The 127,398-nt window shown below is 32.9% G+C and overlaps 10 protein-coding genes across 13 annotated transcripts; 6 read left to right on the top strand and 4 right to left on the bottom strand.

Annotated features, from left to right (window-relative positions):
• The first annotated feature begins 19,787 nt into the window (after positions 1-19,787).
• LOC109817002 (ent-kaurene oxidase) lies at positions 19,788-24,549 on the top strand. Its single transcript, XM_020382195.2, has 8 exons — positions 19,788-20,024; positions 20,118-20,278; positions 22,361-22,522; positions 22,621-22,761; positions 22,928-23,182; positions 23,277-23,438; positions 23,570-23,764; positions 24,064-24,549. Exons 1-8 carry the CDS (start codon positions 19,883-19,885, stop codon positions 24,379-24,381), a joined length of 1,536 nt encoding a protein of 511 aa, XP_020237784.1. The 5' UTR covers positions 19,788-19,882; the 3' UTR covers positions 24,382-24,549.
• A 2,562-nt stretch (positions 24,550-27,111) lies between these two features.
• On the top strand, positions 27,112-32,595 carry ADAP (ARIA-interacting double AP2 domain protein). Its single transcript, XM_020382196.3, has 8 exons — positions 27,112-27,298; positions 27,517-27,599; positions 27,769-27,777; positions 27,938-28,026; positions 28,139-28,212; positions 28,355-28,405; positions 29,663-29,739; positions 31,866-32,595. Exons 1-8 carry the CDS (start codon positions 27,174-27,176, stop codon positions 32,363-32,365), a joined length of 1,008 nt encoding a protein of 335 aa, XP_020237785.1. The 5' UTR covers positions 27,112-27,173; the 3' UTR covers positions 32,366-32,595.
• Positions 32,596-48,654: 16,059 nt separating this feature from the next.
• Positions 48,655-51,578, top strand: LOC109817001 (nuclear protein). Its single transcript, XM_020382194.3, has 5 exons — positions 48,655-49,112; positions 49,195-49,412; positions 49,974-50,102; positions 51,007-51,138; positions 51,229-51,578. The coding sequence occupies exons 1-5, from the start codon at positions 48,809-48,811 to the stop codon at positions 51,340-51,342; spliced, it is 897 nt and encodes a 298-aa protein (XP_020237783.2). The 5' UTR covers positions 48,655-48,808; the 3' UTR covers positions 51,343-51,578.
• A 5,204-nt stretch (positions 51,579-56,782) lies between these two features.
• Positions 56,783-62,280, top strand: LOC109816993 (protein SHOU4). Of its 4 annotated transcripts, XM_020382183.3 has the most exons (7): positions 56,783-57,001; positions 57,603-57,668; positions 57,858-57,968; positions 58,518-59,488; positions 60,363-60,518; positions 61,176-61,387; positions 61,781-62,280. In XM_020382183.3, exons 4-7 carry the CDS (start codon positions 58,601-58,603, stop codon positions 61,971-61,973), a joined length of 1,449 nt encoding a protein of 482 aa, XP_020237772.1. In that variant the 5' UTR covers positions 56,783-57,001; positions 57,603-57,668; positions 57,858-57,968; positions 58,518-58,600; the 3' UTR covers positions 61,974-62,280. The 4 variants fall into 4 exon arrangements, with proteins under 4 accessions (XP_020237772.1, XP_020237771.1, XP_020237770.1 ...); XM_020382182.3 differs by lacking the exon at positions 57,603-57,668; XM_020382184.2 differs by lacking the exons at positions 57,603-57,668; positions 57,858-57,968 and having other exon boundaries at positions 56,784-57,001; positions 58,518-59,213; positions 59,367-59,488.
• Positions 62,281-63,340: 1,060 nt separating this feature from the next.
• Positions 63,341-68,248, top strand: LOC109817005 (Galactose oxidase/kelch repeat superfamily protein). Its single transcript, XM_020382199.3, has 6 exons — positions 63,341-63,817; positions 63,899-64,128; positions 65,623-65,793; positions 66,394-66,499; positions 66,759-66,965; positions 67,750-68,248. The coding sequence occupies exons 1-6, from the start codon at positions 63,464-63,466 to the stop codon at positions 67,918-67,920; spliced, it is 1,239 nt and encodes a 412-aa protein (XP_020237788.2). The 5' UTR covers positions 63,341-63,463; the 3' UTR covers positions 67,921-68,248.
• Positions 68,249-69,105: 857 nt separating this feature from the next.
• Positions 69,106-72,115, bottom strand: LOC109816997 (Kelch repeat-containing F-box family protein). The gene is made up of 2 exons (XM_020382191.3): positions 71,484-72,115; positions 69,106-70,244 (listed from the first exon to the last, which is right to left on the bottom strand). Exons 1-2 carry the CDS (start codon positions 71,899-71,901, stop codon positions 69,289-69,291), a joined length of 1,374 nt encoding a protein of 457 aa, XP_020237780.1. The 5' UTR covers positions 71,902-72,115; the 3' UTR covers positions 69,106-69,288.
• Positions 72,116-77,185: 5,070 nt separating this feature from the next.
• LOC109817007 (Pyridoxamine 5'-phosphate oxidase family protein) lies at positions 77,186-82,279 on the bottom strand. Its single transcript, XM_020382201.3, has 9 exons — positions 81,823-82,279; positions 81,163-81,381; positions 80,923-81,025; positions 79,392-79,471; positions 79,222-79,299; positions 78,990-79,081; positions 78,207-78,318; positions 77,594-77,719; positions 77,186-77,510 (listed from the first exon to the last, which is right to left on the bottom strand). Exons 1-9 carry the CDS (start codon positions 82,021-82,023, stop codon positions 77,394-77,396), a joined length of 1,128 nt encoding a protein of 375 aa, XP_020237790.1. The 5' UTR covers positions 82,024-82,279; the 3' UTR covers positions 77,186-77,393.
• A 7,651-nt stretch (positions 82,280-89,930) lies between these two features.
• LOC109816987 (beta-glucuronosyltransferase GlcAT14C) lies at positions 89,931-92,855 on the top strand. The gene is made up of 4 exons (XM_029275148.2): positions 89,931-90,755; positions 91,016-91,091; positions 91,542-91,657; positions 91,961-92,855. Exons 1-4 carry the CDS (start codon positions 90,227-90,229, stop codon positions 92,509-92,511), a joined length of 1,272 nt encoding a protein of 423 aa, XP_029130981.1. The 5' UTR covers positions 89,931-90,226; the 3' UTR covers positions 92,512-92,855.
• A 1,741-nt stretch (positions 92,856-94,596) lies between these two features.
• On the bottom strand, positions 94,597-96,018 carry BBX32 (B-box 32). The gene has a single exon (XM_083074682.1). The coding sequence runs from the start codon at positions 95,866-95,868 to the stop codon at positions 95,122-95,124; it is 747 nt and encodes a 248-aa protein (XP_082930808.1). The 5' UTR covers positions 95,869-96,018; the 3' UTR covers positions 94,597-95,121.
• A 21,833-nt stretch (positions 96,019-117,851) lies between these two features.
• Positions 117,852-119,195, bottom strand: LOC145957686 (uncharacterized). Its single transcript, XM_083074103.1, has one exon. The coding sequence runs from the start codon at positions 119,193-119,195 to the stop codon at positions 117,852-117,854; it is 1,344 nt and encodes a 447-aa protein (XP_082930229.1).
• Between the last annotated feature and the right edge of the window lie 8,203 nt (positions 119,196-127,398).

Below are 127,398 nucleotides of genomic sequence, written 5' to 3'. Positions count from 1 at the left end.
CAATTACAGAGTAACGTGCTGCTTGAGTTCGGACTTTCCTGGCTTCCAACGGATCAGACGGTTCAGAACTGTTGATGATGTAATTAATGATGTTGGTCATCCATGAACTTGTCGGTCTTTCAATCGGCATGCACTCTTGTGGAATACTTGATGCAGGTAGTTCCAAGTGAATGGTTGACCGAAGTTGTCCCGGTTTTCGGCTACTAGCTAATCGGGCTAGTTGGTCAGCTCTCTCATTGTGGCACCGTGGTGTGTGTCAGACTTGTATTTCATGAAACTGATCCTTCATTGCCTTGAACATGTGGTAATATTTCAACAAATGCGCGTCTTTGACTTGAAAGTTGTCGTTGACCTGTTCGGCCACCACCTTCGAGTCAGTCCAACACACAATTTTTGTAGCACCCATTTCGGCAGCCAACCTCATGCCGGCAACCAAAGCTTCATATTCTGCTTGGTTATTAGAGGTCTTGAAGCCGAATCGCAACGATTGTTCAAGGGTAATTCCGGATGGGCCTTCCAAGATTATGTCGGCACCACTTCCTTGTTGATTGGACGACCCATCCACATGCATAGTCCAAGCGGTATCTTCAAACTGGCCGAGTGGTGATAATTCATTAACGAACTCGGCTAAGCTTTGTGCTTTGATGGCTCCTCGAGGCTCGAAACGGATATCAAACTCAGAGAGCTCAATTGACCATGCCATCATTCGGCCGGCTAATTCTGGTTTTTGCAGTACTTTGGCAATCGGACAATCTGTTCGGACTACGATGGTGTGACTCTGAAAGTACTGACGGAGACGCCTAGCCGCATACATGAGTGCCAACGCCACCTTCTCTAGCAATTGGTATCGCCGTTCGGCATCTTGCAACACTCGGCTAATGAAGTATATCGGCTGCTGTTGTTTGTCATGTTCCCGTATCAAGTCGACGCTTATGGCTTCGCCCGAAACCGCCAAGTACAAGATTAGTTCTTGGCCTGATGTTGGCTTGGTCAATATCGGGGGAGTGCCGAGGCATTTCTTGAAAAGTTGAAAAGATACTTCGCATTCTTCTGTCCATTGAAATCTGTTTGCCTTTTTCAAAAGGCCAAGGATCGACTTGGAAGTCTCGGCCATAAATGGTAGGAAACGAGATAAGGCTGTTAGTCGACCAGCTAACTTTTGGACCTCTTTCAAGTTCGATGGACTCCTCATGTCGATGATAGCTTGGCATTTGTCCGGGTTAGCCTCGATTCCCCGACTTGACAGCATGAAACCTAAAAACTTACCGCCTGAGACGCCGAATACACACTTATCGGGATTAAGTCTCATCTGATGTTTCCGAAGGGCCCGGAAAACTTCGGCGAGATCGGTTACATGGGCAAATGTGTCAGTCAATTTGACAACCATATCATCCACGTAAACTTCCATATTTCTCCCGATTTGATTGTCGAAGATCTTGTCCATGAGCCTTTGATATGTGGCCCCAGCATTCTTCAGGCCGAATGGCATTACTTGGTAGCAGTAATTGGCAGATTTTGTAACAAATGCCGTTTTATCTTCGTCTCGGGGGTACATTCGAATTTGATTGTAGCCCGAGTATGCATCGAGGAATGTTAGGAACTTATGACCAACTGCACCATCCACCAATCGGTCTATGTTTGGCAACGGATAAGCATCTTTGGGGCAGGCTTTGTTCAAATCTGTGTAATCAGTACACATTCGTCATTTGTCATTCGACTTCTTGACCATGACAACGTTGGCCAGCCATGTTGTGTATTGGATTTCTCGAATGAAATCTGCTTCAAGGAGCTTAGACGTTTCGGCTTCAACCGCCTTTTTCCTTTCTTCCCCCATTTTTCTCTTACGTTGGGCGACCGGTTTGGCCTCCTGGCACACTGAGAGTCGATGGCATAAGAAGTTAGGGTCAATCCCGGGCATGTCGGCCGGCCTCCATGCAAAGAGGTCTTTGTTTTTCTTTACCACATTTTCGATTTCATGCCTTTCGGTCTCGGACAGGTTGGAACCTAGGTAGGTGACATGCTGGTTGGTCGGCCCGATAATCAGTGGGTACCGATCTTCAATCAGCTCGACCCTCTCATCTTGATCCATTCGAGGGTCGAAGTCTACAACCGTTTCGAGGTCTTGGGCTACCGAATGCACGCGTTTCTCTCGACTCGGCTCGGTTGCTCCGAGGCGGGGCAACCGGAGACTAGCAAAATAACATTCCTGACCGCTTTCTGATCTGCATGTACTGTGATGATTCGGCCTGATTCAGAAGGAAATTTCATGGCTAAGTGCGGGGTTGACACAATCGCACCTAACCTGTTGAGGGATGGTCTTCCAAGAAGAATGTTATATGACGTGTTAGCATGCACAACCACGTACTTGATCGGGATGTCTTTGACTTCGGGTCCATCAGAAGAAAAACGAGTGGATAACTTGATGTATCCTTTCGTTTGTACACGCTCACCAGAAAATCCAACCAGCGGCTCATTGTATGGGATCAGTTCGGCTTCCGGGATGCCGAGTTGCTTGAAGGTATTCCAGTAAAGGATATTGGCCGAACTTCCTTGATCGACCAATGTCTTCCGACCGATGCAGTTGTGGATTTCCACGCTGATGACCATGGGATCGTCCTGATCAGGATCGATGCCCTTGAAATCAGCCTCAGTGAATGTGATGGCCGGCAACCTCTGTCAGGTGCATTCAACCGCATGGACAGTTCGGACGGCTCGTAGATGTCTCTTCTGTGCTGAGGAGGTGGATCCTCCGCCCGCAAATCCACCGGCAATAGTATTGATGACCCTTCGGGGTTGAGTTGTGGGCTCGGCTTCTCTTCGGTCTCTTGACCGGCTTCGTTCCCTGTGAGGGTGCCTATCGGATCTCTCTCGGCCATGTTGTTCCCCACGATGCCGGTGATCATCGCGTCTGGGAGAGCGGGGCCGATCGACAAAACGGTGAAGCTACCCTTGCTTGGTTAAGTCCTCGATTTTATCTTTAAGAGCCGCACAATCCTCAGTTGAGTGACCTCGGTTTCGGTGATATTTGCAGGACTTGGTTATGTCGGCGCGTGGAGGGGTTGACGCTCGTTTTGGTACTGCCAAAACCTCTGAAGCGAGTGCCTGATCTAGGACAGCAGATCGACTGGTGTTCAATGGGGTGTAATGAGAATACCTTGGTCCTCGTGTTGGTTTTTCGCGAGGAATTTCTTCAGGACGGCTCCGATAATTGCTCTCGGCTGGCTTATCGGCTTTGGCGGCAATCTCTGCCCGTGCTTGATTACGGAACTCAGCTAATTCCTCCATTTGCATGTATTTGTCGGCGCGCCGACGCAAATCATCCATATCAGTTGGGGGTTTCTTACAGATGCTGTTGGCGAAAGGTCCCGGTTTCAAGGCGGTGGTAAGGTGGTGCAAAGCTACAGCAGGGTTAATGTCTCGGATCTCCAAGGCCGCTTTATTAAATCGGCTCATGAAGGTCCGAAGGGATTCCTTCTTTTCTTGTCTTATGCTTACCAATGAGAGCGAGGTCAGCTGATGAGGCCTGCTAGTGGCGAACTGAATGGTGAATTGAGATGCTAATGTATTGAAGGAGTCGACTGAGTTTGCCGGAAGTCGTGTGAACCAGCTCAATGCCCGACCCTTTAACGAAGTTGGGAAGATTCGGCACAAGGCAGCATCGTCGGTAGTACTGAGGGTGACCTGAGTCAAGAAGATGTCGACATGTTCGTCGGGGTCGATGGAACCATCATACTTATCGAGTGGCAATGACTTCCAATGGTCAAGGAGTGTCGTCTGCATAACACTTGGAGTAAAGGGATGCCGATGTGCTCCGGCCGGTAATGGATGTATCGGTCGGCTGCCTGAAGCATGGGCAGCTGGGGCAGCAACAGAAGTGTGGGGGATGGAGGTGTGATGGCCGTGAGAGTGGAACGACCCCTGAGTGTGGGTCGTCTCAGATGGTTTCCACGTGGGGTCTCGGTACTGGTTTTTCAGAGCAGCATTCTCTTCCCTCAATGCGGCCATCTCGGCGGCATCTCTCTCTCGCTGGTGTTTCATAGCGATCATTTCTTCCTTCATCTGGCGTACCATATCGGTCAAGTTTATCTCCTCAACCGTCTCGGCCCCGGACTGGTGCTCCTCTTCGGACTGTTGCCCTTCGAAATTAGTATTCCTTGTCTTTACCATGATTCTTTTCCTCGTAAACTTTTGGTGTTTCTGCTATGCTTTCGGTTCGGCCCCACGGTGGGCACCAAAATGTACTTGCTTGAGAGTACACTCGTAGTCTTCTGGGGTGTAAGAGGGCCGAACGTGAGCTTTAGGTGAATTCTTCGGAGGGGGGAGGTACCTACAAAAGGCACTCCAACGCTCAAGTCAGGATATGCACGATTTTCTACGGTAATAAAATGAACAGTGACCTACCTCGTTACGTGTGACCTATTTATAATACCTGACATGGGCCTGAGCATGGGGGGCCTTCTCTGACATTTACCAAATTAGGTAATACGATGTTAATCAGCTGATTATGTTTTAATCATGTACCTTACTAATCATAATCGTCGTTCTAGTAGTTCACCTAATGGTCGAGCCGAGACAACACGGCCGAAACGTCCTCTCTCGGCTTCTGGCCGAGCCGATAGGGGAAGAGCACAGTTCTTAGTCCCCTGTCGGACCGAAGTGGTATTTGAGCAGTATCATCTGATAGTATATGTCATGCCGGTCCACGTGGCCGATCCACGTGGCCGAGCCGAGATGTTACCTGAGCTGCGTCAATATCTGATAGGACATGACGTGCCGGTCCACGTGGCCGATCCACATGGCCGATAGGGTCCTTCCGGTACAAATACTTTTTTAATATTGTGCATATCGAGCATTCAATATTTTTTTATGGGAATTATATTTTTGGCACTCATTTAAGGAAGTTCATTTTTTGTTGTTGATTGTCTCTCTAAATTGGGCCCTTCTCGTCAATCGAATTTTATTTTGTTCAATTTGTGTCCTTCTTTAGTGATGCCTTTTTTATGGCAAATGCTGCAAGATTGTTGCATACTAGATAGTTACTATTAGATTTTTTTTTCCTCTTTTATATTAAAAAAAAATCTCACATGAGTGAGTAATACCACCGAAGTGGGAGGGACCATGAATATCTCTAGAGCTACTGTCAGTGTTCAACTTATGTAAGTTATTATTACCAATTTGTCTATGTTGTGTATATATGTATATGTCTTGTTTGTATTTGGCTACCCAACTACATCTTACGTCGCGAGTCAAAGTGAGATGTTTCTCTCTTTCCTTGTTTTGGGTCTGTCTCTATTGTATGTTCTTGTAGGTGATTTACATCATGAGGTTGAGGATGTTGCAGCTGAGGTCTAGTCCTTACAATTGGGTTTATGCTCTATTAGGATGTAAGATTAAGACTTAGTTAGATATTATCTTCTTTTGTCATGCTTTGAGATAATTATTAATTAGTTTTCTTGTAATATATTTAATTGGGATTTCAAATGATTTTTTTGGTTAAAAATGTGATATTTTCTATGTTGAACACATTGGATTTTATTTATAAAAGACTTTTCTATTTAGTTTTAATGATTTGTGTATTATGGTATACGGGATAGAGGATGTCACAATTTTAGGTTTGTTTTGAGGCATTTGATCTTCTTTTATACCTGCAAGATATAAACCCAAAATTTTATAAATAAAACTTCATCAACTCTTCACAAACTACTAATTTTTATAACCTTTTGATTCTTCTAAGTTTATAGGAGTTAAATGAAAAGAAACATTTTAATCCAACCTAGATAAGTGTCAAAATGATCATACATTTTAGATAAAATAAACATTTATCAACATTGTTCTAGGTTTTTTATTAATATAAGATTTATTTAATTTATTTTTAAATTTTAAATAGGGTTTTCACTAGATCTACATCAATAAATCCAAATCTTATGCATAAGTGTGCTTTACAATTCTGGTGCAGATTGTGTTAGTTCAACACATATGAGACAATGAGATATGATAGCAGTATCCGCACGTCGTGAGTTGTAGGTACAAACACTAGGCACACAACGTCACGACCTTAAGACATAATGTTTCACTTTAGGTTTAAGGTTTGCAAGTGGTGTTATTAGAATTGAAGATCGCAAGGTGTAAAGTGCAAAGAAGTAGAGTGATGGTTTGTGTTGTAAAAGGTTGGAAATGACAAGCTATTGAAAAAAGGTAATCCTCTCTATATTTGCATGTTTTGCACTTTAGCAAATATTGAGCAAAACCACTTTTAGATTAGATTACAAAGTTTTTCTAAATTAATTGTTTTTTTAATCGATGTAAAATTAAATTCTTTTACATCAATTATATTAATAATCAATGTAATAAGACAATTGTACATCTATTATTTAGTAACCAATGTTAAGAACTTAAAAAAAAATACATTTATGTCACCACTTTTTTTTATTATATCAATTATTAAATAATTGACATGAAATCCCAACTTGTATTCTTTTTTGTAGTAGTGTGACATTATCACATTCAAAAATGTTATATCTTAAAATAAAAAACAAAACAAATGTTACTGCAATCATAATAAGTAATAGTTATGTTTGAATAAAATTTCATCAAAATATATTTTCATGTTTGATTTTTGCATATTTTTATAATCAATCTATATCTTATGTGATTTTAGTGATGGTTAGAAATAAATTCATAACCTTGTATTTGTATAACCTAGAGATAACTCGAAAACATATTATTTGTAAATTTGATGTTTAATTTTTTGAGGAGGTTGTTAAGTCTCAATTTTACCTCTTTTTGGATGAGACTTATTGAACAAATTCCACTCATCCTTTGAACCATTGCAATATAATTGTTCTCTTTTTGGTTCATTTTGTGTGCAGATATAACTAACCCAAATTCATCTAACAATACCTTAATCCACCTCATTTTTGTGCAGGTATTGAGGAAGAGTGGAAAGTTGAAGACTCTTAGGATTGGAAACCTAAGAAGCTAAGGAGCAGAGAAGAGGTTCTGCGCCGGGCGCAAGGTGATCCGCGCCAGGCGAGCAAAACAGAGTATCTCACCTCTGGGAGCCATTGCGCCGGGCGTAATGTGAATTGCGCCGGGCTTGTCCTAAGGCAGAGAGTATCTGGAAGGCCCCGCGCCGGGCGCGAAGACTTATGCGACGGGCGCGAAACCCTAATCTGACTCCCCAAGCTCGTATTTGAAGCCATTTTCGGGGGAGAAACCCCCATTCTCACATTGGGCGCCTCTAGGAGCTGCGGAAGGGATTCCCAGGGCTTGGGATCGTCCGTGTGCGGATCTTTCCTTCGGTTCTTCACTTCCTCTTCCATCTCTATTTTGTATTTGCCCTCTTTGTTGAGTGGTTTCACCCATTTTGTGGGGTTAGATGTAACCAACGTACTCTATTGTAATCTTTACGGTTTTAATGATATATATACATGTTGTTTTATTCTTTGTTGTGTTTGTTTCTATTCTTAATGCTTGCTTTGGATTGATCACCCTTTGCATGATTTAAGGTTCCATGGGTATTGGAAAATAACCTTTGAAACTAGTTCTGAAACATATGCCTAGTGGTGATTGTATCTAGGGATAGAGCTTGACCCATTAGTAGTCTTAAACCCTAGCCCGTAATGCGGGTGTAGATATTGGGTACTTAAGAGATTGATATTCAATATCCGCACCTAGGCTCTTTCTCTAAGGGATTAGGTTTGAGTAAACTCTTGGGTTGACTAAGCAATGAATTCAACAAGAGATTAAGGATACATTAGTGTTACGTTTGGTGAAATCTGACCCCCACAACCTCACAATACCACAATACCATTCCTTACCTTTTCCACTCACAAAACAATATTTATTTACAGCTATCATTCCAATAGTCACAACTTTGAATTCACTGCACAAACTATGAAATTGGAATTATTCTTTAGTCACGAATAGTCAATAAATGCTTATATTACCTTCTAATCCCTGTGGATACGATATTTTTACTACTTGAACGGCCGGTATACTTGCCGTGTTTGAGACTGTTGATAGAATTAAACGAATTTACAAATATTAACAAAAGCACTTCAACGGAAATCTCAACAAGTTTTTGGCGCCGTTGCCGGGGATTAGAATGGCGATTTAGTATTTGTAGCTATTTGTGACTTATTCTTTGTTTTTATTGTTATTTTTATTTGTGTGTTGGTAATGAATTGTTGAAGCTAACCTGTGCGCTCTAGTCCTCTGCTTTCTCTTGTATGCAAGGTACTGCGAACTAGATTGACCAATTCCTCTGAGCAGTTGTTGAGCAATCCTCAGATTGAGCACAAAGCAAGGAGGAACAAGAGCAACAGGAGGAGAAGGAGAGTAGAGCACTTCAAGTTGGTCATCGTCAGGCTCGGGACAGTAAACAAGCGCTTCCTGGGAGGCAACCGAGAGATCTGAACTGTGTTTTAGATTTTTTTTGCATGTTGTTCTGTGTTATAAGTGTTGTTTTGTATTATGTGTTGTGTTTTGTGTTATATGTTTTGTGGTATATGTTGTTTGTGTTATGTGTTAGTTGTTAGAATCATGTTTGAATGGGTAAATATAGGGTACATTTTGTTTGGAATGTGAGGAATGAGGCAATTCTGTGTCTAGGTGGAAATAAGGCCTGATCCTAATTTAAAACCTGGGCAAATTGACCTTTTAAAGTGACTACGCGCCGGGCGTGACTCTTTTGCGCCCGGCCTAATACTCAATTTTTGGTCTCTGGAACCCACCACGCCGGGCACGTTTAACGCAAGCCCGGCGCGATATCAGATTTTGAAGCCTTGTTGAATTTTACTGATACGAAGCTCGGCGCATCTGTGTTGCGCCCGGCGTAGGACATTCCTGACAGCCCATATTTATCTGTTTTCAATCATGTTTCTTTATGTTCTGTTGTATGTTGTATGTTTGTGTGCTTTATGTTGCATTGTTATAGTTCATTTCCGTGTGCATGCATGTTGTGCTTAATTTTGGTCTAAGGATATTCCCCATTTTTGCTACATTTGCTTGGTCATCACTGTGTATAAATTTTGTGCTCACCATGTTCTTTCATGATTACACTCTGCAATCACTTCTGGTTACTAGGACTTTCAGGCATATACTGATTGGCCTGGGGACCAGGCTCCTAAGTTTGGGGGAGGAGTGGAGCTGCTGATGCAGACGGAGCCGTTGATGGTGGAGCAGCCCCTAAAGATGATGATGACTAGACCCCATAGATGGAAGCAGATGGAGTTTACCTTAGTTTATCCTTGTTATTGCAATTTACTTTTCTGTCTTTTAATTTCAGTATTTTAACTGTTTTTATATTTAGTTCTTTTTTGGTGATTACTTTGTTGGTTTTTTGTGAATAGTCTGCCTTAGCATGGTTTTTAATCTTGTTGATACTTGTTCTGCTTGTGATCGATTCTGGATTATAGTTTGCTTGATGTTTATGGTGTGTGTACCTTAGACATTTTCAAGTCACATTAGATCTTTAGTTCATGACTAGTTGCATACGGATTTCAATGTTGATCATAGAACTGAGCTGAGTTTGATAATTTGTGGATGCATAGCCGGGTGAGGTTTGAGCCTAAAATACCTATGAGTGAACTACACTTAGGTTGCATGATAGACTTTGCTTGAGTTTCCCTGGTGGTTTGCTTATGTTGTGCACTTATATGATCAAGGCATTCATACTCCTCTATTTTGTAACCATCTAAGCCAAAAAGTCATCTCCACTCTTCACTTGACCCATACCTTTCTAAGCCTAAACACCACACCTTCCACTTGTCCCAAACCATGAAAAATTAACCATAACCCTTGCTTTGGTTAAGAGAGCAAACTGATGACATCAAATAAGTTTAGGGGAGTTGAAGAATGGGGAATTTTGGGAAGAAGAAAGTATGTGGTCAGCCATTACAAAAAAAAAAAAAAAAAAAAAAAAAAAAGAGAAAAACAAAGCAAAACAAAAACAAAAATATTAAGATGCAAAAATGTAAATATGCATCTCATAAAGGCTAATGGCTTGGATCAGGTAAAGGGCATGTGCCAAATTGTTGTAATGGGGTATGGAGAGGGACATCATTGTAAAACCTTATTTGCTCTCTTAAGCTATAGCACCTTCAATCCTTGAAAAACCATAAAACTGCTACCGCTTGACCCTGCTTGACCCAGATTGCCCTAATAAAGACCTTGTGATAAGTGTCTGCATTTGTTTTACCACTGGTTTCATTTGGAAACGAAGAGCAAAGTTGAATTATGTGGCGTGAGTAGTAGACTAGAGAGAAACACTCACCCTGATACACTAGTGTGCATAGAGAGAAACATTTTTCTAGTGAGGATGCTTACACAGATAGTCATTACTCTTCTCAGCTCTTTGATCTCTTTTGAAACCTTTGTTTGCACCTTGTCATGTTCTATTGCAATAATTGTGATTGGAAATTCATCTGAGGTTCATGCTTGCGAAAAGAAGATACAAGTAAACTAGGATGTAGAAATTGACTCACTTGCATTGCTTGTTATCTGCTAGATTAATTACCTTTTGCTTGAGGACAAGCAAGGTTCTAAGTTTGGGGGAGTTGTTAAGTCTCAATTTTACCTCTTTTTGGATGAGACTTATTGAACAAATTCCACTCATCCTTTGAACCATTGCAATATAATTGTTCTCTTTTTGGTTCATTTTGTGTGCAGATATAACTAACCCAAATTCATCTAACAATACCTTAATCCACCTCATTTTTGTGCAGGTATTGAGGAAGAGTGGAAAGTTGAAGACTCTTAGGATTGGAAACCTAAGAAGCTAAGGAGCAGAGAAGAGGTTCTGCGCCGGGCGCAAGGTGATCCGCGCCAGGCGAGCAAAACAGAGTATCTCACCTCTGGGATCCATTGCGCCGGGCGTAATGTGAATTGCGCCGGGCTTGTCCTAAGGCAGAGAGTATCTGGAAGGCCCCGCGCCGGGCGCGAAGACTTATGCGCCGGGCGCGAAACCCTAATCTGACTCCCCAAGCTCGTATTTGAAGCCATTTTCGGGGGAGAAACCCCCATTCTCACATTGGGCGCCTCTAGGAGCTGCGGAAGGGATTCCCAGGGCTTGGGATCGTCCGTGTGCGGATCTTTCCTTCGGTTCTTCACTTCCTCTTCCATCTCTATTTTGTATTTGCCCTCTTTGTTGAGTGGTTTCACCCATTTTGTGGGGTTAGATGTAACCAACGTACTCTATTGTAATCTTTACGGTTTTAATGATATATATACATGTTGTTTTATTCTTTGTTGTGTTTGTTTCTATTCTTAATGCTTGCTTTGGATTGATCACCCTTTGCATGATTTAAGGTTCCATGGGTATTGGAAAATAACCTTTGAAACTAGTTCTGAAACATATGCCTAGTGGTGATTGTATCTAGGGATAGAGCTTGACCCATTAGTAGTCTTAAACCCTAACCCGTAATGCGGGTGTAGATATTGGGTACTCAAGGGATTGATATTCAATATCCGCACCTAGGCTCTTTCTCTAAGGGATTAGGTTTGAGTAAACTCTTGGGTTGACTAAGCAATGAATTCAACAAGAGATTAAGGATACATTAGTGTTACGTTTGGTGAAATCTGACCCCCACAACCTCACAATACCACAATACCATTCCTTACCTTTTCCACTCACAAAACAATATTTATTTACAGCTATCATTCCAATAGTCACAACTTTGAATTCACTGCACAAACTATGAAATTGGAATTATTCTTTAGTCACGAATAGTCAATAAATGCTTATATTACCTTCTAATCCCTGTGGATACGATATTTTTACTACTTGAACGGCCGATATACTTGCCGTGTTTGAGACCGTTGATAGAATTAAACGAATTTACAAATATTAACAAAAGCACTTCAACGGAAATCTCAACAGAGGTATAACTCCTTCTTATCAAGTTTATTTGTATAGGAATAAATTGCTACCTCAAATAACAACTTCATATTTAAGATAAAGATTAAACCCTAGTTCTTGATTAATAACTTAATCAATTGCACATAAATGTAAATCAAAATATAAAATAGAAAAATCACACATAAATACATGAGATAACATTTGTTGTGCTTTGGACAAAAAATAAAAACAAAATACAAAATATATAAGTAAATATATGTTAATACTTAAGCGACACTTAAAATGTGACATACAAAAAGTGTAAAACATTGATTGGTGAACAATACCCATTCAAAGAAAATATATAGATCTTGACATTAGAAAAACATTACTAGACAAATGGTTCCAAAAGGGAACCAATGTGAGCATTGGTGGATCATTGTGGAAGTAGGGGAAAGCCACTCTCTCACCTCCCCAATTTTTTTAACTTGCTTATTTACTTGGATTCAATATAGAATTGGCACCACTAAAATTTTTGTCTCTTGATATATACATCTCATTTTTTCTCTCTTTATAAATGCACCCCTTTCCTTTTTTAAAAGTAATTTTCTAAATTTCTTTAATCTTTTTTTATTTTCTAATTTTTTAATCTTACACTTATAATGTTTAATTTAACATTTTTTTTTCACACACATCCTTCCTTCTCTTTTTAATTTTCATATGCACTCATTACCTTCCCTGCACCCTTACTTATTTCAATAAATAGTTTTAATTCTTTTGATTTTCATATTACCATTTTTCTTTCTCTTTTTTCAGTTTTCACATTGTTCCCCTATTTCAATTTTCACATGTACTTGAATCGTTAAGTTGGTGCATGACGATGTTGTAGGTGCATACGACTTCCTTGATGGTATCAAAGATATTGAGTCAAGCGCACATTTTTTCTCTAAAGACTTCCTCTTGTTGCACACTTCGAGAAAGTATAACATTAAATTTAGTATTCTTGAAAAGATTTTTTGAAATATTAATTTTAGTATTCCGAAAAATATTTGTTAGAATGGTGAAATTAATGTTCCAAAAAGTATTTTTTGAAATTGTGTTATTTACATACTTCCGAAAAATATTTGCACAAGACCACGTTCTAAGTGTATGCGACTTCCTTAAGGGTATCAAAGGTATTGAGTCAAATGCACATTTTTTCTCCAAACACTTCCTCTTATTACACACTTCTAGAAAGCACATTAAATTTAGTATTTTTGAAAACTTTTTAGAACATTAATTTTAGTGTTCCAAAAAATACTTTTCAGAATATTAAAATCAGTGTTTTAAAAATTATTTCTTGGAATTATATTTTTTACATGCTTCTAAAAATTATTTTCTGGAATACTAAATTTATTTTTTCATAAATTTTTAAAATTATGTAAAAAACACACTAAAAAATTACTTTCCAAAATACTAAAAATAAACTTTCAAAAAGTCTTTTTTGGACGTATGAAACAAATTTAAATTCAATAAATAATATTAAATAAGTAATATTATGCATAAGTAATATTAAATAAATTACAAAAAAAACTATAAATAAATGTAATTTAACACATTAATTTGTATTTTTGATTGAATGTAGGGAACAATGAAGATTGAGGAAAAAGTTAGAGTTTAAAGAACAATAGAGTTGAAAGTGAAAAATAAAATTTTAAAAATACAAAGATAAGATCAAGTTTCTTGTTTAAGTATAGAGAAGGAAAAAGTGTGAATGGGATAAAAGATCATTAAGAATAAAAAGTAATAATGTATCATCAAGCTACTAAAAAAATTTGTAAAGAAGTATAAATATATTTGTGTAAACAAGCTTAAATATATTTTTAATCTCTCGAATTTAACATATTTTTTCCTCAAATTTAAAATTTGTGTTTTTAGTCCTTAAAATATATTAAAAAAAAAAAAATTTTAGTCTCCCTTGAATTTTCACTATCAATTATGATATTAATGATCAAAACAAGTCAAGCACAAGTCAAACACGCTTAATTGTGAAGTTCTGATGAGATAAGCTACCGAAAGTAGATGAATGTTATCAATATAGGTAGTACAAATTAATTCATTTAAGTCATCATCAATTATACAATCTCATACTTATACTATCTTTGGATCCCTTTAATTTTGGTATATCCAAACTGTTATAAAAATATAATTATATATATATAATAATTATATTACTAATAATAATTATTATATTATATTTAATTATTCTTTATTTATATATATACTTATTTTTATAATTAACAATCTACTTATTTCTATTTAAATTTAATATTATGATACAATTTAAATTATTTATTATAAATTTAAAAGTTTAAATAATAATTTATATATTTTAAAATGAGAAGGGTTATAATATCACAGGTGTAACTTTTACTAAGTATTACACCGCTCAATAACTTTATATTAAATGTGAATTTGGTAAATCCAACCGTTAGATTGAAAGTTTGTATCACTTTATTTGTTTAGGCAAAAACCCTATTTTGGTCCCTTATATTAATTGTTTTAGTTTAGTCTCACTTTTATTTTTAGTTTCAATTTGGTCCCAAGCTAATTAATTGGTTTCAATTTAGTCCCACATTAATTAATTGGTTTCAATGTGGGACTTCCATCCAAATTATTTAAACGGAGTTAACTTTTGGCCACATGGATGCCACGTAAATGCATACGTAAATGTCATGTGGATGACAATTTTTTTTAAAAACATCTGGGCCCAGAACGGCCCGTTCCAGGTGCAAAATTAACACACCAAAAGTGCAACCAGAATGGCCCGTTCCGGTTTCAGAACGGGCCGTTCCGATTTCATACTTTTTTTATATATAAAATATTAATAATTTTATAAAATATATATTATTAATTATATTTTAATTATGTTGTTATATCTAATAAAATAAATATATTAATATTTTTTTATATTTTATTTTATTATGTTTATCTTATTAATTTTTATCATTTTATTCCTCTAATTTTAAATAAGTTGCAAAAATTTATAAAGTGATACTTAAATATTTCTTCAAACAGAAAGATAAAAAGAAAAAATTATTACTCTATTTATAAGATAATTGTATTTTATAAAAATAAGTAATTTTAAAATTTTTACCATAAAAAAATATTTTTCAAAATTATTATATTTTTTAATAAAATTTATAAAGAATATTGATTTAATTGCATTTTTTATCCCTCAAGTATTAGAATTGTGCAATTTTGATCCTCAAGATTTTAATTGGGTAATTTTAGTCCTTAAAGAATTGCAATTGCGCGATTTTGGTCCTTCAATTTTTAATTGAACAATTTTAGTCCCTCGAATATTATAATAGTACGATTTTAGTTTCTCCCATTAAAAATTAATAATTTTAATATATATATATATATATAATGTTTTAAAATTAAACAATTATTTATCCATTCAAATTAACGTATATTGTAATTTTCGATATTATATCAATAATATTATTAATATATTTATAAATAAACTAATAATTTGATAAATATAACTTGTTATATATTAATATATTTTTACAAAAATATAAGTATATTAATTAGAAATATATATCTGATCTTATATATTTATATTTTTGTAAAAGTATATTAATATATATTAAGTTATATTTATCAAATTATTAGTTTATTTATAAATATAGTAAAAATATTATTGATATTAATTTATCAGTAATATTAAAATACTAATAATATATAAATTTTATTTATTTAATAATAATAAATATATATCATTTGATATATTAAAAAAATTATAATATACGTTAATTTAAATAAGCAAACAATTATATAGTTTTAAAATATTATATAGATATATATATATATATATATATATATATATATTAAAATTTTAAAATTATTAAATTTTTAATGAGAAAGACTAAAATTGCACAATTATGATATTTGAGAGATTAAAATTGTTCAATTAAAAATTGTGAGACTAAAATTACACAACTGTAATCTTTTAAGGACTGAAATTACTCAATTAAAACCTTAGGGATCATAATTATAATACTTGAGCGATCAAAAACACAATTAAGTCAAGAATATTATATTCTCAGTTTTGGAACGGACCGTTCTGATGCACTGGTGGTGTGTTAATTTTTGCATCTGGAACGGCCCGTTTCAGTTGCAAAATTAACACACCAAAAGTGCAACCAGAACGGCCCGTTCTGGTTTCAGAACGGGCAGTTCTGGGTCCAGGTGTTTTCAAAAAAATTGTCATCCACGTGGCATCCACGTATGCATCTACATGGCCAAAAGTTAACTCCGTTTAAATAATTTGGACGGAAGTCCCACATTGAAGCCAATTAATTAATATGGGACTAAATTGAAACCAATTAATTAGTTTGGGACCAAATTGAAACCAAAAATAAAAGTGAGACTAAACTGAAACAAACAATTAATATAAGGGACCAAAATAGGGTTTTAGCCATTTGTTTATATCAAATTTTGTTAAAATTGAACAACAACTTGAAAGTAATTAAAGTGTTCGTATTTTAGTATATTTTGAAATGTATATATTACGTTAATTTTGTTTTACAAGAATGAAGTATCAAATCACTCTGAATTAATATAAAATTTTGTATATATGATCTAAGAGTAAAAATCTTTTAATTTAACGGTTGAATTTATAAAATTCACATTTAATATAAAGTTATTGAGTGGTGTAATACTTAGTAAAAGTTACACCGGTGTTATTATAACCCTTTTCTTTTAAAATATTATTTTTATAAATTAAATTTTTTAACATTTTAAATAAATTATTAATTAACTTAATATATTTATTCATCTTAAATCTAAGATATAAAATTCAAAAAAATGTATTTATTCTTGTTTTATTTTCTAATTATCAACCATTAATAAAATATTAATTTAAAATCTTATATAATTATATCATAATATTTTCATATCAAATTTAAAACTAGATATTAGTTATACAAAAATATCAAGATCATATAGTAAATTTTCAATAAAATTCTAGTTAAATAATTTAAAATAAATAATTTTTTAACTATATTATTTGCAAATAATTTATTCCCAAGCTAATCAATTTTTTATATATTAATTATTAACAAAATTTAATAACTTTTCATTTATATTACTGACGAATTTGTATCCGTCGAAAATTATTCGTTGAAAATATAAATTTTTCGACAGATTCGTATCCATCGGGAATTATCGACGGATATATCTGTCAGAAATATAAATTTTTCGACTGATTTGTATCCGTTGGAAATTATCCGTCACAAATATAAATTTTCTGATAAATTTGTATTCGTAGGAAATTACCGATGGATATATTCATCGGAAATATAAATTTTTCGACGAAATTTTTTTTCCGTCCATAAAATCTCTCGAAAATATAAAATTTTTGACAAATTTATATCTGCCAGGAATTATCCATCTATAATTTACATTTTTCTTGTAGTGAATATATTTTTAAAATAACAAGAACTAAAAAACTAAACTTTAAATTTAAAAGATCAAAATAATAATTTTTGATATTTTAGAAAACAAAGACACTACTTTTTTATTTTATTTTAATGTGTCACTCTTTTTTTTATTTTATAAACACTTACATACTATGTCCTTTTAAGTAAATAAATATATAATTAAATTAAATATTGATTTATGTGACTCAAATTGAGGGGCTAACTTATTTATTCTATCCTGTAAAGTTGGCAGGTTAAGCGTTGTGAGTTGGTAAACTAAATAATCTACTCCGCTAATTTTGACGGGTCATGTGAGTTCATCCAACAAATTCAATTTATCTTAATAATCCTTAGAAAGGTTGTCTTTTTTTTGGATGATATTATTTAGATTCATTTATATAAAAAGATAAAAATTTAAGTGAAAGATGGAAATAACATAAATTTAATTATCATACAATGATGATATTTTTATATTACAATTTAATTATAGATTTTTATGTATAATAAAATTTTTAATTTTTATAATAATCATTTTATAATTTTTATTAAGTTACTTTCTAGTTTTGATTTTGATTTGTCACAATTATTTTAAATTTTTCTTTCCTTTAATCAATAAATGAATGTTTGTTTATAATTTTTTTTATTAATTATGTTATTAGTGTGAAGTATTCACTTGTTTTGTAAGTAATTAATTTTTACAAGAAAATTTAGCTAATTAACTTTAATAAGTTCTCTCGTCTCAATAATATTTTTTTTCCTCCACAAGTCTTAACCTTAGGATTGAGAATAGGGTAGATCAATTTATACTTTAAATATATACATTGACCTTGTTTTATAAAATTAAAGTGTAAGTGTGACTCATTAATTTATTTAAAAGTTAATTTTACGTTAACAACATTAAATAAGTCAATAAACTTAATTTTAAATAAATCAATAATTTTTTAAATACATTTGTGATTTTTTTTTTAATTTTCATATATTATTAATAAAATTTAGATTTAAAAAAATATATAACTTAACAAAATAATTTTCAAAACTAATATAATTAAAAAATGTATTAAATATAATTTTATATGTATAAGATGTCGTAGGTACGTCACAATGAAAAAAGATATTATAGAAACAACTCGTGTACTAATGACACTCACTCGCTCACATATATCATCCACACAACTCAATTTTTATAAGAGGAAATCTTGAAAATTTGTTTTTTTTAATAAACTTATTTATTTATTTATATTATTTCTGTATGACATATTTTCTTTTCTAGCTAAACTGGACTAAGAGAACCAAACTCCTCTCATAACAATAAATATTAGTAGTGTTTACAACAATAACTATTGTATTAAATGCTAATTTATTTATTTAGTAAATTTTCATCTCTTAAAAAATTTATGTGGCCAATTCAACAATAAAACGTTATTATTAAAGTTTGATTTTAGTGTTATTTTAAAAGAAATTACCTAATAATGTCAATGCATAATTTTCTATTTTTAAAAACTCGATTCTTGAAAAAATATTTCAACATTAATTTTTTACTTAAAATTATTTATTTTATTAATCACTTATTAATTTTTTAATAAAGTTCAAACCAAAATACATTCACAATCATTACTTTTCAACTTCAAAAATTAATGACTGAAAATTATAATAAAACTAAATACATAAAATAAAAATTATAATTGAATATAATTTTAACTATTAAATTTTTAATTACTTTTCATCATTTATCCTCCAAAGAGCATTCTCCTCAAATAAAGAAAAAAAAAAGTTAGATTTTACTAAGAAAAAGTTTATGTTCAAAGAAGAAAATAAAGTTAGAAAAAAATCAATCCAATCAAACAAAATGCCATAAGACTAGGGATGAGGTTGGATTTCCAAGGTGTAATCTGGATTACCATTAGGAATTCAGATGTTCTGCACTGAGAGAATCCACATTCAGATAATTAAACCTGTTGGATATGTATCGAACAGTTCATATTTTACATATTTTATTTAAAATATATACTATATCATCTTTATCTAACAGTGGTAATCGACAAGTGCGTAATTATCTGATTATTAATTAATTTATAATTTAACTATATATATATATATAGTTTATATCTCTATTTTTTTTTTAATTTTAATACTTCCTTCTTTCTTTGTTCTAATCGTTAGTCTTTTTAGCAGAATTTATTTCTATTTTTTTTTTGTTTTTAAATTAAATACAACATTAATTATTTTTAATCATTGTACATTTATTTTTTATTTTATTTAATTTTTAATTAATTTACATATTTACCATCAATATTATTTATCAATATTATGAAGTAAAAACGAAAGAAAAAAATAAAATCAGAAGAAAAAAAAATTAGTCTGAGAACTAAATCAGAAAAAAATTTACTAAAGAAAAGTGAAACACGTAAAATTTATCATTTATAATAAATTTGCGGAGATAATTTGAGATTGAGTGAGCAAGCATATTGATAATTTATTGTGTTTATTGAGTGTTCCCGAATAGAAGACATTCCATATAAACCATAGACACCAACTACAAATACATGCATATTACATAGAAGAGAGAGGAACAACAATGGAGACCCTCAGAACTATCCTTCAAGTAGTTCAGACACAGCCCTTTGCCGTCTCCGCCGTGCTGGGGGTTCTGTCTCTTTTCTTTTTCCTCTTCCTCAGCCTCAGGGGCCTTAAACATTCTACACTTCCCACGGTACCAGGTAATGTTCATTTCATTTTTCATATGATGTCACCCTGAGACATATGTATGTTATATGAGCATAAATATTAAATATTATTTATAATTGTTGCAGCGGTTCCGGGGCTACCAGTGATAGGGAATCTTCTGCAGTTGAAGGAGAAGAAACCTTACAAAACGTTCAAACAGTTAGCTGAGAAATATGGACCCATCTATTCCATCAGAACGGGTGCTTTCACTGTCATTGTTCTCAACTCAGTCCAGCTTGCCAAGGAGGTTAGGATCCACATGCAAAACTCTTTCATAATGTTTTTTTGGACTTTGACAGATAAAGGTTGTGTTTGTGAATTGTGATGGCTGATTATCAAATTTATCATTTTTCTCCTTGCATACACCAGGGTTCATGCCACCCAGGTTGATGGTGACTTCTGATACATCCCTTATAATGTATCATCATCAATTAAATTGAGGGTGTAGTATATTTTTGTTGTGTGCTTGAGACACTAGATCTAGTACCACCAGTGATTTCGTATCTATATGTGAAAATTAAATTATTTTGATAATAAATATATGTGTATGATTAATTAATTAACTAAATGATCGTAATAAAAAAGAGTTTTTTTTAATAAATTTATTAAAAAACGATTTTAAGACAATTAGTTTTAGCTATTGTTTCAGGTACACATCTTAATTTGCAAACACATTTTTTATTCAAAAACCAGTTGAAAATTTTCAAACTAATCTTTATCTATTCATAAAACCGGAATATAATAAAAGCTTTGATCTCCAAACCTGCCTATGATATTTTTTTTTTCTTTTGAGAAAAATCTACTTTTAAAATAGATGTTAGTATCTGAGTGATTAGTTCTTCTCGACCATAACAGATAATTTGAGTTCACCCCCAAAACATTAATCAATTTACAAAATATGTGAGAAGCAAAGTCTCCCTTTCTTGATTCGCCTGACAAACTTTCTTCTTAGGGATTTTCGTACCCATAAATATCTGCCAATAAAACTCGTTATATATATTAATTTTAATTGATTAACTAAATGAGTGCACCTAATAATGAGATGGTGAGCGATAATAAGGTATCTGTACCTTACTGAATGGGTATCTGTATCTATATAATAAGAATTTTTTACTGTTTTATAATTTTTTTTAAAAAAATTACAAAAATAATTTCCTCATATTTTATTTATAAAAATAGATCTTTTATTGTAATAGGTCAAAATTCGGTTTCCAACAACTAAATTCTGACCTGCTATAATAAATGGGTTTATTTTTGTAAATAAAGTTTTGGAGGTTTATTTTTATAATTTTGTTAAAAAAATTCTAAAACAGTAAAAAAAATATCATATAATAATGGGAGTATCTCGAGTAATTAATTAGTTCTTTGCTCTCGACAAGAGTAGATAATTTGAGTTCACCTCCAAAACAATCAATTTACAAAATATGTGAAAAGTAAAGTCCTTATGAGCTTTTTTTTTTAAATGACAAATTTTTTTTGTACCCATAAATATCTACTTATAAAATTAGTTATAGATTTTAATTAAATAACTAAATAGATATCACTTAATAAGGTATATGTACTTTTAGATATCTACGCTTTAAAAATATTTAAAATATTTTTAATTATATATAAAATAATTTGATTTAATTGCTTTTTTACTATAAATATATAATAATTATTTAATTTTAGTATAAATATATTATAAAATTATTTTTAATATAAATATATGTTTTTAAATTATCTAATTCAATTTTTTTATTTAAAACTTTACATTAAATTTGAACAAATATTTACGGACACTTGTAAATATTTACAAATATATAAAATATTCATAAATATCTGCCCTCTCTCTATCCTATTACTACCCTTACTTCTTCCTTTTGCAGTGCCCTTTGAGATGGAAAGGCAAATCTTGATTGTTTTCTATATCATGTTAAAAGGAATTTGCCTTTTAAAAAAAGAATATTAAAAAATTAAAAATTGATCTTCTTGACTTGACAACTATTTAATAAAATGATAAAATCAAACGTTTGTCGCTGTCATGTCAAATGTGAAGGTGGCAGTATCTTAATTCTTAACACTATCATTTTAGTTTTTTTTTTTTTCAGGTCCACTATCACGAAAAATGATAAAAGTTTTTTGCAAACAGTAAAAATTGATTTGATTGGTTTGATATTTGCGTTTTGTACTGCGGATTTGTTGAATCATAGTCATATTGCTTTATTTTTTTTAACTAATTTGTAGAGACAGAGGAACAAGGTCTTTGATTTTTTTTATCATGTGTCCGTCCATGTAATTCTTTTTATTTCTGATTGATTTGATTCTAAACCTTTTGTGGTTATTTCAGGCAATGGTGACAAGATTTTCATCCATGTCAAATAGGCAGCTATCAACTGCACTCAAGGTTTTGACTTTTGATAAATGCATGGTTGCTATAAGCGACTACAATGACTTTCACAAAATGATCAAAAAGCATATTCTTTCAAACATTCTTGGAGCCAATGCACAGGTCACAACAACATTTTAGTTATTTTGAGATTATTTGAGTATATTGTCTCTCTCTGGTTCCTCTGAAGTTTGTTTGTTGTTTTTGCATCCAATATTCAGAAGCGACACCGTTCCCACAGAGAAGAGATGATTGCAAACATTTTAAGTCAGTTTAATGAACATGTGGAGACCTCCCCTACTAAAGCTGTTGATTTTAGGAATATATTTGCCTCTGAACTTTTTGGTCTGGGATTGAAGCAAGTGAGTCCCTCGTCCCTCCTTCGATAAGAATTAATCGAAAGACATATTATAAAATATAATAATAATTGCAAGATTGAGCATGATAATCAAAAGGTTTAACTAGATTGGTTGAGTATATGCGTGAGTTGTTGTAAATTCTTTAATACTAAGCATGCGGAATTTGCAGGGCGTGGGGTCCAATGTAGAATCCCTTTATGTGAAGGAGCTGGGTGATACTTTGACCAAAGATGACATATACAAGATTCTAGTGCTTGACCTGATGGAAGGTGCACTTGAGGTGGATTGGAGAGACTTCTTCCCATACTTGCAATGGATTCCAAACAGGAGTCTAGAGAAGAAAATAGAGACAATTCATTTCCGCAGGAAAGTTGTGATGGAGGCATTGATTGATGAGCAGAAGAAGAGAATTGCTTCAGGAAAGGTATGTTTAAATGTATAATGTGCCACTTTCTTTTGCAAATCTGCAATAGATTCATTTAATAGTGATACCAATTTGGTTGTTTTGAATGTCACAGGAAATACATTGTTACATTGACTACCTGTTGTCCGAAGCAAAAGAGCTGACAGAAGAACAAGTTTCCATTCTGCTTTGGGAGACCATTATTGAGACATCAGATACTACATTAGTCACAACAGAATGGGCTATGTTTGAACTTGCTAGAGACAAAAAACGCCAGGTTCGTTGTTTTTCTTTAGTGTTTGACTAATAAACAATCTATTGGTCTGTTCAATTAATCTTTTCTAACACCATATCATTCTCTATTGGTTCTGTTCTGTGTGTCACTTTTTTCCTTTGTGTTGTATGAAGGACCGTCTCTACGAGGAGATCCAAAAAGTGTGTGGAAATGAAAAGCTCACTGAAGACCACTTATCTAAGCTTCCATACTTAGGGGCTGTCTTCCATGAGACTTTAAGGAAGCATAGTCCAGCTCCAATTGTCCCTCTAAGAAGCGTTCAAGAAGATACAGAACTTGGAGGATATCACATACCTAAAGGAAGCCAGGTTGATTAACTGAGCTTCTTAATTGACCGTATGCGTGCATGCATGTTCCGTTGTTGTATATGCTTAACTTAATTACCAGTGTTAAATACTGCAAAGCTGATTACTCATGCTTATTTTTACTAGTGTTAGTCATATTTGTCATAATGTGTTTTTTGGTTGCTACTCATAAGAACATGCTGTAATGTTGCTGTAGCATATATGCTATTGTCATTAGCTAATAAAACTATTATTTGCCTTTTTTTAAAAAAAAAAAAAGGTACTAGTGTTAATTGACAAGCTCATGTTAACAATAAGTGCAGATTGCAATAAACATATATGGATGTAACATGGACAAGAGTCAGTGGGAAAATCCTCACTGGTGGATGCCAGAGAGGTTTCTTGATGAGAAATATGACCCTGCGGATTTGCACAAGACCATGGCCTTTGGAGCAGGAAAGAGGGTGTGTGCTGGTGCTCTTCAAGCAATGCTGATAGCTTGCACAGCAATTGGAAGATTGGTTCAGGAATTCGAGTGGAAGCTGAAAGAGGGAGCAGGAGGAGAGGATGTGGACACGGTTGGCCTTACCACCCACAAGCTCCATCCCCTGCAGGTCAAACTCAAGCCAAGAAATCACTAGACATGATCAACTTTCAGCCAACATTGCCTTCATACCCCTTCTTAATTCTTCTCAAATCACACCAAAACTCTTCAAGTTTTTCCTAGATAGCATTAGAGAAAAAGGGTGTTTGTCACTTTTTTATTAAATAAAATGAAGGGTATGCAATATGCATTTCATTTTTCTAAACACCTGAACAACATTTATTATTTCTATCTATTGATCGCTTCTTATCGAGTCACAGAGCAATGCAATTTAGTAAGACACATTTATGCACGAATCAGACGAAATAAACCGGGAAACGATTTTATTGGTTTTTAAATAAAATAATATTATTATTATGAAATATTCGTAAGAAAAGACATGTGGTGTCTCTGTAAAAATAATAATAATAAATAAGTGTTTTGGTTGTCTTTTTTATATACTTATTTTTATTAGTCGAGAGATTTTAAAACGGAATGTCATTGAAATTAAAAAAAAAATAACGAAAAAGAAAATAGTTTAGAGTTAGAGACAGTTATTGGAAATAAATTAGTCTAACATTAGATTTTTTTTTTAGTAGTATAAATTACGGAAATCATACACTCCTCTTTTGTACTTAGTTTTGTCTGCAAGGTAACATTTGGCATTAACTAAATTGTATTACCTGTCATACTTAGGTGTTAAAAAAAACATTTTTGTTATTAAAATACATAAAAGGGTCATTTTATTAAATGCACATAAAAAGGAATAATGTTCGTTAAACTCTAGAATATGTGTAAATGTTTGATAGGAAAATATCAGGAGATGAGAGGCTAATTTCTTATAGTAATAAGAACAATAACAATAATTTTGATGGTCTTTTTACTCTACTTATAAAATATTTTTTTATGAATTAAGTTTTTTTTTTTTTACTTTTAGATTTATTAGATGAAAAAAGTAATTGAATGTTATATATGTTGATAGGAGAGACGTTATCAGGTGTATTCATAAATAAATTCAATCTAAAAATAGATAGTTAAAAAAAATGAAACTTTTTATTGGATTATTTGCAAAAGAAATCATCATGACATGTCCACATGTATAAATGTCATGTTAATTAAATATGAATTCCTAAACCAAAAATTAACATCCAGCTCAAGTTCATAGGCCTAAGATTTTAGCTAGGATACAACAAACAAATGTATAAAGTAAAGGCCAATAGTTTTGATGTATCATAACCCTAAGAAAATGCATATGACTTTTGTTTTAAGAAACAAAAAAGGAAATGGCGATTGGGGAGGAATAAGTGGCTACATAGTAGATACCGACCAAAATGAAGGAAAATTCAACAACAAAAACATGGATGAGGCTATAATTAATTTCAGGACTACAGATAAGCAACAAAATGGTTACAGACACATGTGAAAGTAGAAATAGACGTGACTAAATCATTATGGACTCCATTTGAGACGGCCACAATGAAAAGTATTTTTTCCGTCCAATATAATCATGCACATGCACCTCAAAACCTATTTCATACCTAGTAAGAAAAGAAAAAAAAAAATAGATAATATAATGTTATAAAAAATAAAAATAAAAATATTAATGAAATGTTTATATCAAGAAAGGAATGATTCGCATGTCATTATTTGTTTCATTTTTTTATAATTAAAAAATATAATTTACACTTTCTACATCGACTTATTATTTATACTATTAATAAATGTTATATTTTTTTTAAGTATACATATTTGATTATTTATTTTGCTTTTAAATTTCTAAAACATTGTTTCTCTCTTTTTATTTAGCTTTTTATTTTCTTTTATTTTTATTTCTTTCTAAACTTATTTAACTTTCAAAGCATTATTTGTCTTTTATATTTGTTTTATTTAAGTTTTTATTCTTTTTTATCTTTCTCATTTTTTTAAAATTTAATTTTCAAACTTCTCATAACTGAACTCCTAAATAATTATTAAAAATCATTCATACCTGTTAATGATTAATCACTCCTACATCTTTAATTTTAATTAATTATTTTTTAAAATAAAATACAAGGAGACTTTAGTATTTTCTTTTATTCTAATAGAAATAAAGTGTATCTCAAGTTATAATTATATACATTATATACATATAATATTAATTCATGTATGAATGACTAACTTGTGCAAAAATATTTTTTAAAATTTTTCTTTAGCAAAATATTAGAGTTAGTTAAAGTTATGATAAAACAATTAATTCTATTAAGTTTTGTGATATATATAAACCAATCGGTATATAGTCTTGTATAGTCTCATTCAATGAATTCTTTTTTAATTCTCTCATTTAATATAAAAGAGTTTTTAGAGATTTTTTTAAACCTTTTATCTAATTAAATTTTAATGTATCATAATTATTTATAAAATTTTAATATTTTAAAATAAATTATCAATAAATAAAATAATATTATACTATAATATATTAGTTATAATAAACTTAAAAATATAATTTATATATTTAAATATATTATTTATTTGTGTAATATATTATAAATTTTAGTTATATATAATAAATATTTACACATACTAAAATAAAAGTATATATATATATAAATCTTTCTAATCTTCAAAACTCTGCTCAACTACCAACTGCTACAAAATCAACTAGAAAATGGGAAAATAAAATCTTATTATTAAATTACAGAGAGAGAAATAAAAGAATATACCTACTTTTTCATTCTCCTCCACTATTTCTATTAATTAATGCCCTTCTTATTGGATGACTTGGTCATATATTTATATAACTCCCAATGGCTTCATCACTCTTGAACTGTATGCGTGTGCAGTGCAGTGATCCTCTCTTAGTTGTGAGTTTTCATGGCGAAGAAATCGCAGAAAAGCCTCAAGAACACTACCTCCACCACCACTGCCAAGAGGACACGCAAAAGCGTCCCAAGAGACTCACCTCCACAACGAAGCTCAATCTATAGGGGTGTCACAAGGTTAATTAATATTTATTAATCACTCCATTTTATCAAATCTGGATCTCAATTAATCCATTCTTTCTCTTTCTCTCTTTTTCTTTCCATCTCATGTGTTCAAAAAAGTTTCACATCGCTACCATAATTAATACTTATAAACTAATTTTATAAAAATGAGTTAGGTTAGATATTACACGACCAAGATTATGTTCTAAAATGAACCATGCATGTCGTCTTAGGCATCGTTGGACTGGTCGATATGAGGCTCATTTATGGGATAAGAATTGCTGGAATGAATCACAGAGCAAAAAGGGAAGACAAGGTTTGGTTAAGTTCTTCATTATTTTGCTCTTTTTTCTTTCTTTCTATATATACATATTTTCAGTTTGATTTTCCGTCTTCCTTCTCTTATATAATTATTTGTTTTGTTGCCATGTTAATTATGTTGTGATGATTGACAATTGCAACGGAAAATGACTGGATACATGCAGTATATCTAGGTATGATTTGAGTCTTAATTGGTTTGTTTGCATATCAAAAACTTTGGTTAATATATTTTTTTGTTCATCATTTCTTTCCCTTAATTTGGCGTTGAGAATTGAAAATATGTGGTGGAATCGGATGGGGACGATTTAATGATTGCAAAATTGGGTTTGTTAGGGGCATATGATGATGAAGAAGCCGCAGCACGTGCCTATGACTTGGCAGCATTGAAGTACTGGGGCCAAGATACCATTCTCAATTTTCCAGTAATTTCTTTCATCTTCAATTCGAATGATACTTTGGTGAAATATGTGTTTAATTATTCTGATATCGGATTTGATCACTTCATTAACTATATGTGTATGTTTTTGGTCGTAGTTGTCGAATTATGAGGAGAAGCTCAAGGAGATGGAGGGCCAGTCAAAGGAAGAATATATTGGGTCCTTGAGAAGGTTAATTTTTAGTTATTAAATCCACTAAAAATATTTTAATAGGTCACTTCTGAAGCTTTTTCTTCGTCTCTTTCTATTTTTGGAGCTATTGAAGCCGTTTCTTATAATATTCTACTCTCATGAATAAATCTTAATTGTGCAGAAAAAGTAGTGGGTTCTCTCGGGGAGTTTCAAAATACAGAGGCGTAGCAAGGTATTTGAACCTTGCTCTGTTCATTGCAAAAGGCTTAGGTTTTGCAAAAAAAAAAAAATTATATCTACTTTAATCAGGACAAACTATTACTACAAACCACCTTATACCCCTAGTCTCAAACTCTCAATTAATCTTAGTATGATATATAATCTAAATTTAGAGGAAAAATTAATAATTATTGAGAAAATTTTAAGTTCCATAATGTACTATTTTGGTTGTGTTTATAATGAATGTAGGATTTGGATTTTCTTAGTTGAGACTATAATGTCTTATATCCTATAATAATTTATCCTAAGTCAAGGTGGGGGAGAGGGGGTACTTTTTGAACTAGCTAAACTAATCTGGGTTTTGTATCATTTGAATCTCTTCTACCGGTAGATCATGGTCAACAAATTAAATCAACGGTATCTTTGTTGAATTCAAAGAGTGGGGTACACGCGAATATACGTACAAAATATTTATAAATAAAAAGTGGTAATTAAGTTAGTTAAAAAGAAATTAAAGTAGTAGCTGATTTAATAAAAAGTCAATTTAATAAGAGAGGAGAAAAGATAAATAATATAAAATATGTTTTTATTTTCTTTTCTGGGTTGGTAGAATGGGTTCAATGAGGTGGATTGGGGCAGAGGAAAGGAAGAAAGAAAAAGACAAAGAAAAGGTAGAAAAAAAGTGATAAATATAATAATTGATGTGATAAAAAAAATGAAGAAATAAATAAAGCACAGATAAAATAGAAAACAAAGAGTAAATGTATATATATAATTTATCCAATAATAACCTACTGGGATTGACCCATCAATAAAAAATTTAAGTAATATACACACATTCTTAAATAAGTTCAAATTTTATTACCCTCATTCTAAACATTAAAAAGAATAATTACCCAACAATAATTTTTACACAAGAACTTTAGTCGGCTCTTACCTATAACAAAAAATACCTATATAGGTTCGAAATCCATAAGTTCGGTCATTTATGATGCACATTGATTGAGGTTGCATATTGGAAAAAGTTCGATCAAATAAAAAATATTACGTGTGATACCATGATCATATATATAATCATACTAATAATTGGATGAAACTTATATTATTTAATGTTTTAAACCAAATCTTAGCATTTATCTATACTAGTTACTCAATTAATATCTCTAACTTTAGGGTTCATTCCTTTAGACATTTGCATTTCCTCTCCATATACTTATGTAAATAGTTAGATTGATGGAAAATGCTCTGAATTTTAGTTTTAAATGTTTAGACACCACCATAACGGAAGATGGGAAGCCCGAATTGGCAGGGTCTTCGGCAACAAATATCTATACCTCGGAACTTATGGTAATTTCATTAACTATATGATCTAATACCATGTAAAGAAACTACATGCATCGATCTATATTATTTCATTTTACAATTGTATGTGAATTTCATTAACAAAAAATAAATTTATAGATCATTGAGTATTATAGAGTGAGAGTAAGTAAAGTTAGGGTAGACTTTGAATATACAAGTTAGATTTATTATATAAAATTAAAATTTAAGTCTAACTTATTATTTATCATAATTTTTTTAAGTTTGATCTGACTTAATTTGACCTGTTAATCTATATAAAAAATGATTTTATATTAATAATGTTAAATAAATTAATAAATTTAATTTTAAATAAGTTAACAAAATTATTTTTAAATATGCTTATGATTTTTTAAAATTTTTGTGATGAAAAATAATTTATTCTATTATTATTAAAATTTAAAATTTAAAATAAAAATAAATAATTAATATAAGAATGACAACTCATATATACTAATGTACATTCACAGATAAGTGGTATGAAAGAAGATAATCTTATAAAAAAATTCTAAATATTTTTTATATTTTATTTAAAATATTCTAAATAAACAATTATGAAGATAAAGGAAAAAATGAGCATGCAAAGATATGATTATTCTATTTTCCATTTCTTGATTTTATATTAACAAATAACTTTTAATTAGATTAGTTAAAATATCAAAAATATTAATAATTTAATTTTATGTATTATAAATTTATTTATTTAATTATATTATTAATAACGTAATGTGTAAATTAATATTTATTATAATATATATCAAATTTAACAAACTTTCTTATAAGTTTAAACTTAATTTCTTTAAATAAGTAAATATTTTTAAAACTTAAATTTAATTTTTTTATTAAATAAATTAAGTCAAATTAGACTTTAAATAGATTAAGTTATAAATTTATATTTAAAATCTAATATGTTCTCGTCTTTAACATAAAATATATGTATTAATAAAAAAATGTGTAAAAAAATATATACAGTTAACAGTTTTCAAAAGTAAATAAAAACTCTTTTCTAGAATGAACATATGGCCTTAGCATTCGAAAGTATTTGCTTACGATCTCAGAATCATTTTTGTTATATTTGCTACAAGTTACAAAACATGTACGTGTGAAAGGTCTTTGTCAGCTCTATAAAATAATGAACAAATTAAAGTATACATGTTTGTTTGTATTGATTGATGATAAACGAATCAAACTAACATAGGTCCAGCGGTATTTGATAAATTAGGATGTACTGATTACCTGAAATTTTGAAAATCTATTTGACCATTCTTTCCAGTTATAACAAGAATGTACCTACTTTGTTTCAACATGGTCCCACAGATCATAATATTAGGACAAATATAAAGGTCAACACATGCAATCAAATCATGTTGGTTGCGATATAGATCACCAAACTTCAACTGCTTAGTAAAGCTAATTAATAATGACATCATTCTTTTCTTGTCTTTTAATTTCAACCAAACCATAAGAAATCAAATTATATTAATTCCTAAACCAACATATACATACCATGATGCAAATCAAACTTGGTTATACTTTTTTTTGTCATCATGTGGCAAATTTTCTAATGTGCATGTTTTACGATCTAATTTATAAAATTTTAAATATATTATTACATTTTTAGTTGTATATTTGATGTTTATTGATTATTGATATGACATATAGATGGTTTAAAATAATGTTTAGTTTTGATCATTAATATGTTATGTAAATAATTAATATATCACATTAATAATTAATTAAAAAAGTAAATTGTACAAAATTTTGAAAATTTGATGACAAAATGTGCAAATTTAACAGTTAAGAAATAAAATTTTATATATTTTGTCATCATAATAGTTAACTATATAATACTATTAATTAATTATTAACACGTTCATTGTTGATATAATAAATTATCTATTGAAATGAATTTATAATTAATGTGATATACAAATGATGTGACCTTCGTAAATGATAGATGTGTTATATATATAATCCATTAATAAAATAAAATAAAAGCATGTAAAATTTTGATAAATGAATAATAAAATATAGAAATGGAAAGAGAAAATATGCGATTAAGTCTTGGAATTAAAGTAAATGTGGTTTGCATTTTGGTTATATATTATGAACAGCTACACAAGAAGAGGCAGCTGCAGCATATGATAAGGCAGCTATAGAGTACAGAGGACTTAACGCCGTTACAAACTTTGACCTTAGCCGTTATGCCAATTGGATACGTCCCAACACTGAAGAAAATCATCAAAATCCCAGCAATGAAAATCTAAACACAAATCCTGAACTTGAACTAGGGTTTGTGTCGCATGATCTTGGTTCATCCAGCGATGAGACAAGAGAAGAGGGTTCTAGTGGTGCTACCACAACATCTTCTGCACTTGGGATACTCCTACAATCATCCAAATTCAAAGAAATGATAGAAAAGAATTCTTCAAGTACTACAGATTACCCTCCACCACCTGCAGAATCAAATCCTTCAAGACGCACTTTCCCTGAAGACATTCAAACAATTTTTGAAAGTGAAGATTCAGGTATCTACAATGAAACTGATGACATCATTTTTGGTGATTTGGGTTCCTTTGGTGCACCTATTTTTCATTACGAGCTCGATGCTTAGAAGGAAGCAGACTTCTATTAATACCTTAGTTTTCAAAACCAAAATGATAAAGAAATTAGGGGGTATGAGTAAACATTTTAGAGATCCGGTGGAAGATTCTTTAAAGGGTAACACAGAGGGAGGGGGTAATAAATTTGATAATTTTATTGGTTAATTATCGTACCAATTGTTTCTCACTATTTTGATACAACAGTTTCATTTTAACAATTTAGTTTTGTTATGTCTGTCTCCATGGAAGTGTGTATATATATGTGACTATGTTTAGTTATTCTAAGAAATGATAATAGTTAACAAGTATAAATTATTGAATCATATTTGAATTTTTAAATTAAAAAATAAATTTATATAGTTTTTTTAGTTGAACTTGATCATATAATTATTATTCAACTTTTAGGTTTTATATTAATTGTATAACACATGTACGCGCACAAGAATTTTTAATCAATAATATGATCCCTAATTTTTTTATTATTCATATATGATTACATTATATATTGTACACGCAAAATATGTTTTTATATGCAAATTAGTGACACATTATTTTCTTTTAACAAAATAATTGAAGATCCTCTAAGGAATGAAACTAAAAACAAAAGTAACAATAATTTAACGAAGAGATTAGTCACTGCTATCGGCGGTGGATATCCAAGAACGAAAAAAAAAAAAAAAAAAAAAGTAACATAGTTTCACTTCACTTTAAACAATAATTTACACACTCAATATCACTTCTATCATTAATTCACATGGACATACATTAAAAAAAATTCTTCTAACAAGATAATAGATATGAAGCTTAGCACATCGAGATTGTTTTATTTTAATAAATAGTATTGAATTTAAATCAAGGATACATATATATAGTTACATTAAATATTTAAAAAAGAGTTTTGTTATCAATAATTAGCATAAGTTCAAGCAAAATTGCTCCTCTTGAGTTACATATGATTTTTATAAAAGAAAATTAAAAAATTAAAATTAAAATTTATTCCATTACATAAAGTATGGTGCTCGTGTTATCCGTTATCACTTGATTTCCTTCTTAAATAAATTTTATTTTAATATAGTTTTTAATTGATTGATAATTCAATTTCAATATATATATATATATATATATATATATATATATATATATAAGGAGGGTTATAATAATAACGGTGTAACTTTTACTAAATATTACACCATTTAATAACTTTATATTAAATGTGAATTTTGTAAATTCAACCGTTAGATTGAAAGTTCATATGACTTTATATGTTTATATCAAATTTTGTTAAAATTAAACAACTTGAAGGTGATCAAAGTGTTCATATTTTAGTATATTTTGAAATGTATATTTTACATCAATTTTATTTTATAAGAATGAAGTATCAAATCTTCTTGGATTAATATAAAATTTTGTATATATGATCTGAAAGTAAAGAACTTTCAATCTAACGGTTGGATTTACAAAATTCATATTTAATATAAAGTTATTAAACAGTATAATACTTAGTAAAAATTATACTGTGTATTCCTATATATTCCTATATATGTGTGTATATATCACTTGCCTTTGTTGGACTGCAAATTCGTTGGGCCTGAAAAAACATTTTATAAAATTTATCAGACATAAAAAAGAAAAGGAATATACATAATGAAATGAACTCTCTCCTAAGACTTAGTGACGGTTGATGATATATACACCTCCATTTTTTTTATACATATACCTCTTTTTTTAATAAAAAAAAATTAAATTCATAAATTATCCTTAATATTATTTGGAATAAAAAAAATTATTCTGGAAAGTGTTTTTCAAAGGTTGATGATATATACACCTCCTTTTTCCTATAAGTACACCTCCTTTTCAAAAATAATAATTAAAATTTTAAAATATTCTTAATTTTTTGCCTTTTTTTTAATTTTACATTCACAACACTTAATTTAGTACTTTTTTTACAGATCTTTTTTTTTTTTCAATTTTTACATGCACCCCGTTATCTTTCTTTCACCCCACTTATTTTGGTAGCATGTAAAAATCGAAAGAGAAAAAAAAAGTGTGAAAAAAAAAGAAAAAAGTAGAAAATTGAAAGTTAAAGGTATAAAATTAAAAAATATATATAATATTTTATAATTTTTTAAAAAAAATAAAGAAGGTGTACTTATAAAAAAAAATAGGAGGTGTATATATCATTAGCCTTTCGAAAAGAGCTTTCCGTCAGAATAATTACGGAAAGTACTTTCCAGAATACTAAAATTACTATTCCGGAAATAACTTTCCGTCAAAATAATTATGAAAAATACTTTCCGTAACACTAGAATTACTATTGCTAAAAATTCTTTCCGGAATATTAACAGTGTGTGTATTTATTACCATAATTCCGGAAAGAACTTTCCGCAATAGTAATTTTAATGTTACGGAAAGTACTTTCCAGAATTATTCCGACGGAAAGTTATTTCCGGAATAGTAATTTTAGTATTCCGAAAAGAACTTTCCATAATTATGTACAAATACATCTCCGAAAAAATTTTCCAGGATAATATTTTTTTATTTCAAATAATATTAAAGATAATTTAGAAATTTAATATTTTTTCTTTAAAAAAGAGGTGTATGTATAAAAAAATAGAGGTGTATATATCATCAACACATAACAGAACCATAAAAATTGGACCGTAAGAAAGCCCAACATGTTTTGGGTTATAAATAAACAATAAACAATTAGACTCGTAAGAATGAGAATGTACGAGCATATGAATACATATATACTTATAAAAGAAACAAATCGAAGAATTATAAGAATCACAGCAGGGCATACTATCTCCAATTCTCCATGTTAAAATAATATTTAATTAGTAAAAATTATATTTTACAAGAAATAGAGATAAAAAACGATTACATTCTTCTAAATTCCTTTATAATAGATATAAATTGAAAATTATCAATTCAATTGCGATCTAGATTTTCATTCATTATATTTTGTTATTAGTTATAATTTTTAATAATTATATTATTACTTCAAAGTATCATCAATTTTTGTCAACTTTTAGTTTTTCAAAAAATTTGGCTTACCACATGTTAATAGATTTTTCTTCTGAATCACTTTTATTTCTCACCGGCATAGAAAAAAAATATTTCGAGCCTTTGTAAATTGTTTTTAATAAATAACTAATAATAAAAATATTATATAATAATAAATAATTATTAAAAATACATGTATTTATAAAGTAAAATTTATAAAATAAAATAAAATAAAAGTTATTATTTTTATAAAAAATAATTATAAAAATAAAGTTATATAAAAAAATATATCAACACTAAATGAAACAATATCGTTTATTAACAGTATAGATACATTAATTATCATCTGTGTTCCAATTCAAACACTGTTTCTTTGTTGCTTTGTCTTTATCATTAAAAAAAAAAGTAATAATTTCTGAGCATGAAGCCAATTCAGACACAATTTTGTAGGTTAAGAAGGAATAGAGTTTGTAGTAGGTTCCAAACTTCCAATATTCTTCCGTCTCTGAGCTTCCAACAAGTAATACACCATAGAATTCGAAAGTGTCGTGAAATAGTGACCATAACATTTTAATTTGCTTTATTCTTACAATATGCTATCTTCTAAATTCACATTTTCCTGTAATCTACCACTACGTGTAATCACCATGACATAAACATGAAAGCTAAGCAAAACTTAAATGAATAAATAACTTTTAAATATAATTTTTCATTTTTCTAATTCAAACCAACAAATTTTATTTTTTCTCAATCAAAAGAAGCAAATTATTTTAGACATGCACTCTTTATATTGGGTTACGCAAATAAAACATCTTACATTTCTCTGCATATAAATTTTATTAGCCACCCACTTACCCTTTTTATTTTCTTTATCGTACTTATTTCACATCTAATGGCCCTCATCTTTTGCCAAGTTTATGTTATAATAAGAATCCTGAAAAAAAAATTATAAAAAAAAAACTGCACTAGACATTTATGGTCGTTTTGAAAAGAAAATTAAATTAAAATGCATGCACATACATAAAATTCGAGACTACTTGGTACCTTCACGCTATTCACTTTCACAAGTTCAAACAAAAAAATATAAGATATAAAGTACATGAAAAATTCAGATGAAAATGACAATATTTGACAAATATAATTTTTTAGAATGAGAAAAATAACAAGAAAATTAAATAAAAACCATCATAGACCAAAAAATCAAACGTGCATTCACAATGACAACTACAACTCACTAGTGTGGAAAAGTAATAAAATACGAAAAAAATGGCCAAAAATAAGAAGGAAAAAAAAAACGTGCGAGTGAAGACAAGTGGGAAGAGATAAGATGAAGGCATGAAGGGCTGTGAAAAAAGATTAATTAAAAGAATAATTCATTAATTATTTTTCTTAAATTTCACCACTAAAATTGAATCATGGTGAATACGAAGGAGAAGTTGGCTTCACCAGTCACCAACGGGCTAGTTGCTTCACAGCCACTACTGACTCAGCTCTCAATAAGGACAAACAGAACCCTCCAGTCTCCATAAAACCTAAGAAAAATGTTTCTTTCGCAATAATTTGTACGATTAAGATTTTTTTTAGAGATATAATAAATGATGTAGTAAAATAAATAAATACAAAAGATAATGTACAACAAAATTTTAAAAGTAGGAATAGCACCATTATGATGTGTGTAGGAATTTCAGTATCTAAATTGGTTTTTGTTCTTTTATCTTATTCATATCTCTGTCTTCATATTATCTAGGTATGAAATTTATATCTTTATTTCTGTCAGATATCGAGTATATATGTATCTATGTTGTACGTTCTGAAAAATTAATTAATTTTTTTTGTAAAAAAAATATTAAAAAAACAAAATTTTTAATGTAAAGTAATAATTACAATATTATATTAATTAAGTTTCATTTGAAATAGAATAAAAATTACATAAATATTAAATAAATTCTAAAAAAATAAATTAAGTTTCTATAAATTTAAAACAATAACAGATATAGGTACGGGACAATTATTTCGAAACTGATTCAATAAATTAGGTATTATTCATCATATCCATACTTGTGTCTAATCAACCAAGTATTCATTGTCAAAGTTGGGGTTGTAATGACTTTCATGGCCACTGCACTTCATGAAATCATCAACTAGTAATGAAATTACTCACATGCTTAAGATTTTATACTCATTATACATGGATATGCACCATATGACAAGTATATAAGTATAAGTACAACTAAGAATAACTCTATAAATATATATAGTATATGTATAGTCATCCAATATAAAGCAATATAGAATTCTAAATAGTCATCCAATATAAAGCAATATAGATTTCTAAGTGTCAATCAAGCATTATTATATAGATCATAAAAAATAGCCCAATACAAGACTGTAGTGCCAAAATGGCCTTGTAACAACTCCATGAAGCCTGCTCCGGCTAACCCTATCCTACTCCCATGAAAAATCATAATCATTGCAGTCTAGACCACATGAAAGATATGCAAGGGAAAGGTAGATTTTAAAAACATACTAGTATATGAAAGAACATCCATACTACTCACCAACATATTAACCAACGAAAACACTTCGTGGTTTACAACATTCACCAAACAACAAAACACCAATATGTTTGAAAGCTACACATCAAGACATATCAAACAATAAGATACTCATCCAACGCATATAAACACACCAATCAACAACATATCATGTGCATACACTTCAACTAATGCATTGTCACGCATTCACCTACGAAGATCTCCACATTGACTAAGGACCTATAAGGGACTTAATAAAATATACTTCAAGAGTTTCACACCTACTCAATGAGGGTTTTCAACAATTAGCCTTCCAGAGCACCAATACAAGATTCCTTATATGGGATCTTCACTTTCTAAACAACATCTCTCCTCTAGTCCTAGGTCAATTGACATGCTTTAACACCTGCAGTATTATTAGCATCATCACATCAACATACATCTTTTATATACATTACCCTAAGTTAATGCATATAGAGATCAAACCATACCAATCATGTATAGCATACCAATGCTCAACACCTCAACCAATAATAACATATCAATGTTTAACAATTCATCCAAGTATAACATATCAATGTTCAATAATTCATTTAATAATAACATAACAATGCTCAACAATTCATTCAATAATAGCATATCAATGCTCAATAATTCATTCAATAATAGCATACCAATGCTCAATAATTCATTCAATAACGACATATTAATGCTTATTCAACACTCTAACCATGCAATTTATAACATATAAATCATACATAACATATTAATGCCTATATACCACTTCAACCATGCTAACTTTAGTGCATTCATCATACATAACATATCAATGCTAGACAACTTAATCATAATAGCATATCAATGTCTGTCATCATCATCATACATCATACAACATGTATTAACATCCAACTTATCTGAATCAACTATCATATAATGATAACCTTCACAAAAATAATACATAAGGAGTTCTACTACTATAATCAAACTCATCTTTATCTCATATGAAGGTTCTATACAACTCTTATGATGACCTCAAGTTCTAACTCCAACATCTATTGCAGTGAGAATCACAAAAAACACAACAATTTGCCTAAATGCTAACAACTCAACCTTTGCTCACTAAATAAATCATAACTAGAGTTCTAAATCTCCTTTTTAGGTAATTCCAAAGCCATTTGAAAACTAACATTTAGGGCTATGACTTTTATGAAAATAATACAGTCTAATTCGAAAAGCACAAAACTGCTTAGCCATTTCAAACCCGCTATGTGGATTCCTTCCAAAAACACCCTTGATTCTCATCTTTAATTTTGCTCAGCCATTTCCTTACAAAGACACCCCTATTTCTCATTTCTAATTTCACTTATCCGTTTCAAATGGGCTTAGCCATTTCCTTCTAGAGACATCTCCATTTCTCATTTCTAATTTCGCCTAGCCGTTTCATGACAAAGACCATCTTTATTATTTTGGGATTTTGGGGTTTCCAAACCTCTTTATTCCATCTCAAGCTTCCTATGGGCTCCAATCTTAAATCTAAATCATAAAAACTCATCTAAACAACCAAAATACATCAATTTCCAACAATAAAATAACTCATAACAATATTTTGGGTACAAAATCAAGATTTTCCTTCCAAAATCCTAAATACCACAAAATCTCCAAAAAACTAAGAACACTAAGTCTCCTTGCAAATCAGTTTAACATTCAAACAATTATGCATCAATGAGCATTCAAACCACACATGCAACATGAAAATTAACACAATCATCCACCAAGATCAAGTTCTAGCTCCTCTTACATTGATTCTGAGCTCCTAAAGTGAGGAGAGGAAAAAGAAAAAGAGAGAAAAAGGAGAAGGAGAATCCTGAACTTTCGGCCTCCACTAGCTCTACACCACACCGCAACAATGATCTTCTAAGATTTTAAGTTCTCCCACCAAGCTTCCAACAACAAACTTCCTCACTAAGAGCTCGTGTGCCAGAGTCATTGGAAGAAGGAGAAGAAGATGAGTGTTTTCTTGAAAATGAAGGAAAAGAATGCCCCCCTTCTTTATCTGAAGACTTACACCTAGCTCCCGCACATCAGAATGTTACAATTAGGTTCAGATATTACCCATGTGTACGAATTTACTTGTCCTCTTTATTTAAAAGTTTCATACATTAACATAGTATTAGTAAAAATTAGAATACTCACTTGTTCCATAACTTTTTAATAAACAAATAGATAACTAAAAATAATCATATAATAATAGAGACTAAAATCAATAGTTTCAAAATTTTAGAGAAAAAAAATTATTTTACAGAAATTGAAATCAAAATTTGCTTTATTTTATGGAACTAAAAATATATTTAAGTCTTAATTACATACATTAAATATAAATATTAATTGTAAATTAATATAATATAATATAATTTTATTTTTAAATAAGATAGTTCATTAAACCTACTAAACTTTTTTTAAAATCCTAAAATTCGTTTAAAAAAATGATTTCTAAAAAGTCTAAATTTAACTTATTTTAATAAACAAATCAAGACTTAAATAAGTTAAAATTTAGCTTTTTTAATAAATAAATCGGATTTATATAAGTCAGGTCGCGAATTCTCAACATGTCTCCTAATTCACCTTAACTCTACTCAATATTATACTTGGATCAGAACTAATGAAGAAAATAAGCAAACTTTTAATTGAATAAAAAGTTAAAGAAAAATGAAAATTAATAAAATTTGAAAATAAGAAATGAATGTATAATTTTTTTTATATATAAACTGATTGTACGATTTATTATATAAAAGTAAATTGAAGTAGAAAGATTAATAGGAATGAGGCAACGAAGATACAACAAGATGAATAGGAAAGATCAAAAAGCAAAAAAGAAAAGGATAGGCAAAACAAAAAAAGTAAAAAACTAACACGAGTCAAATAAAAAAATTCAAAAAATATATATTTACGACAAATTGGACAGTAAAAAAAAGATAAAAACACCACACAATAAATGTGACATCCATCTATCCCCAATAGTAATATATAAATAACTCATAAATCTTAGGGGGTGTATTGGATTAAGATTTTAAAGGACTTTTTTAGTTAAAAAAAATCCTGCGGATTTTAAAAGACTTTGCAGGATTTTCATGACTTTTAAGATTTTGCAAGATTCTACAAGACTTAAAATCAGGATTTTAATGGATTCTGCAAGACTTTTAAATTAGGATTTTAATGGATTCTGTAGGATTTTGTGGAGTTTTGACATTTGATAAGATTTAAAAAAAATTATACATTCAAATTTAAAAAGAGTCAAAGATAAAAATAATAAATAAAAAAAATAATGTCTAGATAAATAATAATAATAATTCTCTATAATATTCTATCCTCTTTTTATAGCATCCACTATCAATTGTAACAATTCATCGGAATCATCCTTAATCCAAGCTTCATAGTTTTCTTTCTCTTTTCATTTTTCTTTATTATTTCCTTGTGAATCTCCCATTTGAATTACTAAAACAATATATGTTAAAAAATAGTTATATAAATAATTACGGATAATAGACAAAATCAATAAAATTATATTATTATTTTTAGAAGCACACCATCATACAAGATCGAATATATTTTTGCTATCCAAATGGATCAAATACCTCAGTTATTATAAAAAAAAATGTAAAAACGAAAATATAGAAACATAAGATAATTTTTTATATAAAAAAATTAGTATATTCGATACTGAAAAAATATTTAGATATATAATTTTTTTTATATAAATAGAAGTATTTAGATATAGAGAATATATATATATATATATATATATATATATATATATATATATATATATATATGATAATTTTTAACGATATTTATAAATATAAATTATTCTAACAAATATTTTAACAATATTTTCTTTTTTAAAAAATAAGTTAATGAAGGCATAAATCCTAAACCCTAAAAAATTAGATATTGCAATGTCTTATGTTAATTTTCTTTTTTTAAAATATAAAAAATCTTAATTTCATAATATAAAAATAAAAAAGAAAAATTCATAGTAAAAAAAATAAAATAATTGTTGAGTCATAAAAGGAGGAGGGATAAGAGTAACAAATTCAAGGGAAAGAGAGAATTCGCAATTTTTATGCTAAGAGGGTTCTTCCCCCTACTAAGATCCATTTTTATCTCATTCGACTCACAAAAACCCTAACAAATTCATCTTTTATATATATATATATATATATATATATATATATATATATATATATATATTGTTGAGATTATGATATCAATTTCATCTTTCACCTTTTTCTTTTCTTAACGTGTGTCATAAAAAAAATTACCACTTAAAAGTTAAAATTTCAAGTATTTTTTTGTGTTATATAAAGGAACAAATTCAACTACATAGAATAAAATAAAGTAAGTCAATTAAAGAGAACGAACAGAAAAATAAAACAAGTCAATGACACTATCATTTACATATTAGAGTTTCACAAAATAGGAGAATGGTATGAGAATAGTATTATATATGAGCAATGAACAATAGTGTAGTATTATTAGTAGAGAAAAAAATGGAGAAGACAGGAGCATAGAAAAAAATGATGAAAAACTCACTTGAAAATTCTTAAAACACTTGAAAAATCATTTCAAACAATCCTTCAAAATCCGATGGGTTTGGATGGGATTGTTTTATGAATCTGGTATTTATAGATAACACTAGAAAATCTTTCAAAATCCCTCTCACACAACAATCCTTTAAAATCCTTAAATTTTTGAATACCAATGGATTGTTTTTAAGTTGTAAAAAATCTCAAATGAATACCAGTGGATTTTAATGGACTCTTTAAAAAATCCTAAAAATCCAGATTGAATACCACTGGATTGTTTTTAAGTGACATAAAATCCTGATTGAATACCAATGGACTTTTTTACTCAAAAAAAGTCTTTTAAAATCCTACGAAATCCTAAACCAATACACCCCCCTTAATTTATTTTCATTAAAATCATAAATAAAGTAACTTAGTTCAACTAAAGAATAAATAACAGAGTAATAGTAATTAAATTATAACTTGAATGTATTCAACTAAAACAAAAGAGGTAACACAATTCCTAAACTCCTCCCAAATTCCAGTATCACATTGGCATCAGAGCTACCACACACATCTAGATTTTCCCCTAATACTCCTCCAAAGACTGAAGATCCTCTTTTGCAAAACATACAAAATATACCAACAAACAAACAGGGAGTGAGTATATTCTTAATGCATGTACCGAAATATACTATAACCACAGAATCATGCAAGTATGATGCATGTCACAACCATGCAATGCTTATATATAAATACATTGTGATCATCATATGGTTCATCATTCATAAACATCTATAATCATCTACATCTATTATTATCCATCAAGATAATAATCATCATTCACCAAGCACATATACACATTCATGATCATATAATCAATCAACAATGCCATTGTCCAAACAATTCATTAAAGAAGTCATTATCACGCCACTCGTATGAGGCCCATCTTCCAATCAACAACATAATAATCACACAATTTAAAACATCATAAAAGAGTCTCCTAACAGTCTACACCGAGCTTGGACACCCACGCTCGACCCTAAGCTGAAATAGAGAGCACCTGAGTCATCTCATGCCTGGCCTCACTGAGCCACGACCGACTCTATACCGAGATAGAGAGCACCTGAGTCGTCTCACACCCAGCATGAACCTCTCCATGCCTGGCACCAGTGTAACGTAGGAAAAAAAGATTCAGTAGCCAGAACGGGCCGTTCCCAAATTGGAACGGGCCGTTCCAAACTACTGAAGGAGAATGGGCCGTTCCGGATGAGTTCCGTTCTGATTTTAGAACGGGCTGTTCTGCAAGTGATTTTTGTGCGTATTAAGGGAGTTCAGAACGGGTCGTTCCGGTATCGGTACAGGCCGTTCTGCCCAATCCGAAAAGTCTATAAATAGGGGTTGGGCGCCTTCAAGAGAATGTGAGTTTTAGAGAGAAGTTTTAGAGAGAAGGTCTCTCGGTCTGTGAGCTCCTTTTTCTCCCAAATTTCTCTGTATGACTCCTTTTCTTCTCTAGATCACTAACGCCTTTTGGCTTTTCTTGAAATTCAGATTAGGAAGCTTACTTTGGGAGGATTGAAGTTCCGGGTTGAGCTTCGGCAAGAAATTCTACTTCTTCTCAGTTATTGGCTATTTTGAGCCAATCTTCAGGTGAGGGAAGTTAGAGTGTAGATTGACTAAGTTGTTTTTATGTTGTTTATATAAGTTGACCTTATAGATGAATTTTAAATATGTTGTATATTGCTGAAGTTGTTTATAAAGTTTGTTAAGTTACATTAAGTTGATATTGTAATGACTATAGTTGTTTAATTAAGTTGTTTGCATGTTGTAAGTTGTCTATTGTCGTTAAGATGTATATTGCTGTAAAGTTGATGTGATGTCTATTGCTGAAAAGTTGTATGTTGTTTAAGTTGTTATGCTTATTAAGTTGTGAGTTGATTGTGTTGTTCAAGTTGAAAGTTGATTGAGATGATGAGTTGAAAAGTTGTGTGTTGTCTAAGTTGTTGAGCTGATATATGTTGTTGATTTATAAGTTGATTAAACTGTGATGATAAGTTGTTGATCACTAGGACTAGGGGAGATGTTTTCGAAGTTGCTCATCCCATTGTGTGGATTGAGATAGTTGTGGTGCTCTGAGAGCCCAATTTGTTGAAAAACCCTCATTGGGAAGTTGTCCCTTGCAGTGGACGTTGTATCGTTCTCCTCTAGGACTTAGTTGGTCCTGTGTGTGGGCAAGGTCGAGGCACACGTGTACAAAGCGACCACAGTATAGGGGCCAGGTCGAACTATACTGATTACAAGCGGCCAGAAGTTGAGATACATAGTACTAAGGTGATAAGTTGAAAGTTGTTTTAAAGTTGAAAGTTGTTTTAAAGTTGAATCCCTTAATACTGTGTGGGCGACATGGAAATAGTCGATCCATGTCATGGTTGAATGACCAATTTGAGTAAGGTATCTAGTTAGAGATGCAGTCTTTGACTAGATATTGGAGGGTGCGTGGTACTTGGAGGACAGTGGGTGGGCTAACTCCACATGTGGATTGGTGAAGCTAGCCAAGGCCGTGGTAGGCTCATACCCAAACCCTTCTGTCCTGACAGTAGTACTGGACCTCCGAGTCTAAGTGGCACACCTGAGAAATCACCTATTGTTGTCTATACCTGGTTCTCTTCAGAGTTCCTAACGTTGTACTATACCTGACCTGGTGGAGATAGGTCAAACGTTGGATTCGGTAGGGTTTATGCCACCTAGACTGCTCAACTTCAGTTGTTGGAGATCTCCCAGTTGTACAAGCGTGACGACGCATTAAACATTAAGTTGTATATTGTTATTGTTGTTGTATTAAAGTTGCTTCTAAGCTGTATGAATGAGTTGGATTTTATGTTGAATTGCATGGTCATTTGTGATGATGATTGTTATGTATTTATTGCATGATTGTTAATATGTTGATTGTGTGGTATGGACTATTGTCTGTACTTGTATGATTGATTTTTTTTAAACTCTAGCTTACCCTTCTGTTTCCATGTGGTGGAACTGGGATGATCATACTTGGTATGAGAGCAGGTCAGAGCTAGCTTGGAGTTGAGGTGACTGTTGCGAGACGGGGAGTTTTGATACTCGTGTTAGAGTTGTCACCTTGGGTAGCAGTTTTGTGCTTGACCGGCACTAGGAGATAGTAGTTTTGGATAACTGTATAAATACCCAATACTTAAAAACTTAATGATTTATATATATATATATATAAATTTTTTTTTATGTTTTTGTATTTATAAGTTATCCAATTTTATTATTTATCTTAGTTCATTATTTTTAGTGCGATTCCACTAAGTGTAGGGACCACGGCGGGTCGTTACAACCAGCACATCTTGGTAGTGCCTTTATACGCATGAAGGCACATCCGACATCGAGCACCTGAGCTCAGCGCCGCGTGTGATACAACACTCAAATGCACCAACTACGATACAGTAATCAATCATGGAAATTCTAATCATCCAAAACTCATTTTTATGTCGAGAAAATCTACCATTCAATATGCATTCATCAAATTAAATGCCTACAACTTTTATCCCTAAAATTATCAATTCTTCTCCCTTAGGTTCTAACCCGCTTTTTACAGAACACTCAGTTAATTAATTTTAAAGCATCAGATTTCTTAAAAAATTTATATTAAGAATCTTATCAATAAACAACATCAAACGCAAATAAGATTTCATCAAACAGAGCACTTATAGGATTGGGAACCAACCCCTCTACCCTTCATGCATAAACCTAATTCCCAAAGATGGGTTTTCTCATTCCCCCTTTACTTGGATAATCTCTAGATGACGGTGCATGACTCCAAGATGATTTCCTTCCTACTCTTGCTCTTTGAGTTCTTAGGCGTGTATGTGCAAATAAAGGTGTAAGAGAGTTTGATCAAAAACTATTATTTTAAAAATCTTAACCTTCCATTAACCCTCATTTAGTTATAACAGTTAACCACAGTTACAAATTCCTTTTCCCTTTAATAAACATTATAATAACCTTTAATAAAATCACTATATATTATATTCTAAATTATATTAAATAATTAAAACAAATATTTAACAACCTTTACTAATAAGATAAAAATATCAAAATTTAATACTTATATTATATTTTATAAAAAATGGGGTGTTACAATAAAAAATAAAATAAAATGAAAAGGAAAATTTTAAAATACAATAAATAATATAAAAATAAAAATATTGTTGTTGTTATTATTATTTTTTTATAAATTATTTAGAGGTACAACTCTTTCCACCACAATGATTCATGTAAACCCAAAATCCTAAATCCTAAAATTGTTTAATCTCATTAGATATATTTATTTACTCAAATATTATTATAAATATGACATTAAACTAAAAATTTAACACCTTTTAGTTAAAATTATTTAAATATAGGATTCAACAAAAGAAATAAATAAAGAAAATATTATATAATAAATAAAAAGAATAAAAATATATTATTTAATTTCATTCAAATAAAAAAATAAAAAAATAATAACAAATACTATTAAATTGTAGAAATAAACTTTAATGATATTATTAAAATTGATAAGGTCAATAAATAATAAGATACAAGAAAGAGAGAGATAAAGATATGGGGAGAGAGAGAAAGGGAGAGGGAAAGAAGGGGAGTGAAAGTGAGTGATAGAAAGAGAAAGAGAAATGGAAGGAGAGAGAGAAAGAAAGAGAGGAGGTATGAGAGTGATAGAGACAAAGAAAGAGGGAGAGAGAAATATAAGGGGAGAGAAAGAGGAAGACAGGGGGAGTAAGAGTGAGGGCGAGAGAGAGATACAAAGAGAGACTAAAAGAGGGAGAAAGATAAAAGCAATGAGAGAAAGAGAAAAACATTTTGTTTTTAAAAAGAGATATTGTGGTTTTGTTATATACATAATTTTTTTTTCTCAAACTCGAGAAAGTTAGATTTTCACTCATTTATGAGGATGTTTTTGTGGGAAAGTGAGATAAAAATAATTTTCAGGAAACTATATTTTTGAATTTTTTTTTCTTTTCCAATAGCTACCAAACAAGAAAAACTATGATTTTTAATTTAAGATTTTCAAGAAAGTAAAAATATTTCGCGTATCAAAAATTCACTAAGTGTGTCATCACTTTCATGTAGAACGCAAATTCCCTTATTTTAAAAGTAAATTTTGATAGATTTAGTTTACTCAATAATTCATATTGTATATTAAATTTTAATGGTTCAACTATGTAATTACAAAAAATTATGTATAGAGTAAGTTTACAAAATTTTAAAAAATTTAAAAATTATTTAATACTTTATTTTATTAATTCAAATTAATAGATAATTATAAAAATATTTTACATGTTGATTTGAATATATTTAACATTCTTTTTAAATTTTTTAAGAAACACATACTAATAATAATAATAATTTTTCATACAGACATAGAATGTATTTTCTCTTGATAGTGTAAAATTTATATTTTCATATACATGGTTTATATAAAACCTTAAAACTAGTAATTAAAACTAATTTCTTTCCATAAAAAAAAGTAATTTTTGCTAGCTAAATAGTACATTTTAATACATAATAGTGTGTATACATAGATATAGAGAAAAGATCTACTTATTTCAAGAGATTTACACAACTCAAGAACTTATATTAAATTTTAGTGATCAAATCGTCAAATTAAAAGTTCATGATATATAAATTAAGTCTATAAATTTTTAAAAAATTTAAAAACTAATTGATATTCTATTTTTTTATTCAAATTGAAGGATAATCATCAAAATATTTTAAACATTAATTTGAATTAATGAAACAAAATGTTAAAATATTTTCAAAATTTCTAAATACTTACAAACTTAGATCTATACATTAATAACTTTTGATTTAACGATCGCTAAAATGATATAAATTATTAAGTGAATAAGTCTTTTAAAATAATTGAATTTCTTCTTTCATTATATATATTATTACATATTAATTATTAAATCATTTAAATTTGATATAAATAATAAATTATTGAATAAAATGAATTTATACTTGAAGTAAATGAATATTTTGTATTTATATATTTATTATTATTTTTTATATCAACATGTATTTAAACATATGTAGTTTAAATATTTGGTTATCCGAAAATTGAGGATTAAAATTAAAACACGACTCTTGAAGTATGGTACAGTATAAATCACGATCAAAGAAACGACGACAAGTCATGTTGGCACGAAAAAGTTGTTGAGTTAAGGATAGAACCTTCCCCTAATAACGAGTGGCGTAACAACCCAGCAAAAGAAAACGAAGCATGTCCATCTCCATCTTCTTCTTCCACTGAATTCTCACTCACTCTCACACCTTCATGGCCACTGCCACTTCCCTATCCTTCTCCATTTCTCCCACAACAACAGCCTCACCCTTCAGATCCAAAGTCTCCGCCATGGCCACCACCATCGTCACCGCCCCTGCCACCAAGGTCGCTCCCGCCGTCATTGTCGGCGGCGGAAGAGTTGGCAGGGCCTTGCAAGACATGGGCACCGGCCAAGACTTCCTCGTCCGCCGGGGAGAGTCCGTACCCCTCAATTTCGAGGGCCCCATCTTCGTCTGCACCAGAAACGATGATCTTGATTCCGTTCTTCAATCCACTCCTCCTTCCAGATGGCCCGGTAACCCCTTTCACCTAAAAATTTGATTTTTATTTTCAATGCCATTCCGTTGGGTATTAATGAGTCATTGATCGTGTGGCAGATTTGGTGTTTTTCCAGAATGGAATGATGGAGCCGTGGTTGGAAAGCAAAGGGTTGAGTGAGGCAAACCAAGTGTTGGCGTATTTTGCTGTGTCCAAAATTGGGGAAACTCCTATTGATGGTAGGACTGATACCAATCCTGAAGGACTCACTGCTGCATTTGGCAAGTGGGCTTCTGTTGTTGCTGCAAGATTAAATGCTGGAAGCCTCTCTTGCAAGGTATGCATAATAACAATATCTATCTTTGCAATGTCTCTTCTTTTTCTTAAAAATATATATTCATTTAACACCACTTTGGTACATGAATTTAGAATATGCTGTAGCATTAGTTTTAAAGTGTAAATTAATAATAATTACATAAGTCCAAAACTCAAAGAAATATGTGATTAAAGTTATTATATATATATATATATATATATATATATATATATATATATCTATAAACTAAAATAACATTAAGAAAGATTTATTTGACATTTTAGGAATTAATTTTACAATTTATTAGTTTTAGATGCTAATATGACAACCTCTTCAACTAAAGTGGTGTAAGTGGTTACTCAAAATATTTGTGGGACTTCTTTTTACTTTTGGGAAATTCAAGTGTCTTAATTCTCACTTATTATGATTTTGGTTTTTTTGTTTTTGGTCACTTATCATGTTTTTGGTTTGCTTGGCGTCAAGATTGGAATTATGAGAATTTCTTGTATAATGTTAGAGGGAAATGTTTACAAATCTGAATCTGATAATATATCATACGCTGATCTATGTCTCAAAAGCCAGGTTCTTGACAAGGAGGCGTTTCAGAAGCAGATGTTGGAGAAGCTTATATGGATTTGTTCTGTCATGCTTGTTGGAGCACGTCATGGAGGGGCTTCTGTTGGTGTTGTGGAAAAGGAATTCCGCTCCGAAGTAAGCTTTGCAGTTGTCAATTTCTCCGAGTTAATCTGCTAATTCTGTTAATCAATGACATTTTGCTTGATTACAAGACAACATAACATGTACACGATTAGTATCCGGTTCATCCCTCTCTCCCTCTTTGACTCTATCTATAGATAAAGTTTCTTCTTTTGGGTCTTCAAGAGGGGTGTCTACTCAGTGACCTATATCAATTTCTATGTGCTAGCAGGGTTACAAATGAGTAGGTAGAGAGGGCCCTGAGTTTTGGTGAAATCAAGTTAACATAAAATATGTTCATAGTTCAATCTATTTACCAAAAAGGTCTAGCATAGTTAGCACTTAGTAGATAGTTGGCTCCTTGAGGACAGGGTTTGATTCTTATATGTTTTGTTGCTTCAAAAAGAATTAGTCTATGACTATCAGCGGAACATAACCTTGTTGCTAACAAAAAAAGTTCAATCAATTTATTTGTTTGTGGATTGCTTAATATGATTAAAATCAGAAGTCATTTTTGAATAGCTTCCTGTTAAATCATCTGCTTCTATTAAAAAGAGTTTAATAGTTATGTATTGTCGATGTAAAAGTTCTATACAATCAACCAATTAGAAATTACAATTTATGACTTCTAAGGTAATTGTTGAAAAAGTCAACAAACTTATATTTTATAATAAGTCGTGATTGGATGGCCGTGTAAAATTGCTTTATATTGTATGAATTTAGAATTTTGGATTTAGGGTTTATAATTAAATTCTTAAAAAAAATGATTTTTATGATTATAAACAAACATAAATCAATTTTAAAAAAATCTGAAAATTAATGACTAAATTATTTTACATCAAATCGCTTTTCTTTAATGATGTATCCAATACTAAATATATAATATGCAATGAGCACTGACTGATGTTTGCCCTTTCAGTTGGCTCGCCTCATAGCAGAACTGGCATCAGCAGCAGCAAGTGAAAAGGGGTTAACATTTGAAGAAGCCATGGAAGAGCGCTTATGTGCATATTCCCGCGCAGTGGCCCACTTCCCCACAGCAGTTAAGGAGGTAAATGACAGTAACAACTAACAATTATATTGGATTCACAAGAAAACCCATTAACTCTGAATTTGATACATATAAGTTGTTATGTTGCAGTTCAAATGGAGGAATGGTTGGTTTTATTCTCTCTCTGAGAAGGCTACGGCACAAGGCAAGCCAGATCCATGCCCTTTGCATTCCCAATGGCTAAAAGAGTTGAGAATTGTATGAAGCTTCAACTCTAGTGTGTTGTGTGTGCCATGTGTCCAGTAGTTTGTAACAGTTGTGTAGACTTTAGCCACTAGCTTTTAAGAGTAATATAGTTTCGACCCTGTAAGCAAGCGCAGTTTAGTTAGTAAAATCTGAATTTCATTTCCTTCCATTACCAAGTATATTGATTTTCTATGGACTAAAACTTAGCTAGTGTATTGGATTGAAAATTAATATAATTGTGCATTTTTTACTCATCTCTTTGAAAGGTAAATAAGAAGAGATTTGTAAACGCTGAGAGGCTTCAAGATTTAAAACAGCAAAGGAAAAATGGACATAGTAAAAGCAAACTATCACACTAATAGAAGAATGTAGGTAGTATTTTCAGATATTCTCTTTATTATTTGTTTGAAATAGGGATGACAAAAATACTAGTATTTACGGGTATTCGCAGATAAATATCGTCATGGATAATATATGGATAGCCTAAATAGATACTCATTGATAACATGTACGAGTACTTTTTTTTATCGATTTATAAACGAGACGGGAGTAGACATAGTAGTATTCATACCTATGAATATTTGCTAGGTAATATTACATAAATACTCATATTTTTATCTTATATTTTTTATATTTCGAAAGAATTATCATTAATTATCGGTTCAAAAATTAATTTTAATTGTTTATCTTTAGTGTTTTAATATACTTAATATCAAATATAAACTTAAAGTTTATTTATAATACCTTTTTTTATTTTCAAAATAACTTACGGATATTCATGGATATCCATGAGTATATTCACGCAGATATGAGACGGGTATGGAACATATTTTTATTTGACAAGACGAGTATGAGTATCCTACTATTTGCCATCATAAGGACCATTGTCATTCCTAGTTTCAAATATTCTCTTTATTATTTATCAAAATTTATTAGATTTTACTACCTCCATTTGTTAATAATAGTCGTTTAAGAGAGTATTTTACAAAGATTAAGAAATGTAATATTTTTTTATTTTCTATAAAATGATTTTAACGTTTCCTTTAATACCTTCTTTTATTTTTGCCTCATAATAAATGTTTATTAGTTCTCATGTATAAATTAATTAACAGTTAGATGAGATATATAAATATAATTATTAACACAAAAATTAATGTTGTCATGAAATTTAAAAATGACACCTTTATTTTTGTTTTGTAATAAATGTATATTACTTATCGTGTGTAAATTAATTAAAAATTAGATGAGATGTTATGATATACTACATTCAATCCTTTATAATAGTCGTTTAAAGTTGTGCAAATAAAAAAATGTAATAAATTTTCCTATTTTCCATATATTGGTTTTAATGTTTCCTATTATATCCTCTTTCATTTTTGTTTCATGATAAACAGTGATGAATCTAAAAAGTTTAAGTTGTGGGAGCAACTAAACCAATATATAAATTTATGATATCAATAATCTAATATAAAATAAAAACTAAAAAGTGATGTTATCTTATTGTAGTTATAATATATAATCAAATAATTATTTAACTATTTTATCTTCCATTCATTTTCTCATCCTATTTTTGACGATATTCATAAAATATATATCTCTTTTTTATGAAAATTAGAGGAAAAAGAGACACATTGTGCCTTTCTTTTTAAAAGAAAAAATAAAAAATAATAAGTTGTTATTTAAAGTGCGGAAAGTTTAGATAGTAATAAATATTACAATCAAGTAAAGATAAGAGAGAAAATGAATAAATAATAGACAAACTAATTTAAAGATAATTATAAGGATAAATTAATCCAAAATTTGTGTACACAAAAAATGAGTATCTCCTCTCTTAATAATATAAATTAATAATATATAAATATTCAATAACAAAAGTTAAACACATACCTTGCAATGAACAATTATCTTTTCTTAATTTTTAATTATATATTGTGTGATAATTATTCTATTTACTATTTATTATGGAATAATTAATTCAATAATTTTTCCAAACTAAAACAAAAAAATTAAATAAATACACTAACAATTATAACATACAAAATTAAAAGGATTCAAAAAATTTAAAAAAACAAAACAAAACAAAAACTTAAAGAAATTTTTTTAATAAATTAAATTATGTCATCTTTAATTATTATAAAGTGAGGAATTTTCATTAAAAAATACAGTATATTAATAACAAAATTTAAAGATAATATTGACAGAAAAAATGTGAATAAAATATGAATATACAATATATTAAATATATAATATGAACAATTGGAATATAATAATAATAACAATACATATAAAAATAAGAAAGTGTGATATATTAGTGGGGGCATTTGCCCCACTCTCTTATTATAAATTCGTCCTTAATGATAAATACATATTAGTTATCACAAGTAAATTAATTAAAAGTTTGTTGATATGTAGAGATATAATTGATACATAACAATTAATATTGTTTTGAACATGAAAAAGACAAATAAATAAAAACAAGATTTTTCTAAAAACCAGACAGAAAAAAAAAAAAAAAGAAACAAAGGGAATAATGAATATTATAATAATTAATGTTTTCTTGAAATTTGAAAATGACAAGTAAATAAAAAAAATTACTAAAAAAACACCAACAAGTAAGAAGGAATGGAGAGTATAAATTTTGATTGACACCATCGTATTAAATTAGGTGAGAGACTCATTAAATGAGATATTAACGTATCAAAATTTGTAATTTCTAATGAATTTTGATTAATAATAAAATGTTAGAGATCTATAAGAGACTCATTAAATGAGATATTAAACGTATCAAAATTTGTAATTTCTAATGAATTTTGATTAATAATAAAATGTTAGAGATCTACATCAATTAGTAAATTGGCCAAATTAGCAAATTTAAATGAGGAGCAATCCTTATCTAATAAGACGGTTTTGTAAGGATGAGTTAGACTCATTACTCACTTTCTTAAAATGGTGTCAAAATTTATTATAGTGATTATTGATTGTTATTAGACTTATCAAATCACTTGCTACAAAGAGATTATCGAATAATTTAAGATATTTAGTTTTATAAACTTCACGTTTGAGATGTTTAATTCCTAATGTGATGAAAATATATTAGAAATTTCAAACATAAAATTTGCAAAAATGAAACATCTGACAATGTTCAATAATAAAGGTCATAATCGTAGTTTTAAAAGTTAGTTTTATAAAACAGATAAATCTATAACTCAAACCAAAATATTAAAAAAGATATTAGAAAAAATATCCCTAACATTTCTTTAAATTAAAATGTTACTTTAAATCACACAATACTTTTTTTTTTTAAGTGAAGGGGAGTGTATCCACGGATAATTAAATTGTTTTCTATTGAATAAAATATCGATTTGGTCTATAAAGTATTATCCTCTATCCTTGATAATAAAAGTAATGAAATTAAATAAAGAGTTTCTAAACTATTAAGTCCCAAGTATTAATATTTTTTAAAATTAGTCTCTCAATATTTAATCGATGAATTTTTAATATTATATAATTTTATTGCTTAAAGATTATTTAGGAAAGAGACTAATAATTAAGAGAGAAATTGATGGTTTATTCGTCCTTTATTACTGTGAGACAACATGGTATTCTACTAAGATCAGACTTTGTCCCCACAGAATATTGTATCTTTTGTTGCTTTGTAATGGCATTTAAGCCCAACTAAACCAACTCGACTACATGTTAACGGGCATGTGTTGGACCAAAAATTAAATTGGGCATTTGTGGCAAGAGTTCCTTCATCACTCAACAGATAAAAAAAAAAAAAGAAAAAAAAAAAGTTCATTGACCACTCAGCGTAGTTGCCCCAACTAGACACGCACAAGCCACAACTGGAACCTTCCATAATGAACGTGTTTGATGATGTTTTGGTTTTCTGAAAATTGGTATTCTAGTACGATTTTTAGAGACAATAAAAATAAAATATGTTTGGATAGAATGATTCTGGAAACAATTTCGACAAATAAAAAGATAAAACAAATTGTTTTGACAGCTGAAATACAATCAAGCAAAGGCTGTCTTGAGGAGATCATGGCATGACAACTTAAAAACAATTTCAATGATGGGAATACAGGTTGGATTTGATCTTCATGAGATAAGATCTGAGTCGTTATCTTTGTACATAGTAACTTCTCTTTATATATATAGAAAGAGGATAAAAACTTGTAAAAGAGTGATTGTTTCATAACAAAATATTATTCTTTCGGTTTCCAAAAGAAACGATAAAAGTAATTCATTTAATTTGTTTCCATTTTCAATATATTTTACAATAACTATGAAAGATTCAAGATTACACTCACATGAAAACTGTTATTATTCAAGCTTATAGACTGAAGGCTAATTTACTAAATGAGAGTCTCATGTTCAAGTAACAGTTAGAGTTTCTTTTATTGTTGAAATGAGAGTACAATTAAGAATAACCGTTAGATTGCCAAAGTGTTTATAAAATATATGATTTGATATTGTCATTAAGAATATTGGGTTACAGATGGTAAGAATTGATGAAATAGAAAATATGTTTGGTAAGTTGAAATAGGTTAAGAATTATGCAGTGGGGAAATGGGTGTAGTGTAACGTAAAAGGAACAAAATAGGAGATAGGAATCCGTGATTAGATAGAAAGAAAATAAAAAAAGAAGGGTAGTTTGGGTGTTAGGAAAGGTAGGGCCGTGCCCGTGCGCGTCCAAGAACTTTCCAATTTGTTGTATTGCATTTTGCATCCGATACAATTATACAAACATGTCACCTACATTATTATAATAATTTAATCATATAATTTTCACTCCATTACACTTCATAATACTATTATTTAATAATTTCCCTATCAATTCTTGAAATCGCACATTTTATCATTTGATTTAAACATTTTGTCCAATTAGTTGATCAACACCCTTAATTGACTATTGATTATTGATAATATTAAAAATTTTATTCATATTTTATCATCTCATTAATTGATTATTAATATATTACATTAATCATTAATTATTTTAAAATTTTCATATATTTTGTTACTTTATTAATTGACATAATATATTAATTATTAATGTTAACTTAAAAAATATACACATTTTATTAACATGTTACATATTTTTCTTTTCATTAACTAAAGGTTGATGTGGTATATTAACTATTGTTAACAATGCACCATAACCGTAAATGTGACACATTATATCATAACATAATTTATATATTATATTTGAAATTAATAATGTCAATTAATTATGAAATAAAAAATATATAGAAATTTAAAAATTAAGTGATAAAATTTATAATTTTGAAAATTGAATGAAAAAATTCATAATTTTTTTAAAATTAAACCTATAATTTATAAATAACTAACAGAACTTGCATTTCCTGTAAAATAAAAAAAAAAAAAAAAAAAAACAGAACTTGCATTTCCTTTTATTTTTCCTTGTTATTTTAATTGAAAATTTTCGACACTGTGCTAAACCAGACAACACGCTAATTTGTTGCGGCTCTCCCCTCAAGCTCTCAGTCACACACAAACACAATACAACCTTAGATTCTCCGAGAGAGAAACCTATTTCTTTCTCTGTTTATAATACAACACACTGATACTGAGACTGAGAGTGGTGGTAGCTTCTGTATTCTCGTTGATTATACCGAAGCCATGATGATTATGCGTCCAGATTTCAGTTCAGGTAGGTTTGCTACGCTCTTCACTCTCTCCCTTTATAGATCTTCCCATTTCCCTTCTCTTCTCCCAAATGGGAATTTCACCACTGTGTTTTCTAGTGCTCTGGACTCTGCTTTTCTTTGTTGAGAAAATGCCTCAGAAATTCAGAATAACGTTCAACTCTGATTCTTAGACACATTGCTTTCAACCCAGTGTTGAGATCACAACTTCATTATCTAGATCGCTTTCCTTATTGTTCAAATGACTATGTGGGTCTGCTTTTTCTCATTACCCTCGGCTGTAACATTTGACTTTTTGGGCGCAATGTGTGCCGTTTGTGAGATTTCCCCTCCAAATCATAAGGTTCTCCACAAGTTTTTTTTTTTTTTTTTTTTCTGTATTTTTAATTTATTTTATTGGATGCTGGTTTTCTGCTTGATTGGCGGTGGTCGAAGTAGTCTTGGAAGCTTCGTTTATTCAATAATGTAATTGTTTTTCATTCATGGGGTATTCTTGAAATATACCAAAAATTAAATGCCAACTTGTTGTTATGTATGACCTCAAGCAATTTCCGTTTACTTATGTTTTTAATTCGGAATAATGGATCCTGGGTCTACTGCTTCCAGGTTTACAGATTGGCACAAGTTTGAAAAAAAAAAGTAGGGCTTGACTCTTGTGGATGTTGACGTACAGTGAGTCCTTCCTCCTAGTGTAGGGTTTTTTGAGAATAGAAAAGGCACAAGGATTCATAAAACATAATCTTTGCACAAGAGTCCAGACTAGCTCTCTTGCTTTTCTGTGCACTAAAAACTGTTCCACTTCTGGAATTTCCTCATAAATTTTTAGTGTTAACATTCCCTCATTCATTTATTTAAAATCAGTGTACTTTTGGCTGGAGGGTGCATGAAGTTTATGGGAAGACAGATGGTGAGGAGATAAAAACTATGATTGGATTTGTGCATAAAAAATTCTAGACATGCTGTCTTATATAGGTCAGTAATTATTTGAGAACTTTGAGTGTTTCTTCATTCTATTGATTCATTGATCCTCTGGTAATGGCATTAGGGAGTTCAGTTGATATGCTCTTTATCTTCATTTGGGTTATGTGCATACATTAATGTATGATTGCTGGGAAGTTGACTATCGTATACTTTGGTTCTTTTTAATTATTTCTGGTTAAAGTGGCAATATGTACAAGATTTGCTTGCTCTGTAATGACTAATGATAAATTGTAAGTTTCATACTTTGGTTGCCCATGTGACCTTTGCGATATTTTGTTCCCTTGTGTGTTAAACTTGACATGTATGTTCCCAAGGCCGTGATTGGCGATCCGTATAAGATTGATGCCAACTAAGGATCTTAGATGCTGCTAACTTTGTTGTAAACTTTATTTGTGCTCTCATTACTATACGTAACCTTTATTGACCTTTCCAGTACCTTTCGTCCTTCCATTAGGAGACACAGAAGTTTATTGCAAGCTACCAATTTTGGTTGAACAATAATTCCAATCCCTTTGGGAATTTCATTTTTGCAACTTTCAGGATCACTTTGACAGTTTGACCTGTTCAGCATCAACTTCTGGTACTGCTATTGTCTGAGTTCTCAAGTGTTTAACAAAAGGTAGATGGGTTCTAGAATCCCATCTCATCAACTTAGCAATGGCCTCTACGTATCAGGGCGGCCAGAGCAGCCGAAAGAAAGGACTCCAACAATGACCTCAACAGCCATGCCATATACTGGTGGAGACATCAAAAAGTCAGGAGAATTGGGGAAAATGTTTGATATTCCTGTTGATGGCTCCAAATCTAGGAAATCTGGACCAATATTAGGTGCTCCTTCACGGACAGGATCTTTTGGAGGAGCTGGCTCACATTCTGGACCGATCCAGCCTAATGCTGCCGCCCGGGCTGTCTATACTACTTCAGGTCCAATGTCTTCTGGTTCAGCTTCCCTAAAGAAATCAAATTCCGGGCCACTGAATAAGCATGGGGAACCTGTTAAAAAGTCTTCTGGTCCTCAGTCTGGTGGAGTTACACCAGTTGGGCGTCAAAATTCTGGACCTCTTGCTCCTGTTCTTCCTACAACAGGTCTCATTACATCAGGGCCCATATCATCTGGCCCACTAAATTCTTCCGGAGCCCCACGGAAAGTGTCAGGTCCTTTGGAAGCGACAGGTTCAATGAAGCTGCAAGGTTCTGCAGCTGTTCACAACCAAGCTGTGACTGTTCTTAGTCAAGGTGATGAGTATTCCTTCAGAGGGAATTTTCCAAGGGCGATATTATGGTTATTAATTCTGCTTTTTGTGATGGGTTTCATTGCTGGTGGTTTTATTCTTGGAGCAGTGCACAATGCCATTCTCCTTATTGTAGTTGTGGTTCTTTTTGGCTTAGTTGCTGCATCTTTCACTTGGAATACTTATTGGGGAAGAAGAGCTATTATGGGATTTGTTGCTCGTTATCCGGACTCTGAGCTTAGAACTGCAAAAAATGGGCAATTCGTGAAGGTCTCTGGGGTATGTTTTGCTTCTCTTGCCTCATTTATTGGCTATTCTTGGAAAGTCCATTTTTACTTCTTGGGCTTATAATTATATTCTCTACATCAAATCATACTGTACTAATTCTGAATGTTCTTATTCACCTGTATGTGCATCAGTCTGATTTTGCTCTTTTTTTTAATAAATTATTCTTCACCTGATTTAGAAGTATTTTGGGCTTATCTTGTAATTTACTGGAGCTTTTCAATAATGTCGTTTTTATTTCACACAATGGAAAGGTTGAAAATCTTCAAGCATCTTTGATGTGAACCCTAAGTTTCGTCAATATTATTTATAAAAAAATTGCATGTTACTTCTAGTAAATAGCCTTACCTATATTAGGTATGTAAACTGGTAAGGCTTGGATATGTATTGGGTGCTTTCTCAAATAAATATTTCTGTATGGTTTAAAATTCAAAATGAATGAGTCTGTTTAATATTGAAATTTCATTGTTTTAATTTTTTTCAAGACATGATATCATTGTAAGCATAAGAAAATACGAAAATTGGTGGAAAAATTTATCATGGATGGGAAGCCTTTAATTTGGTCTTTATATCTGTTTGAAATAATGTTATTTTCATTGAATGAGCTTTGGATGATACTTACATGAGAGCATTTTGTTTCATCTTCCTTGTTTTCATGCTATATAAACATTTTGCTGTATCGGTATCACTAGTTCACTACTATATTCATGTCTTAATATCAGTGTCTTCCCAGACTAATCTCCCATAAACATCTAACTATGTGAATGAGAAGCTTGTACTTGGTTGGTTTTCATTCCTCACATCCCTTTTATTACTACAATACAAGCTCAAATGACTTAATCAAATATTTTTGCTGTGATATATGAAGGTTGTTACCTGCGGTAATGTGCCTCTTGAGTCATCTTTCCAGAAAGTCCCCAGATGTGTATATACGTCAACAAGTTTATATGAGTATCGAGGATGGGATTCAAATGCTGCCAATCCTACACACCGGCGATTTACTTGGGGCCTTAGATTGCTGGAAGTGAGTTACTAAGTTTTTAACTGTTATTTATTATTGAATTTAATACTCTGACATCTTCAGAAGCATGGCAGTGAAGCACATGCTCCCTCTGATAAAGTTTCAAGTTCAATTTATTGATTAGAATTAATTAATTATACTATCATGCTCGGTGGAAGGAATGAGGGTTAGAAATAAATATCAAGTCCATTCATGATCCATTAAAAATCCAATCCATCCATAACTTCTTTAAAAAAATCCAACCTATCCATTAATAATTTTTCACGGATGGATTTTCCATCCATATACATATATAAACTTCCTTGTCTACATAAATTATTTCTCTGAAGTTCCTCTCTATATGAGGGCTGTTTTCAGAAGAACATGTAATGAGCATGGGTAGGGATAAATCCATCATATTTTATTCTCATGATTGGGAGAATTGGTTGAATTTATGCATGAACATATTGGATGATTAATGGAGAATGGAAGCAATTGCGACCCCTTGTATTGAGACCTTGGATGTTTCTTGTCAAGCCTTTTGATGGCATTTTATGTTAATTTGACCTATTTATGTTTTGGGTTCAAGAAAGTACCCACCACTAAAGAAGGCCCCATGGGGAGTCTACATTTAGGGACTTCTTTTTCACTTGATTGACAGGAATATATGTAATGTGACAGAGGCGCTTGGTTGACTTCTACATCTCAGATTTCCAGTCTGGTTTAAGGGCATTGGTTAAGACTGGGCATGGAGCAAGAGTTACCCCTTATGTTGATGATTCAGTTCTCATCAATGTAAATGCAAACAAAGAAGAGCTGTCACCAGAGTTTATCCGGTGGTTGGGAGAGAGAAATCTTTCAAGTGATAACCGCATCATGCGGCTGCAAGAAGGGTAAAATTTATATCCTGCTTTCCTTCATTTTGATCATTTTGAATATACTAACCTGATTTGTCTCTGGATGGGGGTGCATTGAGGGTCAGTTTGATGTGGGGTTTATCCCTACTAGACTAGCATGACTAGTTGTGTTTGAATTTCAGTTGAACACAAATCCTTTGTGAGAGTGAGATTCACGTTCATCGTGCATTGGAATAAGTGAACTAAAATTTGTATACATAAGCGGTTCAAATTGTTTAACCTGTTGATTTTATTACATTTAGCAACGTAGTTATGAGTTTTCAGTTTTAGTGTAGTCATCCGGGTGCATGCTCTTCAAGATTCCTTAATTTATATCTGATGCTGGATCTTGATTTAAGAGTGGTAATATAACTTGGTATTAATATTCAGGTACATAAAAGAAGGAAGCACGGTAAGTGTAATGGGGGTTGTTCAGAGGAATGAGAATGTGCTTATGATCGTTCCACCGCCAGATCCAATCACTACGGGTTGCCAATGGACCAAATGTATTTTTCCAGCTAGCCTTGAGGGTATAGTTTTAAGATGTGAAGATGCATCAAAGAATGATGTGATACCAGTTTAACAGGATCTGCAATGAGAATGCTTTTAGCATCATTGGCGTTCTTAGATAGTATTCTTTTCCCCTCTATTATTAGTGGTGGTGGAATATCATATTGACAGATTATTATAGATTAAGGTGGCAAAGTTGTGTGTGCGCGCTCGTTATTTTTCTTCTTTAAATTTGTTGTATAGTTCTCTCGTTGCTTTGATGTTCTTCTAGGACTTGTAAACTTTGGTAATGTTTGGTGCAGTCAAATTCTTACCTGTACGAGCATATTGTGATTATGCTAACATGCTAAATAGAAAACAAGCTTTCTTGTGTTTGCAAATCTTTTCTTTATGCACAGAATTTAGCTCGACCTAGTCGAGACAAATATATACTTGTTTATTAGTTACCCATTTGGAAAGACCCTAAATCATGCCATAGGCAGAAGTTTGTCTTTTATAACAGTTTTCCCTCCTCAAATCATGATTGAGGTTATAAACTGTAAACAAAATTAATGGTATAACTCATCGATTTCTCAATCTCATTTCAACCTCATTGTCTCAAATCCCATCCTATACACATGAAATTCACCAGCCAAATTTTATGCACGTATAAACTTATTTCCTAATGCCTTCTGGGACATTCAAAAACCTGTGACGTGATCTCCTAAAGAGTTACGATGCTTAGGAAATCTGGATAAAATGTACAGTAAAAGAAAGCCTTTTGTTTTGAAGTCCTAACATTGAATTAGTGGTGAGGGGTTCATAGTTTCGATGACGTCATGAGTTTAAACTTTACTGTCATTACCGTAAAAAGAAGAAAAGATTAACTCTGAAAAAGTAATACCAGTATATGGATTATGATTTATAGAGTGATGTTCCATGATTATGTAATGGTAGTGATCTTATATCATTGGGATTTTCTTTCATTTATGTATATAAGATTGTTTGAGAAAGATTTAGGGATAAGTGTTTAGTCTATAGATATGGTTTATAATAAAATATCATGGATTTTTTTGGGTCCATAAAATATCATGGATTAACGATATAGTTTGATTCAGGTAAGTGACTTTATCTAATAAAAAAAACTTGATTATGATTTTTATATGGAATATTATTAGTCATGAAAAGCATATAAAAAAAGTCATGAAAAGTATATGAAAATATAAAAGAAATTCAACTGTTTTTTTTTTCCCTTAAAAAATATGCATCAGAGTTCATAAATTATTCAAAATTGAGAATTAATATTATTATTAGATTTAGCTGTTAAGAATAAAACTCAAAACGATGACTATTTTAGAATAATTAAAAATAAAAATTGAAATAAATGATAAAAAAAAGTATAATCTAACCTAATTAATAAAATAATTACTTTTCAGAAAGAAAAAAGAATAATAAGAAAGCTTGAAGGACGCATGAAGTGGATTATTTAAAAACAAGGGGCGAAGGAAGACGCGTAATGGTAATGGCAAAGCAAAGTAGAAGTATAGCTGATTGATGAGTGATTGAAGATTAAAGTTACCGGGCATGGTTCGGGCGTCGGTGAAGGTCGGTTCCGCCAAATTTGTGGTCATCTGCGTTGGGCTTCTGGGCTTCGCTCTGGTTGCGGACTTTCTATGGGCTTCTTCGTCTTCTACTCTCACCTCCAAGCCCGCCACATTAGTTCTTCCCAGGGAGAAGGAAAACAAGAAGAACAAAAACGACGATACCAATAAAAATGCTTCTTCCGGAAGATTCCTCTCGGCGGCTTACGCCGATTTGGACGCGCCGCAACTCCACTGGCACAAGATGGCTCCTGCTCCCGTCCCCCGCCTCGACGGAGCCGCCATTCAGATTCGGAATCTTCTCTTCGTGTTCGCCGGTTACGGCACAATCGATCTTGTAACTGCGCCTTTCGCTTTCGATCTCGATTATCGTATTTGCGATACTGTTCCTCCTTTAATGTGAAATCTGTGTTTGCAGGTGCATTCTCACGTTGATGTGTATAATTTTACCGATAATACATGGGGAGGAAGATTCGACATGCCGAAAGAGATGGCGCATTCGCATTTGGGAATGGTGACCGATGGAAGATACATTTACGTGGTCACTGGACAGTACGGACCACAGTGCAGAGGTCCTACTGCTCGCACGTTCGTGCTCGACACTGAAACTAAGCAATGGCGGGATCTACCTCCTTTGCCGGTTCCTAGGTTTGTTTTTGCTCCTCCAATTAATCTTCCTTTGCAATTAACATGCTGCAGCAAAGTATTTATATCTTGAATAAAACTTACATGTAATATCATAATAGGTGTTATTGTTGTTATACCTTTCCTCTTTATATTTTCCCCCTTTCCTCATTATTTTGCTTGAGGGAGTGGTGAAGGTATTCATTCTATCCAGTGCTAGATGATCTACCTTAGATTTCACGTTGATAAAGACAGTATGCTACTATTTTGACAGTCATTAGTCAGTTTCCTGGCATCTTTTAGGTTGGCTCTGTTTTGATAAACAGTGAGTTGAGCTTCTCTTGTAAGCTCCAATCAACTTTGCACTTAACTTTTGTAGAAGTTATCTAACCTAACTTCTCAAGGAGATAATTTTAGTTTATTGAAGTGACTCAATTCAATTTTCTTCTCCCATGAGTGCTTATGAAGTAGTTTATTCAAACATTAGTGTTCTTGAAAAATGAAATCATTGTGGACCTGCAACTTAACTGGATCCTGCACATAGTGGGAGCTTATAGTTGCTTTACATCCAATCCTGTTCAAGAAAAATAAAATGAATAGAAGAGAATGAAGAATGCTGTGATTGTTAACATGAAATATAAACAACAGATTCAAAGGGAAGGGGAATGATTCGATCAAACTTTCTTATTTCCATCTTCTTTCTTGGTTTCTGGCTGCACTATCTGCACAAGTTTTTGTCACAGACAATAGATGCTAGAGAACCAGGATGTGCAGAGGTGTTTGAACAGTTCATCTCATCTCTGTTCACCAAAACTGCCTTCAACTAATGGAATTGGAAAGTTGAGTGTGCAAGATGTAATAAGCATATTAACGATAGCACTGCAGAAGATTGGGAAAAAGATAGAGGAGTGGAATTTATACATTTATAACATGAGTAGTTAAGTGAATAGATAGGCTCTATTGGGAAAAAGTCAAGATAAGACAATTAAAGAATATATAAGTAGAGGACAATTCTCATCTTATAAGTCGGTCTTGTAGGGTTGAATTAGACCCAAATCAACTATTCTAAAATAGTATTAGAGTTATCTAGATCTACCCTAAAAGGGTCACTCACCATTAATATACACACCAAGTCTAATAGTATTGGACATGAGGGAGTATATTGGGGAAAAATTCAAGTCTTGCCCATCATATATCATTAAAAAGGGTCACCCACTATTTATCCACATACCAAACCCAATAGTGCTGGACATGAGGCAGGGTATTGGGAAAAACTCAAATCTCACATTAACTAGAGATAAGGCATTTAAAAAGTATATGAGTGGGGGACAACTCTTACCTTACAAGCTGATTTTGTAGGGTTGAGTTAGGTCCAAATCCATTATTTATAATAATATATTTATACTTATATTAGTAATTTATTATGTAAAATAACAATAACAATTGATTAGCGAAAACTGAATTAAAGTAGTTTTGACAATTGTTTTGGGTGGAAGGTTCTGACAATATTATATTCAGATATGCACCAGCAACTCAACTTTGGAGGGGTAGACTGCATGTGATGGGTGGCAGTAAGGAGAATCGGCATACACCTGGATTAGAACACTGGAGTCTTGCTGTTAAGGACGGAAAAGCTTTAGAACAGGAGTGGAGGAGTGAGATACCTATTCCCCGTGGAGGACCTCACAGGTTTGTGAACTGACTGATACCCAATTTGTTTGATTGAGCTAATGAGTGCCAGTGTACTACTTCGTTATACATAGTGCTATTAAGTATTGGCTATTGAGTTTTGTTATATTATACCCATTAAATTATTGTATTTCTTTCTCAAACCAGTGTGTTTTACTACTATTGTTATCTATATGTTTTTCAAGTAACTATTTATTTTGCATTTCTAGGAAAGCCATATCTTCATAATTTTGAACCATTTTGGTTTCACGGGTAGCCTTTGAGAATATAAAAACTTCATTGCTTCCTTCTTTTACCCTCCAATCATTTTAACTTCCCAATTGGATTTTATACTCCTAATTTTGTGTCCTTTAGGATTGAAGTGTGGTGTGTCAACATGGAAGCTTATTTTGTTTTCTCGTCTTTTCTTGCATTATCATTTTTCAAAATGTTCTTTTATCCCTTATGATTCATTTAACTTTGTTGTATTCAAGAATTAAATGTGATCAGTTTTTCAAATCTTTAGGTTTCAAACACAATACTAATCTAGGTTTATCGAAATGCATTTTCTTATGTTTATAAGTTACCTGCAATTTATTACTTATTAATATCTTCTTTTAGGGCATGTGTTGTGGTTGATGACCGTCTTTATGTTATTGGTGGTCAAGAAGGTGATTTTATGGCAAAACCCGGGTCACCTATTTTTAAGTGCTCACGCAGGCTAGAGGTAAGCCATGGATAAAATTGTTATTATTCTTGTCTTATTTGCTCAAATTATGAACAACCCAGGTTTTCTTCTCCTTGATATCAATTCAATGAGGCAAAGATTGTGTGTTTTTTTGTGCCAGTGTTTTACTTCCTTTGTCTAAATTGAATTGATATTTGATAGTACATGATTAAACTCGTAATTTTTATTGATGCTAAATTGTGTTCTACGATACTTTGTCATGGTTTGACACTTTGACTGATTGTTTATTGCCTGTCAGGTGGTCTATACTGATGTATACATGTTGGATGATGATATGAAGTGGAAAATGCTACCTCCAATGCCAAAACCAAACTCCCATATTGAATTTGCTTGGGCGCTTGTAAACAACTCCATTGTCATTGTTGGAGGCACAACAGAGAAGCACCCCGTAACCAAGAAGATGATTTTAAATGGAGAAGTAGTCCAGTTTAACCTGAATACACTGGTAATGATTTCTCTTTTTCAAAGCACTAAGGAAACTAATCTGCATTTCTGCATATTTTTTCATATTCAATCATTATATACATTTCTCATACACATATTACTCATTTATATGTGGCAGTGCAAATAGATACTCTATTTTAGTGATTTTCTCGTGTCACCCTCCACTCACTTAAACATGGATGGGATTTGACTAAACTCCTGTCTTACCATTTCTTAATGCCAAGGTCATAATCTTTTCTACCTGCTTATTTTCCCTAGTGTCAAGATTGAATAGCAGAAGTAAGACCGTAAATTATATATTATAAGATTGAGTATTCTTGTTTTTATGTTTTTTTAAAACCTTATCTTATAATCGAATGAAAAATGGACTTTGAAGTGTATGGTTCCACTGAATGCATATTACTATTGTTAGAGGTTCTCAGATGCCTTTTTATTTTGGCATATTCAGAGAGGAAAGTCAGGCTTTCTCAGCACCATTATGCACATTTGGTGCGAATGATTCTTCTGCTCTGCAGCCTTGGCTCCTTTTTAATGTCCTGTTTTGTTTAATTCTTTTATTTAACTCGTGTCATAAATTATGGTCCGTCAAATCCCACGATTTTCTGCATCATATATTTAACTGAAAGAAGGAATAGTCTGATGGCTTTAATTCATGCTGACATACTGTACCAAAGTCAAGTTAGTAGTATGTAGATGAAGGCAACAACAATATAGATCTAATTGCAAGTAGGAGCATTATGGTATGATGTCACTGATTGTTTATTTCCCTTGTTATTAATTCTCAGAAGTGGTCAGTGATTGGAAAATTACCATTCCGGGTGAAAACCACTCTAGTTGGATTTTGGAATGGATGGTTGTACTTCACTTCAGGACAGCGAGACAAGGGACCTGAGGATCCGTCACCTAAAAAGGTCATTGGAGAGACGTGGAGAACAAAATTAAAATTGAATGAGTAAGCAATTGCTGTGGAACCTTTTAGTAGAGTCTCTCTCCAAAAGCAGAGGTGAAGAGGCCAAGATATTGCACATTCTTTGTCATTATTATATTCGTTGTTGTAATTCACTGAGAATGACTGTAATTTAATTCAACATTAACAGTTGCCACCGACCTTTTTACCTATTGGCTTTTTATTTTTTTTCCACGTATATTAAGCCTTTAGGTGTCCATCTATTGTAGTAAATATTGACAGATGAACTTCGTTTATGTTAATTGTAATTCTTATAGGCTTATTACTATAGAAAAAGAATATAACCAATGTTTGTCCGTTAAGGTTTTTTTAATCAAGATCTTTCTATATATATAACCATTGTAATTCTTGTGTTTGAATCTTCAAATAGCGAAAATAATCATTCGTTGTTATTTCTCTTGAAGTAGGTCTACTTGACTCAATTAAGATCGAGTTTAAAGTGGTTTTTAAATATTCGGCGACATTTAACTCAAACTAACCCATAAATTTGAGGGTTATATATATATATATATATGAAAGTGAATTAGTGACATTATAAAAAGTTGATATTAATTTAATTTTTTCAATATAGAAAAATAGTATCTTAATTTTCTAATCTAATAATAAAAAAGTTTTGAAAAATTCCCTCAGAAAGTTATACCCATGATGATTTTCCTTTAAAATCATATTATACACATAACAGCAGTTAAAGTAATAGTACATAAAAAGAAAAACATTTAGAGCACTGTTAGATACACACTTATATGAGTTATATCACATTTTACACATTGATTAAAATTTATTAAAAATTATAAATTAAGGAAAAATTTCTTAAATAAGACACGTTATTTAAGTAAAAATTTCTTAAATAATTTTTTTTACGTGTGACGTGTAAAAATTTGTAATTTTAGTTTGTAGTGGAGTGTGTCGGTGAGTAATGCTAATACTACTATTCATTAATTCAATTTGATACTTATAGAATTAAAAACTATATTCAATACTTGAGCAATTATTAACATAATCTACTTCATTGAATGAAACATGAATAAAAAGTTAAAAGGACAACGTAAAAAAAATGTTAGAACTTTGTCAAGATGCCCAAATTAACCTAATGTCTTGACTAGGATTCCATCCCAACAAGACTCAACCAGTTAGTGACATGAAAATTTTAAAATGGCAATCAAGAGTGCAAACGTTTTGGTAATCTTCACAATCATACCATTGCTTTCTAATTATGCAGTCGCAGTTCATAGAAGATATTGCCACTGCTGAGCAATACAGCTACTATTTTACAATATCTAACACAATGGCACTATACTAGATAATGGTATGTAGTTTGAAGACACTGCACACTACAGAAAGAGCCATTGCCTATTAACTAGATCTGAAGCACAAGCTCCACAAGAAAGAGCTCCCCATCAAACCTTAGTCCAGAAGGTTCAGCAGGCTGAAGAAAACCATCAACCATTCCACCAAATACATACAAATAACGCCCAGAACGGTCTACACAAGCTCGGTGAAAGGATCGAGCATTTGCCTCATATCCACTTGATTTCCATCTTTTCCACATTCTTGTCAGCACTTTCTTTGAGCTCAGAGTGATGCAAGGGATGGCACTAATATCTAACTCCCAAAAATCATTTTTCCTGTGTCTATATGAGTCTTCTCCTCCATAAATTAGCAACCTTCCTCCCAAAACCAATGTAGCTGTGTGACCAACTCTTGGAAGGGAAACACCATGTGGTATGCTTTGCAAATCATATACTATTTGAACCCATCTCGGATAACCTTGGCATGAATCCAATAGCCAAACATCATCTAGCACCTCATAACCCAACCCTCTTCCTCCAAATAGTATTGTCCTGCTTCTCCCAATGCATGTCAAAGTGTGTCCTGAACGTGGTGGAGGTGAAGGGTGTGTCACAATCTCATGCCACGTGCCAAAGCAGGAACTATCTGACACCTCCAACACCCACGTGTCCCCCAAACGGAGGCCATTAAGGCCAATACCTCCATGGATTATCATTCTCTTCTCATCAATACAACATGCGGCATGAGCCCCTCTAGGGGTTGGGGTAACATTCCCCACATCAATCATTTTCCATGAAAATGTTACACTCTTGTTTTCATTGAACATGACTTGCCCCAACCATGCATCGTTTTGACGGTTGCCACGGTCATTGATTCCTCCAAAGAGAACAAGAGAATCACCCATCTCCACGCATGTATGACCAAACCTCCCACTTGGAATGCCCGAATGGACTGTCTGCCATTTCAATATTCTTTGGAAATCATTGCCAATGTATGCAACCCATGTGTCATCAAGATGTCGTCCTAAACAACAATTATTAAAATAAAAAAAAATTATCAGAACAAATATATTACAAGGTACTATCCTAGTCAAGAGAAATAGAAACTTTCGATAAAAGTAAAAAACCAGCATTCAGGTCAGAATACCGTAGTAAAGGGTCTCCTTGCTCCTATCTGGCAGAACTTGGCTTTTAAAAATGGACAATATAAAAGGAAAACAAACTAAGAGCATCTGCATAAACAACCCACTGTGCCACATCAGCTCTTTTCCTCTTTTTTTCTTAAGCAACGGAGCTTCTACAAATAATTTTGTTAAAATTTAAGTAACCCATTTGAACACCTAAATAATGAAAAGAGCTAATGTGGCACATGGGTTGCTCATGCTGCAGATGCTCTAATAGTGTGTTTGGATTGGATTAAAGGTGAGAAATAATCAATTATTTTTTCATGGTGAAGGCAGAGTTAAAAATAGTTGCTTCTACCTTTTCATGATATCATTTTGGGAGGTAAAATTGGTTCTTGGTATTATCCAAAAATACTTAAAAACATTGCAGTGCATAACCAGGAGAGGCTCTACAGAACAAATAGAATATGTCCCGTTATGAACAGTGTTTGCTTAAAATTTAGTCGGTACTTCCCTTTTACTAAAAAAACTAATGATAGAATGAAACACTGTTTCATAATTTCTTCATCATAATTTAGTAAGGGATGTAAACACTAGTTCCCTTGAATGTTTCAGATATCATGAAGACCAAACATTTGGAGTCTACCTTTCCGATGTGCACAAAAATGCAAAGCCTAGAAGGCAGTCATAAAAAATTAATCAAGGGAGAGGAGAGAGCAAAGGAGGGAGATGGTTTTAGCTTCATGGGTGCTATAAGACTCCAGATGAACAAATCTTTAAAGTCAAGTTGAAGTGTCCTAGGCAAGTTGACATGCTTAATGATAAACAAATGACATGCTCATATACACTAAACTCTTTCAAATGATAAAAATACACTGATAATCAAACTTGACAATTAAATAATCATGAATTCACATCATCCTTAAATAATAAACATAAGCTCCACCAATAGTGCCATACAATAATATTTTTGTGTTCAATTCAATTCCTTTTGTACTGGGAAAGGACATACACTACTTGTCTCTCTATCTCCATATTAGGGGAAACACATGAGATGATGTTTAATGTGAACAGTAACAAAATCCAATTTTGAAGATGGCATGAGGAATAAAAGAAGATGGAAAGAGAAAGTAACAAACCTCCTTCACAGCCGCCACCAAACAAGACTAGACAATCAGAGACAAAGTTGAGAGAGTGAGAAGCCCTGGCAGTGGGGAAATCCAAATCCACATGTGGCTGTGACAGTTTATGACAACAAACAGAATCCATCTGAGAGACTTGCTTGTAGAGCCTCATCCATGGGAAGTGATGTTGGTGATTGGAGGAGTTGAGAAGTGCCTCAACACAAGTGGAACCTAAGTCCCTCTTGCACAAAGATTTCCAAAGTGTGTCAGAGTTTGTGAGAGCGTTGAATCTCTTGCAAGTCATGGATAGGGAGAGAATTGCATCTATGGGGAGGAGGAGGAGGATAGTTAAGAGGTAGTCTTGAGCCATGTTGGTGATTGGTGATCCACTGTAACTGTGATTACCACTGGCACTTCCTTCAGATTCTTCCATGGTTGTTGGAACAATCAAGTGGTGTTATTATATGGATGCAATCGGAAATTCAGAGGAGAGGAGGAAAGGGTTTGTGTTTGTTTGAGGCAGATGGCATGGTGGTGAGTGAGTGTGTGAGATAATTGGTAATTGGTAATTGGTAAAATGAGGTTTTGTTGTATGTGTGATGGCATCAAGTTGAGCCAAATGGTAAAAAATGGTGATGTGGAAAGAGATTGATGGGGGACAGGTGAGTGGGGTGCCCAATTTGTTTGTCGTGTATTTGAAATTATGAGCCTTGCCTTTGTTTCAACATATCTTGGCTGCTGCTGCATGCCATGTCATGTTATCTATCTGGACAAGACAAGAGCCTTCACTTTTGTTCCAAAAAGAAAGAATGAATCAGACCAATAATTTAAATTAAATAAAATCTAGAACACTGCCACAAGATCATCGTGCATATTACTATTGCATAGAATTGGAGGCTTTTGCTACATCATATCATCATAATTATAAAGAGTATGGTTCGTCTCCTCAACTATACTTCATCCGAATGCGTAATGCCTAACTTGTACATCTTAAGGCATACTTTTTCTGTATATATACTTTTTATTCTTACACTACTTGTTTTGAAAAAGAAAATGTAAAGTTAACATTGAAGACAAGAATGATAAAGAGGTGACTAGAAAAAAAAAAGTAAAAAGTTATTTAGAGCAAGAGAAATATGAAATAAAAAACATTTTTCTTGAATAGATAATTATATTTTTTTATTAACAATAATGAATTGGGGATTTTTTATTTTTGACATGAGGACTACAAACACCTAAACAAACAATTATAAAAGAAAAATACAGTCAAAATATTAACAAGGAAAGTAATTTGAAAAAGATACAATCCTTTCATCATAAAGTATTCCCATTTAGTTAATGCATCCGTAACTTGATTAATTCATCTGAATACATGATTATAAACAATTTCTTGAAAATGATCCACTAAGCTTACAACTTTATTGACTTAGGAATAACAAAAATGATGTTGATAACATCCATCATTTAAGAACTTTGTGGTCATAGGAGAATCAATTTCTACTAAAATATTACCTTGAAGACCTTTAACGCAAATCACCTTGAGGCTATACTATATATCCCAAAGTTTAGCTTAAATCATCAAATAGAAATCCAATTTAGCAAAGAAAGCATACACAAAATGATCTTTAAGTAGGGGTGTTTGTGATGTAGTTTTGTTTGAATGAATTGTGAAATTCGAATCAAATCAAATCAATTTTTGTGATTTAATTTGCTTTACTTTTTGCGATTTTTTGATGTTAAATTCATTAAATATGCATAATAATATGTTAATTGTTTAAAATCGTATGTCTAAATTAAAAGTAAAAATATACAATTATTAAAATATTATGACCATTTAAAATATTTAACATCAATTCTTATCTTATTATTTTAATAAAAATATTTTTTTAATATTTTAATTATTATATTAAGTTTTTTTTTTCTCAAATATATATATATATATATATATATATAAACATATAGTTTTTCACTTAAAAAAATATTTTCAAACATTATAAAGAATTCATAATTTTCATTCTAAATTTAGTTTAGAAGTTTACAATTTTATAAATATTATAATATTATAATATTATAATATATATTTGGAGAGAGAAACACCTTTTAGTAATTTACAATCTTAGAAAAAACATTTTATATTATATGTCAATTTTGTATACATTCATGCTAGTCTTAGGAAAGGACTCTGGCAATTGCATGTGATGGTGCTAATATTTCCTGCATTGCTTTACACACATTTGGTTGTATGTTCTGGAATACAAAAACATTTCATATACGCCAAATCGTATCCAAAGCTACTACCAATGTAATGTTTCTCTAGACATTCCATATGCACACATTTGGTTGTATTTAGCTTTTAATATTTGGACCCACAGTTTCTGCAGACTAGCATAGAGATGCCATCATGTAGAAGGAATTAGAATTGGAGAAGTACAAATGCCAATTCCACCTTCAATTTTCGAGCACGGATAGCCTCCCAAGCCATAGTGTTAACTCTCCTCTATTCTTCATTACCCCGTAGACGTAGAAAGCTTCTACATGCTCTGTTTAGATCATCACACAACTACCAATTGCCAAAGGACTTAACCTTTCATTAACTTTGTCCAACACACCTTGAAGAGTAACTTTATTTACTCGCTCATGCTGAAGAGGTATTCCTAAATACTTCTCCAAATTCTCACTACCTTCATACCCAAACGCCTCACTGATATACATTCATTTTTATTAATTAAACTTTATTGAAAATTATAAATTTAAGAGTAAGTTATTAAATAAGATGTAAAATATATTAAATTTAGTATTTTTCAATAAATTATAAAAAAAGTATATTAGAAAATGTGTTATTAGTATTTTTCATTGTAAAAATAAAATTCTAACTTTTTCTTTATTCACATTTTGGCCTAACCTTACATGAAAGAGAATTAAATATGCTTTTACAGTTTCTGCCTGTTGCATAGATGCATTGGTAAGGACTAAGGAGCACAAGGTCACCTGCAAAAGTCAAATGAAACGATAGAGGGTCTCCTTGAGACAACTGAATTGGCTTCTAAAGTTTCTATTGTCCTGCTTTCACTTCAATAAGGAGGAACATTCTCTTTTAGGAAAGGTAAAATAGACCCTTACTCTAGAGATTTACAAAAATATTTTCATGTGAAACAAATAAGAGCATTGTTACAGCGTCCGAAATTTTGTTCGAATCATGATCTAAAAAATTAAAATATTAATATATTTTAATAAATTTATTATAAAATAATTATTTAATTTAATATTTTATAATTTATAATATTATTTTATTCATTCGAAATGAATTTTAGCGTACAGATTCAGAGGCTCAATCATTTTTTAATAAATAAATATCAGTTCAAGAATAAGTACGGAACGTGTATAAACTTGTAAAATTTAGTGGGTGCTGGTGTGGATACGGTACTCAGTGCCCAACCCGCCCTATCCCACAATATATATATATATATATATATATATATATATATATATATATATATATATAATTTATTTATATAAATATATATTAATTAATATAATAATATTACTATTATTTTAGATTTAAGATACAAGTTGAAATTGTATGAGTATTTTTTTTTTAAGTTTTATGATAATTTATCTTTAATTAAAATTAATAATATCAAGAAATTATGCTACTTATTATTTGAAGAATATCAAATTAAAGCTAAAGAAATAGTGAAAAACTCAACTTCACAAGTAAATGTTAATGAGTCAAACTTGGGTAATCTAAAATGTTAGTAATTTTCTTAGTGATTATGATTTATTTATGAATGATACAATTGAAACATAAAGTCTGAAATAGAGTTCTACTTGAAAGAAAATGTTTTGTCTAAAGTATTACTTTTGACATTCTTGGTTGATGAAAAAAAAATGGATCAAGTATCCAATTTTGAAAAAAAAAATTTAAGGATGTTTTGATAATTTGAATTTCAACCATAATTTCAGAATCTCATTTATCATAGGAGGTAGATTTTTGAATCTTCATCATTCTAGGCTCCATAAATTTACTCTGAAGGCACTTATGTGTCCACAAAGCTAGTTGAAACACAAGTAACAAGGTAATAAATAATTAAACTTTGCTTATTTAATAAAAGTTATTTTATTTTTTATTGTTGGTTTTAATTATTAATTTAAATTTTCTGATCATTCATTTTTTTTATCATATAGTTTATATTAGTATTACCGAACCAAAATAATATATAGACTTGGAAGACAAACATTTGCAAAAATATGAAGAAGTTGATTTTGATGATGAGGTCAAATGTCTACATACTTATTTTTTAAAATTTATAATATATAATTTAATCTATAATTTAATCTAATTAATTTCTATATTTTTTTTTTACAAATTTCGGGAAATATTGTTAATACATGATCATAATGTTGGAAGTCTAATTATAACTTTTATTATATTGATTTAAAAATTTTTTTACAAGAATTGAATATTTTTTAATATTTATTTATAAGAATTGTTATATTAGATTTTTATAATGTTAAAGACCTGATAAATTAATATTATATTTGTTTGTGTGAAACATTATCTCTTTATTGATTTATTTACTTTATATATAAGTACCAAACGGGTACAAAAATGGTATTTAAATTGTTACCCATGCTAAGTACGGATATTGTTTTTAAACGTAAGTATGAGAACAAGTATTATAGATCCTAACCCAAATTTTATCCATTATCATTCCTAATCTCTCTGTAAACAAGACAATGAGATAAAAGGTAGAAGAAGATCACCTTGTTTGATACCTCTAGATGGTTTAAATTCCTCCAAAACTTCAGTATTCCACAGCATACACATAGAGGGAGCAGAAACCAAATCAACAAAAATTTGCTTTAAGAAAGGTGTTAAAAAGAGTGTCGTGTGTATTATGCTTGAATTAATTGATTTGATGACAAAAAGGAAACAAATTTTTGAATTTTTTTTTTTTTTAAAAAGTTGTTACTATATCCCCATAGAAATTGAAAAGGTTTTGGTACCTTCACTTATGTTAGGATGACCAATAAACTTTAAAATAAAATTAAAGAACAAACAACCAAAAACTTAAAAGAATACGCAAAAATTAATGACAATTACAGATAATTTTAAAAATATGAATAAAATACATGAATTAATGATAGAAAAAATTGATAAAAACATAATACCAATACTTGAAATTGTAAATAAAATTGTAGATTTTACCTACAATAAGAGAGAAAAAGAATTAGAAGAAATTAATAATATCAAACAAACGTTCAAAAATACTAGTCACACAAGAAAAAATATAAATAAAAACAAAATTGAGAAAATATATGAAGTATTACATTTACAACAATTATATAGAATGGAAATAGATCGATTAAATCATTTTATAATAATATAAAAATATAGAAAAACATTAAAAAAAAATAATACAAAAATATAGAAAATATTATTAAGATAAATTATTAAAAATATTCAATTAAGATGAAAGTGACAACAAGAGTAACACGCCTGACTTCCGGTACCCATCAATTAAGTAGGGGTACGGTAGAATTTTCCTTAAAACAATTAGAAACTTTAAATGTGGGCTACTTGTCAAATCCTGAATTAAGAATTGTCTTTAGCATTTAAAAAATTGGCGGAGTGTTTCATTTATAAATCTGAGATGATTGTTTTATTATCCGCAAATACATCACGGCTGTTTAGAAAAGAACATGGAAGCGAAGAATTTGGAGGGGGGAAAAAACATAGCATACTTTTATTTCTTCGGAGTTCTGATGATATTATTTATAGTTTGACTATGACTATAGCCCACTCACGATCAGACTTGCAGATGCATGCATGGATATAATAATACACTTTCCGGAATGTCAAAAGCATAGAATTAAGCATTACAAAAATATCTCTAGTCAAAGGGGAAGAGGACATCCAACATCTTATTTCTGCAAATTGTACACTTTTCCTTTGTGAATTAATTTCCGAAGAGCAGCTTTAGCTTCTTCCAATGTTTCTACACTCTGTCCTTCATCAAATGATATCCTCTGAATGTTGAACTGAAAACAACACATTTAATGATATGATATACAGAAGCAACAAATATTAGAAAATTAATCTAACTATTGTCAGAAAAGCATACCTGGGCACCTTGACGGACCCTAATATCAGTCCCTTTGCTATCTATAGATATGAGTGCAGCGTCATCTACCTCAGTCTCATTAGATAGAAGTTTCTTTAGGGGCTTTGAGAAGATAGCATTCAGTTCCTATTATTTCAAACATGAAACCAAGCAAATATGTCATATAATTCTACGGCAGGTTTACATAATCGTATCAACTATTATCCTTATGATACAAATTTATTGGAAAAGATTTGGCTGAAACAACCAGACTCAAACTTCATTTCAAATTTAACTTCATAAGTAGGACGTAGGAAAATTACATTAATCTACCCTTAGGGGGCTTTATTGAGTAGAAGGGTCAACTAGGAACCCCACAAAACCAACCACCGTCAAGACATTGAATGTGCTACTGGTTATACATCCATCTCCTGCTACTAGGCCGAAAAAATTAGAATGCCCCATCCAAATTTCAAACCCATCCCATAAATTTCTTCTTCGACGTGGAGAAAAGAGAAACAATTTATGAGCATAAAAAATTGTTCAAAAAAAAAAAGTTGTTTACTTTTGCCTAGACAAGTTAGATATTATTTTCTTTAACTTCTTGAGTAGAGTGAGAAATCAGAAAATTCACCTTTAAATACTGCTCACCACCATCAGCTGCAATCTTATCAGGTTGAAGGGTTTCATATTCCTTTACATCCAGCCAAGCAACAGTACCAAAGCCTCCAATGAAATATATGTCACTGCCAATAATGAAAAACTGATTAAATTATTTATGCAGATTGATAATGATTGTACCAAACAATAAGATCAAGAATTTAATTTCCAAATTCTTCATTGATTCTATTGTTCATGAGCACTATAGTATTTATTAAGGAACTATATTTTTTATGAAAATGTCAAATGGATACAAAAGACCTGCCCATGTTCTTGATGCTTCACCAAACAGCCAATATATGATTGTTTTGTAATTCAACAGGAAAAACTAGTTCTCTTGTCAAAGTCTGGGATATTGGGTTTCTTAACTAATAAACATTTATAAACCAGGCCTAGGTAAAACACCCCAAAAATACACAAGTTTGCACAAAAAATGATATCTTCAATACAATCAGCTTGGCAGCAGCTGCTTATGTGTGTGAGAAAGAGTGTCCAGGCAACATAACAACTCATTTGCTATGTGAGTGTGAGAGGAACAAATACTAACCATCGAATCTTATAATGAACGATCAATATTAAAACTCAATAGTCTTGTGATTTTTTTAACTTCATATGACTTTTAAGCGATCATGTGATTTAAAAGTAGTTTTAATCATCTATGTATTAATGTATAGTTGTATAATCAAATTTTACTCCTCTCACTCGAAAATAATCTGACTAGATACGTCCCATATTTATATAGCTGGAAGAAGCCAACCTTATATTCTGCATCCTAAAATAGTAGAAGTTGCCCCACTGTTGAGAAGGACCCTGTTGATGTTTCGCAATATACTGCTTATGAGCCCATTCCTGTTGATGCAAATAAACAAATAGATATCATGATATGTACAAATAAACCTCTGAATCAGAAGTATCTCCATATGAATAATTAAAGATACAAACAAGTGCACATTTGCTGAACCACAAAAACAAATTAGTCTGCAAACAACCTGTTGATCTTCTGGAAGTGGATAGACATCCCCAAAAATAGTTACCCTTGCATTGGACAAGCCACTCCATCCAGGAATCTAAGAAATATAAGTATCAATAAAACCCAAAATGGAGAAAAAACAGGAATCAGAAATCTAAAAGCTTAGATAGGAAAAGTCAAATTGCAAACCTGAACAACCACTGTGCATCTTGGGTCAGCCAACAAATTCCTTGTGTGAATTGCGAGAGGAGAAAATGAAAATATTGGATCTACAAATCAATAATATAAGGCATGAGTTATAGATAAACACTACAAACAAAAAAGCAAACCATAAATGTTCCACAATTCACACTGGTCTATAATTCCATATCCTACCCAAAAAGGTAAAGATCAGCATGAGAGTTGAGGCAGACAACAGAAATGAATCAAAGAGAACTGTATAACACAAGAATCTTGAGGTGGACTGTGAATGCTTTATGTATTCTTTATGTTTATGTAGTATCAATAATTGTCAATTAGATTGCAGTATTCAGTAATTCATGCCCATGTTCCAACTAAAGCACGAACATGAAACACATCTCCCCACAAGCTATTACTCATAGCACATATTTATGCTAGAAAAAAGGAAGATGGGATAAATGTAGGTGATGAGCTGTGTATGTAAGAAAGGTGAAGCGGCAGGGGAATTGGAGAAAGTGGAAGATGCCAAGGGAAGAGTCCAGTATGAGCATGGATGAAAAGAACTAGACCAGCTGGTTTAACTAAAATAATCAATGATCAGTCATGTGTCTAATCCATTCAAACCAAATAACTGATCAGAAAGTCAGTAGTTATGAACTGATTGCTTTCATTTATTTTTTTAATTGAACCTAAAATATATTTTTAGCCAAATAAAGGTCAAGTGCCAACACATAAAGGCCATGTTTTCAATATTACTTTTTATCTTGCAAAACATATAATACAAGCATTTTAAGCTAATTTAAAATTTGATCTATATTATGGTTTTATGATAGTTTTATAGTTTATTACTTAATGTGTTATATAATATTAAATATATTGAATTATAAACATTTCAAGCAAATCGGACCAACAAATTCCTTCAATGAGTCATGTCTGGTATGGTTTTTAAAACATTGAATAGAAGAGAGTGGGAAGGCTGTAACAACACGGGTATTTGTCACAAGTTGAGTGGCGGTACGTGAACTGTGGGCCAGGAGGTAAAGAGGAGAAAGGAAGAGTTCAAGAGATGTGTAAGACTTGAGAGAGGTGGAAAGGCTTGGGTGGGATGAAGTATTATGTTCAGCTTCACTATCTCTATAGTTATCTTACTGTTTGATTCTACATTTTAGTATTTTAACATAGGACTACCTCTGTTCATAAGGTTCTTGGTCTCCCTATTGTCTATCCTAATTTCCAGTTACTAACTATCATATTCTCACTCTTTTTCTCAGCAAGGATCAAAACTAGATTGGAATCATCTGCATTGCAAGCCCAATTTACAACAATGTAATTATCTCTATCCCATCAACTTGGCTGAGTCCACCAAATGCTTATAATCATGATTCTTACATATATGGTGGTACCTTGGAGCAGAACTCCCAACATATTCTCCTATTTAAGCCATGGACAAATAACTAGGTACTGATATCCAAAATGCATCAAATATTCATGAGACTGAATGGAAGTAATCTATCAAGCAGATGAAGAATTATTGACTTACGACCCATTGAGTCTGGTGCAAAATCAACAAGAGAACCAAATGGATATCCTTCTCGCCGGTGATGCATTCGGGACATTACAGTGCACAAATGAGCAAATCTCGCCTTCAATTAAAGAAACAAAATCCAATTGAAAATTAATAAAAGGGAATCCGTGAATGTAATTGCACTAGATTCAGTTCTACAGTTGAATATACAATACTTCATTCAAAGTTTTCCCAGAAACACCAGCAGCAGCTTACCTGCTCCATCAAATTCCGAACTGCTAAAGCGGGCCTAGGTAAACCATGAGCCGAGGTCGCACTCTGCACACCACCCGAAATTGGTGTTCTGAAAAGCCCAGCCCTGGTGCCACCACCGGATCCACTTCCACCTGGGGTTGTGATAGTTGACCATAACATGTCCCCTTGTGACGGCTCATTTTGATCTTCTTCGGAACCCTCAGAATGGCTTAAATTTTCCTTCAGAACGAAAACACACCCAACTATGTCAAAAGTCAGTATTAACTTATCTGTTGATTACGCATAAGAACAAAAAGAAACGACCAATCAATTGCCCTATTGTTATGAAATTCCCATGAACTGCAAAGTAAAAACATGGCACTCAAAGAGAGGTATAATCAGAATATTGACATACTGCACCACCTCCAACATAAGACACAAAAGCTATGAGTATTGAGTATCATGATCTTAAATTCAATAGGGTATAATAATAACATGCTACACATAATAGAGTTTGAGGGAGAGTGGTATAATCAGAATATTGACATAGTGCACCACCTCCAATTCCAAACTCTAAACATAAAAATAATATTTTTATTTGACTTTATGGTGTGCGAGTCTACCCAGAAATTATTAAAGCGAGCAATGAATAAAGGGCATTGAGAGAGAGAGAGAAAGAACCTGAGGTTGAGAAGCTAAAACGAAGTCATTGGTGCCTTCATCACCCTCGGCGTTAGGGAGAGCAGAAAGACGAAGGGGAGGAAAGTGTGAGTGAGAGTGTTGGGTAAATTTGAGGAAACGAAGTGTGGGTGCTCTGACAGAGAAAGAAGAAGGGTTGCGAAGAAGCGAACAAGAGTCGGGGATGATCGAAAGTGCTTCCATAGAAGCAAAAAGGTGAGATTTTTGGGTGGGTTTTGGGAATGTAATTAAAGTATTAGCGTATAGAGAGATTGGTGGCGCCAGCTAAGAGAATATATGCATTACAATTACAAAACATCGTTCCTTTTGATTCCAAATTGCTTCGTTTTGCTAAGATTGGTGACTCAGAGTCTGTGGGTGGAATGAGATTCAGATTGTGACGCTTTTTCTTAACTCCAATACCACTTTCCAACCCTGCCTTTCGATTGCAAGTTGCAACAATATATTTTACCACACTAATTTATAAACATGTCATTTTCATCCTATTATAAACCTTAAACCCTAATTATAAATATCGGTACCAAAATATCCCTAATTATAAACACATGCCTATCGGTTTTTTATTATTAGTAAAATAGTTTTACGCCGGACAACCGATAAGATATAATTACTTATATCATTTTTATTTATTTGTCCTTATTTATAAAATTCTTTTAAATAAATTATATTTTAAGAAAAATTGTTAACTTAATTAATAGTATTAAATAGACGTATTTGATTGAAAAAAAAGTCTTCGATCCAAAAAAATATTCAATTAATATTATTAAAGTTTTTATAAGAATATATCAAAATCTAAAAATATTTGATTAAGATAATTAAGATTCTTTTATAAATACATTAAAATCTGATATATTTAATTAAGATTTTTTTTCACCTGAAAAAATCAATAGCATTTGATTTGTTGTTAATAATATTTCTAAAAATATTGTTTCTTGATAATGATTTTTGCATATAATTTTTTAAGAAATATTCTCATCAGTGGGGTGGGAAACTAATCTTTTATAAAAATAATATATATTACTTTTATTTATTTATTTAATGCAGTAGAAAAATATTTAATTCTTGAATAAAATTTATAAACATTTTTAAAAAAATTTATAATTGACCAAACAAATTTTCATAATGAATCATGATTTTCAAGATTTGTGATTTTTATAAATATTTTCATAAACGAAAAAAAAATTATGTACTAAATGTATTTTTAAACTATCATTCTTTATTTCACCTAATTAATTAATATTTAAAAATAAAATAATGAAATACTAAAAAAAAAAGAGAGATGTTGTTATTTTTTCAATCCTAATTAAAAAGAAAAATATTTTATTCAATTAATTTTAATTATCTATTTTTTTATCTAACATAATTATTAATTAAGTAAAAGTATTTTAGAAATAAATAACTTATGCAATTGACAATTAGATATTAATACATCACATATTTTTTCTTATATATATAATTCTTTCTTTAACATTAATTTTTACCTCTTTTTTTATCACATCACCCATCCCATTTTTCTTTTATTTCTATATTTCTTTTTTTTTTAATCCTAAATATTGTTTTATCTCCCTAACCTAACTTGACATGATTGTACTTTTGAAGTCTCCGAGTTTTAAAATTTAAATTCAATGTATTTTGAAGAGAAGGTTGTGTTATATTCAAATGGCTTCAGACCAATCAAATTTACTTAATTTTTTTTAGAAAGTATATATTGTTAAATAATAGTGAATTAGTAAAAACAAATTATGGACTTGGAGGATAAATTTTGTATTACATAATATTATATTTATATTAAGAGAAAATAGATTATGTACTTGCAATATAAATTACTATACATTTATATAATAAATTTGTTAATTTTTATGATGATTATTTTAAAGGTTATATCAATAATAATTTTTAATTGATTAATTGTGTAAAATAAATTATACTACAATGTAACTATTAAACTTTTATATTAATATTATTTGTGTTAATCAAAATTAGGTTTAAAGTTTCTTTATTTACTTCTTTTAAAAGCTTTAATCAAAATTATATTTTAAAATTATAATATTTATGTAATTCAAAAAAGAAACTACTTTTAAAAAGTTGTTTTAATATTTTTTCTAAAAAAAAGTAATTTTTTTAAAAAAGTATTTTTTTTATAACAATATTAATTGTATGAAATATATTCACTGACTTTTTATGATTAATTTTAGTAAAATAAACTATAGCTGATATTTTTAATGGGATCCTCTTTCATAATAATAATAATAATAAAGAATTGATTTCTACATTCAAACAAATCGTTTTAGTTAAGTATTTTAGTTTTGTAATTTGTATAGAGATGAACTTAAAAAGGGTTAGTGTGACGTAGCAAGTTGGTGTTTTAGAAGCCCAGAACGGGTCGTTTCTAATCTGGAACGAGCCGTTCCAAGCTATTAAAATGGACAGTAAATCGTAGCTGAGAACAGGCCGTTCTGGAGGGAGAACGGGCCGTTCTGGTTGGAGAATGGGCCGTTCTGGAGGGAGAACGGGCCGTTCTGGAAGGGAGTACGGGCCGTTCTGGTTGAAGAACGGGCCGTTCCGGTTTTGGTACAGGCCGTTCTAGCCACTCCGGAATGTCTATAAATAGGGGCTGTGGGCAGTTGAGGGGAGGAGGTTTTTTAGAGAGAAGGGCTCTGGACTGGAAAGCTAACTTTTGAAGGATTGAAGTTCCGAGCTGAGCTTCAAAAAAGGGATTCCGCTTTTTGGCTATTCTGATCCAATCTTCAGGTAAGGGAAGCTAGTTGAAGTTAAGTTGATAAGTTACTATAGGTGTGAACATGTTTATGTTGTAAAGTGGTTGATTATGCTGATTAATGTTGTTAATGTTGTATGATGAAAAGTCGAGTTGTGAAGTATGTTGTTTATGCTGTTAATGATGTAACGCTGAGTCATACTGTATGATGCTAATGCTGAATTTCGTTGTTGAGCTGATTAATGATGAGTTGTGTTGTGGAAATGTTCATGCTGAATCATGATATTTAAGTCGTTTTGTATAATATTGAGCTGTTTTGATGAAAACGGGTTTTTGGGGTTTCCGGGGTTTTGATGAAAATCATGAGGTTTTCTTGATGGTGATTGCATGTGTAAAAAGAGGTGGTTTTTGAACTCTTGAATGAAAATGTAGTATATTGGATGGATTGCATGTGGAGTTTCCTAGTTATTTTGCAAGTTTTGATGAGATTTTCGAAAGTATGGGGTTTGCTGCTGAGCTCGCGCTGAGCACAGTTCTTCGCCTCGGGCGCGTGGCCACCTGAGGGCAGCATTTAGGCAAGCCGCCGAGCGCAAAGATGTGTGCACCGGGCGTGCTTGAGGATGTTAGCCTCTAGATGGCCCACACTGGGCGGGACTTGAACCGCGCCAGGCGCGATATTAGTTGTGGCTTGTTTTTGGGCTTCTGGCATGGCGCTGAGCGCGATCTTGGTCGTGCTGGGCGCGGGGACTCCTTGGAGTCTCTGCCATGGGGGCGTCGGGCGCAATTCAAATTGTGCTGGGCGCGAGACCAAGGGAGGTCTCTGCCTTCCCCACGCTGGGCGTGGGTTTGGGCACACTGGGCGCGGGAGACTCCATGGAGTCTCTGTCTGGCATACGCTGGGCGCAATTGGTATTGCGCCAGGCGCGAGTGAGCCTTGGGCTCTCTGGCTAGGTCCCGCCGGGCGCGGGCATGCTTGCGCTGGGCGCGTTGACCCCCTGGTGCTCTCTGGTTGTACCGCGCTGAGCGCAACCACGAGGGCGCTGGGCGCGGAGATGAGATTTTACTATGTCCTGGTTAATGCTGTTTTATGTTGAGTTGAATTGAAATGGATGAATATGATGTGATGACTAGTAGATAATGTTGTTGATGATGTTGAGCTGTATCAGATGAATATTGTTGTAAGATGTGTTGATGTGTTGTAAGATGATGTGTTGTGCTGTAAAGTTGTGTTGTGTTGTATGTTGGCTGAGATGTTGTAGGCCGTGATGACTGAGTTATTGTAGGCTGTAATGGCTGAGTTGTTGTAGGCCGAAAGGCTGAGTTGTTGTAGGCCGTAATGGCTGAGTTGTTGTAGGCCGTAATGGTTGAGTTGTTGTAGGCTGAAAGGCTGAGTTGTTGTAGGCCGAAAGGCTGAGTTGTTGTAGGCCGTAAGGCTGAGTTGTTGTAGGAGATCTTTGAGTTGATATGCGTGACGACGCATTGTGTGCTTATTGCTGATTATGTTGTACAACCGATGAGACGTATGCTGACGTAGTGTTGATAGTTGTAGTTGACATATTACTTAAATTTTGCTATATGTTGTTCTTTTGATACTAGCTTACCCTTGTTGTTTCCATGTGGTTTGGACTGCGATGATCATACTATGTATGGGAGCAGAGCAGGGATAGGTGGGTGGCTAGTGGTGAGTCTGCAACTGGCAGGCGAAGCTGACTTTAGTTAATGTTTTGTTGTTTCAGCTACTTGGTGTAGTAGTTTGGTTGTATTTTTTGTACATTTTGAATCTAATCAGATTTGGACCATGTATATATGTATATTCTAGACACTATATGTATGCACTTGTTCCTTTCTGTCCGGTTTTCAGGTGTACTGTGTTGTGTGTAGTGACTAGCCAGGTCGTTACAGTTAGTGTGGAAACATGCTCTATTTATTGGGTTATATTATTATATTAATTTGTTTTACAAGTTTTAACTTTTTTTATATAATTCATCACAATTGTATATGTTTACTTATTTATTTTTGTTGTTGTAATAGAATTTCGTATTTAACGAAAAAACTCATTCATTCCTTTTCTCCTTATAACACATGTGATATCTTTCTAATTGATAATCATACATAACTTTTCTCATTTCCTATTATTAGTATTTAATTTATACTATATGCACAATGCATACAATAAAACAATATTTTTTTATTATAATCAAACATAAATATATATATATAAAAAAATTTATGCATTTAATTTCAAATATCAACATTGATATCACATTAATTACTTATATTAAAGTATATACATGCATATACATATTTTCATTCATATACTATCAATATGTGAAATAAAATATATATTTTTGGGTACATCAATTAAATATATTTTACAATTTATTAATAATTAATGTTCTTTTATTTGTAGCTCATTTTACATATTTTAAAAATTAATTAGAAAAAAATAAAAAGTTGAAAAGTTGAAAGTATATGATAAATTTTGAAAGTATAGTTCAAAATTGGTGAGTTGAAAAGGTTTTTAGAAGTAAGGCTTTGAAAAGACATGACATATGGGTGATCAAAAGCTCAAATTTTTTTTTTAAACATGTACAAGATAAAGTTTTGAAAAAACTTGAGATGGAAGGCAAAAACTCTCTCTATAGTTGATAGAGAAATGTTAATCAAGTTTGTGGCCCTGTCCATTTCCCACCTTTGTAATGTAAAGTTTTTTATAGGAAAAAAAATGAGAAAGGAAAAACCATGACTACAAAATTCTATTGGGAAGATGATGAAAATTAGTAGAGAAGTGGTTGTAGTCTCTCGGTCTCTATTAAGCCCCCTATTTTCTTCCATGGTTCCTTGAAGCTTCAAGCTTAGCAAAAATGGTTGATTAGACTAGGAATGGTTGCACCATTTCCAATGGTGAAAGATAAACAAGAAATGATGTTCTAGCTACAAGAAAGATTTCTTGATAAAAAAACTTAAGGAGAAATTTCATATTATTAAATACAAAACTCTCGTATTGTTAAATCTATCGCACATAATAAAAGACTCATTGATAGGAAAGGTTTTGAAGACTTGTTATTTTCGACAAGTTGCGAAATGAACCATCATAGTGTATTTGAATTAAGTTTGAATTCTCGCAAAATCAATTTTAAAACCATGTTGAAGCAACAAATAGTTGCTTCAACTTTTTAAATTTTTCACCATATGTTAAGAGTCATAATTTATTTTTAAAAGTTGACGACCGGGGAAGGTTGAACAAGATAAATCGATACGTTATTAAGTTGGAGTCATATATTTTTAAGGAGATTTTAACTAATCATATTTGTAACAATGCAACTCCTAAAAATTCTGATGGGCCTTTACAGTCATATCATTTAATTGCAACATATTAAAGAACGCGGATGCAAATAATAAGTTAGACCATGTTGATACGATTTTGTTTATAAGTGTGTTTACGGTGGAATTAACCATCAAATCCTGGGTTCTTTTTATTTAGACTAGCATACGAACGTATTTCAATTTAGGTGTCTCACTGCGCGTTATCGTGTTACCGAGAATGGAGAGTAGGATGAAAAAGTCTTAGCAACTACTTGTTTCGAAATATTCTTCTATTACTACTAACAAGCGATGCTCATGCAAGCAAATAATAATATGAACAGAGTGAACAATATATATGTTAGCAATGCAAATCATAGTTCATTTCGTACAATGATCAAATTACGTTACACATGCGAACATATTGATTCCAGTACATGAATACACTACGTAATTAAACAAAGAACAAGAAGACTATTCTACTTCTACTCCTAAAAAAAAAAGAAAAAAGTGGCCGAGAGTCAGTCATACCCAAAAACGATCTTGTGCACGAAAGCCATGTGTGTGTGTAGGCAGAGAGTGCTTCAGAGTCCAATTCTAGTATGAGTTTTTCGACCTCAGTAAAGGTCCGTACTCCTTGTATTTATAGAGCAATTAAAGGCGGTTGATTCTGTACATGTACGCTTTTGACTCAACCGCTATCCACTATCTTTGCTACGTGGTCTTGACTCAACTTCCTTTAACCGCTCTTCCCACGTTCCTTGTTTTCTCGATTGATTTTTTAGTAACCGTTTTGGCTTAACCTCCATGTTCTGACGGTCTCAACTTTTCAACTATTTTCGAGCAACACTTGTTTTTTCCGAGTCCCATAATTTCATCATGTGTTGATTTTACTTCTCAGGCAGCGCTATCAATCTTTTCGAGTCACATGATTTTCGAGTATGCCTAACAAAGTGGAAACAAATCGATGAATGGATTTTCATCTCATCCGGCAGAGCAGGGAATTACATTAGTCTTAAAAATAGTTTTTAAATCAGATAAAATATCCAGAAGCAATCAAAGCGGAGAGGTCACAACTTTTTTCTTGAATCTTTTGTTGAAGTTGACTTGTTGTTAGGTATGGCAACGGGGCGGGGCGGGTTTTACGTTCTCCGCCTCCACCCCCGCCTCCACCCTCGTCCCTGCAAATTTAAACCGTCCTGTCCCCGCCTTCGATACCTGTCGCGACAAAATCTGGGTCGCCATTTTCGTTCCCGGCCGGGTTCGGGTTTCCCCGCCCCCGCCCCCGCCCTCGCCCTCCTCTTATTTTTTTTCTTCTTTTTTCTTTTAAATAAATATGAACAATTTAAAAAAAAATAAAAGAAAAGTAAAATAATATAAATTTTTACATATAAATATTTATAATTTTGGTTTATATATATATAAAAATAATTTTTTAATTATATTATTAAACAGAGCGGGTATGGGGCGGGGGCGGGGTGGGTATTAACATCCCGCCCCCGTCCCCGCTCCCGTCCCCGCCCCTAATTTTATCAATCGGGAAAAATCCGAACCCGAACCTAATAAACACGAGTTTTCCCATCTAAATTGGGGCGGGTTCAGGCAAGTACCCATGAAGACGTGTTAAATTGACATGCCCTACTTGTTGTTCGAGCAAGTAGCAATTCAGGAAAATCAAAGAAAAAGAACGAGAGAGACAAATTCGTGCAACCAAAAAAAGAACCCCATTTACCTCTTTCAATGAGATAGAGTGATTAACTAACACTTTATTAGCGGAAAAATTGTACATGCAAACTCCCTCTCACCGCATTTTTATTCAGTTATTAAGTTATTATTTATTAAGGTATGTTTAGATAAATTTCTTTACAAGTATTTTTAAGAGAAAAAACAAAATAAAACTTAAGTTAAAATTAAATTAAAAAATTTTGGTTTATGAAAAAACTTATTATTTATTTTTTTTCTTAAAAGTAAGAAGTTTATCTGAATATAACGTCATAATCTACAACGAGGAAATGTTTCTTGTTTTCAGAAATGGTCATGATAAGCTTTCAAACATCCAACCCTGCTTTATGTTACCTTCCAGTTCAAGTTTCCAAACGTTAGGTACAAGTTTCAACATCCTTCACCCTTTTCCATTCTCAATCACATTCACACCTTCTACGCTGATTTTTTACCTTACTCGTCTCACTTTAATTTGAATTATAGATCCACAGATTATCATTATAGATATTTTCCTCTAATGTACCACAGTATCTCTCTGATCGAAGTCAGATCATCAAAGGCAAATTTTGTTGGTGCCGAACCTCTTGATGGAAGCCAAGTTGATCTGAATTCATATCTTCCTTGCATCCATAGAGAACCACTTCAATGAGAACGTCCAAATTTCCATGTAGGGGATTGGATTATCGTCTATGCCTTCTGATATTTGCTGCATGCTTGGTGTTGTTGGGAACAGTTTCAAGATTGAACACTTCAAATGTTTCTTATGCCACAGTATCCAAGTTGAGGCACTACAATCCTAAGCATGTTGTGTCAAAAGGAAACGGGTACCCTCCTGTGCTTGCATATTGGATTCTTGGCACCAGAGGAGAGAGTAAGAAGATGTTGAGGCTGTTGAAGGCTGTATACCATCCAAGAAATCAGTACCTACTTCAGCTTGATGATAGTTCCTCTGAGTCTGAGAGAATGGATTTGGCTATTTCAGTTAAATCCCTTGAGGTGTTTGAGGAATTTGGAAATGTGAATGTGATTGGGAAAAGTTATGCCATCAATAGGATGGGATCTTCGGCTCTTTCTGCTCCTCTGCATGCTGCTGCTTTGCTTCTTAAACTGAACCAAGATTGGGACTGGTTCATCACATTAAGTGCCTCAGATTATCCTCTCATGACTCAGGATGGTAAGTGTCACTGGTATTTTTGTGCTATAAACTTCTGTTCTGAAGTTCACTTTGTATTAATGTTAAGAGGACAATTTTAAATGTTAGAGGACTATGAATTCAATAACTCCAACCAAGTAAGTAAAAGTTTATTGCTAGAAATATTAGCATTGCCCTCTTCCTAGTTTGTGTAGTTATGTTGAGATCTATATGTGTATCAAGGTGCCTTAATTGGGATAACAATTTCAAGTTTCAACTGTGTTTTATTTATTTCTGTGCAGATATCCTTTATGCTTTCACATTCTTGCCAACATATGTCAACTTCATTCATTACACTAACAAGACAGTTCGGAACGAGTAAGTAATCCGCAAATTAAGGTCTGGCTTATTTCCTTAACTACATGCATATTATAAAGTTTCAATTAAATAATCATAGCGATAACTATAGGTCTATAACTTATAAAATAACAAATTAGTTACCTTTATTTGTTATGTTTGAGTGGAGAGCCCTACATTACCTGTCTGCAACAGGGAAATCGTCCAATCACAATTAATAATTGTGTTCGTCCAAGAGATATATGATATCAGGGTTTCTTTCTTTCTTAATTATTCATCATTTTTTCTCTGGGTGGGGCGGAGGAATAAAAAATATAATTGCTGCTAATCATCCAAAGAATCGTAGATTATGATCTTAATCAAAATGGGTCCAACCCTTCATGGTAACAGAAAATAAAGGAACAACCCTTTTCAAATGTTTCCACCATTCATCTAAATAGGTTTTATTAAGTGGTCGATGACATGATGCAGACAACGAGACATTAATCAAATTGTGGTAGACCAAAGTTTGCATTATGAAAAGAATAGTCCACTTTTCTTTGCTGTGGAATCCCGAGATACCCCAGATGCTTTCAAGCTATTTCGAGGTCAGTTTACCTTCAAACATCAAACCTTCATTTCCAAATATATGAAAATATGAAACAAAATTGATAATCGAACTTTAAGAAAGAAACAGTTCCATTTGATGTTAGGGAAATGATATTTGTACAACTTTTTCTTCTTTTTTTTTTTTCTGATTTCATCACATCATTAGTTACATTTACTAATGATGAAAAGAGATAGACATAAAAAAATAATAATAAATAACGTTGTATAAATTGTTTTAAGAATGTTGCACGTGTATCATTACTGTTTTTTGCTATTAGTTTCTCATGTCATTTTATTAATAGGTTCACCCTGGATGATTCTCACAAGAGCCTTTATGGAGTACTGTGTTAGTGGATGGGACAATTTACCAAGAAAACTTCTAATGTTCTTCAGCAATGTGGTTTACCCTCTGGAATCATATTTCCACACAGTGTTGTGCAACTCCCACGAGTTCCAAAACACCATTGTGGACAACAATCTAATGTACAGTCTTTGGGACATTGATCCTTCTGAATCCCAATTGCTTGATATGTCAAACTATGACACAATGCTAGAAACTGGGGCTGCATTTGCACGTCCATTTGGAGAAGGTGATATGGTTCTAGAGAAAATTGATGATTTGATTCTCAACCGATCATCTAATGGGTTGGTTCAAGGAGAGTGGTGTTCAAACTCGGAAACAAATAAGACTACGAAGGTTTCAGAAGCTGAGGAAGAGTTCTTCTCACAATACGACAATATTGATACTGTGAAGCCAGGGCCATTTGGCATCAAGCTTAAAACTACACTGGTTGAAATTGTGAACACAGGGAAATTCAGAACTAGCCAGTGCAAATCCTTTGAAAAGTGGTGACAGCATAGAATGTTGCTAAAACCACTTTGAAAAAGAGTCCTTTTCTCCATGCTAACTGAATGAAACTGGCTTTAAGAGATTGCTCAATGCCCATTTCTATTATTTAGGGCTGGGAGTTTGGAACAGAAGATTCAAGATTATTCTGCTCAAAGCTGAGTTTGTTTCCATTTCTCTATACTCACAGTACAGTTTTTTTCATTCAAAAGTAATTTTGTTCTTTTTGGTGCTTTCATTTTTTTTCTAGGATTGGGTAAATTACTCAAGATCACATTAAGTTGGGGACATTTGTAGTTTATATCTTCATACTTACAGTTGAAGCAATCAACCTCCTAGAGTTTGTATCATTGTGCAAATCACATACCGTCTTTCTTTTCTATTTAAACAACTAACAAAAATAACCTCGATCAATCCATTGGGAAACAGGACTTTACTTTTGAATTTTCCATCCGTTGAATTTGAATTGAGACCTTAGTTGAGGAACCTAGGTATAGAGATTTCAGTTATATTTGACTAAAGCAGTTAAAAAGTTAGATGGAACTGAAAAGCTGAAAAGTTGGTCTGTAATTGAAAGTTGCTAAGCTAACTTATACATTATAAATATTCAATAAAATTATTTGTTGAAGTAACTTATAAATATAAAATAACAAAAATAACATGTTTATAAGATACATTTATAGAAATTTTAATTTTATTTAAAAATATATTTTTGAATGATTATAATTGTAATGCTAAATTGAAAAATTATTCTTAAATCATCATAATATATATAACCATGCAATATTAGTAACACAGTTGTTTAACAAAATCATTATTAAATGAAATGTTATAATTCTTAAAGTACATTAATGGTTGAAATAATATTTTAGCTTATGCAATAAATATAATTATTTATTTTATATAATTGAAATATAAAGTAAATAAACACTTTTAAATATATAAATTATGTTATAATTAAGGTTTATAATAAATAAATATTTTTAACATATTAAATATTTTATATTTGTAATAAAAAAATATATTATGATATAAACTAGTTTTAGTAATTAATAATTTATTTTAAAAATATATTAAAGCACAATTTAATTTTAATCCTGATTTAAACATCACATCATATATGATGTATATCACACGCAATTTTATTATTTTAGTATACATGTGTTTGATGCACACAATCTTTACCATTTCAAAGATCGACCGTTTTAATGAAAATTATAAAATATTTATGGATGCGTTTAAGCTAAAGTTAGTATAGTATTATTTAACCTTTGATCTCTTGTGATGATTTTGGTCAACTGTGGGACCTGGTTACCACTTAGAAAATTGTAGGATATTTTAAGATTCTAAAAAATCTGTCTTCGATTAAGGATTAAACCATCAGAACCGGCTTTAAATAACATGGAAAGTTTACGGCCATTAGTTAATGAATATTTTAAAGACACCAAATTATGGTCAAGAATGAGCCATGACAACAAGACTAATGTCATGATTTTTGAATTAAAAATGCATGAAACATGTGGTTTAAACAAAATGTATCCCTTTGGAGACAGCAAGAATCTCAAATACGCAAAAACCCAACTATCTCGCTCTCTGTCTTTCTCTCTCCGTGGGATTCTTGCAATAACTTTAAACAGCAACCACAATGAAGTGCATTGCTATTCATCAACCCATCTCACATGTCACTTTTGAGAAGCACGTTTAGACCTCACATCTATCTCTATTATATCTATCATTGATTATGAGTGACCCAACACCATCCTTTTTGTGCTATCTCAACCTCTTTTTATTGAGTCTTTATTTATTTATTTATTTATTTTCTTACCAATACTATCTTGTAACAGATGGTTAAAGACTAATTCATTTCAAAAACACAAGAATTAAAGTTTTGTCCATGTGAATAAAAATTTAGGTTGTTGGCGTAAATTATTACACGGTGGGTTCAAAGTTGGGACCAAGAGCAGACGTGTGGTTTTAAAATTGAATGCTCGCAGTATGTGATGGAACATCAATTACGGTTGGTGCATGCTCAGAAGCAAATGAATAACCCCAACGAAAGCAAAGATAAAATCCGTCCGCAGAATTCAGATATTGATTTTTCCAAGAGAAGTGGCACCTACTAATGCACCTTTTTATTAACAAGCTAGAGACGTACAGGCATCAACAAGATGAATGGTTCCTAAGGTTAATTTTATTCAAGTCTGATGAAACAAAAATCAGGTAGACAACAACAGTCACGAATAGCGTATAGATTATTAGATGCATCATGAAACGATGGTGTCACGCGTCACGCATTTTTTGGTTCATTTTTCTTACGCCACAAAAATGATTTCAGGGATTATTTATTATATATAAATAATTTAATTATTTAAGAAAAAGGAAAAATAGCTTAAAAATTGAGGAAATATTTTTATAGTTTTGTAATTAAAATAGAGCACATTTAGAATGAGTTGTGTTTTGAAAGAGTTTAGGCAATTGTGACATATTGGGTAAAGAGATAAATGAAGAAGCAAAAGTGTGGTATTAATTCCTAAATGGGAAAAGGCAAAAGAAAAGCAGAGATTTGGGTAATGGTAGATAGGTATGAGGTATGAGGTATGAGGTATGAGGTATGAGCTAGGACTCGCCCCATCCTTCTTGCAAGGCGCGGCGTTGCGCCAAGACACGTGAGAGGTTGGCATGTGCGGCCACAATGAGCTTAGCTGGCACCCCCGATTTTGCCTCCAACCTCGCCAGATTCTGACACGTGGCCAGGCCCCCGTCCCCACAAAATCTCATGCCCAACCAAAACGACGTCGCCGCGGCCACTCTCAACGGGAGACACCTCCACTTTTCCAGGCACACATTCAGAGCGTGCGACGCCACGCGATTCCCGTTTTCCCCTAACCCTAACCCTAACTCTCTGCTCCATTTCTCCAACACCTCCTCCGCCGCTTCCCATCCCACATTCCTCCGCCGCTTCTCCGCCGCCTCCGACCTCCCGCAGCTCTTCCTCTTCTCCGCCGGCCTCGTTTTCTTCTCCGAGCTGGACACGCGCGTCGACGAACACGAAGGATTCTCCGCCGAGCACCAGCCGCAGGTGGAGGGGAGCCGCCGGGAGGAGGCGCCGGAGATGTGAATTCCGGCGAAGCGGTCGCATTTGCAGCACAGGAGACGGCGGAGGTGGCGAGCTACGAGGAAGTTGGCGGCGTGCACGGCGGCGTCGCAGTCGGAGCAGAGAAATGCGGAATCGGAGGGACAGTAGAGAGAAGCTGGTTGATCGCAAAGCTCGCAGGCCATGCTCTTCATCTTCCGATCCGATGGAAGGTAGATTGTAGAGAGAGAGAGAGTGTTGTGTTGGGTTATTCTCTTGACAATTGACATGAATGAGATGAATTTTATATTAATATTTAATACCACTCTCTCTCTCTCTCTCGAGTCATGAGTCAGCACTCAGCATGTATGTTTTTTAAACAACTAACGCAAGCAATGCGAAACTCTGCCTTTTGCTTTCCAATGCTTATTTCTGTCCTTTTGTTTTATTTGTGGCTACGATGTTAGGTTCTCACCAGACATGCAACGCCACTTGCTTTATATTAATATTATTATTTTTTATGTCTTCCCTTTCTTTTACATATATTAATTCTTTATTATTAATGTCTCTGTCCCCGACTTTCTTTACTTACCTTTTATCATTACCCTTTTTTTCATCTCCATTATTTTATATTTTAATACAATATTCGCTATTCAAATTAATATTTATTTTATTAATAAATCTTATTTACAATTTAGTCAATAATTATAAACATTTTTTACGAGGATTAATAACATTTTTTAGATACACGTTAAGCAATGAAAATAAATAAATTAAAGTAGTCATTTAACTACGTTGAAACTTCAATAAAATAACCAAGGATGGTTTTAAAAGGAGGTGGGGGTGCTTCAGTAATCTTATATATATATATATATATACTTAATTTTTAATTTAAAATATATATTTTATTGTATTTCTTAAAATTTATTTATTACCCCTCTTCAACATTGTTCTAGGAGTAATATATTTAATTTTTTAGGTAATAAAATATCACTTTATTTTTTTTTTCCAGAAAATATAAACTTCACATCCACAACAAGTTTAACTCAACCTGAACTTAACACTTCGATTCGGATTTTGTTGATGTTCTGATTGAACTCTATTTGATACATTAAAATTTGATGTACTTTGATTTGGTAACAAGTATTTATTTTTTCACCAAACCCAACATATTTATGTGACATCTTTTCATTTATAATTATTATGTACATTCTTTTTTTTTTTAATTAACCCAACCTATTTATGTCTACCAATAAAAACAACAAACATATGTGGATCACAATACTTTACAGTTTAAACACAATGCCTCTCCGTGTTATAATAGAAATTCAATCGAAGAAAATAGAAAAACAAGGATAAGATAGAATTATTTTAAAATATTTGTTTCAGAGAAGAAATAAAACAAAAAAGTTACTTTTATGTACTAAATCAAAATATCTTTTCCATCAAATTGACTAGTACTGAGGAAAAATTATACCTTTCATTTTCAATTTCTTAAAAGAAATATTTTTTTATAAAATATAAAATTTTAAAACAATAAATAATTTTATGTTAAGAAGATATAATTGGGTACTTTTTAATTTATATAGATATATTTAATGTAAAATATTTTTTATTTTTACTCTCTTTTCTTCTTATCAATTTAAAAATAAAAACTACTTTTTTTTTATTTCTATTCATCAAATCAACACAACTTTTTTATTCAATAATGGAAATTGTGTATAAGAATAAGAATACCATTATTAATATATATAATATAGTAAACAATCAACATGTTATTATAAGTTTCTTCAACAAGAAAAAACACTTTATGCCCAACACCCATGTCTATAACAAGAAAAAAAACGAGGAAAAGATGTTTATATACCTAATACAATAAAGCCATTGCATGAGCAACCTTCCTTTCCGGCACCAATAGCATCAGAAACATTATTACCGTCTATTGTTCAACAATATATTGTATTAATAAATAACAATTTCTTTGTGGAATTTACTTTGATATTTCTTCAAATTAAAGAATAAAAATTGTAAATTTAGTAATAAAAATTAAAAGTTGTAAAAAAAAACACCAACTAAATAACTAAACTTGCATATTAGTTAAAATAATAAAATTAATACTAATTTTTTAAAATAATACAGTACCTTCCATTTATCAAAGATGTAAGGAAATGAAGCTCTCTTGGTTTCGAAGTTGCAACAACATAAATTGATTGAAATTATTAATGATGTGATATTGTGGAACTAAACAGTGACTTTTCTGATTTTTTTCTTATCTGGTTCTCGTTAGGCTACGCATGTTTCTCGTGTCTTTTTCTCCTACGCACTCAAACCTCGTCTCTCCCGAACTTTTTTTTTTTTTTTTTTATAAATATTTTCTTTTAGAAAGCAATATGCCCTGGTTTTTATTGCCTTTAGAAAAATCACCATGTTATAGAAATGCTTTATAAATTTATTTTAGAGAAAATCAAATTGAGAATATGACCTCTTCGTATTTAATCAAGTGGTATTTTTGTGCTTTATTTAATATATATTTTCTTGTTGTGAGATGCAATATGTTAAATTTTATGAAAATATTAAAGTATTTTGTAATGTGATAATAAATTTTATTAATGCTTTTTTTCTTCATTGTTTCATATATAAATAAAAAAAAATTAAATGGAAAAAAAAATTAAAAATGGTGTTTTTATAGGTTCAAACTTTTTAATAAAAAAAGTGATCAAAAGTAAGAATTTCACTAAAAAAAAGTGATTAATTAAAGACGTGTTTAGTAAAAATAAACTTATATATTAGATGAAATTTTACAAATTAACGGAAAATTATAAATTAAGAATTGAAATACTATAAATTTATAAATTTACTGATTAAATTAAAAATATTTAATTAGATTAACTTATAAGCTAACAACTTATAGTAAGCTTATAAAATAAATTATTGTATCAAGTAAAGCTATTAATAAGATCAATTTATAAACTTCTGAGATATCTTATCAAACATATTCTATTCTGTTATTTAAATAACAAATAATTACTAATAAAAAATAGATATTAACATAGTTTAAAAAAAAAAAAAGAATCTTAAAATTATTATAGACGATAGGAAATTGAGTGTGAGAAAGAAAAAAGAAAGGTTGAGGTAGAGTAACGTTTAAGAAAATAGAAGTGGTTGGTATGATGGAGGTGGAAAATATCTAGCTCTACCAAGTACCAACTGCCAACTGTGGGAATCAGTGCCACGTCATAATGGATCTCCACCAAGTCTTTGATCCTTCAGGGATTCTTCTCCACGTGGCACCATTCACTTCTCAATCATCGTTTCAACCATGTCACCAATCCATATACTCCAATATGCTTTTCCCCTGTGTTTGATTTTGAGGAAAGAAATAGATAAATAAAATAAAATGAAAAAAAAAATTAGAAAAGAGAAATAGGTGAATATAAATAGATTAAAAAAAACAGTAAAAATTAATATGTTTAATTTAAGGAAAATACGTGAGAAATAGAAGAGAAATATTATTGTGAAGTTATTTGGTTTGAATAGATGAAGAGAAAAGAAATTATATTAGAATAAAATTAATATTTATTATTATGAGTAAATAATACTTAAAATTTATTTAAAAATATAATTATAAATTATAATTTAAAATAATTTAATAGTAAAATATAAATTTGAAAATTTAAAATAAAAATTGATTATGAGTCACAAGCACAGATTAAGAAAGGGAGATGATGGGTAGGAGAAAAATTAATATCACTAGAGAGAGAAGACTAGTTCATAAATTTCTTCACCATTTCTTTACATTAGGGGTGAGAAATATTTTTTAGTGGGATTTACAATAATTATTTTTGTTCCGATGTTTTTCCTTCAACCAAATCTATGAAAATATTGCTATTGTACTGTTTCTTATATTTCTATTATATTTCGTTGTTATTTTGCTTAAAACAAACATAGGATTAGATTTTATTAATAAACTTTTTTTTTTTTTAGATTTTTACTAGAGGGCATTATGTAAATATATTATATAAAGAAAGTTGTTTTAAAATATTGTATCATTAATAGAAGGGTTGTTAGTCGACACAAAATAATCCTATATATCACGTAATTTTATTTTAATTTTTTAAAATAATTGAAAAGTAGAAACAAAGTGATATATATTAATAGATTTCGTACATGACTCCAACAACACTTATTTTAAATAATTTAAATAAGTGCCGTTTCTTTTAAATGGGAGATCAATTTTTTTTTTTAATAATTGAATTGGCTATTTTCTAATGGGGAGTATCTTTGATATTTTATTTTTTTTAGTATCATTCAAGTAGAGGTCTAGAGGATATAATTTATTTTTAAAAAAAATATATGGTGCCATTATGTCTCTTGGAAGGCTAGTCTTTGTATTTAATTCTTTTTTGTAATGTCACTGCTCCCAATGAGATCAATTTAATACTCCGTTGTATATTTCGTTTTTGTGGATTAAAATTTGTTAAATCACTAAATTTTTTAGTTTGACTTCCTATTTAATAAATTTCTCATAATTTTATAATTTTAATAAATTTTAACTAAACAAAATAATATGTTAAAGATAAATATATTAGATAATATATTAATAATATTTTTTAAAAGTTTATATTGACATTATTTTAATAATTTTAAAGATAAATATTACAACAATCGATAATTTTATTGTACTTATCAATTTATTATTAGATAATAATTTATTTGATAGTACATATACTAATTTTTTTTAAAAATAATTTTATTTTTATTTTCTTATTATATTTAATAATTGATTAAATTAAATATAAAATTAATTACTACAAATAATTGAGCAATTTTAGTATCTTAAATATCTAGTTATGTAATTTTGACTCCTCTAATTTTAATTGAACAATTTTAGTTATTCAAGTTCTATAATTGTATAATTTTAATTGTTTAAGTATCGTAATTATACAATTTTTAACATATTTAAGTTACATATGTTGTTAATTTTAGTAATAATAAATATATATCATTTAAAAGGAGAATGAAAATTATAATGTGTTGCAACTTAAATAGATCAAAATTATACAATTACGATATTTAAAAGATAAAAATTATTTAATAAAAAAATAAAGTGTAAAAATCACACAATTATAATATTTAAAAAATTAAACTCGATCAATTATAACATTAAGACTAAAATCACACAATTACAATATTTTAAGAATTAAAAATATAATTAAACCTAATTTAATTGTTAGTATATATTATTTATTCTCCAAAGGTTAAGATTCAACCACTAATTAATACTAAGAAGTTTACAACAACAAATACATCATATCTACTAATTAAGTTAGACCCTCCGGATATATTTTTTTTAAACATTTTTATGAAATTATATTATTAGTACAAAATATTTATAGACATGATCATTAACTAATTTATGTTATAAAATATAGTGAACCACCTTTAATAGAGTCATCCTTTAATTCAACACCATATTTTAAGAAGATGAAATCAAAGTACCACTTAAACTGACAAATTATTGATAATAAATCATTGATATTTGATTTTGTATGACTAACTATTGAAATAATATAATAAAATAGTTAGTATGGAGTCTGTCAGAGGTCCAATTTTATGGTCGTGTAAATAAATTATGGAGAAGATTCATTTTAATAATATATATGTTGCAAGAGGAAATAATAGATTAAAGAGTATTCTTTATATATTAAAATATATATATATAGGTCCCGCCTATTTATTGTTTACAAAAAAAGAGATGCATATAAAATTCAAACATTATCTTAATTAGTTGTTTTTTTAATGATATATGCAATGTTTTAAAGTTAATAATTAAAAATTAGTATGTTTTTATAGGATGTTATTTTTATTGACTAAATATTATTAATTTATCGACATTTAATTTAAGGACAATAATTTTTGACAAATTTAATAAATAGTTAAAATTTAAATATATTAATTATCATTTTGTTAACTATGTGAATGAAAACAAATTATAGGGAATAAAATTTATTTTAGTAATTTATGGTTTAAAAAAAAGGATTAATCTTTAAATGATAATTGATTTTTTTCATGAACACAAAATAAACATTTAACAAAAAGAGAGTTAATTTTCAAATTAGATATATGCAAATGGTGTATTCCCCTACTCTTTACCTTTTGCTCAAAAGAAGAAGAAAAAAAACTGATAAAAAAAAAATTAAAATAGCTTTCTTTTATATATTTAAAAAAAAAAAACTAGAAAAAGAAGTGGGACGGAATCACCTTAAATTGTTGTAGATGAAGTGGCAAGATCTGGAAGGAACGTAATAAATAAGTGAGGTATGCGAACCACATAATACAACTCACTAGTCACTGCACCAAATAACAATATTCTTTTTTATTTTATTATTTTCCAACTTTGAATTTCTCAGAAATTTTAAAAAATATATTGTATTGGATGAGTAATTTTTAGTTCAAGTAAAATATAAATATATATATATATATATATATATATATATATATATATATATAATAGAAAACTAAAGTTCCAAAAAACAAAAAGAAAACAAATTTATCAATTGTTTTGTTACTTTGTTTGAAAAGTTAACAATTAAATTGAAGTATTTAATTAATATTAATTGATTTTGTAACGACCTGCCCAGCCGTCGCACAAAAAATAACACCACGCAAAATAGAGTATGCATATAAATAGAAAATATATATACATAGGTCTGGCCTGGGGTTCAACAAGTCAATATACAAAAACATTAACCTAGCTACACTAAGTAGCCAAAAACAACAACAAAAATATTAGTTCCGTCTGACAGCTGCAGTCCTGCTACTATACTCCAACCTATCTCTGCTTTGCTCCCATACACAGTATGATCATTGCAGTCCAACCCACATGGAAACAGATAAGGGTAAGCTAGTGAAAGAATCAACATATATAGAATTTATAAACAGTTTCAACTTAACAACACATCATCAAATTTAACAAAGTTGACATACAACACATAACAACATACATCTACATCTCAGCTTCACAACACACTGCTCACATATAGCTCATATCATTCAGTAAATTCAACATCTAACAGCTTATGCATCGTCACGCATTTCAACTCGATTTGGTCGCTTGTAAGCGATATAGCTCGACCTGGCCCCTATACTGTAGTCGCTTTGTACACGTGTGCCTCGACCTTGCCCATACACGGGACCAACTAAGTACTTAGAGGAGAACAACACAGTGACCACTCTAAGGGACAGCTTCCCAAGGAGGGCTTTCAACAAATTGAGCTCTAAGAGCACCACAACTTCCTCAATCCACACAAAGGGATGGGCAACTTCGAAAAACATCTCCTCTAGTCTTAGTGATCAATAGCTCAGCCTTACGGCCTACACAACTCAGCCTTACAGCTTACACAACTCATATTCAACAACACAACTCAACTATTTTAACAGCATATTCAACATTCAGCACAGCTCAACATAATGGCATTAACAGCTTAGACAGCATACAACACAACTCGGCTTAACAACATTAATCAGCATAAACATCATACAACACAGCTCATCTTTAACATCATTAACAACATAAACAACATACAGCACAACTCATCTTTAACATCATTAACAACATAAACAACATACAGCACAACTCAGCTTCACATCATTAACAGCATAAACAACATACAACTTTCATCTAACAACTTAGCAACTTTCAACATAACCAAATCACTCCTTGTGAAATGGCAACCTTCACATAAGACAACGTATAGGGAGTTATACTACTCCTATCATGCTCATCCTTATCTCATATGAAAGATAAGAAGATTTCCTACAACTCTCATGAAGACACCAAGTCCTAATTCCTTCATCTACCTTGTTAAAAATTCTAAAAACCACAACAGCTACAACCAATGCTGACAGCTTGACCCCTCTTCACTAAAACAACCATATCTAGAGTTATAGAACTCCTTTTTGGGTGATTCCAGCGCCATTGGAAATCTAACATCTAAGGCTACAACTTTCATGAAGACTCAAAGACCAACATACTCACGACCGGTGCATTAAAATCACGCCCGACGCAAACTCAACCAGAGACCTACAGAGGTCTCTGCACCCGGCGCAATTATCCTGCACCCGGCGCAACCCCAGACAGAGACTCCCAAAAAATACAAGACTCACGTCTGATAGTGTGCCCGGCGTGGTTCTCTGTTAAGTCTCAATTTTACCTCTTTTTGGATGAGACTTATTGAACAAATTCCACTCATCCTTTGAACCATTGCAATATAATTGTTCTCTTTTTGGTTCATTTTGTGTGCAGATATAACTAACCCAAATTCATCTAACAATACCTTAATCCACCTCATTTTTTGTGCAGGTATTGAGGAAGAGTGGAAAGTTGAAGACTCTTAGGATTGGAAATCTAAGAAGCTAAGGAGCAGAGAAGAGGTTCTGCGCCGGGCGCAAGGTGATCCGCGCCAGGCGAGCAAAACAGAGTATCTCACCTCTGGGAGCCATTGCGCCGGGCTTGTCCTAAGGCAGAGAGTATCTGGAAGGCCCCGCGCCGGGCGCGAAGACTTATGCGCCGGGCGCGAAACCCTAATCTGACTCCCCAAGCTCGTATTTGAAGCCATTTTCGGGGGAGAAACCCCCATTCTCACATTGGGCGCCTCCAGGAGCTGCGGAAGGGATTCCCAGGGCTTGGGATCGTCCGTGTGCGGATCTTTCCTTCGGTTCTTCACTTCCTCTTCCATCTCTATTTTGTATTTGCCCTCTTTGTTGAGTGGTTTCACCCATTTTGTGGGGTTAGATGTAACCAACGTACTCTATTGTAATCTTTACGGTTTTAATGATATATATACATGTTGTTTTATTCTTTGTTGTGTTTGTTTCTATTCTTAATGCTTGCTTTGGATTGATCACCCTTTGCATGATTTAAGGTTCCATGGGTATTGGAAAATAACCTTTGAAACTAGTTCTGAAACATATGCCTAGTGGTGATTGTATCTAGGGATAGAGCTTGACCCATTAGTAGTCTTAAACCCTAGCCCGTAATGCGGGTGTAGGTATTGGGTACTCAAGGGATTGATATTCAATATCCGCACCTAGGCTCTTTCTCTAAGGGATTAGGTTTGAGTAAACTTATGGGTTGACTAAGCAATGAATTCAACAAGAGATTAAGGATACATTAGTGTTACGTTCGGTGAAATCTGACCCCCACAACCTCACAATACCACAATACCATTCCTTACCTTTTCCACTCACAAAACAATATTTATTTACAGCTTTCATTCCAATAGTCACAACTTTGCATTCACTGCACAAACTATGAAATTGGAATTATTCTTTAGTCACGAATAGTCAATAAATGCTTATATTACCTTCTAATCCCTGTGGATACGATATTTTTACTACTTGAACGGCCGGTATACTTGCCGTGTTTGAGACCGTTGATAGAATTAAACAAATTTACAAATATTAACAAAAGTGTTTTAACGGAATTCTCAACAAGTTTTTGGCGCCGTTGCCGGGGATTAGAATGGCGATTTAGTATTTATAGCTATTTGTGATTTAATCCTTTATTGTTTTTGTTATTTTTTGTTAGCAATGAATTGATGAAGCTAACTTGTGTACTCTAGTCTTCAGCTTTCTCTTGTATGCAAGGTACTGTTCAAATTAGAATGACCAATCCTTCTGAGCCGTTGTTGAGCAATCATGAGGTTGAACACAGGGCAAAGGGGAACAAGAGCAATAGGAGGAGAAGGAGAGTAGAGCACTTCAAGTTGGTCACCGTCAGGCTCGGGACAGTAAACAAGCGCTTCCTGGGAGGCAACCCAGAAATCTGACTTTGTTTATGTGTTTGTCCTTTCATTCTGTTGTAGATTTTAGTGTTAATGTTTGTTATGCATGATTGTTTTGTGTACACGTTGTTTGTGTTATATGTTGGTTTGTGGTATGTATTATTTTGTGTTAGATGTTGATTGTTAGAATCATGCTTGAGTGGGTAAATATAGGGTACATCTTGTTGGGAGTGTGAGGAAGAGGTAACTCTGTATCTAGGTGGAAATCAGGCCTTATCTCAAAGTAAATTTAGGCAAAACTGACCATATCAGGGTTATGCGCCCGGCGCGCTTCACCTCGCGCCCAGCGCAAGACTCGAATTGTGGTCTCTGGAACCCACCACGCCGGGCACGTTTAACGCAAGCCCGGCGCGATATCAGATTTTGAAGCCTTGTTGAATTTTACTGATATGAAGCCCGGCGCATCTGTGTTGCGCCCGGCGTAGGACATTCCTGACAGCCCATATTTATCTGTTTTCAATCATGTTTCTTTATGTTCTGTTGTATGTTGTATGTTTGTGTGCTTTATGTTGCATTGTTATAGTTCATTTCCGTGTGCATGCATGTTGTGCTTAATTTTGGTCTAAGGATATTCCCCATTTTTGCTACATTTGTTTGGTCATCACTGTGTATAAATTTTGTGCTCACCATGTTCTTTCATGATTACACTCTGCAATCACTTCTGGTTACTAGGACTTTCAGGCATATACTGATTGGCCTGGGGACCAGGCTCCTAAGTTTGGGGGAGTAGTGGAGCTGTTGATGCTGATGGAGTTGATTATGGTGGAGCAGCTCTTGGAGATGATGATGACTAGACCCCACAGATGGAAGCAGATGGAGTTTACCTTAGTTTATCTTTGTTATTGCAATTTACTTTTCTGTCTTTTAATTTCAGTATTTTAACTGTTTTTATATTTAGTTCTTTTTTGGTGATTACTTCGTTGGTTCTTTTGTGAATAGTCTGCTTTAGCACAGGTTTTAATCTTGTTGATACTTGCGTTGCTTGTGGTCAATTCTGGATTATAGTTTGCTTGATGTTTATGGTGTGTGTACCTTAGACATTTTCAAGTCACATTAGATCTTTAGTTCATAACTAGTTGCATACGGGTTTCAATGTTGATCATAGAACTGAGTTGAGTTTGATAGTTGTGCATGCATAGCCGGGTGAGGTGTGAGCCTAAATACCTATGAGTGAACTACACTTAGGTTGCATGATAGACTTTGCTTGAGTTTCCCTGGTGGTTTGCTTATGTTGTGCACTTATATGATCAAGGCATTCATACTCCTCTATTTTGTAACCATCTAAGCCAAAAAGCCATCTCCACTCTTCACTTGACCCATACCTTTCTAAGCCTAAACACCACACCTTCCACTTGTCCCAAACCATGAAAAATTAACCATAACCCTTGCTTTGGTTAAGAGAGCAAACTGATGACATCAAATGAGTTTGGGGGAGTTGAAGAATGGGGAATTTTGGGAAGAAGAAAGTATGTGGTCAGCCATTACAAAACAAAATAAAAAAAAAAAACAAAAAAAAAAAACAAAGCAAAACAAAAACAAAAATATTAAGATGCAAAAATGTAAATATGCATCTCATAAAGGCTAATGGCTTGGATCAGGTAAAGGGCATGTGCCAAATTGTTGTAATGGGGTATGGAGGGGGACATCATTGTAAAATCTTATTTGCTCTCTTAAGCTATAGCACCTTCAATCCTTGAAAAACCATAAAACTGCTACCGCTTGACCCTACTTGACCCAGATTGCCCTAATAAAGACCTTGTGATAAGTGTCTGCATTTGTTTTACCACTTGTTTCATTTGGAAACGAAGAGCAAAGTTGAATTATGTGACGTGAGTAGTAGACTAGAGAGAAACACTCACCCTGATACACTAGTGTGCATAGAGAGAAACATTTTCCTAGTGAGGATGCATACACAGATAGTCATTACTCTTCTCAGCTCTTTGATCTCTTTTGAAACCTTTGTTTGCACCTTGTCATGTTTTATTGCAATAATTGTGATTGGAAATTCATCTGAGGTTCATGCTTGCGAAAAAAAGATACAAGTAAACTAGGATGTAGAAATTGACTCACTTACATTGCTTGTTATCTGCTAGATTAATTACCTTTTGCTTGAGGACAAGCAAGGTTCTAAGTTTGGGGGAGTTGTTAAGTCTCAATTTTACCTCTTTTTGGATGAGACTTATTGAACAAATTCCACTCATCCTTTGAACCATTGCAATATAATTGTTCTCTTTTTGGTTCATTTTGTGTGCAGATATAACTAACCCAAATTCATCTAACAATACCTTAATCCACCTCATTTTTTGTGCAGGTATTGAGGAAGAGTGGAAAGTTGAAGACTCTTAGGATTGGAAATCTAAGAAGCTAAGGAGCAGAGAAGAGGTTCTGCGCCGGGCGCAAGGTGATCCGCGCCAGGCGAGCAAAACAGAGTATCTCACCTCTGGGAGCCATTGCGCCGGGCGTAATGTGAATTGCGCCGGGCTTGTCCTAAGGCAGAGAGTATCTGGAAGGCCCCGCGCCGGGCGCGAAGACTTATGCGCCGGGCGCGAAACCCTAATCTGACTCCCCAAGCTCGTATTTGAAGCCATTTTCGGGGGAGAAACCCCCATTCTCACATTGGGCGCCTCCAGGAGCTGCGGAAGGGATTCCCAGGGCTTGGGATCGTCCGTGTGCGGATCTTTCCTTCGGTTCTTCACTTCCTCTTCCATCTCTATTTTGTATTTGCCCTCTTTGTTGAGTGGTTTCACCCATTTTGTGGGGTTAGATGTAACCAACGTACTCTATTGTAATCTTTACGGTTTTAATGATATATATACATGTTGTTTTATTCTTTGTTGTGTTTGTTTCTATTCTTAATGCTTGCTTTGGATTGATCACCCTTTGCATGATTTAAGGTTCCATGGGTATTGGAAAATAACCTTTGAAACTAGTTCTGAAACATATGCCTAGTGGTGATTGTATCTAGGGATAGAGCTTGACCCATTAGTAGTCTTAAACCCTAGCCCGTAATGCGGGTGTAGGTATTGGGTACTCAAGGGATTGATATTCAATATCCGCACCTAGGCTCTTTCTCTAAGGGATTAGGTTTGAGTAAACTTATGGGTTGACTAAGCAATGAATTCAACAAGAGATTAAGGATACATTAGTGTTACGTTCGGTGAAATCTGACCCCCACAACCTCACAATACCACAATACCATTCCTTACCTTTTCCACTCACAAAACAATATTTATTTACAGCTTTCATTCCAATAGTCACAACTTTGCATTCACTGCACAAACTATGAAATTGGAATTATTCTTTAGTCACGAATAGTCAATAAATGCTTATATTACCTTCTAATCCCTGTGGATACGATATTTTTACTACTTGAACGGCCGGTATACTTGCCGTGTTTGAGACCGTTGATAGAATTAAACAAATTTACAAATATTAACAAAAGTGTTTTAACGGAATTCTCAACATTCTCCCCATGCCTGGCGTGATTCACTCAAGGATTCCCATTTCAAATCACGCCCGACGCAACTAGCTTTGCGCCCGGCGTGAAAAGACAATGGTGGCCTCTAATGAACACACGCCCGATGCCAAGAACTGTGCCCGGTGCAATTTCAAACAGCAACCCTCATAACTTCGAAAATTTCAAACAAAACCTGCAAATCAGCCAGCTCAAACACATACAATCCATGAAATGAACTACATTTACAGAATACAACTAAAAAATCATCACTTTTTCAACATGAAACCATCAAACGCATAAAAATCCCCATTTTCCCCCATTTTCCCGAAAACGAGCAACTCTTCAATCCAACCATCAATCTCCTGAACTCAAGCATTAAATGAGTCTCTAAACTCATTTACAACCAATCCCCAGAAAAAAAAAAAAAAAAAAAAAACTAACTTCCCTTACCTCAGAGAAGAAGAATTCGAGCTCCCGGGGAAGATGAAGAGAAGAAGAGAAAAATCCGACTCTCAGCTAGCTCCGTACCCTCTATTCAGCACCTTCAACCACAAAAATCACCACAAAGAAGTTTGAGAAAAGGAAAAGGGAATGAGAGTGAATGGAGAAAGGGAAAATGAGGAGTGTTGAGAGGGAGGGTGAAGAAGGAGGGAGCACGTCTCACAGATTTGAACTCAAATAAAAAAATATATTACCACATGTATATATTCAAGATTAAGTGTTGAGACAACGACTCATACACAAAAGAATATAATTAAATTTAATGTAAAAATATTAATATAAAGATATTAAAAATAAAAGTTGAGGTGAGAGAATTTGGTATTTAGAAGAAGAATTTAATTATAAATTAGAATGTAGAAATTATTAATATTTATATAAATATTTTAAAAGTTATATAAAAGGTGTCACATTAAATGAAAAAATAATGGAAGATTTTAGTGACCTTGAGTGGGGACGCTTGATTAATGTATCGATGGGGATCTACTACTATGTATAGGCAATAGTTTCATGATCTTTGGTTGAAGCCAACATCAGCCACAAACCCGAATAATGTTTCTCTTGTTCTCCTTTCACAATCACCCGACATTAAAAAAAATTGAAATAACTAGAAAATAATAATTATTGTAACAGAGAGTGAATTAACTATTTTTTTAATGGACAGAAAATAAATTACCTTGGTGAAGAAATGAATTATATGATATAATATGTGTACTTACACGAACTAGGTCGTCTTCCTAACTCGGATAAGTCATCTCTTCTTGTACTTACACGAACTAGGTCGTCTTCCTAACTCGGATAAGTCATCTCTTCTGCTCGGCTTGTTCGAGAGCGTACGAGGTTGATTGACAAGATGGGATTCCTTCTCTTCGGTCTCTCCGTTTGAGCGTCTCGGATGTACCTGCAAAAAGGACTACGACGATCAAGTTAGCCTAACCCTTCCAGTTTTGCATATCATTATATTATTACCTGTGTGGAGTCGTCCGAATAACTGTGCAACTGCCATGTGGTTATCTTCTGAGGGTGGTTACTTGTCCTTGTTTTCGTTAACTTACCGAGGTATCTTAATGATGCCTTCTATGATATGTCAGCATTCTCTGACGTCATCTTGGCCTGCTTAAGAGGTCACCTCGGGGTGGATTAACTTGTGGGTATAGCCAAGGTTGGCTCTAGTTAGGTTGGTACAATGAACTCGGCTCAGGTCGGCCAGAGTCAGGTTGGTACATAAGCCCCCCAAGCTCTGAGTGATGAAAGAGTGAAAGAGCTGAACACAATTAATTCCTGGGGAAATGTAGCGCTAGGTGGCGCCGAAAGGTTATGTCTTTTCAGGACACGTGTAGTGAAAATGGTGGGTGGCATTAAATGGGTGTGACACACGAAACGACAGGCACGCGGGAAGGCGCGAAGTTTGGGGGAGACGCTTGGGTTTTGGAGGGGTGTAAGAATCTTAATAAAGAGTTGCATAGACAAAGGCGCATACATTTGTATGTTTCTAAAGAAGTGCTAGGACGCAGAACGCGAAAGCATCATCGTTGTGTGTAAAGCCTTTGGCATTTCAAGTACTCCCTTAGCCCTGCTGCATTGCGTTTAAGTTTTGGATACAGTCTGTACACATTCCTGAGGTTCAGGTTTTGTAGTGAGATTGAGATGAAAGGTAGTAAAGGTAAAGGTAAAATGGTTGAAGTGGAGGAGGAGAAAGGTCGAAAGAGAGGGGGGAACAATCGGAAGGACTCTCATCCCCTAATAGAGGCATCTGGGTATGAATGGGTGAGAGGTGATGTGGGGCAGTATAGCAGTAGGTTTGGGGATTTAATGGGTGTGAGTGTTTTGCAGCAGCACTTAAAATTTTGTGTGCCCCCTGTGTTGGAGAAAATTGTGATAGAACCTTGTGCGGTGGAGGAACGTGTGTACTTTGAAGGGTCGAGCGCATCTCCTAGTGTGTACATGTATAAGTGTGTGTTTAAGGATTTGGGCGTGTTGATGCCGTTTACGCCTTTTGAGTGTGAGTTTCTAGAAAAGGTGAATATAGCACCGAGTCAGCTACACCCAAATAGTTGGGGTTTTTTACGTGCGTTTCAAATATTATGTTCAGTATTAGGGATTGAAGTAAGTTTGCCAAGATTCATGCACTTTTATCAAATAAAATTAGGGGAGCGACCCTATGGTTGGGTTTCACTGAGTGCAAGTTCAAAGGGGGGAGGATTGTTCCGGATATTCGCGCAATCGTACAAAAATTTCAAAAAAGAATTTTTCAAAATTCGGTCTGTATGTAATGACCCCAGTTTAGATTGTTTGTTTTTCGCGGATGGGAAACCGAGATTCCCGTTTTACTGGCAGTCTGAGCCTATTAAATTCGTTGGCACGGAAGGTTTGGAATTAACCTCGGCCGAAGTTGAAGATATAGAGATTTTGCAAAAGCTACCTCGGCCTTTAGAAAGCAAGTTAATTATAATGCTTGCTGGATCAGAGAATCCTCAAGAGGGTTTAGAAAGTAAGTTGTAATTATAATGTCGGTAACGTTTACAGATATCATGGGTTGACCCTGACGTAATGTTATGCTGGTTGATGCAGGTACCATGGGGAGAAGTAAGTGGCGTGAATTGAAGGGAAAATTCAACATAGAAGAGATTCCAGATGTCGCTTCTTCTAAGCCCAAAGTGAAAAAACAGAGGGTAGGAAGTGAAGAGCCAAAAACTAAGGAGCGTGGAATCGCTGATGATGTGGTTGGTGAGAAACACGAGGTTATTGTTCCCAATTCAAGCTCGAGTTCTCCCAAAAAGGACGTTGAGAAAAATGTGACTACTCCTGTTATTGATTTAGAAAAAGAGAAGGTATATTTCCTAGTGTTGTCACTTGTTATGTGAAAGGGGGAATATGATTTATTCTTGTTATTTTAATTTCGAGTTGATTTTTTGTAGCCTTCCAATATGCAAGTCTCTGGATCATCAAAGCAATTGGTGTCTAATTTGGAGGTCTCACTCGCCCAACTCGGCGTAGGCTCGCTGACCACACCTGGGGGGTCGACTAAGAATCGACCAAGATCGATACATCAGAGGTACGATACCGAGCACCCGTTGGCGAGGTTAGATCACGTGAGTTTGTCACCCGACGTGAAGTCTTTTTGGAGTGCTGAGTTGACTGCGGAGTCATTTTATAAGGAAGATCCAGCTTTTATTGCTGATAAGGCTTTAATTGAAAAGGTTGGCCCTGTCCAAGGCTTAGATTCCGTGCAGGTGTTTTTGCAGAGATCTATCGCTGTAGTGGATCATTGGAAGAAGAAATGGGATAAGAATGCTATTCTGATGTCCAAGTTAAGGACCGAGAGTGCCCAGGTTGGGTCATTGAAGACTGAGGTTGGTAATTTAGAAAGAAAATTGGAGGAAAACTCGAAAGCTTTTGAGATATCTGTGAGGTCAAATAAGACCTATGCGGATAAGGTGGAGGACCTTTTAAAGAAGGTGAACTTGTTAGAAAAAGAAAAAGAGATTCAAGCAAAAATTGTGAAGGAATTAGAGGCAAAAGCAAAGGATCATGAGGGGAGTATGCAAAACTTGAAGGACGAGATGGTGGAACTGTACAAGAAAAACAAAGCTTGCCAAGAAGTGATTGCTGCTAATGTGCAAAAAATTGCAGGAATAGAGAACGAGAATAAAAAATTGAAGAAGGATATGGAGGCGACTGAGTACGAAGTTGTTGTAGAACATAAGAAGGGGTTTGCTAAATGTTTGCGGCAAGTGAAATGCATTGTTCCAGATATTGATCTGACAAAAATTCACATCACCAAAGATGTGTTTAAGGGGAAACTGGTTAATGAAGACGACATCTCGGATGATATGAGTGGCGAGGAGAATAATGATTGATAGTATTTGTTTTCAGTGCCATAGTACAATTTGTGATAAGGATGATATGTGTAGTTGCCTGTATAGGCCAAACTCTTTGTGATATTTTTGATGTTTTATGGTGTTATGCTGGAAGGTAATACATAGGTATTTTGAACTTTAACTGAAAAAGTATGTGCATGCAATTGGTACGTGAATCAATCAAACTTGTTTGTATAGTTGTTTAAAATTGGTGAGTGAATCTTATTTTTCGAACTTGACCAATGGATTTCATTGCTCGAACTCGGCTAATGAAAATCAAATCAATTTTATTGCTCGAACTCGGCTAATGAGATGCTCATACTTGGCCAATGGATTTCATTGCTCGAACTCGGCTAATGAAATGCTCAAACATGGTTTGATCAATTTTATTGCTCGAACTCGGCTAATCAAATGCTCAGACTTGGCTTAATCAATTTTATTGCTCGAACTCAGCTAATGAAATGCTCAGACTTGGCTTAATCAATTTTATTGCTCGAACTCGGCTAATGAAATGCTCAGACTTGGCTTAATCAATTTTATTGCTCGAACTCGGCTAATGAAATGCTCAGACTTGGCTTAATCAATTTTCTTGCTCGAACTCGGCTAAGTTAGATATTAAATTGAATAAATATGATTGTATATAATACTCAAGTTTTCCGAAGTCTCGATCCAGAATAAACATTGGCTTTAAATGTGGTTGGACAATATTATAAGCATTAGCTCATACTTGGGTGAGGAATTAAATCAATATTCAGGAGAGAAAAAATGAAATTGCAAAGAAGAAACGAACTAGAGAGAACTTGTAACATTGAATATATAGTGAAATGTGGGTTACATCTCTCTTGCTGACCTCAGGTATGCCTCGTTAAAACCTCTTCAGCCAAAACCCTTCTTTTTTAACGGGAAAAAAGACTGAAGTAGGAAAAAGAGTACAGTACCTGGGTTTACATGCGTATTTAACTGAAGTAAAATTTTAAATGAGTGGCGTTCCAAGTTCTAGGTAGAACCTTGCCACTGAGCTCGACTAGTCTATACGCTCCATTTTGTAGGCACTCTGAGATACGAAATGGTCCTTCCCAATTGGCTGCAAACTTTCCTGCTGAGATGTCTTTCCTGGCGTCGCCTGTGGCCCTCAAGACGAGGTCGCCTTCATGAAAGGATCTCGGTTTAAGCTTCGAGTTGTATCTTCGTGTTGCTCGAAGTTTGCATGCTTCTTCTTGAACTCGGGCGTATTCCCTTGTCTCATCAAGAAAATCTCTGTCCAAGCTTAACTGTTCCCCATTTTGGGATTCGCTGAACATTATCCTTCTGTGGCTTGGTTCGCCAACTTCAACGGGTATCATCGCATCAGAACCATAGGTCAACCTATAAGGAGTTTCTTGAATAGTAGTTTGCGGCGTGCAATGATACGCCCACAAGACACTGGGTAACTCTTCAGCCCACTCTCCTTTAGTGGATCCAAGTCTCTTTTTGAGTTCACGGAGAATTATTTTGTTCGCTGCTTCAGCCTGACCATTTGTTTGTGGATGTTCCACTGAGGTGACCTTATGCTTGATTCCGAGTTGCTTCAAGAATTGCTCAAGATTCTTATCTACAAATTGCTTGCCATTGTCCGTAGTGATTGCTTGAGGTAGGCCATATCTGCAAATGATTTTCTTCCACATGAAACGTTGGACATTGGTTGCAGTGATGCGTGCTAGTGGTTCTGCCTCGATCCACTTTGTGAAGTAATCAATCCCTACAATTAAAAATTTCAATTGGCCTTTAGCAATTGGGAAGGGACAGAGTATGTCCATACCCCACCATGCAAAGGGCCATGCTGATTGCATTGAATGTAGTGCCGTTGCAGGTAACTGATGTAGGTTGCTAAATTTCTGACTGGCTTGACATTTTTGTACATATGCCTTACAATCTGATCTTATAGTTGGCCAGTAATAGCCAGCTCGGACCACTCTTGCAGCCATGGACCGAGATCCGGAGTGTAGGCCGCAAATACCTCTATGGATCTCGTCCATTATGTATCTAGCTTGATCCGAGTTTAGGCACTTTAAAAGGGGTACTGAGAATCCTCTTTTGAACAATTCACCGGCCTCGAGTGTGAAATGGCAAGCTTTGATTTTAATTTTGGAAGCTTCAACTTTGTCGCTTGGTAAAGTGCCATCAGTGAGATATTGCCAGATGCTTGACATCCAGCTGGATTGATCTGGATCATTAGACAACACTGCCACAGAGTCATAGCTTGGTGCACTGATTGTTTCTTGAATGATTGTTTTGTGTTGTCCTGGGCGTTTGGTGCTGGCTAACTTGGATAATAAGTCGGCTCTGGCATTGTGCGCCCTTGGAACATGTTCAATCTGAAAATGGTCAAAAGAAGAGGTCAGATGAGATACCATAAGGTTGTACCTTTGCAGCTGAGGTTCTTTCGTTTGGTAGGCTCCTCCGACTTGCTCGGTAATTAACTTAGAATCACTGCAACATTTGAGTTTCTTAACACCCATGTCTTTTGCAAGTCGCAAACCTGCAAGTAGAGCTTCGTACTCTGCTTGGTTGTTAGTAGCTCGGAAATCAAATTTAATTGCAAGTTCAAGCATCATACCATCAGGACCTTCAAGGATAATCCCGGCACCACTACCTTTTGTATTAAACGAGCCATCGACATGCAGAATCCAACATGGATTTTCCAATTGGGTGCTAGGTGTGAGTTCGGCTATGAAATCAGCAAGGCATTGTGCTTTCAACGCTCCTCGGCTTTCATACCTTATACCATATTCAGATAACTCGATTGACCAAGCTGTCATCCGACCTGCAAGATCGGGTTTTCTAAGTATCTGTTTAATGGGGTAGTCAGTCTTGACCACAATTTGGTGACTCTGAAAATATGGGCGAAGTCGACGAGACGAGGTCACCAAGGCTAAGATCAACTTCTCAATGGTTTGATATCGCTGCTCGGTTGCTTGCAAAACACGACTGATAAAATAAATTGGAATTTGCTTCGTACCGTCAGCCTGCATCAGTGCTGCACTAATTGCGTTGTCGGCAACAGCGAGGTATAACCAGAGATCAACTCGGTCCTGAGGTTTGGAAAGTATGGGAGGTGAACTCAAAAAACTTTTGAAGTTGGAAAAAGCTTCCTCACATTGGGCATCCCAACAAAAGTTCTTAGGCTTCTTGAGCAAGTTAAAAATGGGTTTGGCTTTTTCTGCCATTTTGGGGATGAACCGAGATAGGCTGGCTAGCCTGCGTGCCAACCTCTGTACTTCTTTGTGATTCTGGGGGCTTCTCATGTTGATTAGCACCTGACACTTGTCTGGATTTGCTTCGATTCCTCGGCGAGTTATCATAAATCCGAGGAATTTTCCACCTTGAACTCCAAAAGCGCACTTTTCAGGATTTAGTCTCATATTATGCCTTCTGACTTGTTGAAGAATTTCTTCGAGATCTTGGGCGTGATCTGCAGCTGACTTCGTTTTTATGACCATGTCGTCAACATAAACTTCAAGATTACGGGCGATCTGGTTAATGAAGACCTTATCCGTGAGTCTTTGGTATGTTGCTCCGGCATTTTTGAGTCCAAATGGCATGACATGATAGCAGTAATTTGCTTGTTCTGTGATAAAGGCGGTGTATTCTTCATCTGGGGGATACATGAGGATTTGGTTATAACCTGAATAGGCGTCTAAAAAACTTAGCATGGCATAACCTGAAGCTCCATCCACCAATCTATCGATGCTGGGTAGGGGGTACGCATCTTTTGGACACGCTTTATTAAGATCTGTATAATCAACACACATACGCCACTTGCCATTAGATTTTTTGACCATCACGACATTGGTTAGCCAAGTGGTGTAAGTAATCTCTCTGATGAACCCCGCATTCAGCAATTTTTGAGTTTCTGTTTTTACAGCTTCTCTTCTTTCACCACCGATCTTTCTTTGCTTCTGGGATATTGGCTTTGCTTCCTTGTAAATAGCTAATTTGTGGCAAATAAAATTGGGGTCTATCCCTGGCATGTCTGCACTGCTCCAAGCAAAAAGATCAGCATTTTTAATTAAAATTGCCATAATTTTACCTCGGAGCTCGGGTTCTGTGTGTTTCCCGAGTTTGGTACATTGTCCCGGCTTCTTGCCAACTTGGAATTCGATCAAATCGTCAACAGGAGTAGGTCGGTGATCGTACATGTCAACTCGAGGATCCAACTTAGTGAATTCGCTTTTTCTGACGTGGGCAATGACTGTAGAACTCGGCGTTTCAAGTTGAGGCTTTGGGGGAGTAATCTTCAGACTCTCAGCGTAACACTTCCTTGCCAGTTGTTGATTGGCTTTGATAGTGATAACATGTCCATCCATCCCCGAGAATTTCATTGTTAAATGGGGTGTAGAGACTACAGCTCCCAGTTGGTTCAGAGTTGGTCTTCCGATGAGAATATTGTAAGAAGTGATAGCATCAACCAAAAGATATTTCACCAAAACTCTCCTGGAATTTGCAGCTGTACCAAAAGAGGTTAGTAATTCAATAAAACCACGGGTATGGACGCGTTCACCTGCAAAACCTACGAGAGGTTCAGAATGTGGTTGGATCATGCTGTGAGGGATGTCAAGTTTCAGAAAAGTTGGTCAGTACAACACATCGGCAGAGCTGCCTTGATCAATTAGTGTTTTTTGAACTTCCCAGTTGGCGACTTCAACCGAGATGACCATGGGGTCATCTTGGTTTAGGTTGATGCCTTCGTAATCGTCATCAGTGAAGACGATGTGAGGAGAGGGTGCGTCTGATTTAAATTCTGAACTGGAAAAGTTTTTAACATTACAGACACTGCGGAGATGTCGTTTCTGAGCCGAATTGGAAGATCCCCTTCCGGCGAAACCGCCAGCAATAGTATGGATGACACCACGTATGTTGTTTCCTTCAGAGGGTTGATTTGTAGGTGGTGGATTAGTGTTGTTCGTACTCGGCCTGTTTCCTTCGTGAACATTGGCGTGCTGTTGAGTATGTTGTTCAGATCGGCCCTGGTAGTTTGAATAACGTCCCTGATATCTGCCTGCGTGTCGGCCACGTCCTCTGCCACGTCCTCGGAAACCTCCGCGAGAATGCTGTCCGCGTTGAATATACTGTCCGAGTTGACCAGCCTGGATAAGTTCTTCAATGCGGTCTTTGAGACTCCAACATTCCTCCGTTGTATGTCCATAGTTTCGATGGTAACGGCAGTGTTTGCTTTTATCAGCGGTGGCCGAGTTGTGCGCGGGTGGAGGTAGGGAAATTAAATCTGCATGATTAGCTTCTTCCAAAATATTGACTCGTGGAGCATTAAGGGGTGTATAAAATTCATACCTGGGACCCCGTGATTGGCGGGGTCGTTTGAATTTCTGATCAAAAAAAGTTTTGGATTTTTCCCTGGAACTTGATTCTCCCTTAGCAGTGAAACTGTCGCGAACAGAATTTCGGAACTCGGCGTGTTCCTCCATTTGAATGTATCCTGCTGCGCGGGCTCGAAGTTCATCCATACTAGTTGGTTGATGTCGACACAGACTATCAACAAAAGGTCCAGGTTTCAATGCCATAAGCATAGAATGGAGAGCGACCTCAGGGTTGAGATTGCGGATTTTGATAGAAACACTGGCAAAACGCTCCATAAAATGGCGTAGAGACTCGTCGTCTTGTTGTCGGAGATTTGAAAGTGCGGCTGATGTGATGTGATGAGGTCTACTAGTGGCATACTGGGCAGAGAAAAGGCGCATCAGAGTATTGAAGTTATCTACCGATCTGGGTGGTAGTTGGGTATACCAACTAAGGACGGCACCCTTTAGGGAGGTAGGGAAAACACGGCACATGATGGCATCTTCATTTGTGTAAAGGTTGATTTGAGTGGTATATGCATCAATGTGCTCATCCGGGTCTGAGGTGCCGTCGTATCGCTCGATATTCAGTGGCTTCCAGGCAGGCGGGAGAGGAACTTCCATGATTCCGTCGACAAAAGGATGTCGGCGGACTGATTGGCGATCACCAACTGGGTGACTAATATGAGTTCGCTCCGAATGATGAGATCGAGTTGGATAGGTAGGATCTGGAGAGGAGTGATGTTCCTCGGCGGCGGGAGAGACATGACTGGTGTGTTGTGGTTGATGATTTTGCCATTGATTTCGAAATGTGCTTTACCTAAACTGGTCATCCTGGTCTATCTTATTGTGCTCATCTATCTGCCTGGTACTTCTTGTATTAATTTTTTGCAGATGGCCTCCTCAAGCAAGCGCCCCCGTGCTGGCAAATCGGGTCAACCTCCACGCAAGCCAAGTCGGCCCTATTCCAACCTCTTCCTCACTGAGCGGAATGAGACTCATTTTGAGTCTATCAGTACCAGGAAGTTTATTTTGGAGCGGAGGGTTGAATTAGAAGAAAATGAGGCCCCAGAGTTTCAGAATGTATTACACAAGCGCCGGTGGGACAAGCTTGGATCCTACCCACTCCCGGCCAACATAGCACTAGTTAAGGAATTCTATGCCAATGCCCTGAGACTGGAGGAGGGCATTGCGCCATTTACCAGCTATGTTAGGGGTGTGCGAGTCCCCTATGATGCTAGGACGATTAATCAGTTTCTGGGGACTGAGTTGAGGGCTAATGAGGTGTCTGAGTATGGCAACTACACAATTGACACGATGGATCCGGCAGTAGTAGAGGCTGCTATCTGCATGCCTGGACGTGGGTTTCACAGGAACCGATCTCAGCAGCCTCTCCACGCGAAGCGCCGGGATCTCCTTCCAGTGGTCAGGATTTGGTCTGCCTTGGTGCATGCCAACATCCTTCCGTGCTCACATGTCTCAAACCTGCACTAGACTCGGTCCATGCTCATGTACTGCATTATGACACAAAGGACCGTGGACCTGGGCGGCATCATTTGTATGGAGATCTCTAGCTGCGCCAACTCTGCACCTGGCTCCTCCCTTGGACATCCTTCGCTCATCACGCAGTTATGCCAGCTTGCAAGCGTGGATGTCCATTCGCCTCCGTTTGAGGGTCCTGGCAGGGCCATTGACAGCAGATACATCTCTGCCTATTGCCAGGATCGCGCACCGCCAGCCGTCCCTTCCCCCGAGCCTATTCAGGCCGCCGGACCTCAAGAGGACATACCCATGGAGGATGTTGCTGCTCCAGGCCCTCCACTCACTCTCCATCAGCGTTTTGACGCACTGGAGGGCCGCATGGAGACCTATATGCAGAGGTAGGAGGACCGGATGGAGTCCCTCCACCGCGACCAGATGTTCATATTGGATACCTTCAGGAGTTTCTCCCTGCACGCCGCTCCTGCCTACCAGTTCCCCACCACTGCCGACTACCATGCTTATACTGGTTGGCCTGGGGACCATGCTCCTTTCTTTGGGGGAGGTGGAGCTACTGCTGATGTTGATGCTGCTGAGGAGGGTGGAGCAGACCCCGGACATGATGATGACCAGGCCCCGTAGATGATGGATGCAGATGGAGCTTTCCTTAGCCATTTTTATTGTTCTTGCCATTTATTTTTCTGTCTTGTATTTTTAGTTGTTTAATTGTTTTTGTCCCAAAACGCTATTATTATATTCAGTTCTTTTTGGTGATTACTATGTTGGTTCTTTTTGTGAATATTCTGCTTTAGCACGATTTTTAATCTTGTTGATACTTGCTTTGCTTGTGGCCGATTCTGGATTGTGGTTTGCTTGATGTTTGTGGTGCGTGTACCTTACACATTTTCAAGTCACGTTAGATCTTTAGTTCATAACTAGTTGCATACGGGTTTCAATGTTGATCATAGGACTGAGCTAAGTTTGATAATTTGTGGTTGCATAGCCGGGTGAGGTTTGAGCTCAAATACTGATGAGTGAACTACGCTTAAGTCGCATGATAGACTTTGCTTGAGTTTCCCCTGGTGGTTTGCTAGTATTGTGCATTTATATGATCAAGGCATTCATATTTCCATATTTTGTTAACCATCTAAGCCAAAAAGCCATATCCACTTTTCACTTGACCCATACCTTCCTAAGCCTAAACACCACACCTTCCACTTATCCCAAACCATGAAAAATTAACCATAACCTTTACTTTGGTTAAGAGAGCAAATTGATGACATCAAACAAGTTTGGGGTAGTTGAAGAATGGGAAATTTTGGGAAAAAGAAAGTATGTGGTCAGCCATTACAAAATAATTTCAAAAAAAAAAAAAGCAAAACAAAAACAAAAATATTAAGATGCAAAAGTGTAAATATGCATCTCATAAAGGCTAATGGCTTGGATCCGGATAGGGGCATGTGCTGAATTGTTGTATTGGGGTATAGAGAGGGATATCATTGTAGAAATCTCAATTGCTCTCTTAAGCCATAGCAACTTGAATCCTTGAAAAACCATGAGATTGTTATTGCTTAACCCAGATTTGCCCTAATAAAGACCTTGTGATAAGTGCCTGCATCTGTTTTACCACTGGTTTCATTTGGAAACGAAGAGCAAAGTTGAATCATGTGGCGTGAGTAGTAGATATGAGAGAAACACTCACCCTGATACACTAGTGTGCATAGAGAGAAACACTTTCCTAGTGAGGATGTATACACAGATAGTCATTAACTCTTCTCAGCTCTTTGATCTCTTTTGAAACCTTTGTTTGCACCTTGTCATGTTCTATTGCAATAATTGTGACTCGAGATTCATCTTAGGTTCATGCTTGCGAAAGGAAAATACAAGTGAACTCGGATGTAGAACTTGACACACTTGCATTGTTTGTTATCTGCTAGATTAATTACCTGTTGCTTGAGGACAAGCAAGGTTCTAGGTTTGGGGGAGTTGTTAAGTCTCAATTTTACTTCTTTTTGGATGAGACTTATTGAACAATTCCACTCATCCTCTGAACCATTGCAATATAATTGTTCTCTTTTTGGTTCATTTTGTGTGCAGATATAACTAACCCAAATTCATCTAACAATACCTTAATCCACCTCATTTTTGTGCAGGTATTGAGCTAGAGACTTGAGGATTGAAGACTCTTAGGATTGGAAATCTAAAAAGCTAAGGAGCAGAGAAAAGTGAATGCGCCGAGGCGCCACATGACCCGCACCGGGCGTGATCAAAACAGAGTCTCACCTCTACAAAGCCACATCTGCGCCGGGCGTAATATTAATTGCGCCAGGCGTGTCCTAAGGCAGAGAGTATTTGGAAGACCCCGCGCCAGGCGTGAAGATTTATGCGCCAGGCGCGTAAACCCTAATCTGACTCCCCAAGCTCGTATTTGAAGGCATTTTCGGGGACTTTTCTCCCCATTCCCACATTGGGCGCGTTTTAGGAGTTGTGGAAGGGATTCCTGGAGCTTGGAGCCGTTCGTGTGTGGGTCTTTCCTTCGGTTTCTTCATTTCTCCTTTCATCTCTATTTTGTATTTGCCTTCATTGTTTTGAGTGGTTTCACCCATTTTTTGTGGGGTTAGATGTAACCAACGAATTCTAGTGTAATCCTTACATTTTCAATGATATATGTATATTTTGTTCATTCATTGTTGTGTTGTTTCTATTCTTAATGCTTGCTTTGGATTGATTCTCCTTTGCATGATATGGGTTCCATTGGGTGTTGGAAAATAACCATTGAAACTAGCTCTGAAACAAATGCCTAGTGGGAGATGTATCTAGGAATGGAGCTTAGCCCATTAGTAGTTTTAAACCCTAGCCCGTAATGCGGGTGTAGATATTGGGTACTCAAGGGATTGATATTCAATGTCCGCACCTAGGCTCTTGCTCTAAGGGATTAGGTTTGAGTAAACTTATAAGTTGACTAAGCAATGCATGTAACAAGTGATTAAGGAAGATCAGATGCCCCCCATTTTCGTGGAAGATCAGATGCCCCCCATTTTCGTGGAAGAAAAGATTGGCCAACCCAAAACGTATTCGCAGCTTATGATTTCGACATGAAATTCACATATGTTCTAGGAGGGTAGGAAGGAACAACATCTGATTCAAGAATATTAAAGGATGTCCTAGGTAGAGAGGATCCACTTATCATACCACAAGGTTAGTTATTATTTACTTCGTAATTAGTGTATAGTAACGTACTTACGATATTATAATGAGTATAACTTCAATGACTTTAATTAGGTAAATACTACTTGGGGGATGCTGGATTTATGTTAAAAGGACAAATAATTACGTCGTATCGAGGGGTTCGATATCACCTTAAAGAGTATTCTCGAAGAGCTCCACAAAACCCAAGAGAATTGTTTAACCATCGACATTCGTCACTTAGAAATGTCATTGAAAGAACATTTGGCGTCTTGAAGAAAAGATTTCCTATAATAGCTAGTGGAACCGAACCTCATTATTCATTCGATACAATGACGAATATTGTACTAGCATGTTGCATTTTACACAATTTTCTTCGAGGCGTAGACAATGATGAATCGTTGTTAGCAGAGATCGATCGAGAGTTGATGGAACAACCTATGGATACCATGCCGACTCAAGCTCGTGAGGATGATCATAGGGAATGGTCAACTATACGGGATGCTATAGCATATGAAATGTGGACAAATTATATTAATAATTAGATCATGTATTTAATAATGTATTTAATAAGATGTACTGTTGTAATTGTAATAAATTATTATGTTACAAGTTTTCATTCATAAATTTTACATATGATTATCATCATTACGTGTCTTGTTTTTGCAATAGGTGGAAAATGAACGGAGGAAAAACTGTTGTACCTGATTCCTCGACTACGGTTCGCGAGTTCACCAAATGGACTGATGACATGGACTTTCGTTTATTGACTGCCATGCTTGACGAGGCTAGGTTGGGCAATCGGGTTGATGGTAGTTGGACAACCAAAGCATACAATAATATTGTTGAAGCCCTCCGACATACTGGATTAACGGGTATCACGAAAAATAATGTTAAAAATAGACAAAAAAGTCTGAAAGATAGATGGCGGGAGGTTCACGACTTGTTTAGTGGACTTAGTGGGTTTGCGTGGGATGAGTCCACGAAACGGTTTACAGTTGAGCCTGAAGTATGGGATGACTTGCTGCAGGTAATGTTTTAACATTCGGGATTTATTGAATTAGTGAAACATAGTAATTATGGGTGATAATCATGGTTTTTATTTGCAGGCGAAGCCAGCTGCAACTAAATGGAGAGTGTCTTCCATTAGGTACTACGACTTGATGGAAGAATTATGGGGAGTTGATCGGGCAACAGGCCATATGGCTAGGACTGCGCGACAAGTTCGTAGAAATATCGGTATGCCAAGTGTAACAGTCGACTTGAACGATGATGTGGATGACATACCACAGGACGACCCTTTTCAGGTAGGGTTTGATACAACATACCGGTCGCCACCACACTATGGTTCCTGTAGTCCTGTTGATGGTACTCAGTCAGTGCCATCTGCTGCATCTGGTGGTACTACTAGAACATCGTCATCTCGAGGCACAAAAAGAAAAGCCCCAATGATTGATGTGATGGATGCACAATTTGACAGGCTAACTACGAGGCTCGATGCATTTACAGATTACCTTGGTCAAGGTAATGCGTTGACCCAAAGATTATCTGATATTGTTGAACGACAAGTGGTCGCCATTGAACGAAGAAACAAAATAATTAATGAGCAAGTTAATATCTTGAGGCGAACATCAACAGTTCAATATTCAGAATCAAATATTTGGGACATGTTAGTCGCTATGAACCTGCAAGACGAGCAAGTTATGGTTCAGTGTTATGATTTTTTGTGTAATAATCCATCACATGTTAGGCAACTTTTTGGCTTACCCCCACATCTCCGCCTCAACCAATTGTTAAAGTTCATGGGTCAAAGTGGTTGATTTGTGATTCGTAGTTATTGTATTTTTTTATGCATTGTATGTAATGTTTTACTAATGGTTTAAACATTGTAAACTTGACCATAATGTTATAAAAGTATTTATTAATGGTCAAAGATACATTTTAATGTTATTACTTGCAATTATGTTTTATGGAATATGTCTTATGTTTAACATCATATTTGTTATTGGTTATTTTATATATAATTTTCAGGTATGGCATCCGGTTCAAGAAAAAGAAGTTCAAAAGAAAGAAAAGGAAAAACTCCTGCCACCTCGGACAAAGCAGTTGGTCCTAGATTACCACAAATTGAAGAAGTTCTAAATCAGACATGTTTTTTCAGCCAGCGTGATCAGATGATTAAATATGACAAGGAGTTTTACCACAGGATAGTCCTTCATCCAAAGGTTATGGACTTTAGCTACTTTGCCACATCAGGGCTATATTTTCACCACCATATAGAATATCAAGGTTTGCAGCATTTTGTGGCTCTCAAATGTGATTTCTTTGAAAATCTTATTAAGGTCTTCTATTCCAACTTGAGAGTATCTAAAGCTAGTTTCCTCTATAGTGACGTGAACAAAACAAAGATAAAAATAAAATCATCTGATTGGTTAACTCTGGCTGGTTTGACGTATCAGGGGCATAAATTAGCATTTTCAAACATCCCAGAGGAGATGCAGTTCGACCGTCACATAGCAGTGACATCTATGATTAGACCAGAGCTGCAGAGCCGAAATGTTAGAAATGTAGGAAGTCATAACATTAACGACAAACTCCTACATTATGTCTACGTCCATATATTGGCACCCAGATCAAGTAACTTTCCCAACTCTTACAGGAAGACATTTTTCTGTTATGGGCCTTAAAGAATAACATTTTGATCAACTGGCCCCATTATATCATGCAACACATGGTCAAATGCAAGGACAATGAGATGTCTCTTTCATACCCCATTTTAAGTTCACACATTTTGGTTGTTTATGGCATAGACTTATCAATTGATGTTGCAGTCAAATTAGGGTGGGCACATTTTTTAATAAAAATACCTTGAAAAAATTAAATGTCGTGAATGTCAACGGGGTATGGATACATGGCAGAGATAGTCATCATCATGGCCAAAATGTTAAAGATGAAGACCATGCAATGCCTGAGGACCATGGTGAGGAGCAGCCTGCCGACATCACACAACAACCTCCGGTCCAGTATGATGGTCAAATACTTTCCCAAATATGGACTGGCATTCAAGGGTTACAAGAAAGATTAAATAATTTGACTATCAATGTTAATCAAATACATAACAGGCTTGATAACCTCGAACAAAAATTTGATGACTTTCAGAGTTCATTTCAATAAACTACATTATCTTATTTTTTATTATTATTATAATTTAAATATGTTTTATTTAGTTGCAACATTTTTCTTTTCTATTATTTTATGTCATATTTAATTATTGTTTACTTAATTGATGACTGAATTGTATTTTCTGTTCCATTTTACAAATATGTTATTACCCATCTACTTTGTAATGTTATAAATTTTTTAATTTTTTAATTGGTAAAAATTAACTTGTACAATTAACAAATGTATCTTCATTTCATTCTAATTTATGTTAATAATTTATCAATTTTTTTAATTTATTAATTAACTTTCAAAAATTTTATTGTACATTTTTTTATATTAACAAAATTCTATTATTTAAATATTAACATCAAAAAATGAAAATATAAAAAAAATAAAGTAATACATGTTTATAAAATTAAAATAATAACACTTTCATAAACATTAATAAAATAATATTACAAAATATAATTATGATAATATATTTTGTTATTATTATTTATTATTATAAATATTATTATTTTCATTTTTATTAATAATAATATTATTATTTATTATAATTAGTATCATTATTATTTATTATGATTTTTATTATTTTTCTAATATTTATTATTATTCTTATCATTATTTATTATTTTTTTAATAAAGTATACCTATTAATATAATTTTATTGTAATTAATAAATATTATACTCATTTTTAATCCAAGGGTAAAAGTGTAAATTATATATTCATCTATTAAATTTTTATTTTTTATCTATCATTAAATTTAAAGCAAATATTTAAATTAATTTATTTTTAAATTAATATTTTATAATTTTTTTAGTTAAAATTTATATATTTATCTTTTAATTATAATAATTATAAACTTTTTTTTAACCTAAGGGCAAAATAGTAATCCTTCACAATTATTAATTAAAAAATTTATTTTTATTTATCATATTAATCAATTCACTCACAAATTTTCACAAACTTTTTCTACACTTTTCACTCACTTTCCCTTA

Source organism: Cajanus cajan, chromosome 5 (genome assembly GCF_000230855.2).
Source record: "Cajanus cajan strain Asha chromosome 5, NIPB_CcT2T_4, whole genome shotgun sequence".
NCBI classification, from domain to species: Eukaryota; Viridiplantae; Streptophyta; class Magnoliopsida; order Fabales; family Fabaceae; genus Cajanus; species Cajanus cajan.
Note: the sequence above shows the minus strand (reverse complement) of the source record. Positions and strands in the feature narration are given on the sequence as shown.

Excerpts from the sequence above, each read along its gene's own strand:
- LOC109817002 (XM_020382195.2), top strand. The coding sequence starts at position 19,883 with ATGGAGACCCTCAGAACTATCCTTCAAGTAGTTCAGACACAGCCCTTT. Across the intron at positions 22,523-22,620 it reads TTCTTGGAGCCAATGCACAG|AAGCGACACCGTTCCCACAG; the intron begins GTCACAACAACA and ends TCCAATATTCAG. Across the intron at positions 22,762-22,927 it reads TTGGTCTGGGATTGAAGCAA|GGCGTGGGGTCCAATGTAGA; the intron begins GTGAGTCCCTCG and ends CGGAATTTGCAG.
- ADAP (XM_020382196.3), top strand. The coding sequence starts at position 27,174 with ATGGCGAAGAAATCGCAGAAAAGCCTCAAGAACACTACCTCCACCACC. Across the intron at positions 27,299-27,516 it reads ATCTATAGGGGTGTCACAAG|GCATCGTTGGACTGGTCGAT; the intron begins GTTAATTAATAT and ends ATGTCGTCTTAG. Across the intron at positions 28,406-29,662 it reads AAATACAGAGGCGTAGCAAG|ACACCACCATAACGGAAGAT; the intron begins GTATTTGAACCT and ends TTAAATGTTTAG.
- LOC109817001 (XM_020382194.3), top strand. The coding sequence starts at position 48,809 with ATGGCCACTGCCACTTCCCTATCCTTCTCCATTTCTCCCACAACAACA. Across the intron at positions 49,113-49,194 it reads TCCTCCTTCCAGATGGCCCG|ATTTGGTGTTTTTCCAGAAT; the intron begins GTAACCCCTTTC and ends ATCGTGTGGCAG. Across the intron at positions 49,413-49,973 it reads CTGGAAGCCTCTCTTGCAAG|GTTCTTGACAAGGAGGCGTT; the intron begins GTATGCATAATA and ends CTCAAAAGCCAG.
- LOC109816993 (XM_020382181.2), top strand. The coding sequence starts at position 58,601 with ATGGGTTCTAGAATCCCATCTCATCAACTTAGCAATGGCCTCTACGTA. Across the intron at positions 59,489-60,362 it reads AATTCGTGAAGGTCTCTGGG|GTTGTTACCTGCGGTAATGT; the intron begins GTATGTTTTGCT and ends TGATATATGAAG. Across the intron at positions 61,388-61,780 it reads ATCATGCGGCTGCAAGAAGG|GTACATAAAAGAAGGAAGCA; the intron begins GTAAAATTTATA and ends ATTAATATTCAG.
- LOC109817005 (XM_020382199.3), top strand. The coding sequence starts at position 63,464 with ATGGTTCGGGCGTCGGTGAAGGTCGGTTCCGCCAAATTTGTGGTCATC. Across the intron at positions 63,818-63,898 it reads GTTACGGCACAATCGATCTT|GTGCATTCTCACGTTGATGT; the intron begins GTAACTGCGCCT and ends CTGTGTTTGCAG. Across the intron at positions 66,500-66,758 it reads AGTGCTCACGCAGGCTAGAG|GTGGTCTATACTGATGTATA; the intron begins GTAAGCCATGGA and ends ATTGCCTGTCAG.
- LOC109816997 (XM_020382191.3), bottom strand. The coding sequence starts at position 71,901 with ATGGAAGAATCTGAAGGAAGTGCCAGTGGTAATCACAGTTACAGTGGA. Across the intron at positions 70,245-71,483 it reads TGGTGGCGGCTGTGAAGGAG|GACGACATCTTGATGACACA; the intron begins GTTTGTTACTTT and ends ATTGTTGTTTAG.
- LOC109817007 (XM_020382201.3), bottom strand. The coding sequence starts at position 82,023 with ATGGAAGCACTTTCGATCATCCCCGACTCTTGTTCGCTTCTTCGCAAC. Across the intron at positions 81,026-81,162 it reads TTCGGAATTTGATGGAGCAG|GCGAGATTTGCTCATTTGTG; the intron begins GTAAGCTGCTGC and ends CTTTAATTGAAG. Across the intron at positions 79,472-80,922 it reads TGCACCAGACTCAATGGGTC|ATCCAATATTTTCATTTTCT; the intron begins GTAAGTCAATAA and ends ATTGATTTGTAG.
- LOC109816987 (XM_029275148.2), top strand. The coding sequence starts at position 90,227 with ATGAGAACGTCCAAATTTCCATGTAGGGGATTGGATTATCGTCTATGC. Across the intron at positions 91,092-91,541 it reads AACAAGACAGTTCGGAACGA|ACAACGAGACATTAATCAAA; the intron begins GTAAGTAATCCG and ends GACATGATGCAG. Across the intron at positions 91,658-91,960 it reads TGCTTTCAAGCTATTTCGAG|GTTCACCCTGGATGATTCTC; the intron begins GTCAGTTTACCT and ends TTTTATTAATAG.
- BBX32 (XM_083074682.1), bottom strand. The coding sequence starts at position 95,868 with ATGTCAATTGTCAAGAGAATAACCCAACACAACACTCTCTCTCTCTCT.
- LOC145957686 (XM_083074103.1), bottom strand. The coding sequence starts at position 119,195 with ATGGAAGTTCCTCTCCCGCCTGCCTGGAAGCCACTGAATATCGAGCGA.